We start from the raw sequence: 116179 nt of genomic DNA, 5'->3' as shown, positions 1-116179 counted from the left end.
TAATCTTGTCCAGAAACTTATTCCAGAGGTTGGACTACAACTGAGACCTGAAGCTCTGGCTTCAGGCCTCACACTTGGTGCTGTTTTTTTGTACCACCCCAGAGAGAAAGTGCAATTTTTTCAAAGAATATTAATTTTGTCCTTTGTTGCTATTTTGTTCTGATAAAGTGGCTTTGTAGTTTTCTTGTTTTCTTTTTCTTTTTTTTTTTTGGTTTTGGGGCCACACCTGGTAACGCTCAGGGGGTTCCTCCTGGCTCTGCGCTCAGAAATCGCTCCTGGCTTGGGGGACCATATAGGACGCTGGGGATCGAATCACGGTCCGTCCTAGGCTAGTGCTCCAGCCCTAGCTTTGTGGTTTTCTAAGCTGTCGAGAGCAATGTATGTTTTTTTGCCAAATAAAAGAGGAAGGTGCAGAAGCTTCAGTGAAGACCATTCAGAGCCTGAAACTCAGAACTTGCCCATTAAGTCACTTTCTCTAGAGCTTTCAAAGGTTTTTGCAAATCCCCTTGCAAATATACATGCAAATTCTTTTTTTTTATTTTCCTTTGACTTTTGGGCCACACCCAGAGATGCTCAGGGACTCCTCCTAGCTCATGTTGGAGGTCACTTCTTGCAGTATTGAGGGACCAGGTGCAAGTGTTGGGATTTGAACGTAGGCCAGTGGTCTCCCACTGCCCACATTCCTAGCTCCTTTCTCTCCCTTTTAAGTGGTTCTTGCTTTCCTTGATCAGCTTTCTGATTAGTATTAGCTCTAATAAAAGAGAGCATTTGTTACCATAGAGAAACACTGATATTATATTATCATGCTTAACATTTTTGTTTTGGGGGCCACACTCAATGATGCTCAGGGCTTACTCTTTTTTTTGGGGGGGGCCACACCCGTTTGACGCTCAGGGGTTACTCCTGGCTATGTGCTCAGAAATAGCCCCTGGCTTGGGGGGACCATATGGGAGGCCGGGGGATCGAACCGAGGTCCGTTCCTTGGCTAGCGCTTGTAAGGCAGACACCTTACCTCTAGCGCCACCTTCCCGGCCCCAGGGCTTACTCTTGACAGAGCTCAGGAATCAATCCTGGGCCGGAGAGATAGCACAGTGATAGGGCATTTGTCTTGCAATCAGCAGATCCTGGAGGGACCCGGTCTGGTTCTTAGCACCCATGTGGTCCCCCAGCCTACCAGCAGCGATTTCTGAGTGTAAAGCCAAGAGTGACCCCTGAGTACCACTGAGTGTGGCCCAACAACCAATCGATCAATTAATCAATCAATCAATAAAGTTTTAAAAAAAGGAATCACTCCTGACGGTGCTCAGGGGACCATATGTGGTGACAGAATTGAACTGGGGTTGGGCACATGCAAGGCAAGTATTCTATCTGCTGTTCTGTCACTCCAGCATCATATTATTAAATATTATTTAATATATTATTATTATTTAATAAATATTATTTAATAATAAAAATATTATTAACTCAAATCCTCATTACGTCATTGAAGTTAACTCTTATTCTTTTTGTTTGTTTATTTTGGAGCCACACTTCGTAGTGTTCAGGGATTACTCATGGCACTACCCTCAGAAATCACTCCTGGCAGGGACCATATGGAATGCCGGGGAAACAACCCAGGTTGGCAACGTGCAAGGCAAATGTCCTATTGCTTTGCTATCATTCCAGTCCCCAGACTATTCTTTGTTTCCAAACATGTGAGAATTTTCCAGTTACCTTGCTTGGATCGATTTTCTGTTTGACTCCACTGTGACCACTAATCATAGATTAGAAAAGATAGATAATCATAGATGATCTGATCTCTTGGATTTAAGAGGATGGGACGCTTAAGATACAGAATGAGGTCTCCTTACTGTGAAGGCCTCATGTGAGCTGGAGGAGAAAGTGTTGGTAGGGGTTGAGTGGAGTTTTTGCTTCTTTTTTTTATTTTTTTATTTTTGGGCCACACCCAGCGGTGCTCAGGGGTAACTCCTGGCTGTCTGCTCAGAAATAGCTCCTGGCAGGCACGGGGGACCATATGGGACACCGGGATTCGAACCAACCACCTTTGGTCCTGGATCAGCTGCTTGCAAGGCAAACGCCGCTGTGTTATCTCTCCGGGCCCTTGAATGGAGTTTTTATCAGTGCAATTAGCACACTTAATAGATAAATAATATTGATTTATTATATATAAAAGATATTTAAATTTTTATTTAATCAAAAATAAAATAGATTTATATTATAAAATTCAGATTCTAAAATAAATGATAATAATACTTGTATTATTATTTATCTTCTAAAATAAATAAATAATAAATACCCAAGGGGTACTTTTTCATTTCTAGCTTTTTGAAAACACACAGAATGGTACTCAGGATTTATTTCTAGTTCTGGACTCAAGGATCACTCCTGGTGGTGCCCAGGGGGACCATAGTTAGCACGGGCATAGAACCGGCTCAACTGCGCTCAAGGCAAGCAAGTGCTTTCTCCCCTGTCATCTTCTCCCACCCTGCTCATAAGTTTTGTTTCTCTTGTACGAGAGCACACAGTGATAAGAGCCCTTCCATCCAAGTGACCTTTGTCACCATAAACCACCCTTTCCTTCCCCTTCACCCCAGACATCTCCATTCTGTTGTTGAGGCCAAAGGCTTACTGGTAGTAGATACCACCCACTTCCCTGCTCTGCTTAGTATCACAGAAGTCACAAGGCAGAAACTATCCCTGCCACTGTGGGCAGGAGGGAGAGGTACCTCATTCAGTTCCCCATACTCAGGAGGGCAGGCTTCCTGGGTGGGGATGGAAAAAGGTTGCCCAAACACCAGAAAGGAAGAAAGCAGGTCATCCATTTTTCCTGAATAGTCCTACTTTATTCGGGGCTACATTGTCATGGAGAAAGTCGGGGTGGGGGAGGCAGTGGGCAGGTCGGCATGCACCAGAGGGTGTGGAGGGGGGTTCTAGGCAGAAGGGGCCCCACTGTTGGAGGGCGAGCTTGCGCCCGGCCAGAGCTTGCTACATGCTGATCCCAGTGCCAGTCCCTGCGCTGGTGGGCTCCAGCCAGCATGCTTTCTGCCTAAGGCTGAGCGTGGGCACGGTGTGGGCAGGGCTGGGCAGAGATTGGCAGCCAGGAAGCTGTTGGCCGGCCTGGGGAGGAAGAACTTGATGTTCCAGACGGTGATTCCAGGTGAGGTCCGTGTCCCCCAGAAATGGGGTGTAGGGGTTGGGGGAGGTGTGCTGTGTGTGTGGGGGGGGGGTCATTGTGAGTCAAAGTGCCTGTCTGGTGATTTCTATTGATACACTGGGGGGAGGCAGCAAAAGGCTAGTCATGAGGAAGGGAAGTTAAATGGAAATTGGAGAAACTAAGCTTTTGGGGTTCCGAGCCCAAAGTTAGCTTCGATGTTTATTTTAAGTCATTTCTTCACGGTGCATTTAGGGTTTATTCTTTCAGGGGAGGGGATCCAGGCTGATGCAACAGGGGACCGGGCCATTGGGAGCAGCAGGATTTGCTGCTCAGACTTACCCTCACGCCTGCCTGCATGGTGCAGAAACAGAGTGGGGGCTGAAGGAGGATAGAAGGAAGCAGGGGGCTGAGTAGGCTCCGCACCCCGAGTTCTGGTCTCATGGCCTCTTAAGCCCACCCGGGGCCAAAGACCCTGGCCCCTGGGTGGTAAAAAAAATGGGGGTTCAGGTGAGTCTTTGGGAAGCTGCTGCCAGATGGGAGAGGCACAGCTGGATTCACTTGTTGGTTATTCCCCCCCATTACCTGGGGAGGGGGGAGGAGAAAGGCAGCAAGAAAGGGGTGCTGGGGAAATAATTGGAGTCTAAGTGGCTTTTAGTTACTAAGCAAATAGACAACATCTCGCATGGGGGAGACGGAGTCCCTCTGGCCCCCGCGTGTGCCTTGCTGGATGTAGGGTGCTGAGTCCTGGGGCCTGTTTCCGTGGCAATCAGGGAGCATGTTCTGGGGGAAGCCTGCAAGTTAGCAAGGTGACAGGCTACCTGTGTCCAGGCTGGTGGGTCTAGGACAGTCCTGAAGCAGGACAGCAGCCCTGGCATATGCCCGCTGCAGAGGCTGTTCAAGGGCCCCCCCAACCCACTTCTCCATCCCAGAGGAGCTGGTGGAGGAGGAAGCTGAGCCTGGAGCTGCCCACCCCCCAAGGATGGATGAGGGTCTTTTCTACAGTGCCCGTGGCAGGGAGGCTGTGGGCTATGGGGAGGCAGAGCCATGGGCAGGCGGGCAGGCGGGCCGGGCATGGGCAGGCAGGTTGGGCTCGAGGCGGGACTAGTCGCTGGACACGTGGTTCTCATTCTGCAGCTGGTGCCACCGCTCAATGCGCTTATCCTTGTTCTTCAGACACTCATACCAGTGTTTCAAGCGCTCGCCCTTGGCCGAGATGCCAAGCTGGCAGCCCCCTGCCAATCAGGGAAGAAGAGACACAGAGGTGGTGAGAGTAGGGACCCCTGGGCTCCTTCTGAATCTCAAGTGCCCCAGCTAGTGGCCTGGGGGACTCTTTGCAGTGTTACTTGGACATGCCCCACGTTGCAGTCTCTCTACTCACTGCTGATGCCCAGAATCTATTTTGCCCTCTCCTGCACCATCAATGCCCATTTTCTAGAACCTTCTCCAGATCGCCACCACGACTCTGAAGTGCATTCTCCATGTCTGAGCACTCCGTGTCGTGAGCCTCTCATTCCCAAACCTCAGTCCTGCCCCCTCTTCTGTCCTGCTGCACCCCACCCTGCCCTGGCTCGTGCTTTCTCCTCCCTGTCTGGAGGGCGCGGGGCATGCAGGAACCCTCTGCCCAGAGGTGTGAGAGAGTTCTGTGGGGATCCCCTTCTCTGTGAGGTCCCGACTCCTCCCTACTTCTGGTTGATTTATTTCTGCTTAGGTCTCCCAGCCATGATCAGGGGACCTGAAGATACTTGGTCAGCTGAGAAGGCCATGGCTGGGCCTAATAGTGCTGGGGGGTTCCAGGGCAATGCAGGGCAGTATATGTATATGTGTTTGCTCATGCATGTATGTGCTATGTGCAACTGCATGTATGTTTATGCATGTGTTTTGTATGTGAGATACCAGAGATGGAACAGATGTCTCTGAAGATGTAAAGTGCCACTGACCCAGTGCCATCCCCTCTTCTGAGTCTGAATGATCCCCGGATAAGATTTGTCTAGCCATCAGCCAAGTGCACCCCCTCGCCCCCAGCCAGGACCAGGTGCTGGGCCTGACCGGATTCAGATGGTGTCACCAGACCCAGCACAATGCTCCCCAGGGATGAGGGGACACTCACCAATGTAGTCATTGGATTTGCCGATGTCATAGTCCCAGACTGAGATGTCCAAGGACTTCTTGGCGAGGTCACTATGCTTGATGTCATAGAAGAACTCCTGAAATTGGCAGACACAGCCATGAGAATGCGGCTCAGGGGTCCTCATCCTGGGGGTTTTCAGCACCTGAAGAGGCCCCCAAATTTACCCACAGGGTCCCCCTGCTCCGAGCCTTCATCTCAGGCCCACACTTCCCCCCACTTCAATGGCTAATGGTCGAGTCTCTCATGGTGTATGTGGCTTGGAGGCCACTGTTGAGCCAGCTGTTGAGCAGCTGGACTAGAACCCCAACTCTTCCTGGGGTGTATGCAGACCCCCCCAAAGCATCCATGAGCCTCTATGGCCAGGGGCCTCCCAGCATCCCCCACACTGTACGTGGAGTGAGATCTGAGAGCGAATTTTGGAGATGGTGAAATTTCAAGAGAACGAAGATTACAGGGCCGGAGAGATAGCATGGAGGTAAGGTGTTTGCCTTTCATGCAGGAGGTCATCGGTTTGAATCCCGGTGTCCCATATGGTCCCCCGTGCCTGCCAGGAGCAATTTCTGAGCCTGGAGCCAGGAATAACCCCTGAGCACTGCCAGGTGTGACCCAAAAACCAAAAACAAACAAACAAACAAGAGAACGAAGATTACTCTGAAATGTCAGGGCTGATACTCCAGCCACGCACACATACTTGAGTATGGTATTCCAGTTTAGGCATGGGATGCCAGACATACACTCACACTCGGGCATGGGACTCTTTTACAGCTGCACACATGCTTGACATTTGCACATGAATTCTGGAATGTTCACTTGCAGAGGCCAGATAGAAGGTACTGGAAGCTGGATCCCTTTCTACTTCTTTTTTATTTTTATTTTTATTTTTTATTTTTGGATTTTGTGTTTTAATTTTTTTTTCAGTTCTTTACGATGTATTTAAAGAACATGCATTACATGGTTGATGACATAACTGATAATAATACATTTGTTTTAGGAAGCCCAAAAGCAACATGATTTAAAAAAAATAGAAAATTGAAAGAAAAACTAAAGAGATGAAAGAGAAAGGAAAGAATATTTTTGAAAATTATTAAAGCACCAGCAGAAAGTTTAGTAAGCTTTTTTTTTTTTTTTTTAAAGAAAGGATAAGAGTTGGGGCTGGAGAGATAGCATAGAGGTAAGGCATTTGCCTTTCATGCAGAAGGTCATTGGTTCAAATTCCGGCATCCCATATGAGCCCCAGGAGCAATTTCTGAGCTTGGAGTCAGGAGTAACCCCTCAGCACTGCCGGGTGTGACCCAAAAACCAAAAAAAAAAAAAAAAAAAAAAGGATAAAAGTTAAAAAAAAATACAGTAATAATACAGTGAGTGGCAATTGTTATTTGCATAGGCCCAGCAAAACATGGGGAAAATGGGGAAAAAATATCTTTGTCCTAGGGGCTGGCGAGGTGGCTCTAGAGGTAAGGTGTCTGCCTTGCAAGCGCTAGCCAAGGAAGGACTACAGTTCGATCCCCCAGCATCCCATATGGTCCCCCCAAGCCAGGGGCAATTTCTGAGTGCTTAGCCAGGAGTAACCTCTGAGATCAAACGGGTTTAGCCCGAAATAAAAACTTTGTCCTAAATACAAGGAGACCTTATCCCTGAAGTTTTCTGGCATAAGACTGACTCTGGGTTCCAGGTCCCCTTCCTACTTCTAAGTGTTTGCCTGACTGACTTCAATACAGGTGACCCATCTGAATGAAATTTAGGTCAAACTTGCTGTGGTTTGGGGTGTGTCATAACTACCTTCCCTTGGGAAATCTGAAGCATTTGTCCTCTCTGCAGCGTGTTTATTTCCTCACTGGCTTGCCAACACTGGGCATTAGTATTTTTTAGTTTTTTTAATTTATTTATCCAGTGTGTGTGTGTGTGTGTGTGTGTGTGTGTGTGTGTGTGTGTGTGTGTATTTGTTGAGGCATATAAGGTTGGGTCTGATGCATATGGGGTTGGGTCCAGGCTAATAAGGGACATGTTATCTGGAGTTCTTGTTTTGTGACTTGTTTCTACTCCTGTAGGTAGGATTAGAGGAGAGTTTTGACTCTGTTGAGAATTCATGACTCAGAACAGATCAGCCCAAAGCAAAATTTTGGATCTGAACCCCAAAAGCCAGGTCCAGCTCTAGGCTCATGCAGTGCTTTCTCATGTACGTCATCCTACTGCTTTGAAAATTGAGTCTTGAGGGGCAGAGAGATAATACAATGTGTAAGAAGCTGGTTTGCACATGACCATGCAACCTGAACCCACCAGGAGTGATTCCTGAGCCCTGAACTATGTGTGACCCCCAAAACAAAACATAATCAACCCCCAAATGCTATATTGTAATTTCCCTTCTCGACTTTGCAACACGTGACCAAAACCTGTGTCAGCTAAGATGGCTCCAACATCAATTCCTCACAGCAATAAAAATTTCAGGGCCCGGAGAGATAGCACAGCGGCGTTTGCCTTGCAAGCAGCCGATCCAGGACCAAAGGTGGTTGGTTCGAATCCCGGTGTCCCATATGGTCCCCCGTGCCTGCCAGGAGCTATTTCTGAGCAGACAGCCAGGAGTAACCCCTGAGCACTGCCAGGTGTGGCCCAAAAACCAAACAAAAAAAATTTCAGATACCCCAGTATCTGATAGGATTCAGGGAAAGACTGAAATTCAAAGGCAGGTAGAGGATGGAGGGATGGATGAGGCCAGGACTAAAAGGAAGTGGGGAGGAGACGGCAGTACCAGTTGTGTGGAAGGTCTGGGTCACCCCTCTTTGTCTCCTCCAGTTTAAAATCACAAGCATGGAGCTGGAGAGAGAGTACAGTGGGGTGGGCGCTTACCTTACACACAGCCAACCCAGATTTGATTTCTGGCAGCTCATATAGTTCCCCAAGCCCACCAGGAATGATTCATCCTGGGGGGTTTTGGTACCCGAAGAGGCCTTCGAATTTACCCACAGGGTTGCTCTGAGCCTCATCTCAGACCCACTCTCCCTCCTTTCAATGACCAATGGTCGAGTCCCTTGTGGTGCATGTGGCTTGGAGGCCACTGTTGAACCAGCTGTTGAGCAGCTGGACTGGAACCCCAGCTCCTCCTGGGGTGTACACAGACCCTCCAAAGCATCCCTGAGCCTCCACGGCTAAGGGCCTACCAGTGCCCCCCACAGAGCCAGGAGGAGGCCCTGAGAACCACCAGGTATGGCCTCCCCCCAAAAAACAAAACCCAAACAAACAAAAAAATATCACAAGCATTTGAAATGATGCTGATTATGAAGACGACAGAAGCCAACCTACTTCCTGTGAAGCATGTCCCACCCACAGTTGCCTAACTGCTGTCTCTTGCCTGGGATTTGATTCCTTCTGATGACAGGGAACTCGTCACCTCTCCTTTGGGCGTCTGGAACTGGTCCCAGAGTGTGAGTTTTCTTGGCAATGCCTTACAACAACCCAGCCAGTTTTCCCCTTTCCCCATCCCCACCCACCGAGAAGACCCCAGCTCCCAGAGGCAAAGGGAGCCGCCTCACCTCGTTAAACTCAGGGTTCAAGGTTTTCTTCTTGATCTGAGTCTTGTGTTTGGCCTTCTTTCCCATGTCTGGTTTCAGCCAGCTGTGGGGAGATGGGGAGAGGGGGACTAGAGTGGAAGCAGAGGAGGAAACTGAGGCAGCCTGAGGTCCCTTCCAGGCTTGGGGGCCCAACATCCCCCATGACTGAGCCAGTACAAGGAGCATCTCTTGAGGTTCCTGGGCAGACTCTACCAAGCCCTGATGCCACCTCTGCCAGCTACAGGGGGCAGGAGCCATCACTGCAACCCAGGTGGACACGGAGGCCCATCACACTGTAGAGATGTCCCTTCACTGTTGCTTATAGACTCTGGACCACCCTTTTTTCCCAATGGACAGACAGCCTGTATGGGGCTATTGGGCCCTAACCGCCTTCCCCTTTCACTGCCCATCCTTCTGGGGGGGGGGGTCCACCCAGGCACAGACAGACAGGAGGCACCAGCCCTCCCTCCCTCTCTGGGCTCTGAATATGTGTGATTTGGGGGCTACGGCTAGGACTACCTGCTGGGGTCAGACTCACAGCTTGACAAAGGGGTCCGAGTAGCCATTGGCATCCATGGCGGCCAGGTGCACACAGCGTACGATGCCCACAATGAGGCCTCCCTGCTGCGTGCTGTACATGAGGGACACCAGGATCTTCCCACGCTCCACGATGTCCCCAGCTCGTTCCACCTGCTGTGGAGCAAGGCTGGGTGGGCCAAAGCCTGGAGGAGTGGTGCTTGCAGAGGGTGGGGCGTGGTCAGCACCGTGGACAGTGATCAGGGAGCCAAGTGCTTCCTTCTGACTCCAAGCCTGGCACACAGCTCTGGATTCCTACCAGCTACCTCCTAAGTGAGGTCACTGGGGTCCCCCTGGAGAGCTGGCCTGAGGTCTGGAACTTCAAGCACTGCCTAGTGAGTGTTCCCAAGGGAGTGGCAGGCTTGGTTCAGGGAGCAAAATTTGTCCAAAAGGGCCCCAAACAGGCACAAGGGCACCCCCTGCTGTCAGCTCCTAGGTCTGTGGCCCAAGGGGCTCTGCTGAAAGAGGATGGGTGGGGTGGGGCCATGGTGATGATTTGATTTGGGGGTCAGGATGTTCCTCTTCCTGGGCAGCAAAAGAGAGCGGGGTTCAGATGGGGGTTCAGTATGACTTTGGGACTCACCTCCTCCTCATACAGGGCCATGCCTCGGGCAGAGCCAGTGGTCCCCGCACGCTTCATCTGAATGGAAGAAATCAGGAGAGAAAAGTGCAACAAATACCAGGAGAAGGACCCAGATCCTGGGGGGATTCTCAGAGCTGCGCCCTCTTAAAGGAAAGCTAGAGGTCACTAGCCTTGGGGTTCACTGCACTGACATGTGTCCAGGATCGGGGAAGCTGTACCTGGCTCTGTTTCACAGATGAGGAGCCTGAAGCCCAGCATGGTTAAGTCACTGCCCCCCCCCCCAGGTCACATGCAACCCCACCCATACACACACACGTTCCAGTTGCCCTGCTGCAAGGACCTGGGGCTAGAAGGGATGCGGGGAGGGGTCAGCATCTCAGATGATTCTTTCTCCATAGCGGGATGCTGCAACTTGGAGGAAATGCCACTCAAATCTAGCTCTACCTAAACACCACCTCAAAGACCCAGAGCAGAGGGGACAGAGGACTCTGCCCTCTGGGAGGCAGGAGGAGGTTGGAGATGAAGGATAAAAGGCAAAGAGAAAAAGAGGAGAGAGCTGAGCTGGTTGCTCTCCCCACAGCTGGTGGACAGAATTGGGTGCAAAAGCCCTGGGCAGGGGCATCTCAGGGTCTTTCAGGGGCCTAAATTCAGCAACTTTCCTGCCTTTTTTGTTTGTTTGTTTTGTTTTGTTTTATTTTCGATCCACACCCAGTGATGCTCAGGGATTACTCCTGGCTATGTGTTCAGAAATTGCTCCTGGCTCGGGGGACCATATGAGATGCCGGTTATCGAACCCAGGTCCATCCTGGGTCAACTATATGCAAGGGAAATGCCTCACTACTGTGTTATCTCTAGCTCCTTTCCTGCTATCTGTTGCAAGCTGTGGATATTCTCTGGGCCTGGGTAAGAAGATGCTGTGTGATCCCTTTTGACCCCATCGCTGCCCTCAGGGGCAAGGGGCATTGGAAAGACCTAAGAGCACAACTCCAGGCTGCTCATGCACCATACTTTCCCCTTCTGTCCCTAAGTCAGCTACAACATGGTAAGTGTAGGTTGGAGCATCCAGGGTTTGGAGGTGTAGCAGGTCAGAGTGCAAGCCAGGACATAGCCCCTGAAATCTCAGCTTCCTTGCACTCCGCCAGGCTGTGAGGCAGGCAAAGTTCCCCACAAACTGCCCCCTGGCCCTGCCTATCACAGCTGGAGCCTTGGGCAATGCTCACCGGGATGACCCGCTCCAAGCAGATGTTGAAATTCTTCCTCTGATTGGGTTTCAGTTTCTTGAGTGAGAATCTTGTCTCTCCGATAAACTCGTTATGGCCAAACTTGTCCTCGTCACAGACAGAGATCCTGGGGAGGTAGGTGTGAGGGGAGACAAGAGCCTCTAAGGGAGCAGCCCCTGCAGCCTTTATGAAGGACGAGCCACAGCTTGCACAGGGGCCCCCAGGTCCCAGCACTGAGTCCCTGTACATGGTTCAGCAGCACCTCTCCTGCCTCTTCAGGAGGCGGGAGCCACCCAGTTCATCCTCAGCATCTACCCAGGGAAGCGATACTCAGATGGAGAGAACGTTCCAGCACTCAGAAGTCCCTCCTGACCCTCCTGGCCAGGGTCCAAAAGATCCAGGATCTTGACCTCTGGTCCCCAAAAATTCTTAGCCTGCCTTTTCGACTTTTATACACGGGGTTCAGTCAGGCTGACTATGCTGAATTGGTGTCTCTGGTTCAGGCCTTATGTGTCATGTGTATTTTAACACCAGGCAGGCAACATTAGGCTCTGGTACATGGCAGAGTCCGCCACACACCCAGCCATATCAAGGACCACAGTGGAGCCCTGTGGAGTCCTGCAGAAACCAGACCTGGTTCTTGGTGCATGGGTCTTGCTCTATGCTTCTGCTAACCCTGGGCCCTGGGCCAGGCAGCAATAGGGATCTAACTGGTTCTGGGTGCCTGGGAAGGAGCCTGTCCTTTCATACTGCTCTATAGTGCTCAGAGTGCTGTCACACCCAGCTCTGACTCCTGCTGGGCCAATAAGACTCCCCCTTTCTCTGCCTCAGTTGCTCCCACCAGCAGGGCTTGCTGGGGTCTGGATGGGGATCAGTGCAGACAAGAAAAGGCAGGGAGGAATAGAGGAGGGAGCTATAGAGGCAGTTTCAACTGGTACATGGATAGTTCTTTCTTCCTTCCTTCCTTTCTTCTCTCTCTTTTCTTTTTTTCCTTCCTTCCTTCCTTCCTTCCTTCCTTCCTTCCTTCCTTCCTTCCTTCCTTCCTTCCTTCCTTCCTTCCTTCCTTCCTTCCTTCCTTTCTTTCTTTCTTTTTTGGTTTTGGGGTCACACCTGGTGGTGCTCAGGGGTTAATTCTGGCTCTATGCTCAGAAGTCACTCCTGGCAGGCTCAGGGGACCATATGGGATGCCAGGATTCAAACCAGGGTCTGTCCTGCGTTGGCCACTTGTAAGGCAAATGTCTTACCATTGTGCTATCACTCTGGCCCCTCTTTCTTCTCTCTTTTCTTCTTTCCTCTCTTTTTTCTTTCTTTTTCTTTCCTCCTCTCTCCCTTCATCCTTTCTTTCTTCTTTTTTCTTCCTTCCTTTCTTTCTCTTCCCTCCTTTCTTTTCTCTCTTCTTTTTCTCTTTCTTTTTCTTCCTTTCTTTCTCCCTCCCTTCTTTTCTTCCTTTCCTTTCTTTCTGCCTCCCTTTCTCTTTTTTTTTTTTTTTTTTTTTGGTTTTTGGGCCACACCCGGTGACGCTCAGGGGTTACTCCTGGCTATATGCGCTCAGAAGTCGCTCCTGGCTTGGGGGACCATATGGGACGCCGGGGGATCGAACCGCGGTCCGTCTCCTAGGCTAGCGCAGGTAAGGCAGGCACCTTACCTCCAGCGCCACCGCCCGGCCCCCCTTTCTCTCTTTTACTTTCTTGCTTTCTCCCTCCTTTCCTTCCTTTTCTTTCATTTACTTTCTTTCTTTATTCCTCCCTCTTTTCCATCTCTTTCTTTCTCCCTTCCTTTCCTTCTTTTTCTTTTACTTTCTCCCTTCCTCCTTTCCTTCTCTCTTTATTCTTTCTCCTTCCCTCCTTTCCTTCTCTTTTTTCTTTTTCTTTCTCCCTCCCTTCTTTCTTCTTTCTCCCTCCTTTCCTTCTCTTTTTCTTTCTTTCTGTCTCTCCCTCCTTTCCTTCTTTCTTCCTCCTTTCCTCCTCTTTCTTTCTCCCTTCCTCCTTTCCTTCTCTTTCTTTCTCTCTCCCTCTTTCTTCTTCTTTTTTCTCCCTCTTTTCCTTCTCTTTCTTTCTCCCTCATTTCCTTTCCTTTCTTTCATTCATTCTTCTTTTTCTCTATCTGAAATGTTATAGCAAAATATTAAGACTTTTTTTGGGGGGGGTTTCAGGCCACACCCGTTTGATGCTCAGGGGTTACTCCTGGCTAAGCGCTCAGAAATTGCCCCCTGGCTTGGGGGGACCATATGGGATGCCGGGGGATTGAACTGCGGTCCTTCCTTGGCTAGCGCTTGCAAGGAAGACACCTTACCTCTAGCGCCACCTCGCCGGCCCCAATATTAAGACTTTAGGAAATTTTATGAATTAGGTCCATGAAATTTTTGTTTTCTTATTATAGCCTGTAGTTTTCCATATATTTGCGGTAGTTATTCATAAAATCTTTAAAATAATCTATTGTGTGGAGGCCTCAGATGAAGCTGAGAACAGTAGGTGTCATGGTCAAAATACCAGCACAGACGTGAAGGGCAAGAGTGAACTTCTGTCTATGCAGCATGATGCTTCCATGTTATATGTAGTAGAGAGTGAGGACTTCACATGGACATGGGCAGGCTCAGGGTAGAGGAGACCCAGAATGGGGTGGAAGTGTTGGATTCGTGCACCAATGGAATATAAGATGTATTCTTTGAAATGTAACAGGTGCCAATAGGAAAGTTACTGGGTAATCTAGATTGATGCTATATTGTACATCTATATAACCCAAGTGGAAAAGTGGCTCAGGGTCCTTGACTAGAAGCCTATTCCCAGGGGGATGCCTTGGACCCTTAACTAGCTAAGCAAATAAAACCCTGCTTTGTGACTTGCATTGTTGGGTGGTCTCTTTGTCTTATCACTGGACTGCTAGCACTAACCCAACATAAGTAACATTGAAAAAGATTTAAGGGGCACAGAAGGAGGGCACATGCATGCAGCTGACCCCAGTTTGATCTCCAGTTCCCGCAGATGGCCCCCTGAGTCCACCTTAAGTGGACTTGAGGACAGGAATAAGCTGATCCAACCCCCTCAAAAGTGTACACAGCCCTCAGAGGTCCAGACACCAAGACCGTAAGAACTGGGAGTCTCAGGGCCCGTGTGCCAGGCTGTGAACTGCAGCCATCACAGGAAAAGGCTTGCAGAGTGTCTCCACCCGCCCTGTCCTCTCACCCCCACCTGTATCTCTACACCCCATCATTTCACCACACCTCAGCGTCTTCCTCTGCATGTCCTCGTCGGTGATGCCGTGGTACACCAAAGTCTCGTTCCACACTGGGTTCCTTGTGTTCCGCAGGGTCTTTGTCCGGAGTTTGTTGGACTAGGAGCCAGAGATGGATGGACGGACAGACAGACAGACAGACAGACAGACAGACAGACAGACAGATGCCTGTCTCAGAGCCCATCCTGCATACCCAGCTTTAGGACGACTAGAATCCTGTCCCTACCCAGAGCACAGCTGCTCGCAAATGCATATGTACCAGGAAAGTGGGGGGGGGGGGTCCTCCAGGTCAAAGACAGTGGGTTCTCCCAGGACAGAACCGGGGCCCAAGACCTGGGTCCCCCTCCAGACTCTGAGGTAATCTCCCAATGAGATATGAGCACAGAGACTTCTGCCTCTTTCGAGCACATACACTTACAGGTTGGGAGGCACCGGGGCAGGACATTTTTCAGGACAGGGGAGGTTCCCTTGCTCCCCAGATGGCACAGCCAGGCCTGACTTCTCCAGAAGGGAGATACTTCATTCTACCCAAGGAGAGGGTTCAAGACACACTGCCCGGGAAGATGGGTCAGGGCAGAAATTCGAGTCACACTCACAGTCCCGACTCCTCAGTGGCCGGTGGAGTTAGTGAGGGCCCCAAGAGCACTGAGGGGCCGTGGAGGGGGGGATTGGCCTTCCTTGATTGGAGGGTGACATGTGCAAGTAAGCAGATAGATACATTTTCATGTGCCCATGCATGCACGCTGTGTGTCTGTTGTGTACACTCAAGCATGAGTATTCTATGCATGGGTGTACGCACATTTGCTATTGGTGAATATATGTAAACTCATGCATGTATGCATGTCTGATATGTATATATACATGTGTACAACATGCCTGGGTGCCTCCTCCTGCCTGTGGCTGTCTGACCCTCACAGAGGCATCCCAGGCCCTCACAGGATCATGTGAGTATGGTCAGCCATCTCTGTCTTAGAACCATGTCACACAACCAGACAGAGCTTAAGAGAGGCTGCAAGGACCATGTTCCTGCCCAGCCACAGGTCCAAGCTGTCCTTATAGGACAGACTCCGGGCCTCCCCCCCACCCCAGCAGGCTGGCCAAGAGCTAGAGGGAAAGGGCCCTTCCCCTTTCTCTCCCCTGCCAGAACATTCCCTCCAGTCCAGCCTCACTTCCGGGAGGGTCTGTGCAGCCCATGTGCTTGACTGCTGGGCTGGGCAGCTGTGATGGAGCATGGCAGGCCCTGAAGCTAGGAGCAGGCCCCATGTGGCTTCCTGTGTTTCTCCTCATTGGCAGCTCCTCCCTCCCCTAGTACATCCTGAGATGCTGTCCCTCTGCTTGGCACCAACTCTTCAGGCTATTTTGGGTGCGCAGGCTATGGCAGGCAGCCTGACCATCTGGTACCTTGCTGGCTCCTGGCAAAAGGTGCAGTTTCACGTAGGGGTCGGCCAGGCCGTTGGAGTCCATGGGCTTTAGGCCCTGCAGGGAAGAAGACAGTGGGTCTGGGGTCCCAGAGGCCACTGTGGGGGCAAAGGGCACCCCCCTACTATGCCCATTGGTCTGCCCTGCCTGCCAGGGCAGAACTTCGACTGCATCACTTCCTGATGGTGCGACCTCAGACAAGTATCTCAACCTCTCTGAGCCTAGCTTTCCTCACCATCAAATGGGGGTGAGAGTACCCACTGTTGGGGGACAGCTATTGGCATTTGCTGCTGTAGGTGCCCGCTCAGGGCAGGAGGAGAGGGGCCAGCAGAGAGAGGAGGGGAGTGGGAGGACAAGGAGCTTGGAGTCCAACTCACAAGCTTACAGTGCCCCCTCCAGCTCTCTCCTGGGACTGGGCACAGGGGTCCAGGGGGAGGGTGATGGTCTACAGGTGGGCTTGTGGGGGCACTGGCTGGGCCCTTTGGCAGGGTTAGTCCAGCCGCCCTCACCCCTGCCCCCCAGCAGGCTGCAGCCAATTCCTGCCTCTTCTGTGTCCCTGTCACAGAGTGCCCAGGGGACAAACGGGGACAGGACTTCCCAGGCCCTCACCCACCTTGGCCTTTATGATGGTACAGTTCAGGGAGCTGCTGTCTTGGTCATAGAGGAGGCTGAACTCGAGGGCACCCAGGGTGGCTGCGGGGAAGAAACGGCAGGAGGCAAAGAGGATGCTCATCAGTCACTCAACAAACACCACCTGAGCACTATTGCTGAATGCAGTCCAACAGGCCTCTCTGTCTGAACTCCCTGACCCATCTTTCCTTCTCTTCCCTTCTCTGCTGGAATCCCTGCTCTGCCTCATTCCTGGCTTCCTACTGGGTGGGGTCAGGAGCTCTACCTGTCTTCTACTTTGGAGTCCCCTTGGGGTGTGGGGTAGGCCCAGCCAAAGCCACTCACTAAGAGGCTTGGGGAGAAACTGCTGCTCAGCCCTACGGATCCTCACCCTCACCGTCGGCATCTGTGTCCTAGCTGAGGTGTCTCCTCCAAAAAGCCCTCTCTGATCCCTCCCTCCTGGCCCTTTGTTTCATCTGAGTCCCTTTATGGTGCTCCATCTCTGAAGAAAACAGATGGCCATTAGGATGACTTGTTTCTCTCCCCTAGAATGTTGTTTCTACCAGCTCCCCTGCCTGTTGGGCCTCCCTGGAACCGTTAGCTTCAGAAACAGTTTGGGGCTCCTAAGCTTGGGGGCTCCCTAAATACTTGCCAGACATAGTCTTGAGCACAAGAAGCACTGAGCTAAAAATGGAGACTGGCCTGTGATAAAACCTTGGGGACAGCTGCTAATAGCGCCAGCTAATAGCAGAGGCTGGAGGGTTGAGGAGGGTGCCCAAAAAACTTCGGTAGGTCAAGAAATGGACATGCCAGGTGGTGAATGGAGCAGAGACCCGGAGAGGCAGAGAAGGGGACACAGTGAATCTGCAGAGCAGACACTTCCCCGGTTGACCAGGAGGGCAGGATGCCACCTCCTCTCCTGCTGCAGAACCACAACCAGGACAGCTCACCACCAAGTCTCTCCAGGGCCTGTCCCCTGATCCGCTGCAGCGTTGGGGTCCTCCCTCCCCGAGGCTGGACAGTCCCTGAGTTGCTTAGAGCAGTGTCACTCCCTACTCCAGATCCCCTGGGGTGAGGTTAACAAGGTCCCTGGTTCCACTCGCGCAATGGCCTCTTGATCCCCTGTGCTGGTCCATTGGGCAATTATAGGTCCCCATGTGGCTTTGCGTCTGCAATATGTGCATGCTCGACACACACACATCCAACCCTATGAGATGTGCCTGGTCCAGACTAGACACCTCTCCCCTCACACACTCCCATCACACCCACTGCTGCTCCTGCTGCATGTCTGTGTGTGTGCTTGGAGGGTGGGGGCTCAGGAGCAAAGGCAGAGCCACAGCATTTGCAGAATAGCTTCAATATAGAGGCTCCACAGGTGGCTTCTGTGAAGTTCAGGGAAAGAACAGTCACTGTATGGATGCATGCAAGAAGGACCATTGCTCAGAACCAGGGTTAGGAGTCTTGATGGTTTGGGAAGTGCTGGGAACCCATTCGGAAAATGGGTTAGGCTGGCATTTACCTGCCATTGGACACCGCTGGGCTATATCTGTCCCAATTCCGAGTGAATGTGGAGACACGCGTCCCGATGAGTGTGCAAATGCCTATCCTGGTGAGTGTACAAACTCAGGCATATGTTTTTCTTTCTTCTTTTTGTTTTTGTTTTTGGGTCACACCCAGCGACTCTCAGGGGTTACTCCTGGCTCTGCACTCAGAAATTGCTCTTGGCAGGCATGGGGGACCATATGAAATGCCAGGATTCGAAGCATTGTCAGTCCTAGATCTGCTGAATGCAGGGCAAATGCCCTACCACTGTGCATATGTTTTTCTGACCAGGTGAAATGCTGGCACGCTGGGTGGCATTTGGGGTCGACCCACCACATCCTGGCATCCCCACAAGTCCACCTACTCGCTTCATCTGAGTCATAGCTGTTGGCTTCCTCCTCCTCCTCCTCTGAGGGAGGGGGCTGACGGGCAGGGGCCGCGGTGGGTTGGGGGGGCCCTTGGGCGTGGCCGGCTCTATCCTCCCTGGCTCCAACAATCCGCTCCTCCCGGGGTGGGGCTGCAGCCGGGATGTGGCCAGGGTCGCTGGGAGCTGCTTCTGTAGGGGAGAAAGGGGTGAGGTGAGGAGCCCTGCTCCAGGGAGTGGCCCCTGCAGCCTGAGCCTCATAAAGAGACTGCAGTGCAGCCACTAGCCACTCAGACTCTGCAGAGGAGGACCCGGTTCCCTCCCAGTGCTGCCCTGTGGGCCACTTGGGCCCTCAGAATATCCTTTGTCAGACCTGCAGAGGCCGGGGGTTGTGAGGAGAAGTTACACCCTATGAGCAAGCCGTATGAGCTAATTCAGATCAGGGGCGTGGGCCCTGGGGCCAGAATACCTGGCTCTGAGCCTCAGTTTCCTCATCTGTAATATGGGAATCACAACCCTGTGGGCACTCACACACAGAGGCAGGGCCAAAGAAAACAACCCACACTGCAGAGCAGGGATTCTGGTGGTTAGGAACCATAGGCAGAGACCATGGCAAATAGCCAAGCCGACCTTCCTGTGCCCTTTGGAACAAACTCGGGTGCACGGCTAAATCCAGACAGCTTGTGGGTGCTATCAGCTCCAGTGTGTCCCCTGGTGCTTGTCCTCCCTGTGACCACGCCTCAGGCTCATCAGAAGAGCACCAGCCCAGGCCACACAGTGAGAGGCTTGGCCCTGAGGCCACCTGTGCTCTCTGCCAGGGCTTTAGAACTTTTCCAAGGCTCCAGAATCTTCTCAGGAATCTAGAACTTTCCCAGAGCTCCAAGACCTTCTCAGGGTTCTAGAACTTTCCCAGGGCTCCAGAACTTTCTTTGGGCTCTAAAGCTTTCCCAGGCACCAGAAACTGCTCGGAGTTCTAGAACTTTCCCAGAACTCCAAAACCTTTTTAGAACTTCAGAAACTTCTCTGGGTTCTAGAACTTTCCCAGAGTTCCAGAATTTTCTCAGGGTCCTAGAACTTTCCCAGGGTTCCAGAACCCTCTTGGGGTTCTAGAACTTTCTCAGGGTTCCAGAACCTTCTGAGGGTTCTAGAACTTTCCTTCTCAGGTTCTAGAACATTTGTTCTCAAGGTTCTAGAATTTCCCAGGACTCCAAAACCTTTTCAGAACTTCAGAAACTTCTCAGGGTTCTAGAACTTTCCCAGAGTTCCAGAATTTTCTCAGGGTCCTAGAATTTTCCCAGGGTCCAGAACCTTCTGAGGGTTCTAGAACTTTCCCGGGGCTCCAGAACCTTCTCCTCTCATGCCATCAGATCAAGTGCGACAAGTGCGACCAACAGCACCACAGCTCTGAGCTGTGGCTGGTTCTGAGCTCAGTTTTGGTATCTGTGTACCAGAAAGCTCTTTGCTGTACCCCAGACCTTGGTACTGTTCAGAATCTGCTTCTGCTGTAGAAGAGGCTGGATGCAGAGCCACCCTGAGGTACACTTTCCTTGTACCCAAATACAGCTCAGGCTCTCTAGAGTCTGGCATTTAGGGGACTCCCCTGGAGGTCATCAGATGGATCTAGGCACCCCTGGATCTCTTGCTGGGAGAAGGGAAAGAAGGAGGGGAGGGAATACTTGCCAGCTCTCTGGTCTGGGAAGCGTCCTGCTGGCCCAGGGCTGGGTCTGCTGCCTCCAGGGGGTCCTGCCAGGCAGAGAAGGGGAAGTGTGAGGCAGAGAGGGACCCCTCAGATGCTCACATAGCTCAGGCAGTGGGCAGACATGTCCCAGCTGTGGGAAGGGCCCTGCAGAGGTTCTAGGCACAAAAGGATGTGGGGGTGAAGCTTCTTACTTCTGCTTCTGTCCTGAGCCACAGTTCTTTACCTGGGCCATGCAGAAGGGGACCCCCCACTCTCCTGCCCAGCTGGCTGCCAAGGCAGAGGACACTCTGGGTAGAAATACTTATGAGGTGGTACCCCAACTGTACTTGGGCAAGGCCCCGAGGGTGTCTTAGAGGGGGTGGTTGGGAGTTCCAAGGTGCAGTGCCCCAAGGCAGGTTAGGACAAGGCCAGAACAACAGGGACACAGCCAGGAAGCTGGCTCCAGACCAAAGGCTTTTCTTTCCAGGTGTTCATGTGTGTGTGTGTTTGTGTGAATTTATGCTACATCTGTCAGGGATTTGTAGCCACCCCTGGCTCTGCTCTCGGGGCTCACTCCAGGCAGTGCTCAGAGGATCGAGTGATGTCGGGTTCAAATCCCAGATATCCCTGTGCAGGTGGTGAGTTTCTCAGTCTCTCCCTCCAGTCCTGTGTCCACCTGCCCTCATCCCACACAGAGCACAGATGCTGTGTTAACCCTGACCACAGGGCTGGGGAGTCCCTTCTCACAACACACTGTACCCTGGGGCTCAGATCCTTCAGCTGGCCACAGGCTCAAAGTGCACTGCCCAGCTACGTCAGGTTTATAATCAAATTCCCTTTGGAAGTGGCTGAACTGTGACTCTCCCTAACCCCAAGAGAGGCCTTAAGCACCCTCTAGGTCCCTGAATGTTCAGGACCCTAAGCACAAAGGGTCTCTGCAGAAAAGCAGGTGGAAGCAAGATACTGAGAGAGGCCCCCAGAGCTTCTAGAATGCTGAAGTGGAGCCGGTGGAGGGGAGAGGTCTGTAGAGAAAGGCCTCCTCATTTCCCCATCCCCGGTCCCCCCATCCCTAAGCCTTCCATGCTCAGGCATGGCTACCCAGCAGGATGGGGCAGCCATCCTTCTCTTTTTTTTTGGAGGGGGGGGGCATACCCAGTGATGCTCAGGAGTTACTCCTGGCTATGTGCTCAGAAATCATTCCTGGCTCAGGGAGCCATATGGGGTGCCGGGAGATCGAAGCAAGGTCCGTCCTGGATCGACTGCATGCAAGGCAAATGCCCTACCACTGTATTATCACTCCGGTCCCAGGAGGAATCTTCTTTAAGGAGCTTCAAAGGTTGCTGGAAATGGCAACTGCAGGAAACCCACTGGGCTCTGCCCACAAGGAGGGCTTTAGGTACGATCGAGTGCCAGTTTAGGCAGCAGGTAGGTGGCTATGGGTACCTGGCTGCCCAGACTGAGCAGTGGGTGGGTTCTGCATCGGGGCAGGAGTAACTCTGGCAGCCTGGACTGAGTTGGCTCGTCGCAAACCTGCAGGGGAAAGGAAGGAGATGGTCTAGTGTAATCACACACAACATACAAACACATAAATACATACACGTGTGATCATATATGCACATGTGTATGTATAAACACACATGTTCACACACATGCATGCAGAGGAAGGAGCTTGGCACCTATCAGCGGCACCAGGCCATGCTTCTGCATCTGAGTAGATGCAGCCCTTGCGCAGACCCCTCCTACTCTTTTCCCTTCCCTTGGGGGTATCCTCGGTTCTATGTGACAGATTTGTTGTTGGAAGTGCTGGAAATGTTCAGGGGTTACTCCTGGCTCTGCACTCAGAAATCACTCTTGGCAGTACTTGGGAAACCATATGGGATGCCGGAGATTGAACCTCAGTCAGTTGTATTCAAGGCATGTACCCTCCCCACTGTCCTATGGCTCCTGCCCATCTGACTGGAGATGCTTGGCTGTGAGTGAGACAGCTCGACCTCCATTTCTATCTCACCAAAACTTGAGCCAAGGAGAGACAGGCTGCGACTGAGTCTCCTGAGCCCCTGTGAGGCAGGGGAAAAGGAGGGGCACTCTGGTTACCACCCTTCATCTTCTTAAACTGGCCTTCTAGGACCTCCTTGTGCAAGCAGCTGGGGCAAGCGCCCACGGTTGGGGACAGTTGCCACCAGTCTTGATGAATCCCCATTCCAAGCTCAGTAGAGTGTTTGCCTTGCACACAGCCGCCCCGGGAGGGATTGGGGTTCGATCCCTGGCATCTCATTTGGTCCCCCAAGCCTGTCAGGAGCAATTTCTGAGCTCAGAGCCAGAAGCAACCCCTGAGTGCTGCTGAGTGTGGCCCTAAAAACCAAATAGATAAATAAATAAATAAAACCAAAACAAAGTACTCAGATATGTTTTACCAACAGGGCAAGGGCCAAGGGGCTTCTTCCTAAATCCCAGTGAGAAACAAAGCTCACAGAATTGTTGCTATCTGAACTCAGAAGCCTGAATCCTGCCCTGAGGAGCTCTCACCTGCTGGGCTCCGGCCCGTGTCCCCTTCTCCAGCTGTGCCTTGGTCCCAGCCGTCAGCATCCCGGCTGGCTGGGCTCATTCGTGCCTCAGAGGCCCTGCGAACTGGGGGTCCGTGGCTTCCTCTCCCTGGAGTGGTAGCCGGCTCAGGGCCTAGAAGGAAAAGTGGGGATTGGGTGGGGAAACTGGAGGAGGAACAGTCTACAGAAGCCACCTGTGCTTCTAGGTTTTTTTTTGAGGGGGGGTCACACCAGGCAGTGCTCAGGGGTTACTCCTGGCTCTGCTCTCAGAAATTGCTCCTGGGAGGCTTGGGGGACCATATGGGATGCCGGGAATCGAACCATCGACTGTCCTGGGTTGGCTGCGGATAAGACAAATGCCTTACCGCTGTGCTATCTCTCTGGCCCTTCACCTGCGCTTCTATCTTGGAAGTCCCCTGGGCTAAACAGAGGGACAACTGTTGTTTATTTAGGTTCTTGGGTCACACCTGGATGTGCTAAGGGCCACTCCTGGTTCTGCACTCAGAAATCACACCTGGTGGTGCACAGAGAACCAGAGGGGATGCAGGGGGATTGAACCAGGGTTAACCATGTACAAGGCAAATACCCTACCTGCTATACTATCTCTCCGGCCCTGGGATTGTTATCTTATGGGATCTCCAGCCCTTGTTTTATAGGATCTGAGAGCTGTAACATACAGAACTCATGAAGCAACCCCACCTCCAGTTCCAGTTACTTTTACTTTAACATCGTAAGGGCTCCCCCAGCTCTGCCTGTGTGCCATTTTGCACACACATGATCAGCCAGAGAAGAAAGGAACTGAAATCACTGGTGATGCGCCACTCTGGGATGTGTCCCCCCCAGGGCTCACTGGGGAATTTTGCCCATGGTGATAGTAAATATTCTGGGGGCTTTTCTATTCATCATGTGTCTCCCCAAATAGCAGTTTTTCAGACAGTCTCACTTTGGCCAGCCATTCTACCCACAATTCCCACTGAATGGGTGGGAGGCTGCATTTCTCTCTGTTTGGTGCACTTTTTCTGAGAAGCTGATCACACCCTTTGTGGGTGGACATGTTGGCAGAGACACCTGGGGTCATATCAGCCGACTTCAGTGCTGCACTCTGCAAAGCACTTCCAGTGCAATGTCTCATTTAATCCTCAAAAAAGACCCATAACTTACTGACCCTATTTTATAGATAAGGAACATTATACCACTTGCCCAAGCTCATAGGACCAGAGCTGGATTTCAAGCCTAGATCCTTCAGGCCTCCATATCTCAGACCTTGGCAATGCTGTTCTTCAGTCTTCTGAGAAGTCTTCTATTTCTAAAGAAGACTGTAGACAGGAACACTTCACAGGAAGAAGGTGGCTTCTGGGGGCAAATTGGAGCTCCTGGGAAGTGCTGAGCCCAATCCCCAATGTCTACTGAGAATGTGACTTTTCTCTTTGAGGAGTAGAAATTGTTTATATCTCATCAGGAGACAGAATGTGGTGGGTGGTGCTGACTGCTGGAACAAGGTTTTTTGGGAGGCAGAGTTAGACATTTAATTCTGACCTTCCTATGTGAAACACTGACTGCTCAACGGCTGGGTGTCATTTAAAAGAATGTTATCACATCACATTTATTGAAATGTCTTTATTGCAAGGACTTTATCTGGCCATGTTATGTTATGTTCTATTAGGGGTTATGTTCTCTTGAGGTGTTTTTTATTGCAGATGCTTTCTTTTCTTTTGATGGTGTGGCTATCACTTTAATTACTAACAAAAAGACTTGCACAAAAGTGAGAATAATCAGAGTTGCAGTAATTTTCTTCAATTCCCTTTAGACTCATCTCTCCACTCTAGTCCAATTTCAGATTTGCCAAATCTTTACAGAAGATGGGGCCAAGGAAGATATACTCAGCAAAACCCAGCTCAAGTTACAATGTATACTTCAAGTAGTGGGAGTTCCACAATTTCTAATTTTAATCTCTACTTCTGTTGTGCCTCAAAATAACCTATTGAGGGGGCTGGAGCCTTGCATTCAGTCAATCCAGATTCAATCCCTAGCATCCCATATGATCCCATAGGTACTGCTACGAGTAATTCCTGAGTGCAAAGACATGAGTATCCCCCAAGTATCTCTGGGTATGGCTCCAAAAGAAAACATACAAAATAACCCATTAGGAGTGACTGCTTGAACTTCTGGCAGCCTGGTTTTGCTATATAGTTCCCTGGGCCACCTTCCTGAGACAGATTCATGGTAACTGTGAAGTCCTAGCAGAGAAGTCCTAGATCCAAGCTTAGAAACCAAACTGGCTGGCTAACAAGTAGGTAGAAACAGATTTGATGTCAAAGTATCTCCCAGGCAGACCAGTTAGCTGGGATCTGGTTCTAGTCCTGGGTAGATCAGTTGGCTGATCTTTGGCCTTGGTCCTGAAAGAACATGCTGTTTTCTCCTACCTCGAGCTGAAGCCCGGGCAGTGTGTTTGGGCTCGGGAGTGGGCTGCTCAGGGGCAACAGGCTCAGGGACAGGCTGTTGAGGCTTGGTCTTCCTTATAGGCATTTTCTGGGGCAGGACTTGCTTAGGGAAACCCTTGAAGAACCATGCTCCAGAACGCTTCCACACCTGGAGAAAAGAGGTGGAAGATGAAGACATGGCAATGAGCACGCTGTCACCTGCCTTCACCAATGTCCCACTTTCACTTTGCTCCCTGCCCTTTGAACATCAATAAAAGACCCAACATGCCTTTCCTATATGAGTCATACAACATTCCTGGAAACACAATCAAGTGGCTCTTGGGAAACCCATTGTGTTGACGGGGGTGGGAGTTAAATATGAAAGGGTTATAGATGGGTGTCAGGTGACTCAATCATCATGGAAAGACAAAGACCGGACTTCAATGCTCTTTCCTGTTAAATGTGGTATACTTCTTGCTGCTAGGAAGATAGCTCAAAGAAGCAAGAGAAGCGAAGGAAGCTTCTCATATTCAGGGACCTTCCTTATTTGTAGACTCCAGGTTCAGAGATAAGCTTGTTCCCTCCAAAGCATTCCCTCAGAGTGCAAACCTGACCAGTTTTCCCAGCCTCCAACTGCCAACCTGGTTCCAGAGAGGTAGGGGTTAGAACAGGGACGGAGGGGAGCTTTTTAGGACACATTCAAGCACTCACCTCCCTCTGCTCAATGCAGATTTTGCACAGCCACACGGGATGTGGGCGGTTGTTGGAGGTCTCGACGCCACATTTGGTGCAGACGTTCTGGGGACAAGACAGCCCAGTGCATGTCCGGCTCCACCAGGCTCTGGGGTGCCAAGGGTGAGGGAAGAGGCAGCAAAGCGTCCCTACCCTCTCTAGGGGGAAGGACAGAGACAGGACTCCCCTTTCCTCACTCCCCTTCCATGGCCAAGGCCAGATACAATAAAGTTCCAAATTCGAGCCTGAATTGCCAAGGGCAAGAGCTTGATTGCCCTCAAGCAGGAGATGCAAGAATTTGCCCAGAGCTCCTGTAAGGACTAAACTTTGAGAACCTACACAGGTAAGGAGCCATAACAGAGCACCTGTGGAGGAAAGGACAGATACCTGTTCCTTTTGTTCACTTATTTTTATGGATCCCAAAGGGATCTGAGATCTGCAAGACTTTGACTGTAGCTTCTGAGCCTCGGTGGATGGAAGGTAGCTGAGGAAATGTCTTGGCTATGTGACAGAACATTAGGCTTCAGGCTAAGTTTCTTTTAAAAAAAAAAACCGAGGACCTGAGAGATAGCACAGCAGTAGGATGTTTGCCTTGCATGCGGCCTACCCGATAGGGACCAGGCTCGATTCCCAGCATCCCATAAGGTCCCCTGAGCCTGTAGGGAGGGGGGGTGCTCCTGAGTGCAGAGCCAGGAGTAACCCCTGAGCACCACTGGGTGTGGCTCAAAAACCAACCAATTAATCAATCAATAAAGTTTAAAAAAAATTCCTAGACAACCCAGAAACTGGAGTAGGTCACAAAATTCTCACTATTGTTTGACTGCCTCAGACAGTCCCGGCTTGGGCAGTAAATGCCGGGGACGCTCTGCAGATCTAACCTGCTGCAGAAAAGCCTCCTCACTTGCACCTTAAGTCAGAGGATGAGGTTCTTTGTCAACTTTCCCTGCACACCCATGTGGAATGTGTCTGTCCCTGCTCCTTTGCCTGGTGCATAGGCCACATTCGGGGCTAGCAGGATCCCCATGGCTCCCAAGGCCTTTCCTGGTGGAGCTGATGGGCCTGAGGGGCCCGAGGGACTTCCAGGGGAAGAAGGAGCAGTGACATGGAAGAAGCTGGCAAATAGAGCAGGAAAAAAAATATTCTGGCAAATATCTTTTCGCACCCCCTGCCCAGCACTCTCCCCACCTGCTCTGCACCCCAGAACCCCTGCCTGACCAGAGACAAGCAAAGGTGTTGGCAGGGAACATGGTACCTTCTTACAGTCCTCACACACGACACAGGCTGAGCCCAGCGCCCCAAGCTGTTCTCCACACAGGATGCAGCGGTTCACCCCGTCCCCCGCCACGTTCTTCCTCATGTTCTCCAGACGGTCCACAAGGCGCCTGGAAGCAGAAACAGAATCCTCAGGACCCCCTAAGCCAGGGCCCCCTAGTGTCTCAGGTCTGGTTGACTGTCTTAACCTTTGAGGCCAGCCCTCTTGACTAGCTGTTAGTGTAGGTGGCAATCCCCTGTGTGAGAAAAGACATCTGGAGTTGGAGACTGTCAGAGCTCACCAGAAGGCTGGAAAACCCCCAACCGACTCTGCTAGCTTCTGGGGAACATCTCTGAGTCTCTCCAGCTCGTGCCACTTCCTCCAGGCAGTTGTCCAGGTCTGTTTCTGACTGCAGCCTCCCTCACCAGACTGCCTCTCAGAGGTTCTCAGGGGCACCTTTTCCACCCAACTCCCTGTCCAAGTTGCTTTCTTCCCCCTTTCTGAGCTCTATTTTGCTCCAGGCTCAGGAAATGGCACCCTCACTCCCAGATTGCTCAAATCATACACCTGGGGTACAGGGGGCACCCCTACTTCACCCCTATTCTTCAATGCCCCAACCAAAGAGATAGTCTCAGCAACCAGCTGGCTCTCCATCCCCACCTCAACCATGTCCCCAGTAACCCCTTCCAGGCTGACCACAGGTCCCTCTGCAATGATCAGAGACAGTGCCCCCCTCTGTCTCGGTGGGTTTGAGCCACTGCTAGGTCCTCTATTCTCAAGCCTCCAGCCTCGCCCTGATCAGAAATGCTGGTTAGAAATAAAAATTCTGGGGCTGGAGAGATAGCATGGAGGTAAGGCGTTTGCCTTTCATGCAGAAGGTCATCAGTTCAAATCCCCGTGTCCCATATGGTCCCCTGTGCCTGCCAGGAGTAATTTCTGAGCTGGAGCCAGGAATAACCCCTGATCATGCTGGGTGTGACCCAAAACCCACACACATAAAAAATAAAATAAATAAAATAAAATAAAATAAAGAAATAAAAAAATTCTGCCCCTTCCAAAACCAACTGCGTCCAAGTCTTGGGGTGGGGTTGGGGGGGGGGGCTGACTTAACCTCCCAGGGGAATCTGAGGCTCTTCACGGCACTGCGACTCTTCTGCAAGCTGTTGGTCCTCTTAGTATTTAGTGCTTCACCTACCTCAGAATTTGTATATTCTGTTCTTTGTACCTGGACTCCAGCCTGCCACTCACCTGCTTCCATTTTCCTATTCTGCCCAGAAGGCTCCTTTTCCCCTTCAAATACCACTCAAAATGCCACCTCTTCTCAGAAGTCTGCTCTGATTGCCCTCCCATCTTGCTTGGTGCCTTTGCAAACATTTCTCACATTTGTCAAGAAGTGTGAGATGGGGGCGGGCAAAAAAAAAAATAAATAAATAAAAAAAAAAGAGAAAAAAAAAAGAAGTGTGAGATGACTAGCTAACTTACTGGGAGACCATTTTTCTTTTTTTAACTTAATTTATCAATTGATGATTGATTGATTGATTGATTGAATTTTGGGTCACACCCGGCATTGCTCAGGAGTTACTACTGGCTCTGCACTCAGAAATCGCCCCTGGCAGGCTGGGGGACCATATGGGATACTGGGAATTGAACCGAGTCCTTCCCAGGTTCGCCACATGTAAGTCAAATGCCTTATTGATATGGGGCCGGCGAGGTGGCACTAGAGGTAAGGTGTCTGCCTTGCAAGTGCTAGCCAAGGAAAGGACCGCGGTTCGATCCCCCGGTGTCCCATATGGTCCCCCCAAGCCAGGGGTAATTTCTGAGCACTTAGCCAGGAGTAACCCCTGAGCATCAAACGGGTGTGGCCCAAAAAAACAAAAACAAAAACAAAACAAACAAACAAAAAAAAAACAAATGCCTTACTGATGTGATATCTCTCAGGCCCTGGGAGACATCTTTTGTATCTCTCTGGAGCACAAGGCAGGAGTTTGGCAGACACCCCAGGAGGAGAAGGGAGAGCCAGCCAACACAGGAATGGGTGCAGTAGCTGCTCCCTGAACTCCTAAGGTGACCCCAACGAGCTCCATTCAAGTTTATTTGACACCTGGCAGGGTCTGAAGAGCTTTGTGCCCCCAAGTATGGGTCAGGACCCCTCTTCTACAATGCCTTTTCACACAAAGCCCAGGGAGGTACTGACTGAACCAAAGTCAAGAATCCAGAGCTCAGGGTTCCAGAAGCATCCTAGAAGCATCCTGCAAATGAAAAGTGTCCTTTGAAATGAAGACTCTGATACACCAGGTCTGGGTGCAGCAGGGTCAGAAGCTGTGTCCAGAAAGCTCCGCACAATCCCGTGAGAGTCCCATGTCCTGGCCCCAGTGAACCCCATCGGATGGGCTTGTCCCAGTCCATCTGTAGCCAGTGAGCCCAGATGGAGCAAGATCCTGCCTGCTAGTGGACCCGGAAGAGCTGAGTCTAGGTTCTGGGGCAAAGGGAGAGAGGAGCCCTGGGCACCGCAGGGCTCTACCAACCCCCCTGGACATCATAGTCACCCTGGACACAGGGGCTCCACTGTGTGCCAACTCTCCCATCCACCACTTCGACTAGCACTGCACAGAGCAGTTTTAATAGCAGCTTCTCCCTTGGGGCACAACTGGAGGCAGAGTTAAGGCCCTGTGCCCAAAGATGTCCCTGAATGCTGGCTGGCACCTCCCCATGACCCAGATCCAGAGCCACTTGGGAGGGGACACATAGAGCATGCAGTAGGCACCTCTCTGCCCCCCCCCATGTGTCAAAGACACATGAAGTAAGCTTCAGGGCATGGCTCCACCCCGAGTATCCATGCCAGGCTGAAAGCTATGATGCTCAAGTACTTGGGGGGCAGGAGGTAAAAAGTTATTTGGGACACACCTGGCTCTGCTCAAGAATTATTTCTGGCTCGGGGGACAATTAGGGGTGCTGGGGATCAAACCTATGTCAGCCACGTGCAAGTTGAGTGCCCTCCCTGCTGTCCCATTGCTTTGGCCCAAATGCATGACTTTTGAGAATCCCCTTCATGCTTGCTCCTGGGTACCTGGGGTATATCACTGCCCCTACCCCTGAAATCTGTCTTTTGGGGTTTGGCAAAGGGGCTGCAGGATTAGGAAGTGACAGGATTTACGGCACATCTCAAATCCTACCACCAGGATCCACATCTTTGCTTAGAAACAAATAGGTATGTGCCCACACATACACACACAGTACATGTCAGGTACACCATGAACATGTATGAGCATGCTTTTGTACACACCACCCCACAGAGAATTGGGCCTTCGCTGGTCAGAGCCTGGCTCACTGGCTGCCCTCTGCTGACAGAAGAGACATTAAGATGGGCTCAACAGTGCCCAGCGATTTAACTCAACCTCCTGCCACAGTCCAACGTGGCCTCTGAAACCTTCAGGCCCAGCTCCTGGCAGCTCTGCCATGGGTAAGACTGCAGGTTCCAAAGAGCCTTCCAGAAAGGCGGGTACAAGAACAGTTGTGTACAAGAGGCTCTGTGCTGTGAGCACGGAGCTGAGAAGGGCCCTGTGTCAACGAGCGTAATATACTTGCATTGAGGGAGGAAATGGGGGGCAGTGAAGTTCTACCTTGTGTCTGGCTGTCATTCATTCCTGAACCCGGGGCTCTCCTGCTCCTCCGAGGCCCCCATGTGAGTGTCTATGGGGGATGTGGGAGAAATTAGCATTAAGTTGATTATACTTGGCAAGTCCTGAGTTTGGGAGAGGGCACCGTCTGCTGTACAGGGGGCCGGCTGTCCTGCCGGGCTCTCAAAGGATCTTGTCCTTAAATGACTGAACTGCTGCCAGGAAGCTGTGCAGCTGGCGTGTGGCTGCAGGCAGCTCAGACTCATTAATTCTCGATGCCTTCAATGCCTGCCTGGTCCCCCCGGGAGTCATGGGTCCCCACATCTCTCCCTGTGATGAATGGCTGCATGGGGCTCCAGGCAGGGAGGGATGGAGGCGAGGGAAAGACAGCTGGAGGACCTGCTGGGCTCGCAGCAGCCAGGTGGGACAAGGTGCCAGGCCCATATCAGCCAGGACTTGAGCAGAAGCATGCTGTGCATTCCAGCCAACTCAGCCTGAAGTCAGTTCTGCTCTTCATTCCATTTTGCAGATGGAGAAAATGAGGCATGCAGAGGACAGTCTCAAGCATAGGGATAGCCTACCACCAGAATAGCTGTTGCTTCAAGACTCTTTCTAGCCCTATCACCCCTGTCTTGGACACTACAGACCACTGATTTACCCTCTGGAGAAACTGAGGAACAACATGGTAGTTTTTGATTTGGGGGACATCATAGTCCCTCCCCCTAAAAATAAACCACCCTGATGAAATCTAGTTACATTTTTTCTTTAAAAAAAAATGCATAGGTGGGGGCCTGGAGAGATAACACGGTGGTAGGGCATTTGCCTTGCATGCAGCCATCCCAGGAGGGACTCATTTTGATTCCCAGCATCTCATATGGTCCCCCAAGCCTGCCAGGGGTGATTTCTGAACGCAGAGCCAGGAGTAACCCCTGAGTGCCACTGGATGTGGCCCAAAACCCAATCAATCAATCAAATTTTAAAATATGATATTATGAGGCTGGAAAGATAGCATGAAGGTAGGGCATTTGCCTTGCATGCAGAAGGACGGTGGTTTGAATTCTGGCATTCCATATGGTTCCCTGAGTCTGCCAGGAGCGATTTCTGAGCATAGAGCCAGGAGTAATCTCTGAGCGCTGCCTGGTGTGACACAACTTCTGCCCCAAATATAAAAAATTGCATATATATATATATATAGGGGCCGGTGTCATAGTCCAGCAGGTAGAGTGTTTGCCTTGCACATGATCTACCCAGATTCAACCCCTGGCATCCCAGATGGTCCCCAAAGCCTGCCAGGAATAATTCCTGAGCACTGTTGGGTGTGGCCAAAACCAGGAAAAAACATGGGGCTGGAACAAATGATCAGCACAGCAGGTAGGATTCTTGCCTTGCAAGCAGTCGACCGGGTTTGATCCCCAATATCCCAGTATGGTCCCTTGAGCCCCACCAGGTGTGATCACTGAGTGCAGAGCCAGGAGTAGGCCCAAGTACTTCTGGGTGTGTCCCCAAACAACAACAAAAGAGCATATGGACAGGTGCATATGTCTAGCATCAGGATGGCTGCTCCCCACCCCCTAAATACCTGAGTTATAGTATCATAGACTTCTAGGATGTTGGGTCAAAAGGGAGGGAGGTGTCCTCCTTTAGGAAGAAGACGAGTGGGCCTGGCTGGCTGTCATCTTGTCAAACCATCAGCAAGACACTCACCTGACTTGCTGGAGCAAATGTCAAGTCTCATTACACACCTTTGTGCCAGCATTCTGGGGGGGATTCGGGTACCCAGAAAATAAGGGCTGGAGGAACGGAGGCAGAGAAGGGTCTGTCTGGACTGTGACAGATTCTGGCAACAATAGGTCACTGTGTGTCTGTCTGACTTCCCCGCCCATCCCAGCGTCTGGGCACCGAGGTTAATGAACAGCCCTAATTACTTCGGGGGGCCATCTGTTTCAGGAAGCTGGCCACAAGGTTGTCCTCTACCTGGATGGCAGGCGAAAGAACGCCATGGAGAAGCGTGACAAGGACGCAGAGGGACATTCCGCTGGCTACACAACCAAACTGCAGAGAGCTTTCCCCAGGTGCAGTGAACTTCAGCTTTAATTCTTGGCCACACCGTGTCCACCCAAGTCCCAGAGGCCTTTCTTTGCCCTGGGAGAAGCAGGTTCACACAGCCTGATAACTCTGTCCATGGCTGACCTGGGGAGTGTATGCACCCAGGAGAGGTTTGTCCCTGGGCTTGTAGCAGCATTGTGGAAGAGATCAAAGGCACATTCCCTGCCATGGGAATCAAAAGCTGGATCTTTCCTGAGGTGAAATGACTTCTCCCACCGCCCTCTTTTTTTTTTTTTTTTTTTTATTGTTTTATTTTTTTGGTTTAGAGGCCACACCTGGAGATGCTCAGGGCTTACTCCTGGCTCTGCACTTGGGAATTGCTCCTGGCAGACTCAGGATGGGATGCTGGGGATCCACATACAAGGCAAGCATCCTCCCTGCCGTAGTGTCTCTCTAGCCCTAGCTTCGCCCCTTTTTGCACTCTGTGGCAGTATCCTGACAGTGCGGCCACATTCAGTGCTGTCCAGTCCCGGGCATGTCGTAGACCATCCTGCCCCTTCTCCATTGTCCCATTACCTATTATCCATCATTACCCACTTTTCCCCAGTGGCATATGTGGATAGATGCCAGACCTGCTTAGGCCCAGCTCGCCTGGCAACTTCCTTAGGCCCATAAGAGGACTCGGAGCCCCACTACTGAACAATTCCCAGAAGCAGACATATATGGGGGTGGCGGGGAACACTCGCTGGATCTTCCAGAGCAGCCCAGATACCAGTTGAGTGCAGCTGAGTGAGTCACCACAGCTCATAGAGCCTGGAGAAGAACACCCCCCCCCACACACACACACACCTCGGAAATCTCAGCCCATGAATTGGGCCAGTGAAAACAGAATGGTTGGTCACTTGATGCGCCACTAAGCCTGGGGTGACTTGTTAAACGATAACAGAGAATGGTGACAATTCATTTCCCTCATCACAAGCGCAGGGTCCTGACTCAGAAAATCCTCAGTGGTCAAGACACGCAGATTAGGCCCTGAGACCCCACGAGGCACTTGGATAAGGAAAGCGGGGTGTTCATGAAGCTTCTTTCTTCTCTCTCTGGATGGATGATAATCCTCCTCTCAGGCTGAGCTATGTGGTGAGGGGAGGGGGGTTGATCTAGGGGAACCAGCTCAGGGGTGCAGGAGGGCCAAGCTAACTAGCAAACACAGCAATGACTAGAGGGCCTGAGGTGAATTCTCACTGGATTCTTGAGCCACAGGAGTCAGAGGTCAGACCTGAGGCTAGGGAGACGTGTGTGTGTGTGTGTGTGTGTGTGTGTGTGTGTGTGTGTGTGTGTGTGTGTGTGAGAGAGAGAGAGGAGAGAGATGAGAGAGAGAGATGAGAGAAGAGAGAGAGAGAGAGAGAGAGAGAGAGAGAGAGAATGGTTCCCAGGGCTGCAGCAATCTGCACACATGAGGCCCCACTGCACGCCCCACTCCAGCACTCCCCGTCTGGCCTCAGAGACTCCCGGCACAGCTGGGCCCGAGTGGTACAGTGGTGGGCACTGATCATTCAATCTTTTTTTTTTTTTTTTGGTTTTTGAGCCACACTCGGTAATGCTCAGGGGTTACTCCTGGCTATGTGCTCAGAAGTTGCTCCTGGCTTGGGGGACCATATGGGACACCGGGGGATCGAACCTCGGTACGTCCAAGGCTAGTGCAGGCAAGGCAGGCACCTTACCTTTAGCGCCACCACCCGGCCCCTGATCATTCAATCTTTGCTCAAAACATTGCTGAGCATGGCCCTTCTTAGGGGTCGCCTTTACCTCAAAATAACCTTCTTGTGTGTTCCCAGCGGGTCTTTGCACCCCTCTGCCACCTCTCCACAGCGCAGCACTGTGTCCTGAAAATGGGCCGAGCAATCTCAATGCACTGGGTCCTCCTGGGCCCCAGTGCCTAACTCAGTTTCTCCAGCCACCAACACCCCTTATTTCTCTTGGCAGCACCCCTTGGACCCTCTCAGTTCCTCCTCTTTCTTCTCACCCCATTGCAGGTGATCAGGATTCGAGTCCTGCCTGGATAGCAGCCTGGTGGGAGATGAATGGCAAACCCCCTCTCCCAAGGCTGTCCCAGACCCTCCCACAGCCCAGACTCGTGCCCCTCAGTCCTGGTGGCACCCGGTGCAGTTCCAGTATCCTTACCCAATGCGCTCCTGCTCCAGCGCCTCCATCTTCTCTGCGCGTGCAATCACACTGTTTATGATCTCCTTCTCCTCATCTGTCAGCTCATCCTGCTTCCTCGGGCTGCCAGCTTGACCACCGGACCAGCCCCCCTGCAGCCTGAAAGGGGAAGGAGAAGGCGTGAAGCCCTGCCTGAGTTGGGGAAATGGTCCCACCGCATGGTTCTAGGCCAGATTCCTCAGCCTGCTCAGAGCTTTGATAGCTCTTGTGAGCACTGAAGAGTGAGCCCTGGGCATGCATCCCCCCATCATGGCGGCTCCAAGGTTCATTCTCACTCAATGCTTAGTCTGTGGCGGTCCTTCCCTATTGTGTGGTTTGCAAAGAAGCTTTTAGAAATGGCGGAGGGGCAAAGCTTTGCTCATGCCAAGACCTTGCCCCAGCAGGTATGTCACTGAGGAGGTGGGATGGGGGCTTGCTGAGAAATTTATTAAAATTGGTTTTTAGTTTTGGGTCACATTGGTGATGCTCAGAGCTTACTCCTGGCTCTACACTCAGGAATCACTCCTGGTGGGCTTGGGGGGCAGTGGGGGCATGCCAGTGGTTGAACCTGAGTTGGTCGCATGCCAGACAAATGCCCTATACACTGTGCTATCACTGTAGCCTCGTAAAACCAGGAGTTATTTAGAAAGCAAAGCTTGCTGGTCCCCTGATAGCACCTATCCTCCTTAAAAGGGGAGAAACAGCTTCCATGAGAAATGGAGGTCCATGAAGGATGGAGAGTCCATGGCAGATGGGAGATCCATGGGTGATGGGTCCTGTGGGAGGGTGGAGGGTCCATGGGGAGATGGAAGGCTGCTAACAAAGGGGTCACAGGGCAGCTAGGCAAAATCAGCATGAAAATGGAGGCCAAGAGCTGACAGCAGATGCTTATTGTGGTTTTCCCTTGTTTTGTTTGTTTATTTGTTTGTTTTGTTTTGTTTTGGTTTTTGGGCTACCCGGCAGTGCTCGGGGTTACTCTGTCTCTGTGCTCAGAAATCACTCCTGGCTGGGGGGGGGAGGGGCACGCATATGAATTGCCTGGGATCAAACCCCAGTCCTTCCTGGGTTGGCCACCTGCAGGGCAACGCCCTCAGCTATGCTGAAAATTGGGAGGGGAACTGTGATGTCGGACTGGGCTCCAGAATCTCCAGTGGCTGCTTAGGACTAGCCCTTGGCAGGGTCAACCTTCCAACCTTGCCAACCTGAGTGCTGCAAACTGGCACCAAGATACTCCTTTGTGGAGGGCTCAGGGGTCACTGCCTGGATTCCTGTCCTGTTGTTCGTAACCCATGGAGACAGCTCCAGATCCTTGCAGGGAGAACAGCTGTGGGCTTTGCAGTGGGAGGTGCTGTGTGCCCTGACACTAACCTTGCCAGGACCCTGGTCCTGTTTACTCTCCTGGATAACTGTGTCCTTGGGGTACACACAGGTCAAGCTGCTGGAGGCAGGGTGCACTGGGCCGGAATCCCTGCTTCACTGCCACCCAAGGCCCCTCCAAGGTCAGCCTGGCCTCCAGCAGAGCCTAGACCCAGAATTCTGTCTGAAAGCACCAATGTTTCTGGTGTTGAGCCAGAAGGTGAGAACCACCCCACCATCTACTTCAGAAAGTTTTCAGACTCTCTCCCTCTAGGACTCTGGGGCACAGTTGCATAGAGCTTGTCCCACTGAGGTTCCTCAGACAGAAAGGCCTTTACCAAGACCAACTTCTCCCCATCTCACTGGTTTGCTTCTGAATAAAAATATCTAGATCAGAACTGGAGAGATAGCACAGCAGTAGGGCATTTGCCTTGCACACGGCCAACCCAAGACGAATGGTGGTTCGAATCCCGGCATCCATATGGTCCCCGTGTCTACCAGAAGCGACTTCTGAGCATAAAGCCAGGAGTAACCCCTGAGCCACTGGGTATGACAAGAAAGAAAGAAAGAAGAAAGAAAAAGAAAGAAGAAGAAAGAAGAAAAGAAGAAGAAAGAAAGAAAGAAAGAAAGAAAGAAAGAAAGAAAGAGAAAGAAAGAAGAAGAAAGGAAAGAAAGAAAAGAAAGAAAGAAGAAAGAAAAAGAAAGAAAAAGAAGAAAGAGAAAGAGAGAGAGAGAGGAGAGAGAAGAGAGAAAGAAAGAAAAGAAAGAAAAGAAAGAAAGAAAAAGAAAGAAAGATAAAGAAAGAAAAAAGAAAGAAAGAAAGATGGAGAGAGAGAAAGAAAGAAAAAGAAAGAAAGAGAGAAAGAGAGAGAAAGAGAGGAGAAAGAGAGAAATAAGAAAGAAATAAATAAAGAAAAAAAAGAAAGAAAAATAAAGAAAGAAAGAAGAAAGGAAAGAAAGAAGGAAGGAAAGAAAGAAAGAATCGAAAGAAAGAAGAAAGAATAAACAAAAAAAGAAAGAAAGAAAGAAGAAAGAAAGAAGAAAGAGAAAAAGAAAGAAAAAGAAAGATCGAAAGAAAAAGAAAGAAAGAAAGAAAGAAGAAAGAAAGAAAGAAAGAAGAAAGAAAGAAAGAAAGAAAAGAAGAAGAAAGAAAGAAGAAAGAAAGAAAGAAGGAAAGAAAAGAAAGAAGAAAGGAAGGGAAGGAAGGAAGGAAGGAAGGAAGGAAGAAGAAAGAGAAAGAAGGAAAGAGAAAGAAGGGAAGGAAGGAAGGAAGGAAGGAAGGAAGGAAGGAAGGAAGGAAGGAAGGAAGGAAGGAAGGAGGAAGGAAGAAGGAAGGAAGGAAGGAAGGAAGAAAGGAAGGAAGGAAGAAGAAAAGAAAGGAAAGTCTAAAATCAGGGTCTCAGTGATAGTACAACAGGGAGTTGTACAACAGGGATAGTACAACAGGATAGTACAACACCCCAAAAAAAGGGTGTTGTTTTTTTTTGGGAGGGGGGTTGTTTTTGGGTCCATCAGCAGCGCTCAGGGTTACTCTGGCTCTATGCTCAGAAATTGCTCCTGGCAGGCTCAGGGGACCATATGGGATGCTGGGATTCAAACCACCATCCTTCTGCATGAAAGGCAAATGCCTTACCTCCATGCTATCTCTCTGGCCCCAAAAGGGTGGTTTTTAAATCAGGAGTTTTAGTGCTCTGGATCCTGACCACCCTGCATATTTTTTCAGGGGTCTGGCACTCCTTGGACAGGAGTGGCCAAGAGAGGCAGCAGGGATCCTGGCTGGAACCTGGGAGCCAGTATAGAGACTGATTTTTATTAGTGCAACCCCTCAGAGGGTTTTGGAAGGGGTCAGCAGGAGCCACCAGAACCACCATGGATGCCTCAACCCAAAGGAAGTAAATCCTGACTCAGGGGGGGAAGGTGGCACTAGAGGTAAGGTGTCTGCCTTGCAAGCGCTAGCGTAGGCGGACCGCGGTTCGATCCCCCGGCATCCCATATGGTCCCCCAAGCCAGGGGCGATTTCTGAGCGCATAGCCAGGAGTAACCCCTGAGCTTCAAACGGGTGTGGCCCAAAAACCAAAAAAAAAAAAAAAAATCCTGACTCAGAGGAGACTCTAGCCAGTGCCTTTTCCTTCAAACCCTCAGAGGACTCACACTCCTTTCGGCCTCCCACCTCCGTCCTTCACATCAGGCCCACAAGAGTCGAGAAACAAATACCCACCATATGTCCCTATTAATAAGCAATTTCTCCCAAGAAGCATGATAGAACTGATTTATGTTAGTACATAAATGCTCTGAGGCGTTAAACAGCCTCCAAAGAAAATTAATCCTTTTTCTTCCCTTTCTTCTCTCCCCTCCCCGGAAGCCAACACATGGGTCCCATAAACAAGAAAACAAAACATAGCAGCCAGTTGACCCATCCAACATTCTGTGCCATCCAGCTGGCCCACCTGTCTGGTGAAAATGCTCCCATCAGAATAAAATGGGTGCATGAGGGAGGCTGAGGTGGCCCATTAGAAGGAGCAGGGATCCCAGATGCTAATCCTTGAAGCCAGAGCAAAAAAAAATTTTTTTTTGGATTTTGGGCAACACCCTATGACGGACGCTCAGGGGTTACTCCTGGCTCTGCGCTCTGAAATAGCTCCTGGCTTGGGGCCTGAGAGATAGCATGGAGGTAAGGCGTTTGCCTTTCATGCCGAAGGATGGTGATTCAAATCCCAGCATCCCATAAAGTCCCCCAAGCCAGGAGCAATTTCTGAGCGTGGATCTAGGAGTGACTCCTGAGCACTACCAGGTGTGCCCCCCCCCCAAAAAAAAAAGAAATCGCTCCTGGCTTGGGAGATTATATGGGATGCCAGGGAATTGAACCATGGTCCAACCTTGGTCAGACGCATGCAAGGCAAACACCTTAACTGTTACACCATCACTCCGGCCCCAGAGCAAATTCTATCTTCAACACTCCATCCTGGTGCTCTTTTTGCTACTTTTTGTTTGTTTGTTTGTTTGTTTGGGTTTTTTGGGGGGAATCATACCCGGCAGTGCTCAGGGGTTACTCCTGGCTCTACGCTCAGAAATTGCTCCAGGCAGGTTGGGGGAATCATATGGGATGCCAGGATTTGAACCACTGTCCTTCTGCATGCAAGGCAAATGTCTTACCTCCATGCTATCTCTCTGGCCCCTCTTAGCCACTTTTGGGCTTTTCCTGTGCTGTCTAGCTCACAAGAAGCCTCCCACCACCCTGCTCCCTCCTGGGATTTAGTTTATTCATTAAGGCTTCCAGAAAGTTCTCTCATAGCTGGAGCTGTCAGTAGAACGCTTGCTTGCATTTGATCCAGGTTCGATTTCTGATCTCCTATGGATCCTCAAACAATTCCAGGAGAAATTAAAGAGTGCAGAGCCAGAAATAAGCTCTGAGCTTTGCTGGATGTGGCCCCAAAACAAACAAACAAAACAAAACAGAGGTCAGAGTGATAATACAATGGGTTTTGCATGTGGCTGACCTGGGTTTGATCCCCAGTATCCCATATAGTCCTATGAACCTGCCAGGAGTAATTTTTGAGGAAGAGCCAGGAGTAACCCCTGAGCACCACTGGGTGTGGCCCCCCAAACAAAACGAAACAAACTGGAAGTTCTCCCATCAGGCCTCCTGGAATCAGGCCTGGGTCCCCTTTAGTGTTCCCAAAACCCACATCTCTGTGTGTGCTGGGCAGCAGGCATCAGTGATTCTGTATCTGCTTGCCCTTGGGCCTCTGTGGACACAAGATCACACTTCTCCTGTCCCTGTCACCCCAGGTCTGGTGCTCAGCTGACTCTGTGAGATCATGAGGGCAATGAAGGACTGAGTGGGGGAGAGAGACATATACACACCCTCTCCACTTCAGACACGGGGAGCCTTGGGATTCCCTCCTGTGGGGCTAACATCTGTGACCACCTCCCCTCCTCTCTTCTGGGCCTGAAGAGTCTCTACCAGAGAATCTGGCCCCCGGAGAGTTTCAGAAGCCAACATCAGAGATTGCTTCAACCTCTGCTGGCTCCGAGCTCTCCTTTGACAGAGAAACTGAAGCAGGGAGCCATGAGAAGTAGTTCCCTCATTAATTGCTGATCAGTATTGGTGAAATCTTGAAGGACCCTAGGCCCGACGACCCGGTCGGTCACAAACACCAACCCATGCAGCTATGATCATTCTAAATAAATCTGTGGTGCCTCTCTTGATGGCACATTTGCACGCATGTCAGTTATCTAGACACAATGCCTGTGACAAGACAGTGTCGCTGTGTGAGTCAAGCCTCTCACTCTGGTGCCTTCTTCCAATTTGCAAAGCTTTCCTCTGCATTTCTCCTGATGCTGCTTGAAGAGGTTTCCCAGCTACTCGTAAAGACTCAAAAAGGTCCGGCGTTAGGGCATTTGCCTTGCACACGGCTGACCCACAACGAACATAGGTTTAATCCCCGGTGTCCCATATGGTGCACTAGCCAGGAGCGATTTCTGAGGGCAGAGCCAGGAGTAACCCCTGAGCACCGCCGGGTGTGACCCAAAAAAACAAAAAGAAAGGAAGGAAGGGAGGGAGGGAGGGGGAGAGAGAAAGAAAGAAAGAAAGAAAAGAAAAGAAAGAAAGAAAAGAAAGAAAGAAGAAAAGAAAGAAAAAGAAAGAGAAAAGAGAAAAGAAAGGAAAGAAAAGAAAGAAAGAAGAAGGAAGGAAGGAAGGAAGGAAGGAAGGAAGGAAGGAAGGAAGGAAGGAAGGAAGGAAGGAAGAGGAAGGAAGGAAGGAGGGAGGGAGGAGGGGGGGAGGGAGAGGGGGAGGGGAGGGAGGGAGGGAGGGAAGAGGGAAGGAGGGAAGGAGGGAGAGGAGGGAGGGAGGAAGAAAAGGAGGGGGAGGGGGAAGGAGGGGAGATGGAAGAAAGGAAGGAGGGAGGGAAGGACGGAGGGAGGGAGGAAAGGAGGGAGAAGGAAGGAAGGAGGGACGGAGGGAGGGAGGGAGGGGAGGAGGTGGAGGGAGGGAAGGAGGGAGAAGGAAGGAAGGAAGAAGGAAGGAAGGAAGGAAGGAAGGAAGGAAGGAAGGAAGGAAGGAAGGAGGAAGGAAGGAAGGGAGGGAGGGAGGGAGGGAGGGAGGGAGGAAGGAAGAAGGAGGAAGGGAGGGAGGGAGGGAGGAGGAGGAAGGAAGGAAGGAAGGAAGGAAGGAAGGATGGAGGGAGGGGGGGAGGGAGGGAGGGAGGGAGGGAGGGAGGGAGAGGAGGAAGGAGGGAAGGAGGGAGAGGAGTGAGGGAGGAAGAAAAGGAGGGGGAGGGAGGGAAGGAGGGAGATGGAAGAAAGGAAGGAGGGAGGGAAGGACGGAGGGAGGGAGGAAGGAGGGAGAAGGAGGAAGGAGGAGGGACGGAGGGAGGGAGGGAGGGGAGGAGGTGGAGGGAGGGAAGGAGGGAGAAGGAAGGAAGGAAGAAGGAAGGAGAAGAAGGAAGGAAGGAAGGAAGGAAGGAAGGAAGGAAGGAAGGAAGGAAGGGAAGGGAGGGAGGGAGGGAGGGGGGGAGGGAGGAGGGAGGAAGGAAGGAGGAAGGGAGGGAGGGAGGGAGGGAGGAAGGAAGGAAGGAAGGAAGGAAGGAAAGGAAGGAAGGAAGGAAGGAAGGAAGAGGAAGGAAGGAAGGAAGGAAGGAAGGAAGGAGAAGGAAGGAGGAAGAAGGAAGGAAAGAAATGGATCCTGGGCTAAGGGCAGAGGCTGGGAGTGAGAACAGGGCCAGGGAATCCAAGGGACTTCATGTGGTGACTCAGGTGGCCCTTTGAAGGGATAGGGGTCACAGGATATCGCAGGCACCCCATACGCCCCGTGCTGCTCTTTGTGACAGCGGTCATCTAAGCTCAATTCTCTGGACATAGTGTTCCTTGGCCCAGAATGGCCTGGAATGTGTTGTGACCATTCCTGCAGCCCAGTAATAGTGGATGTGAGGGATGACCTAAAGGGCTTTTCTCACACTTCGATGAAGGTGAGGGAGGACTCCAGGTGGTGTCAGGAGGTCTGGAGCTGAGTTGTCCTTGGCCTGAGCATATGGTACTGCTGGGTCCTGTGGTTCCTGGATTTCTGGGCTGCTCTGGTAGTTCTGGGGGACCTTCAAACTTCAGGAGACACCCTAAAATTCTTAGGAGAGCCTGTGGTGCAGGAAATCAAACCTACAATACCCTAACCACTGAACCATCGAACCAAACCACATACCTAAATCCCTGGTCAGAAAATTTTTTGTGTGTTTGTTTTGAGCCACATCCAGTGGTGCTCCGTCATCACTCCCAGCTCTGCACTCAGAAATCATTCCTGGCAGGCTCAAGGAACCAAATGGGATGCCGGGGATTGAACCGGGTTGGCCACATTCAAGGTAAACACCCTAGCCGCTGTGCTCTCTCTCCAGCCTTAGATCAGAACGTTTTTAAACTTCCAACTCCTTTCCTCAACTTGAGGGTGGTAGGTATTTTATTTGAATAACTTGAACTTGTTTTTAGATATATAAAAATTTTCTACTTCCCTCGGAGTAGAATGATAAGACACTTGTCTTGCATGTGGCTGTCTTGGGTTCGATCCCTGACACCCCCTGGGAACTGCCAGAAGTTATCCTTGAGCACTACTGAGCTAGGTGTAAATCCTGAGCACTGCCGGGTGTGCCTCCCCCCTCAAAAATAAATTGCTGCTTCTTTTGTAAACCCTTTTTAGAGACAAAATACCTTGATCAGAAAAGAGACAAAATTTAGCTTATAAAAAAAGGAAATAAGCCCCCCCCACCCTCGCCAGTGCCACCACCACCCACAAATACTCACTGTTCTTTATCACTGAAGGAAGGCAAAGAAAGAAGAGAAAGAAAAAAAAAATGAGCAAAGTGAGGAAAGAATTCACCACCCACAGTGCCGGGACACCACATCGCTTTACATGACAACGACCTACTTCCATTTTTCTCCCTATAATTATCTTATTTTAGTGCAGCTGAAACAAGGCTGGAGCAATGTGGGCTTGTGTTCAAATGGTCGGTCTGTTCAGTTCATTAATAAGCAGAGCTGCTGGCTTCTGCATTTGAGGACTGGTCTCGGGACACTCACGAGAGGTCCCCGGGGCTCACAAGATGAGCCCCGTTCTTCGAATTTGTGGTTTCAAGCCTTGAGGAATCAAGGTAAATGAAGGTAAAGGGCAGTGTGTCTCCAGAACTCTCCAACCACCCAGAAGTAAATCCTGGACTGCCCCTGCTTGAGGAAGCGAGTTATCTTCACAGTTCAATGCAACCAGAAGCAGAGCCTTGCTTGTGCCTCAGTTTCCCCTTTAAATTGCTCATGCACAGACTTGGAAGCCATAGAGAAGTTCTATCTTGGCTTACCACACCGGTGGCAGACCCAGTCCCTCAACGTGTCTCGACCACACAGCCTTGCAGTATGCCTCAAACACTTCTGGGTTCCAGGGGGAGAGAAGGGCTATGAATATCCCCCAAGAACAAGGTGACCCAGTTGGAGTGATAGCACAAGCAGGAAGGAAGTTTTTCTGGCAAACTATCAGTCTGGGTTCGAACCTCAGCATCCCATATAGGATTCCCCCAGAGCCTTCCAGGAGTTATTTTATTCCTGCATGCAGAGCCAGGGGTAACCCTTGTGTACAGCTGGTTGGAATGAAGACACACCCACCCACAAAGAACTACATGGCCCTGGCTGATCAGCTGTGAAGGAAGCCCTGATTTTCTTCATTTGCTGCAGAAAGGTACCCAGAGTTTCTACGTCAGCATCTCTAGATGCAGTCGTGGTGTGATTCACCCTTTGGCACTGGTTTGGGAAATGACTTGAATATCTGAAGGAAATGCGGGAGCAGCCGGCCAGCTGGCTGCGTTCCTGGGAGCCCAGGACACATCGGTGTGCTGTGTCCCACTTGCAAACAGAATTCCAGTGTCATAAGGCCAACTGTTTGGCTTTCGAAGGAAGCCCCAATGGAGGGGATTTTAATTCACTGACGTTTCTTCCATCAAAGAAACCTTCTACTCCAGCCACCCTTTGGGTAACTGTTTATCTTAGACAAACACTTTTTGTCCCCTCCACCCCATGGAATAGTCTTTGCAAAGTCAGTCTGGCTCTGAAAGAACACTGATAGACAACCTAAAGAAATCAAAACATTTTCTTTTTTTTTTTTTTTTTTTTTTTGCTATTTTGAAGACAAATTTTAAAAATTACTACCATATTATAAAAAGAAGCCCATTTCTATAAAGTGTTGAGGGCATAAAATCGCAGCAAAAATGGAACATATTTGGGACAGGAGAGATAGTAGAGGGTAAGAGGATAAGGTGTTTGTCTTGTAGGCAGCTGACCTGGGTTCGATTCCCTAAAACCAATATGGTCCCCTGAGCACTGCCAAGAGTATTTCCTGAGTGCAGAGCCAGGAGGAACCCTGGGACACCGCCAAGCATGGCCCCAAAGCGAAACAGAAAGTAACATTTTTCTGTAGGAAAAAATTATTCCACTGAAACTTAATGGAAACACAGAAATAAAGTTGGTGGTTAAGAGGGGAAAAGAGAAAATGTAAAATGAAGGTGAAAAAGAGAAATTGGAGCCTTACCATACAAACAAGCCCCAAATTTTAAAATCCTTTGATTATTTTATAATGGAGACAACTCTCAACCACCTTTTAAAATGTATTATCTTGTTGGGGCAGGAGAAATAGTACAGTGGTAGGGCATTTGCCTTGCATGCAGTTGATTCAGGATGAATGGTGGTTTAATTCCTGGCATCCCATATGGTCCCTCGAGCTTGCCTGGAGCAATTTCTGAGTGCAGAGCCAGGAGTAACTCCTGAGCACCACCGGGTGTGACCCAAAAAGAAACAAACAAAAAATATTATCTTGCTTCAGTATTTGACGACCTGACCTCTATTGAGTTTCAGCTTTGAGATTCATACAAATCAAGACTGCTCCAGTGTAGCTCAAGGGCTGCTGGAAAGATAGCAAATTTACCCAAGCAACACCACCTCCTTCCCAAACAAAATCCGACTTCAACAAGATTAAAACTTGTCGCAAAAGATGCTGTTTTCTTTCATATCAAAAGGTAAGGGCTTGACTGAAAATTATCTTTGCAAAGTGTGTATCCACAACCTATTTTATTTTGTTTTTTGTTTTGTTTTGTTTTGTTAGTTTTTGGGGTCACACCCGGCAGGACTCAGGGGATAATCCTGGATCTAAACTCAGAAATCGCTCCTGGTAGGCTCTGGGGACCATATGGGATGCTGGGATTCAAACCACCTTCTGTCCTGGATTGACTGTGTGCAAGGCAAAGGCTCTATCACTGTATTATATCTCTCCGGCCCCTACAACCTATTTTAAAAGCCCATCAAGCCAAGCAAGAAGATAATGAACCTGATTCTGAAGGGACATGAGACTTGAGCAGACATTTTGCTCTAGAGACCAAGAACTATGAGAGGAGGTTCTGGCCATTAAACACCCCTACTCCATCCCACCCCCTGGGGAAATGTAGAGATACTTCCCTGCTCAGAGGTGACAATGGAGAAAATCACTCATGGCCTCTCTGCCCGTGATGGGGTGAGTTGGGGAAAGCGAGACTCCCAGACACCGCAGGTGGAAACTGAAAACCGTGGAACTAATTTGGGAAACAGCACACCCACTGATCATAAGACTGAGATAGTCTCACCCCAGTGTGTGTGTGTGTGTGTGTGTGTGTGTGTGTGTGTGTGTGTGTGTGTGTGTGTGTGTGTGTGTGTGTATGTTTACTCAGGCAAGAACAAAAGCTGTGTCAACGTGAAACTCTGGCTTGTTGTCATTTAAAAAAAAAAGAAATTAGAAACAACCCATATGTCTATCAATAAGGGAATAGATGAAACTATTATTCTTATCTACTCAGTGAAACTTTGTTCAACAATAAGACCCCAAAACTATGTAGGTGAGACTTAAAGGGAAGTACCGCCTCTCCCCTCCCCACCCACCCCCAAAAAAGAGTGCAGGCTGCTAGACTTTATTTATAAAAAATATCCCTGTAAAAGCAAACTAGTTAATACTTACAGAAAGAAGACCATGAATGGAGGAGAGGGGGACAGGATGGAGAAAGGAGGCCTGCCTACAGATACACACACACACACACACACACACACACACACACACACACATCGAACTGTTTTTCCAATGTATATTTGGTGATGGTTTTATTAGACAATTTGACAAAGAAGAAGGGAAATGCTGGAACTGAATGAGGAACAGATATCTGAGCTCAAGCAATGCTTGTAAATGCATCAGGGCAGTTGCTAAAGCCAGGCCATGAGTCTTGTAGGTGGGAGGTTGAACTTGTACCCACTCGAAGTCAGGGCCCAAGTAGTCCTCTCACCCTTCTCACCCCATTCCTGGAAATGAGGTCACAAATGTGGGAGGGAGAAAAACACTCTTGGGGTTGGTTCTCAGAGAGAGCTTGCAGTAGGGATGCTAAACAGGTGGGGTGAGTGAAAGTGTAGAGAGAAAGAAGGCCGGTTGAGGGCTGAGCAGCCAGTCTGAGGGAAAGCCACTGGGGCCAACGGGAAACACCCACAGAAAGTAGCTGAGTTCGGATGTATGCAAATGTACCATGGTGACTTGGGACAGAGAGATAGCACAGTGAGTAAGGCATTTGCCTTGTACTCAGCCAACACAGACTGACCTGAGTTCAATCTCTGGGTTCGATCCTCAGCATCCCATATGGTCTCACAAGCCTGCCAGTAGTGACTCCTGAATGCAGGGCCAGGAGTAACCTCAGACCTCTGCCGAGTATGGCCCAAAAATTAAAAAAAAAGAGGTGGGTAGGGGACAGGGGTGCTGACACCCCAAATCCACTTATCACTTTTCCATCCCCTGTGCTCCCAAATCATCTGTGTGATTATAGTTAAAAGCACCAGGAACACGGATAATCCATTTGTTTGCCTTGTGGGTTTGATTTCACAAATAATAATCAGAAAATGGGCTTTTTACTCTATTTCCTACCTAGCAGATCATTGCCAAGACCAGCAACCTTGCACAGTTCAAAGCAACAGGTCGGCAGATGGCTTTCCAGGATGCTCGGGGTTACTCCTGGCTCTGCACTGAGGAATCACTCCTAGAGGGACTCGGGGGACCATATGGGAGGCTGTGACTAGAACCACAGGATGGGGGCCCGGAGAGATAGCACAGTGGAGTTTGCCTTGCAAGCAGCGGATCCAGGACCAAAGGTGGTTGGTTCGAATCCCGGTGTCCCATATGGTCCCCCGTGCCTGCCAGGAGCTATTTCTGAGCAGAAAGCCAGGAGTAACCCGTGAGCACTGCCGGGTGTGACCCAAAGACAAAAAAAAAAAAAAAAAAAGAACCACAGGATGGCATAAAAGGAAAGCACCCTACCTGCTGTATTATTTCTCCAGCCCCTACACTGAGCTTTTTTTTTTTTTTTATCACAATGCAATTTAGAGATGAACCACCAAAAATAATGATAGGGCAGAGTCCTTTCAAATGCTTGGGAATTTTAAACTGCACCTCTCAATACCTCTTGGGTTGAAAGAAAGGATTCTGAGAAAAAGATTGCAGCCTATAGGAATGAGAAGGAAGGAAAACAATATCTGAGAGTTTGGGGGATCGTAGGAATGTGGTATTTGGTGCTTATTCATACTCAATCCTCCATATTAGAAAAGAATGAAAGCTTATATGCATGTGGGAAGTAGGCTGAGGAGTTGGGCTAATAAACCCCAATGAAGGAGAAAGGATAATGAAATAGGAGCAGAAATGAAGGCAATAGAAATGGCAAAGGAATATTGAATCACAAAGACGCACATTATTTTTCAACCTTGAGATCCTTTCAAGGAGAAAGTGTCAGTCAGCTGCCTGCTGGTCTGTAATTCCTTGTATCACAGCTGAGCTCCAAGAAATGGAGAAAAAAGTCTCAAAGTCTCAGACTCAGTCTTGGGGCCTTGGTGAGGCTACAGCTTAATAACTTGGTGTCTTTTCATTATATTAATTTTTACATGTGTTCATGAGAAGTGTGAGTTGATCATCCCTTTACATCCTCCGATGGTCTAAAAATGCCCTTGCTAAATAAAGAGATCCATGTTTCAAGAGTAAGTGTAGAGAAAAATAACACCAGTAATTTTTTTTTTTTTTTTTTACCCTTCAGCTGAAATTGGGAAGCTGAAATTGTCTGCCTTGGCCAGAGGATTCCTTTGGAAAGACAAATGTGGTTCTCCAATCAGGAGATATCCTTGTTTTAAAATCCTCTTCGCATGCTTAGAGCAAGCCATTTCCTTGTCCAAAAATGATCATATTCTGGCCAGAATAATAGCACAGCATGTAGAACATTTACCTTGCACTTGGTTGACCCAGGCTTAATTCCCAGCATCCCATACAGTCCCCCAAGCCTGCGAGGAGTAATTTTTGAGCACAGAGCCAGAAGTAACCTGTGAATGCTGCTGAGTGTGTCCCCTCACCCCCTCCAAAAAAGATAATCTTCTCAAATAGCCTTCCTACTTAGGATCTGAATCCTGAAACTGGGGTGTGAATGCCACCCAACATGATCTCACAGGAGGACCCAGTTTCCAATGCCCCGAAATCACCACAAGTGCTGGGCAAGTGCCAGGTGCAGGCTGGCTTTTGGCAACAGGAGAGGAAACAGTGAGGACTGTGGATAGATAATATGAGCCCATCTTCTGGGCTCCTGCCAGTGGCTGCCTCATGAAACAGGTTTGGGGCTGTCAGTGCTTCTAGTACTTAAGGAGAAGCCAGAAATCCAGGCTTTGATGTGACATGTCCCCACTTTTAAATGAGGGACCCTAAGTGTTAAAAACAAGAACACATTTTTCAAGTCAGAGCCAGCCAGGGACTAACCTCTCAGACCCTAAGATCTGGTCCAACTTTTTTTTCTAACTGATAAGGGAAGTGAGGTCCAGAGAGAGGAAAGAGGAACCTTGGAAGGGTCACACTGCCATCAATTATCAGTCACTGAGATCCAGAACCAGGTCTGCCTCTGACCACCAGAGCAATGCTGTCTCCGCTCTGTGACCTCTTTATTTTAAAATCAAGAGCTCAGAGCTTAAATCTGGTGGTTCCAACCTATCAAAGTGATGCGAAGAATCAAGATGTTTCTGCAAAGAAAGTCACACTGCTTCACTTCCCCACTCGAAAATCACTGATCGAGACATCTTGGACCCTGATGGCCACAGGAGAACTCAAGACTTACTTGGACTGAAGAGGCCTGTCACTGGGACATGTCCACCGGCTGGAGCCGCTGCTGAATACAGTGTCGGTCATGGCAGAGTTCGGGACGCCTGAAAAACACCAACCCAGAGAGAATGTGGCTATTAGTCGTTGAACCTCTGTCCCCAAGTTCCTGTGCTGAATATGTGCTCCTGTGCTCAAGGAGAGAGTTTCACTGGGGTCCATCCATGAGGAGGGTTCATGCCCTGCTGGGAAGGGTGGACTCCCTGGGGGCAGGAGTGGGCTGGTGTGGGGTGCTCCTTCCCTTTGATCCTGCTCCTCCTATTCCCCACTACCAACTGCTGCCACATAGAGGATCGGACAGTCCAGGCACACACTGAGATCTGAGCACTAGCCCAGGGCTGTCTGTCGAAGATAGCCTCATTTCCTTGGCAGCCCAAGAAACAACACATGCAATACACATGTGAACACATATGCAATACACACATGTGAACACACACAGGCATACACTTTCATTCACACACCCCCCCGTTGCATTAAATAATTAACGATGGTTGCTGGATAGAGGTGGATGGATGGAGGGATTTTTCTCTGCCATCCCAGGCCATGTGGCTCTGCAATCCCCATTCAGCTGGCGGGTCCCAGGTTTAGGTGAACGGCGGAATCAGACTCATCCAGAGACAGGCATCAGGAAGCATCAACTTTATTCATGCCCTATCCACCACATGTGTGGCCTATATCATAACCTTTTAAGCATTTGCTATTCTTAGCTAGCCCTGCATCTTAACTCCTTTCAGCCATCTTCCATTTGACCTTCATGCTGACCCAAAGACCAAAAATGGGCCTAATCCCCCTGGGTCAAAGGCCTTATCTACCTTTTCCAAGACCCCTCCCAGGAATGGGCGGGATGAGGCTTCACCCCCCCCCCCAATTTGTGGTTGTAAATTCTGGAGTCAGCTTTGGGTTTTAGTGTTTCAATGTTCTCTACCGGTGGTTCTCACACCCATCAGTGACCCTTTTGATATTCAAACCAAGCCACAGGTAAAAACTGTAAATAAGTGACCGATGCACAAGATTAGAGGCCAACTGGGAGAACTGGGGTGTGTAGGAAGGAAGCAAGCTTAGGAGGGGGCCAGAAAGAGGTTGACAGGCACTGCTCTATCAGTTGAGGGCCACCCAAAAAGTATTCATCTTCTCATACCCAGCGACTTCTCTGAGCCCGGCCACACCCTCCAGGCAGGCTTATAATGGGGATTTCTTTGTGGGTCTCCCCACATCTCTGTTCGGTCTGTGTCAGACAGCTGCCAGGGAGGGCTGGACAGGCGCAAATCCCAACAGTACCACCTTGTCCAACAGTCTTCCTAGTAATTCTACTCCCTAAGAAAAATGAAACCTTAAGTCCGCACTGAAACCAGCACACAGATATTCAAAGTAGCATAATCGGCAACACCCCAATGGGGTGATGGCTCAGTGCTCACAAACTAAGGGGTGGAGAAACAGAACATGACCTGGGAGGCTGCTTGCCATCAGAAGGAGGGAAGTAACAGACACAAGCTTCTCTGCACTTGGCAGGAGAAAGAATTCTCCATGACAAGGGCCAAAGGTTCTGTGCTCTTTGGGACATATCTCAGGTGCATGAACCCTTAAAATCCTGACAATTCCTTTCCTCACAAGGCCCACTTTACCAATGGAGCAGCTGAAGCTTAGAGAGGTGAAGCTACATGACAGAAAGTTCTGGAACCAGGACGAAAACCCAAGAGCAACTCTATTTCCCTAGCCCATATATTAGCCAGCCACCAGAGGGAAACTAAGGCTCAGAGATTAAGGGCCTGGCGGGAAGTCTTAAAGCTCTGGTGGTGATGATGATGACAATGATGATGACGGTGACAGCTAAGAGATTTCTCTCTATGGTAATGAAATTGTCCTGAAACACAATAGTTGCTCAGCTCTGGGAATAGACAAAAAGCCACTGACTGAAGTCTCTGTGTGATGTTTGAGGTAGGTGCCACTGCTTGGGGGAAACTCAGGGATGTATTAAAGCCTAACAGTTCTTTGCCATAAGGCTCAATGTTACTCTTGAGATTGGATAAATAGCACAGCGGTAAAGCATTTGCCTTGCATGCAGCCAACCCAGGATGAAGCTGGGTTCAACTCCTGGCATCCGATATGGTTCCCCGAGCCTGCCAGGAGCGATTTCTGAGCACAGAGCCACGAGTAACCCCTGAGTGCTGCCAGGTATGGCCCAAAAGCAAACAAACAAACCAAAAAAAAAAACAATTACTCTCAGCTTTAGACCAAGAGAAAAGTACTCAGGCACCGAGCCACACTAACAAATGTTTGTGGGACTGCTCATGACATCAAATACCTGAATATGGTCCAACTGCCCAGTGATGAGGGCAAGGGCAAAGAAATTACTGCTGAGATCTAGAGCGATAGTACAGCAGGTAGGATGTTTGCCTTGCATATGGGCAGCCTGGGTTCAATCCCTGGCATCCCATATGGTCCCCTGAGTCCCGCCAGAAGTAATTCCTAAATTACTAAAATTCCTGAACTCTTAAATTACAGAGCAAGGAATAAACCCTGAGCACAGCCAGGTATGGCTCCAACACAAAGCAAAATAAATAAAAGGATCATATATCAATATCAAGTGGGATTTATTTCAGGGATTCAAGAATGGTTTTAAATATATGCAAACCAATTAATATGCTTCACCATATCAAAAAAAGGAAAGATAAGAATCATCTGGTCGGGCCCAGCGGCGTTTGCCTTGCAAGCAGCCGATCCAGGACCAAAGGTGGTTGGTTCGAATCCCGGTGTCCCATATGGTCTCCCGTGCCTGCCAGGAGCTATTTCTGAGCAGACAGCCAGGAGTAACCCCTGAGCATCGCCGGGTGTGGACCAAAAACCAAAACAAAACAAAAAAAAAATTTTTTTTTTAATTTAAATACTTGGGGCCCGGAGAGATAGCACAGCAGCGGTGTTTGCCTTGCAAGCAGCCAATCCAGGACCAAAGGTGGTTGGTTCGAATCCCAGTGTCCCATATGGTCCCCCGTGCCTGCCAGGAGCTATTTCTGAGCAGACAGCCAGGAGTAATCCCTGAGCACCGCCGGGTGTGGCCCAAAAACCAAAAAAAAAAAAAAAATTAAATACTTTTTCGTTAATATTTAAAAAATGTCTCAGCAGCAATCAAATAGTCTTAAACAAAAGCTCTATATGTGATGGTTAAGGTGCATTAACATGATTGCTCATCCTACGTGGCATGTCTGGGCAATAAAGGGCACATCACACTGCAGATGTCAAGTGGTTAGTGTCTGCTCTCTTCCCCTGTATTCAGGTCTCAGCTCTAGGCGGCATTCGCTCCCAAGATGCACAGACATTTCCCCTTCATCTTTTGGAGGGAAAAAGTGCATATTCTGGTATGAAAAATACGGTAAGTACTATACCCACCCAGGTGGCAAAGGACAGAGCTAGGATTTTTCTCACAAGCCTCTATGCCAGACCTCGCTAAATCTCTTTACTCAGCCATGTCCATGAGCATCGTCAAGAAGAAGCTGCAGTAGCCAGAGAGACAGCACAGCAATAAGGCATTTGCTCTGCATGCAGCCAACCCAGGAGGAACCCGGTTCAATTCCTGGTATCCCATTTGGTCCCCCAAGCTTGCCAAGAAGCAATTTCTGAGCACAGAAAGTAACAGGAGTTACCCTGAGTGACCCCTGAGCATTGCTAGGTGTGGCCCAAAATCCAATCAATTAATAAATAAATGAGAAAATAAATAAACTGGAAAAAAAGAAAAGAAGAAGCTGCAAAGATGCAGGAAAGACAACTGATACACGGGCCCGGAGAGATAGCACAGCGGTGTTTGCCTTGCAAACAGCTGATCCAGGACCAAAGGTGGTTGGTTTGAATCCCGGTGTCCCATATGGTCCCCCCGTGCCTGCCAGGAGTTATTTCTGAGCAGACAGCCAGGAATAACCCCTGAGCAATGCCAGGCATGGCCCAAAAACAAAAAAAAACAAAACAAAACCAAAAAGACAACTGATACAGTACTTGGAGTACAAGAAGTAGAAAGTAGGAAAAACAGAAGCTTGAAGCTATTGGTCACTTCAGTCACCACATGAGGAAGGATAAAAGTCAAGCTGAGAGAGACTGATTTCTGAGGCTGCTACTGGAATGCTGGATCCAGCCAGACCTGAATCTCTCATGGCCTTTTATTAAAAACCAATAAAAATAAGAAGAAGAAAAAAGTCAATAATAACTAGAAGTTACTAGGAGTCAGCCTTTCACCCCCCAATCTCAAGTCACATAGGAATAAAAATTGCACCTCTGCAACCCACCTAAGCCCTCTCTGTGTCTTTACAGACTAGTCGCCTCGGAGTCAGCTGAGATCTCAAGGACAATAAAGATGGACTGAAACCAGAAGGAAATTTAAAAAAGGAAGGGCACCAGCCTTTAGCCTTCCCCTCAGCTTTCCTCTCCTCTCTTCCGGCCACAGCTACTCAAGCTCAGACCTCGCAGGACAGGAAAAAACTGGAAAGCATCTTCACCAAGGCCTGCTGAGACCTGCACCGAAGATTAAAATTCAGTGGCAGCAAACAGCACTAATTAAAAGCAAAACTAAGTACTTAATAAGACAAATGAGGTGGCGGTATTAATAGTCAGGATGAGAGAGCTGGCATTAATTAAAAACAAAGACGAATGTGTCCCTTCTCTGAAAGTGTGTGTGTGTGTGTGTGTGTGTGTGTGTGTGTGTGTGTGTGTGTGAGCTTGCACTTGGGAAAAGTTTAAATCTATTTGGCTGCAGACAGATTCTGTATGTGTGGATGGATGGAGAGAATTGTCAGGAGAACCAGGGTCCTGGGGTTGCACCTGGAAAGAAAATCTAAGATGCAGGGACAAACGAAGACCTGAGGGTGCAAAGACTCAGAGACATTCATGTAGATGGAATATATGAGGAACAGAGAAAGGGCTGAGGGTGGAGTGTGGGGTGATCAGTGGACAGAAAGGAGAGAGTGCGATTTAGGGGTGAGGCTTATTTTGAAAAGCCCATGAGGACAGTACCAACAGCCCCAACACTTCCACTCAGACCCAGTGCCCCTCACCCCCTTTTTTTGGAAGACCCAACGGCTGAAACCAAACACACCTTCAGCTGGCAGTTCTGCAAAGTTCCTGGGGGTGCAGGGCTGGGACCAATGTCCTGCTGCTCTTTCCAAGGCTGACAAGGGTTGAGACTGTCTGAGTGATAGCACAGCAGGCAGGGCATTTGTCTTGCCAGTGGCCAACCGGTTTTGATCCCCGGCATTCCATATGGTCCCCTGAGCACCGCCAGGAACAATTCCTAAGTGCAGAGTCAGGAGTAACCCCTGAGGATGGCAGGGGTTAATGAGAATGGTACAAGGTGAACAGCCTTTGGTGACAGCCATGGTGTTTGGTTTCCTTTTTTTTTTTTTTTTTTTTTTTAGTTTTTGGGCCACACCCGGTGGTGCTCAGGGGTTACTCCTGGCTGTCTGCTCAGAAATAGCTCCTGGCAGGCACGGGGGACCATATGGGACACCGGGATTCGAACCAACCACCTTTGGTCCTGGATGGGCTGCTTGCAAGGCAAACACCGCTGTGCTATCTCTCCGGGCCCCCCCCCCCCTTTTTTTTTTTTATAGTTTCGGGCCACCCTCATCAGTGCTCAGATGTTTCTCCTGGCTCTGCACTCAGAAATCACTCCTGACAGGCACGTGGGACCATATGGGATGCCAGGAATCAAACGCGGGTCCATCCTAGGTTGGCCGCGTGCAAGGCGAAAGCTCTACTGCTGTACTATATCTTCGACTCCCCCTCCCAGTCCCCTGGTTTCCTTCGTGATGCCACTTGCAAGCATTCTGGCTGCCCACTACCACCTTGGTAGCCCTGTTCTCTCCCCAAACAAGAGGGGATGTAGGAGTGCAGTCCCAGGTTCCCATTTGGAGAAATGCAAAAAGTCCCCAGGCAGATTGTCTAAAGCCATACCTACTTTATCACTTCCAACACACACACACACACACACACACACACACACACACACACATACACACACTGCTCCTGCCTCCATCATCTCAGGCAGGTGATGATAAAGCTCCCCTGCAGGGCAATCAGCCCCATGAGCTCACAGAATCCAGGGGCAAGACTGAGGAGCCAAGTCTATCATGCCAGACACTAAAATTTGGGGTTCACTTGTTCCTGGTTTGTAAACAGGCAATGTTGTCAAGGAACCAATCTCCGAGTTTCACATGCAACTTCTAGCATGATGCTCAGAACAGCCTGTGGATACCTCCCTAAGGACCCTGGGAATCCTCTGTCATCCTTTTTCCAGATGAAGGCACAGAAGCCCTGAGTCAGGTGTCATTCGTCCAGGAACATGCAGGGCATGTGTCATGTATGAATTCACCCACCACAAGCTGAGCAGAGTGTCTGGAATCAATCTCACTGGGACGATGGTCCCGATGTCTTCCTCCTGCCCTGGGTTTATGAGCTCCGGAAGCTTCAAGTCGATCCATCCTGACATCAGATTATAAATCCCAGAATCAATGCTATCGACTGGATATCTGCAGGGCATTGCACAATTACCTCTGCTGCATGGCTTGTCCAGCCCAGCCTCGGTCTCTGCATGTGTGCAGACAAGAAAGGATGAGATGGAACAGGTCTGTGCTCTGAGACAAGTCACTGGGTTTAATGGTCCCTGGCTGCCACTCGGGTCCAGGTTGGAGGTGGGAAATGCATTTGGACTAAGCTGGACTGGAAATGAATCTTATCAGGCCTTCAAGACCACTAGTGTCGGGGCCAGAGATATAGCATAGCAGTAGGGCATTTGTCTTGCATGCAGCCAACCCGAGAGGGTCCAAGTTTGATTCCCGGCATCCCATATGGTCCCTGGAGCCTTACCAAGAGTGATTTCTGAGCGCAGAGCCAGGAGTAACCCCTGAGCACTGCCAGATGTGGTCCCAAAAAACCAATCAATCAATAAATAAAGTTTAAAAATAAAAAGACCACCAGTGTCATTGGAATCCCTGTACCACTTGGGTCAGGGCTGACAGATTTGGAACTGGGGTGGGGTGGGGGACTGGTGCATCAAATCAGTGCTGGAGCAGCACCACCCCACTGGAAAGCAGAAATTTGACAGCCTAGAGCTGGAAGGGCACACGCCCCCTCCCCAGGACACTCTTCCAGATCCCAAGTCAGACACCGGGTGATGGTGTTTCTCTGACTAGCAAGGTCACTCCTGTCCCAGTCAGTCCAGCCAGCACCACTTCTCCCGGCATGGAGTCTAAGAAATCTGAGCTGACTTTGGAAAGAATGAAAAGCTCCTCTTTGTTCCCATGAATAATAAATCTTGAAGATGTGTCTCCATCCGCCCTCCCCTCCTCGCCTGGCCTCCTGGCGCCAGATTGGGGGATGAGGGGGGTACAAGGGTCAGAAGAAGATGAACAGATGAAAAGTGAGAATGGAATGAACCAAAGTTCCTGTCTCTCTCCCTGTCTCCCCCCCCCCCAGAAGTAGCCAACAGCGCCCCGGAGTGGAGCGAGCACTGTTTCCAAGAGCACCAGCCTTCAGGGCTCTCATCCCAGGGGAAAAGGGGGTATAGAGGAGCTGAGCTGCTAGGACTTAGACACCCTCTCTCTGAGACTTTCTTGCTGTAGACTGGTAGAACAAACATTTAGAGATACCAGTGAGTTCCTTTCACAGAGGCGAACACTGAGATCTAGAGAATTTTCTGGGACTGACTTCGCCCAGACTCGATAAGTTACCCTGGCTCTCAGATTCAGGTACCCTTGCCACTCTGTGACCCTCCTGTCTCCTCCTTTCTCCTTCCCCCACTCCTATAAGGAACCCCAATACAAATAAGCATTCACCCAGTTTCAGGATGCTTTACACTTGTTAACACTTTGCACCAAGCTATTTCATTTCCCATTTCTTTTTTTTTTTTTTTTTTTTGGTTTTTGAGTCACACCCGGTGCCGCTCAGGGGTTACTCCTGGCTCTATGCTCAGAAATCACTCCTGGCAGGCTCAGGGGATCATATGGGATGCCAGGATTCAAATCACCATCCTTCTGCATGCAAGGCAAACTCCTTGCCTCCATGCTATCTCTCCGGCCCCTCCTATTTCTAATTTATACAGGGAAACTGGTGTTCGAGAGGTTGGGAAATGAGTGTCAATGTTAGAGGAAGGACTGCATAAAAGGGTGATATCGATCACTCTGGAACCCCAGTTTGATTTGTTTTTGTTTTGGGGCCACATCCAGCGGTGCTCAGGAGTTGCTCCTGGCTCTGCGCTCAGAAATTGTTCCTGACAGGCTCAGGATGCCGGGAATTGAACCTAGACCAGTCCTGGGTCAGCCACGTGCAAGGCAAACACTTTATTGCTGTGCTATCACTCCAGCCCCTTGTGACCCCAATTTGATCTCCAGCACTGCACGGGCTCCTGAGCACCTCCAGGAGGGACCACAGAACACAGAGCTGAGAGCAGTCCTGGAACTACACGAGGAGTGGCCCTGAACCCTAAATATGAGATAAAAGGAATCTCGGGCCCGGAGAGATAGCACAGCGGTGTTTGCCATGCAAGCAGCCGATCCAGGACCTAAGGTGGTTGGTTCGAATCCCGGTGTCCCATATGGTCCCCCGTGCCTGCCAGGAGCTATTTCTGGTTTTTTTTTTTTTTTTTTTTTTTTTTTGGTTTTTGGGCCACACCCGGTGGTGCTCAGGGGTTACTCCTGGCTGTCTGCTCAGAAATAGCTCCTGGCAGGCACGGGGGACCATATGGGACACCGGGATTCGAACCAACCACCTTTGGTCTGGATCGGCTACTTGCAAGGCAAACGCCGCTGTGCTATCTCTCCGGGCCCGCCAGGAGCTATTTCTGAGCAGACAGCCAGGAGTAACCCCTGAGCACCGCCGGGTGTGGCCCAAAAACCAAAAAAAAAAAAAAAAAAGGAATCTCTTCCCCAATTATGTAACTTGATATACCCTCTGCCTTCTACCAAGACCCAAATTGCCAAAAGAAATACTCAAGTCTCTTGGGCTGCATGGAGACACACACCACAATAATTAAAGAAAAAAAGAGAAATCCTTTCCTGAGGAAGACAAGGGAGAAAGGAGCAGAGCTATGGTACAGGGGTATGGAGGACACAGAGCTTTCCTCTTCCCAGAGCATTTAGGGTATATAGATGTGTACATGTATAATTTACATATTAGACATAAAACACACAGCTCCTGCAACATGGAATGCTTACGGGTAACATGTTGCCATGTCATCTGTAATGGATACGCATGATCTACAGAAGACTGATCTACTGTCCCTCCTTTCCTACTCATCCATCATAAGAACTATGAAGTGGAGCATATACTAAGTAGTCTGCTCAGCTTCCAGCCTTATTTCTTTAAATGCAGTAAGAGGCAAAGGGACAATCATGGTTTGATTGATGCAAAGAGGCAGAGTGGAAGGAAATGGGCCCAGAAACTCCTGCCACTCCTGCCTGTTTCCCCCTCTAGCTGCTCCCCTGAGAAACCAAAGATGCATTTGCAGTCCTGTTCCTCCTTCAACCATCTTCCTGGGGCAGAAGGAGGTGAGGCAGAAGAAAGGAGTGAACATAATTAAAACAACACACATTGTTCTGGGGATTCACCAGGGATGGAGCCATTAGAGGACTCTTGTGGCACACAAACCTTTCTGAGCTCTGAGCAGAGACAGAAGCAGGGCTGGGTGATCGGGCAGAACCAACACCCGGGCTGACACAGACTTCCCGGGGGAACTCCAGGGAGGGAAAACCAGCCCAGTCTCTGCAATGACCTGGGTTCCAAGCAGAGCTGATGTGGGGTACAGGAAGGGTCTTTCCTTGCACTGCTGAGTTCACGGAGGAAGGGGGTCCCTTGGCCTTGAGGTTGGCTCTTTCTTGAGCTCAGAACTGACCCCTGGGAGCCGACTTCTCTCTCAAAGCTGAGATGCTGCTGCTGTTTCTGAGTCTAGATTCTGGCCTTGTATGGCCCAGTAGAAATCAAGAAGTGTGAGCCAGGGGTAGAAACCTTGGGTGGACTCAAGCTCTCGGGTAGGGGAGGAGCAGGTCGGGGAAGATTCTGGATTTAGAACAGGGGAGGCAAGTTTGGCTCCTCCCCCTCCCCCCCCTGCCCACCCTCACCAGGTTTAGATACTAGACGTCCCTGACAGGCTGGGGCTTGATCTGCCCTTCCTAGCCCCTGCTGCAGCCCTTCTCTCAGAAACCAGAGACACTGCTTACCCCCCACTTTTCTCACTTGCCTCATCTGGGAAATGGGGCTCTAACTCTTCAGGCCAGGTGGAAGAATAAGAGGGAGGTACAGGAGCCAGGAGCCCCCAATCCAGAATAACAGTCACCCTCATACATGGCTCTCACAGTTAGCCAAAGCCCAGAAGATGACACTGGTCCCTAGCAATCAAGAAGGGCCATCTCCACATCTAGGGGCCTCCTAGGCTCTCTTTAATTAAATTTATTTTCTTGAGGGACCAGGTATCTAGGTAGTGGACCTTGCTCATCAGAGCCTCACCCTTGACCCCTCTTGGGCACTGATAAAAATCTCTCGGGGGCCAGAGAGATAGCATGAAGGTAGGGCATTTGCCTTGCATGCAGGACGGTGGTTCAAATCTCGGCATCCCATATGGTACCCTGAGCCTGCCAGAAGCAATTTCTGAGCATAGAGCCAGGAGTAACGTCTGAGTGCTGCCAGGTGTGGCCCAAAAACCAAAAACAAACAAACAAAAAATCTCATGTACGTGGGGCCAGAGTGGTGGCGCAGCAGTAGGGCTTGCACGTGGCTGACCCAAGATGATTGTGGTCCCCCAAGCCAAGAGAGATTTCTGATCACAGAGCCAGGAGTAATCCTTGAGTGTCACCGGGTGTGGCCAAACAAAACAAAACAAACAAACAAAATCTCATGTGCTGGTGGCCTTGGCTGTGGACAGGGAGAGATTTTGTCAGCTAAGCCCAGCATAAGGCTGTCCCTGTGTCCCCTCCTCCTCCACAGCTCAAAGGCATCTCTCGAGCTTTTCCACTCTGGCAAGCTCTGTCCACGGGAGCTCAGGGTCCAGACGACTGGCTCCAGGAAAGACACCAACAGGACTCGCCATGGTCGGTAAAGGAATTCACCTCAGCACAGAGGGTCACTCCTGCCTCCCCACCCAGAGTCACAGTGGGGTGGGAATCAGAAAGGCTCATGCAGTATTTGGGGAGTAGTTGGCTAGTTGGGGAGTCAGAAAGGTTCTTGCCTGATCTGTAGCTGACTCTGGTTCAAATCTCTGCACTCCCAGCTCCTGAGCACAAGGGTTCGGCCTCACCAGGCTTAGCACCTGGGGGGGGAGCTGACAGGATGGGGCTTGATCTGCCCTTCCCAGACCCAACAAGGAATAGCCCCTGAGCGCCAAGTGTGACCCCCAAAACCCAAATAAACAAAATGGATTCTCGTCTAGGATCCCAAGTTAACCCCGTGGAAGAAGAGACTCAGGATTTGGTCCCACATATAACTTTTCTCTGGTTCAACTCACTGTGAGACCAAAACTTCGAGCTCCTTCATAAAATGCCCCCCACTACATCATCCAGCCCCCCATCCAGTGTCCAGGCAGCTCAGCTCAGACCTACACCCATCCAAGTCTCTGGTGGACTCCTGGAAAGAGATGGGTAACCTTTCTCCCATGCCTCCTGATTGTCTGTTTTGCTTCGGTTTTGACCAAACCCAGAGGTCTTTACACATACCTCCTAGTTCTGTGCTCAGGGACCACTCCTGGCAGTGTTGGGGCAACCCTTTGGGATCTGGGGATTGAACCTGGGTCTGCCGTGTGCCAGGCCAGCTCCCTACCTGCTGTATTATATCTCTCCGGCCTCGATGTACCAAGTGTCTGGCCCTTCTTCACTGTCTCCCGCCTGGCTGATGCTGTGGGTTCAAGAAACATCTCCTGGGACCCAGAGAGATAGCACAGCAGTGTTTGCCTTGCAAGCAGCCAATCCAGGACCTAAGGTGGTTGGTTCGAATCCCGGTGTCCCATATGGTCCCCCGTGCCTGCCAGGAGCTATTTCTGAGCAGACAGCCAGGAGTAACCCCTGAGAAATGCCGGGTGTGGCCCAAAAACCAAAAACCAAAAAAAAAAAGAAGAAGAAGCATCTCCTGGGTCCTGCTCTTGCTCTCCAGCACCTGAGGGCAGCCCTCTTCCCATGTGTAGGGAAAGGACTTGGGTGCAAAGGTGCTAAGGCAGGCTGGGTGTTTGGCAGACACTTGACTTTCATGTCCTCTTGTTTCGCAACACCTTTCCGAGGCGGCCTGGGCTCCCTCACGCTCCCACACCCTCTGCCCATCTGCAATGCAGACCTTCGTAAATATTGAATACACCCGACAAGGTTGAATAATGTGGGTCTGATGAAACTTGGCGTGATTAATCAGGGTGGGAAAGAGCCAGCTGCTGAGCTGAGGGTAGGAAAGACCATCACCTTTCTCCTCTCACTTCCCGCAAACCTCTGGGACCCCAACACCTGCCCCTGCTTAGACTCCTGCCCTTCTAGGTCTGGGCAATGTTGGGGTTTTGTTGTGTTGTTGTTTCCTCCTCTCTTGGCGAATTAGTGTTGACCCAGCGGGGAGCAAGCAAAGTCAAAGAGCTTCAAATGGGCCCTGCAGGTCTTAATCATCCTGCAAAGGCTTCCTGAGCCCCCAGTGCTTGCTGGTGACAGTGTAGTAGTGCAACAAGAACAACTTAACATGAACAAGGAACAGCCCCAGCAGAAGAGAGGACGGTCCTGTCCGCAGCGAGGAGGCCCACCTTCCAGATGGGTAAACTGAGTCACAGAGCTCCTTAGAAAACAGCTCAGACTCAGGCACTAGCAAAACTGGACATGTACCCCAGGCCACTGGCTGGAACCTCCTCACACCACAATGAGTGACTACTTTGGTTCTCCCTTTGGGGGGGGGCCCATGGTGCTCAGCTCCAAGTGTGGGCACAGTGAAGGGAGCATGACTGGTATCTGGTATGTGGAGCTCCTTATGGTCTCTGCCTAGGTTCGCCTCCGGGCATGAATTCCTGCTGTAGTGCCAGGGCAGCCTTGGGCAAACAGATGAGGTCATGCTATAATGGCCAAGGCCTGGCTGCTCTCATAATGAGGACAGCAGTGCCCGGGCCCAACAGAAGCGAGTGAGCGTGAGGCCGCAGACTCTCTCTGTGCTCCAGGCCCTCAGGGTCCCCCTTAGGCCATGCTCTGCAGCTGCTTTCACCGCCCTAGGGCATCTCTTCTCTGGTCTCTCCCCTCTCCACTCCTCTCTCTTCCCCCTCCCCTCCTTTTCCCTCTCTTCCCCATTCTCTTCCCCTCTCCTCTCCTTTCCTCATCACCTCCTCTTACTTCCCTATTTATTTATTTATTTATTTATTTATTTATTTATTTATTTTTGGGATTTGGACTACACTCAGTGATGCTCAGGGGTTATTTCTGGCTATGCGCTCAGAAATCTTACCTGGCTCAGGGGACCATATGGAACCAGGAATCGAACCCAGGTAGTCCTGGGTCAGCCGCGTACAAGGCAAATGCCCTACAGCTGTGCTATCTCTCCTGCCCCTCACCTCCCAATTAATTCCTATTTGTCCCTCAATTGCTGGAGCAAATGTCATTTCCTCAAAGAAGCTCTCAGACTATGCCTTATTTGTGGGGGATATGCCCCGCTTCCTTAGAGCTCGGTCCTTGGGTTTCCATCATCCATGCAAGTGCAAAATCACTGATTTCTCTTGGCCTCTCTGAGAGAAAGAAGGAAATCTAAGTTGTTCTCTGGCCTATCCCAGCCGTGGGCCAGAACCTGACAAATCCAACAGATGGCTGGATATGAGCTGAAGGTCTCCCACACAGATGCTTCAGAAAACAGAAGCACACCTTCTCTCTAGGCCCTTCAAATGCTTCCCACACCGTCCAGTATCTCGCGTCCATTTGAGTAACCGTCTGTCAATTCTTTCTGAACCTTCAACCTTGGGCAATTCCTACGAGGATATTCTCCTGCCTTTAGGAAAGGTAATTGAAGTAGATGATGCTTATTCAGATTAATAGGACTTTCCTGGTTTATTCGTTATCCTTTAATGTATTGGGAGCAGGAAAAGGGTCATTTTTAATGGATTGTTTTCATAAAATGAGATTTTTAAGTATGTGTATACAATACACAATACTTAATATGTATGTATTGTGTAAAGGAAACACTTTGATAATGATTCTTTTGATAATGAAGGAACCACCTATTATCAAAGGTAGTCTGACCTTTTCTTCTTGTAGAGAGGTGTTTCCTCCCTAGTTGTGTTTGGGGGACTATATGGGATGCTGGGGGTTGTGTCATTTGTTTTATTTTGTTTGGAGCCACACCTGGCAGTGCTCAAGGCATACTCCTCCTGGTCTGTGCTCAGGAGTTACTCCTGATAGTGCCTGAAGGACCACATGGGATGCCGGGAATCAAATCCAGGTTGGTTGCATGTAAGGCAAACGCCTTCCCCACTTACTATCCCTCTGGGCAGTGCTAAGAATTCAAACCCAGGTCTCATCTGTGGCAGAGTGGGGGCTGAGAGACTGAAACCCAAGGGGATTTTTCTCAGAGCTGGGGCCTTAAATGTGGACCCTATTTGTTGTTATTGTTATTGTTTTTTGGGGGGTCACACTCAGAAATGTTCAGGGATTACTCCTGGCTTTATGCTCAGGAATCACTCCTGAAGGTGCCCAGCAGACCCTACGGGGTGTAGGGGATCGAATCTGAATTGGTTGCATGCTAGGTAAATGCCCTTCCCACTGTGCTATCACCTTGACCCTTGTGGCCCCTACTTGTTTGCTTCTGAATGTCCCCAGATGTTCACCAGGCTTTGTTGGGGAGAGAGTGTCATGGGGGCTGGGTACTCTACAGTTCAGAGCCAGTCTGTGCCACCTGCAGCCCAGCAGGCCCCACAGTGCCAGCGACCTGGCCGAGGTCAGTGCCCTGACAGCCACTACATCCCAGCCTGTCATTCACTGTGACACTGTGTCCCACTTCTGCTGGCTTGTCAGTCTGGTGGGTCTGCCGGACCTCGTAGCGTGGGGAGGCTGGCTATGGTCAGCCAGAAAGATGATGCTTCTTTCTAGTACCTAACTCACCTCTGGTCTGGGGAAACAGGCCCAGGACTGGGTCTTGCCCTTGTGTGTAAAAAGGAGCCAGGCTGGGGCCAGAGCAGTGGTGCAGCATTAGGGCATTTGCTTTGCATGCAGCTGACCTAGAACGAACCGTGGTTTGATCCCCAGGCGTCCCATATGGTCCCCCAAGCCAGGAGCAATTTCTGAGTGCAGAGCCAGGAGTAACCTCTGAGCATCACCAGGTGTGTGTCCCCCTCCCCCCAGAAAAAGGAGCCAGACATCTGCCTCTCCCATTTGGAGGGGCTGTGAGAACCTTTCACAGGCTCTGCTGTGAATCCTGGGGCCAGAAAGAGAACACACACAGGGCATGTGCCTTGCACATGGTCCACCCAGGCTTCATCCCCAGCACCACAGAAGAATGAGCCCTGAGCACAGAGCCAGGAGTAACCTCTGAACCCTGCTGCATGTGGCCCAGAAATACAAACAGAGGACTCTGGGGACAGAGCAAGAGCAGAGCAGGGAAGGTGTTTGCCTTGCACCGGTCAACAAGGGTTTGATCCCCAGCATTCCATATGGTTCCTGGATCCTGCCAGGAGTAACTTCTGAGTGCAGAGCCAGGAGTGACCCCCTGAGTGCCGCTGATTGTGGCCCAAACAAATAAGCAAACAAAAACACAGAGTTCTCGGATTGCTGTTTCACGGACCAGCTGAGCTGGAAAGCCTGCAGAGTAGAGCCCACATTGCCACAGTCTGAGGTGCTGAGAAAAAAAGCTCCTACAAGTTCTCATTGGCCTGCAGAAAACTATGTTAATGCAGCAGCATCATGCTGAGAACTTTATGATGAATACAGAGGTATGAAAACCATCAGTGGCACCACGAAAACAAATCTCTTCTGTGTCAATTATGCCACAATAAAAAAGCATTAAAAACTCGGGGCTGGAGAGATAGCATGGAGGTAAGGCATTTGCCTTGCATGCAGAAGGACAGGAGTTTGAATCCCGGCATCCCACATGGTCTCCTGAGCCTGCTGGGAGTGATTTCTGAGCGCAGAGTCAGAAGTAACCCCTGAGCGCTGCCGGGTGTGATCCCAAAACAAAACAAACAAACAAAAAAAAACCCTCACACACACACACACACACACACACACACACACACACACACACACACACACACACACGCATTCCCCCCTCGCTTGCCAGCCCCGTGTCCCACTGCCTTCCTGCGGTTCCTGGGAGAGGAGGGAGAGACATCTCAGCCATTTCTTTTGCCACTTGCTGTCCTGCATCCCCCAGCCCAACTAGGCCTTTCTGGCTCCTTCTAGAAACTCAGTTCTCGACCCAAATGTTACCACCTCCCTCAGCCTCCCGGGCCGCCCTTCTCCTAACTAAATTAGCTCTTCCTCCGCCCACACTGTCTTCCCTGCCACACGGTGCCGTGTTCTTCCTACACGGCTCTGAACCGGCTCGTTCATGTGTGGCCATCCTTAGTGCCTGGGTTCAAATTCCATAAGGCCCCACAGGATGGGCACAGAAGTCCAGCCTAGCCCCCCCTCCCCCCGATAATGTGGCCAAGTATAGACATCCTGGAACTGGGGGACAGGGGGATTGGGGAACAGGGTAAAGAGCTGGCAGCTGCCCCCACACTCTCGTCACAATCACATCCTCCAGGGGCTCCTTAAATCAGGCAAATCCTGGGCCCCCTGTGTTCCACAGAATTGTTAACTGATGTCACAGGCCTGTGGAAGAAACAGACTTAGCCTGCTAACCTCTGTACAGAACTCCCTACAGGGTCCCCCAAACCACCTGTGGCCTCTCACCCGCCCCTCCTGTCACAGTGAACAAAAACCTGGCTGAGGGTGGTCACCCCTCCCCTCCACAGGTCGCTTGTGGTCCTGGTTCCTCTGTAGAGGACAGTTTGGCCACTAGGGCTTTGTGGATGGGAGTCTACCCCTGTTCATCTGAGTTCAAGCAACCAGCCTCCACCCAACCAGACTGTTAAGGGGACCCACTCCCCCAGGCCCCTGGGCCCCCTCCAGTGGTCACCCATGCACAGGAAGCTCTGTGTTTGGAAGTTTTCCCCTCCCCAAAGCCCCCTCCCAGAGCCCCCTGCCGAAGGCCTCAATGGAGCTCTGGGGATGCTTGCAGAGATGAGGCTGAAGAGGGGTGAGGAAATGCACAGGTGGAGTGTAGAGAAAAGGAGGGAAGGGAATGGGAGAGCAGGGAAGGGGAGATGGGGGGTGCGGAAAAGGAGGGAGTTGGGAGGGTGAGGTGGAGAACAGGACAGAGGGACACAGAGGCAAGGAAGGGCCTGGAGACTGTACCCACAGGTGGGGATACAGGGGTGCTGGCTGCTGCTGAACGGGGCACCCTTGCCTGGGACTGGGAAATTGCTTTTCCGCAGCCCCGCACCGCAGCCCTGCATGGCCAGCACCCAAGCGGCTTACGTAACTACTCCCCACTGAACCCTGCTCTGTGCAGTCTACACAGCATGAAACTGTTGGTGCAGGAGAGAAAGGAGAGGGGAAGGAAGGAAGCGAAGAAAGTTCTAGAGTGGAGAGGGGAGGGGAGGAGAAGAAAAAGGAAGGGAGGAGAGTAGAGGGGAGAGACTCTTCCCACACATCTCCCCCAGGAGACCCTTCGGAGCAAACCCCATCAGAACCTGTTGTCAGCTGAGTTTCTTCTTGGGGATCAACTGCAGGGGGCCAACTGTTGTTCCCAACCCCTCACCCCCCTTCAGCCTCCTGGCCTCTTCCAGCAGGATGGTGAAACCAGAGCATCACGCAGCTCCATCACAATGAGATTTCAACCTACATGATGTCATTAAAACCCATGACAGACAATTACTTCGAGGAAAGCTGGGGACTTGGGGGTGGGGCATGGCGACCTTAGGGAGGTCTGGTGCCCAGGCTCTCCCCTATCCCTTCCTGGTCCCAATCAAGTCCCAGCAGGCAGGAGAGCAGCTTACTAAGGCACTCGCTGCCTTGAGGCTGGGTTAAACTGGGATGGCCTGGGTCCCGTGGAATTGCCTGAGAAAGATGCACCCCAGAAGGGCTAGGGAGATGTTTTATCCTGCCTGATCCTCAGAAGCATAAAGCCTGGAAGTCCAGTTCTTGTCCTGGCCAGTCCCTTACAGCCCAGCACCTTGGTTGAAGTCAGAGAAGGGCAGAACCTCATCATGGGGATCTTGACTATGGGGGGTGGGGTCACCCCAGTGGAGGAGGGTCAGTGCCTGGCATGCTATAAAGTACAGCCCAAGAATTCTCCCCAGGATGTCAGGGATTGGGGAGGATCATGAATGATCCATGACGCCATCCTCACTCTCAGAACTCTGCGTGTCGCCCCAAATGGTGCTGTCTGGCCTGCTCTTCTCCCTGCTCTGATGTGCCAACCTCACATCCGGCTCTGGAAAAGAACAGCCCGCACACCCCAGACAGGACCTCACCCCACATGGGCCTAGAGAAATGTGGAGGTAAGGGAACTGCCGCCTGCCCCTGAGCAAAGCCTCAGGCGAAAGAAACTTCTGAAGTTTTGGGGGTTGTGGCAATCACAGAACCGGTAGGGTATTTGCTTTGCATTTGGCTGACCTGGGTTCAATTCCCAGCATCCCACATGCTCCCATGAGGCTGCCAGGAGTGATTCCTGAGTGCAGAGCCAAGAGTAACCCCTGAGTGCTGCTGAGTGTGGCCCAATTACAAAAAAAGAAAAAGAAAGGAAGGAAGGAAGGAAGGAAGGAAGGAAGGAAGGAAGGAAGGAAGGAAGGAAGGAAGGAAGGAAGGAAGGAAGGAAGGAAGGAAGGGAAGGAAGGAGAAGGAAGGAAGGAAGGAAGGAAGGAAGGGAAGGAAGGAAGGAAGGGAAGGAAGGAAGGAAGGAAGGAAGAAGAAAGAAGAAGAAAGAAAGAAAGAAAGAAAGAAAGAAAGAAAGAAAGAAAGAAAGAAAGAAAGAAAGAAAGAAAGAAAGAAAGAAAGAAAGAAAGAAAGAAAGAAAGAAAGAAAGAAAGAAAGAAAGAAAGAAAGAAAGGAAGGAAGAAAGGAAGAAGAAAAGAAAGGAAGAAGAAAAGAAATAAAATTTCCTGAGTTGTAAGCGAGGTTTGTGGGCCCTGCATCTCTTCCATCTGACCCAAGCTGGATGCTTTAGGAAGAGAAGGAAGCCGTTCTTGCTGGCCCAGTCCTCCCAAGATCCTTGTAACCCCAGTCTGTGATCCCCAGAGGGAGCACACCATTATCACTGTACACTGTGTACCGTGTATGACACCCTACCACCACCACCACCACAACCATGGAGCCTGGCAGACAGAAGGACGCAGGGACTATATGGCAGGCAGGAAGTCTCGTCTCCCCCAGCCCCGAGCAGCTCCCACTTGAAGCTGAGTCCTCTACACGCTTGGCTGTGACTCATCAGAACAGCGACACGGACTCAGTACAGCTGGGACCAACGCCAAAGGCTGATCCCCCATACTGACCTTCCACGTCAGTCAATGGATGTTTCTTTCATTCATTCGCTCGTCCATTCATTCATGCAAGTCATGGCTAAGCACCAGCCAGGTGCCCTCCTGACTCCTCCTGGGGGCCCGGAGCACCCCAGGGTCCTTTGCAGGGGACACCCTAACTAGGAAAAGCTGAAGAGTTCTAGGCTCCCAAAAGGACCCCACCCCCCCACCCCCAGGGTTCTGAGCAGCTGAGTTGGGATGATTCAGCAAAAGCCTCTGAAACCTTTGCAGCGCGCCAAGATCAGAGGCTCCGCAGGACTCCAACTGCACCCTGTCCTCCAGGGCCTGCTCCCCACCTCCTCACTCCTCTGTTTCCTCTCAGACTTAGGGTGTCGGGGGATTCCCATTGCACAGAGAGAGAAATTGAGGTCTGGCATTCCCGTGTCCGCACAAAGATGCCAAAGAAATGCACAGAACCAAAGAGAACCTGTCCTGGCCCAGGGCCCCATTTTTTCCCCTATCCCTAACTTGGTGTTGGTTGAACTGACCACAAGTCCCTGTCATCAGCATGCCACCCCTTTTGGGACATATCTCAGGCTCTTGAACATGACGCATGCATGAACCCTTAAAATTCTGACAATTCCTTTCCTAGGTCCACTTTACAGATGGAGCAGCTGAGGCTCAGAGAGGTGAAGCCACATGACAGAAAGTTCTGGAACCAGGGCAGAAATCCAAAAGCAACTCTGTTTCCCTAGTCCACACCTTAGCCAGCCACTGGAGGGAAACTAAGGCTCAGAGATTAAGGGCCTGGCGGAAGGTCTTAAAGCAATATACCTGAACCCCACCTTCCATTCTGTCTGTCTCCAGGGTCCCCAATAGTGCTGGGTAGAGGAGCGGGCCCCTTACAGGTACACCTTAGCTTGCTGAAGAACTGAAGCTCCTGGCTCCAGCCCATCATTTCTGGGTCCTAGGATTATTTTTGCCCCAGGTCCCAGATCCAGCACTGAAGAAATAAACCACACACCAGTGCTCCCCAGAAGCTTCTCCAGAAGCTGGATCCATCTGCAGCAAGCATTTGTCTTGCACCAGCTCCCTGCCTGCTCCAAGGGGATTCGGCAAAGAGGGGACCATATGCCACAGTGGCTTTTATTAGAAAGAGCAAACCCCATGTGGGTGACCACCCTAGTGGAACCCAGAGGCTTGGGGGGCTTTAGGTGGACAGAGCCAGGCTCAGTGGGTCCTCCGGGCCCTCTTGGAATTGTGAAGTCTCCTGCCATTGGCCTCTCTCACCAATGAGCAAGGACCTGCCCACCCTGGTCTGGCCTAGTCACCAGTGCAAAGGGAAAGAGGAGAGATGCCCCCCATTCTCCCCTGGCTGGGTTAGGGGTTTGGGAACTGTGTTTAGGCCCGAGATGATGCTGGGGTTCCTTGCTGTGTGGTCTGAGGCGAGTTGCTTTTCCTCTTTGGATCCTCCCTGGAGAGAGACTAGATCAGAGAACTTGAGTTTGAGGAGCTGAGACTGCAGGAGGGAACCCCTATCCCTGTGACCCCTTGCTGTGGCCAGTCTGTGAGTTCCTGCATCTTGTCACAATGAGGCTCTCCTCAGAGGCCCCAGCTGTTAGCCTGGGGATAAGTCTGTGGGGTTCACGATTGTTACCAAACCTGAGTGTCTGTGCACTGGGGGGAGCCGCTCAGTCGGACCCTGCTCTGCAGCTGATGGCAGGATTCCAGGCCCCCCCATAGTTCCCACAGAGAATCCCACCTGGCTCGCCCCAACCGCATGCGACAAGTCCCAGACGAGGCACTATCTCAGTCCTTGACAGACACCCCACAGCCCACACACACTCACAGGACCTCAAAACCAAGGATGTCTCGGGATCACCTAGAGCAGCTGCCTTTTGCATATGGGGAAACTAAGTCTCAGGAAAGGGAGGACGAAGTGGGCTGGGAACCTGGGCCCTCCCAGGATCCCAAACCAAGGCTCTTTAGCTTCTGGTGCACCACAATGCACCATTTCAAATATGACAGGTTCAGGGGGAAGGGGTAGGGGAAAGAATCCTGGACCTTTGGGGAGGTCACAGATGCCACCCCAGGTCACTGCACTTGGCTGTGGGGGAGATCAAAGGTTCAAGTTCGGGGATTGGGTGATGATGGATGTTGACCTGAGAATTCCCCATGTCCCCCAAAAGTCTCCACAGAATCTGCCCATCTAGGAGTTAATGCTTCCTGCTGCAGCAGGACCCAGGGGTGTCCCTTATCCACCCAGTCTGATCCAGGAATGCCTCAAAGCCCAACTTTCTAATTGTCCCCCATGACAAGATCAAGCCTACGAGGATCTCTGCTCGAACCCAGGTCCTGAGGACTTGGCATCTGCTCTCGAGGCTTTCCACGGAGGACCTGGTGTACCCCGGTTCTCAAGGTCACAGCACAGGGAAGTTGGGAGTGGGGGAGGCCAGATTTCGGGCACTAACCCCCCACACACACACACCTAGCAGTCCCCCTCTCCTTCCCATGCCTCGCCAGGAAAGCTTCTTTCTGCCCAGGGACCTGTGTTCCTGCTCGGCTCTGGGGATGATGCCAGCGAGCTTCGCATCAGCTTCAGGCTTGCGTGTCTCCAAGGCGGCTGCTTTAATCCTCGAGCCTCGAGAACAAGAACCTCAGAAGGAAATCCGGGAGGGGTGGGTGGTGCAGGAGACTGAAGCGGCCCCTGAGATCATGGCACAGGAGGCTAAAAATAAGGACCTGCCTCTCCAGAGCGATGGGGGTGTCCTTAGAGCAAAGTGAGCCACCCTACTGGGCAGGGGGGGAGGGGGTCCCTGCCAAGTAACAGAGGCATCTTGGGACTCTTGGAAGTGAATTTAGGGAGTGAGTGATTGAGCCCCCCCCCCCCAGGACCCACTCACTCACAGGTTGGAGCAAGCTTACCCACCCTCACAATGCTTTTGGATAAAAATAATCCCAAATGGGGGCCAGTTCTGCCCTGGCTCAGGGTGGCAGCCAGATTGGCCCCCATGCCCAGATTTGGCATAAACCCCGGCCCCTCCTTGATCACCCAGAGCAGGGTGCAGGGATGGGGTCTATCAGGCAGGCCCCCCATCCTTACAGGCTTACAGGTTCCACACCTGTGAAAACAAATCTGTCTGCTTCACTAGCAGTTACTGCTCCCCTCTGGCCGGCCTGGACACTTGTTCCAAGCAATATGTGACCCTTGCAGGGGCCCCGGTCCCTGGGCACAGGAAGCTGGACTGGCCGGGCTTGCCAAAACCAGCCATCCCTGGAGGAAGGAGCCTCTGAGCTCAGCCTCACCGGGCCAGGCTCAACCCCTCCAGCTTCAAGGACCCTCTACCACCCCCAGCTGGCACACCCAGCCACTAGCCCAGAATGCCCACAGACCCTCCGCTCCAGACTGGCTGCGTGCCCAACGGGTTAATTTACTCCGAGCAACTGACCGAGACTTTCTCCAGCCTTTGCTGCAGCGAGCGGGCGAATTGGGCAGATGCCACGGTTTTAATTGCACTGCCGAAAACATGAGCATCCCTTACCCCCCCCCCCCGGCACCGATCCCAAATCTCATTTGGCTTTTGGGGTGCTGCCTGAACAGGCAGACAGCGCAGGATGGAGCCTTTTCTCAACGTCCCTAGGACCTTCCGCGTCACAACGAGGACCGCAGCCCCCAAACGCACCCCAAGCCCCTTCCTATGATCACACGAAATATCACATACCTCAACAGCAGGGGACCTGCGAGGTGCAGGCAATTCGGAGAGCTGATCCCTCTCTTCTCTGCCCACTGGGGAGCAGCTAACTCCCTGTGACTTGGTTTGAAAGCGCGGCGGAGATGCCTGCAAGAGAATTGTCCATTTGACTTCCTACACTTCCCAACATAAAAGCAAAGCACCAAAGCATGAGCACGCACGCACGCGCACACACACACACACACACACACACACACACACACACACACACACACAAAGCCAACTGCCCCCTTAAATCATGCAGGACAGAGAAGGAAAGAAATACCTAGACAGAAGAAGAGGAAAACTCAGTCTGAGGACAAGGCAATGACTTGCTAGCTGCACAGCACATGGAAGCAGGTCTGAGCTCTGTGAGCCTCTCTCTGCGCCTCTCTCTCTCTCTCTCTCTCTCTCTCTCTCTCTCTCTCTCTCTCTCTCTCTCTCTCTCTCTCTCTCTCGCTCTCTCGCTCTCTCTCGCTCTCGCTCTCTCTCTTGCTCTCTCTCTCCTTCGCTCTCTCTCTCTCTTTCTTGCTCTCTCTCTCTCTCTCTCCTGCTCTCTCTTTCTCTTGCTCTCTCCCCCTGTCTGTCTCACCCGTGCGTGTCAGCTCAGCGTAGACAACTCCAGGCTGGCTGTGGACGAATCAATTGCTTCCCTGGTGCCCGAATCAGCCAGCCACGGCCACCGCCACTGCTGCAAATCCCTCGGAGGGAGGGTGAGGTGCAGCTCTCCGGCGCAGGGGAATCAAGCCGCCTCCCTCCCACCCGTGATTTATGGGAGATGCCTGGAGAAGGCGAGGTGGAGGCAGGGAGGAGAGACCTGAACATCCAGAACCCGGGGCCTGGCCACGGGCAGCAGGCAGTCCAGCAGACCGCGCTGAGAGGCCGAAGAAGGAGCGAGGGAACAAGCTCTCGGGCAGAGAAGTGAAGTTATTAGATGGTTGTAGCAGAAACAGGGAAGCCAGGAGCCCAGCATGCTGCAGTTGCCTGCCTGCCTGCCTGCCACACTCTCCCTGTCTGATACTGTCGCTCACTCTCCAGCCAGGGAATTGCAACTCCACACCCCCTTTCCCACACACGCCCCCACTTCTGACTTTGAAGTGCAGAGCAGGAAAGAAGGGACTTAGCAGTGAATTGGGTGAAGGGCACTGGCAGGTTTCTAGGAACCAGATCCAGGCCCCCTCAAACCTTGGAAAGACATTTGCTAGCTCTCCACTCCGTATGTTTACTAAGGGTAAGGAGGATCTAATTTCTTTAAAGATGATGATGGGAATTGGGAGGGTAAAGGTAAGAGAGCCCAAGCCGCTATGATCCTATAATCTAGAACATTTCCTGTGAAGTCAATTGTTTTGACAGGAGAAGAAAGGGATTGACAGCCAGCCCAGGGACCTTGCATCACTGCACCCCATCCCCGGAAGAAGCTGAAAGTGGCTGGAAGATTCTAGGAGAATGAAGTCAGACGTCTGAGCCTTGGCTGAAGAGCCAGTCTTGAAAACTGCAGGCTGGCTTTCTAAAGTGAAGTGGAAATGAAACCTTCTGGTTTTCAGGACTTCCAATGCTCTAGATTTTAAGGATCCTCTATTTCTGCTATTGAGCATAGATTCCCCCTCAACCCCTCCAAAAAAAAAAAACAAAACAAAAAAAAAAAACTCAGGTCAAATCTATATAGAATTTCCGGAGTGTTAGCACAATGATATGGCGTTTGCCTTGCATGCGGCTGCCCCGGGACAGATCTGGGTTTGATCCTGGCATCCCATATGGTCTCCCAAGACTGCCAGGAGCGATTTCTGAGTGCAGAGCCAGGACGAACCCCTGAACACTGTCGAGAGTGACCCCCAAAAAACAAACAAAATAGAGTTGTAACCTCGGTCATCTTGATGGTGGTGGTGATGGTGGTGACAGAGATGATGGCTATGACAATAATAATGATGCAGTGATGGTGGAAACGATGACGTGATGGTGGCGATGCTCATAATTATGGTGGTGGCCATGCTGCTAATAATGATCATGGTGGTGGTGATGATTTGGTGGTGATAAGTAACATGGTGTTGGAGCTGCTGGAGATTATGGTGGTGCGAATGATGGTGTCCATGATGGTGCTGATGGCACTGGTGAGGATGACAGCTGTCATTTCTTGAGAACTGTCTCAGAGACATATATTCTACCAGAGACTTTCCCCATCTCATCTCTTTTGATCTTCACAACCCTGGTTGGGTGCAATGATCACTCCCATTTTACAGGTAAAGAAACCAATTCTTGAAGTTAAGTCTCTTGAATCATAGGTGACAGATTCCAAAGCAGGGATATATGGTCATAATTCCCCTACTTTAGAAGGCCCTCTCTAAAGTAAGCCCCAATATAGCCCATAATCTGGGGGCCAGAAACCTACTACATCTTTTGCGGGGAGAGGACTCAAATCCAGCCACTTTACAAATGAGGACATGGAGGACCAAAGAGAAACCTGATGAGTTGGAGACAACAACAGTACAGCACCCTAGACACAGCCTGACAGGTGCCCACAGGGGGATTTAATGAGCATTTGGGGCTTGATACAAGAAGCCCAGAGAAGGAAGAAAGCCCCATCGGGCATTGGGGTGGTGGCAGAACCAAGCTCTCCTAGCAGGTGGGCAGTTCTGGGAGACAGAGGGAAGAAGAGGAGAGACCATCTGTCAATGGCTACACTGCCCCCGACACACACAGACATCGGGAAGGTTCGAGATGCCAGGCAGCCGCTCCCCCCGCCCCCATGTCAGCACAGGGCCAGACTGGCAAGAAGACAGGCTCTGGTCCGAAGGCAAAGCTGCCTGCTCCGATGCACAGAGCTGGGGAAAGAGGGAGGTAAAGACACACTTTCAAGTCAGCCAGACTCAGGGGCTGCTCACCCCACCTCCCACTAGCGAATTCTCAAATCAGAACATCCCTGAGGCCCCAGGAGAGCCAGAAGAGTCCCGAGTTGCTTCCGCACCCTGGTTTCAGCCAGAGCAGTTGTGCTTTTATCTGCTTTGCATCCTGGGCACCCACCCAAGTCAACCCTGAAATGGGGCTTTGCAGCAAAATGTTCCCGGGATGCTGCTGAATGACAGGGAGCTCTGCACCCCTCCAGGGCCTGCTGTCTAGGAAGGGCCCCCCATTGCCTGGGGCCTGGCTCCTGCTCCTGCTCCCCCATGGCCTGCACCCTTGAGAGAACCTCCTGCAGAGACAACACCCCCCCCCCCATAGCCACTCTCAGTGCCGGAGGCTCTTGGCTCCTGGAAACCAGACACCGAGCCTTGCAAGGCCAGATTGTGAGGGAGTTCCAGGTGCTTGCACCCAACACCCTGGTGATGCTGAGAGCAGCAGCCAAGGAGGTGGGACTTCCTCCTGGTCAGCTGCAGGGAGAGAGATGGCTGCTAAAGCCAGGTCTACCACCACAGTTGGGGAGGGGGGGGAGATTATGTGTGACCTGTTATTCTGGCATCCTCACTGGAATTCTGGGGGGTAAGGGAGCATAACATCCTATAAGGTTGAACCTGGGGCTCCTATGAATGCACATAGTATGTGATCTGGCTTTTAAGCCATTTCTCTGGTCCTCTTATTATTTTATTTTTTAATTTTACTTTATTTTGTTTGGGGGCCACACCTAGAGGTGCTCCAGGGTGATTCCCAGCTTTGTGGTTGAGAGTCGCTCCCCAAGTCCATGTGTTGGAGAGCAAGCCTGTGGCTCCAGAGGCCAAATCTATAGCACAGTGGATACAGCATGTGAGCAGTCCCCCAACCAGGGTTCAATCCCTGGCATCACCTGGTCCCCCAAGCACAGCCAGGGTGGCCCCTGGAAGCATCCCAAATGTTGCCAAGATAACTTGGCTGTTTCTGCACATCTGGGTCACATCTGGGGACCTGCATTGGCTGAGAGTCACAGCTGGGGCCCCCAAATTCTCCTCCTGAACACCACTTGAAAGCACCAGTCCCGAATAATACATTCCCAAAGTTCAAGACAGGAAGGATTTGATGTCCAATTTTTAGATGAAATGACTGCGATTCAGGTGTTCCAAACTACTAGCCTGAGACCATTTTTCTTTCCCAAGTAGAAGTTTGGGCCTGGTCAAGGCCTTCTGAGTTGATTGTTCCTGGGCTGCTGGTGCTCCAATGGCTCCTATGTCCACTGGGACAGGGCCTCATTCTGCACCAGGAACAGATTTTCTGTGCAGCCACCTTCGTGGTTTCTAACAGGCTGGTCTTGAAGTGAGGGACTTGCTCAGGAGGGGCAGGGCTATTAAATGACACCCTGCTTTCACCCAAAACAAAGGCCTTCCCCCAACTTCCTCTTTCCTTTTCACCTAGCCCTTTGATATGTAAAAATCCACCTGGACCTCACTCCACCCTCCCCCACTTTAAACCATTGGGACTGGTTTAATAAAGAAAGGTCAGCCTGGCTTGGTGAGCAGAAAGACCAGGAGGTGAGAAGCCACTGACTCCGTGACTCTCCTGACTGGCTTGGTTTATTAATTCTTCACAGCTACCCTTCTTCAGATCTGTCCCCGGGGTTAGAAATGCAGCATGTCTTTTATGACTGAAACCCAAACACAATCATGTATGTAATCAAGGTGTTTAAATAAAAAAAAAAAAAAAAAAAAAGAAATGCAGCATGTGGGCCCGGAGAGATAGCACAGTGGCGTTTGCCTTGCAAGCAGCCGATTCAGGACCAAAGATGGTTGGTTCAAATCCTGGTGTTCCATATGGTCCCCCGTGCCTGCCAGGAGCTATTTCTGAGCAGACAGCCAGGAATAACCCCTGAGCACCGCCGGGTGTGGCCAAAAAAAACAAAAACAAAAAAAAAAAAGAAAGAAATGCAGCATGTGGAGTGATTTCACACAGGGTATGTCCCATGTCTGCGTAGAACCTCAGTTTCCCCAACTAAAACTGAGACCATAAGGCCAGAGTGATAGATAAGATAAGATAAGATGAGATGAGATAAGATAAGATAGACTGTTTCCCTTGCCCATAGCTGACCCAGGTTCCATCCTCACATCCCATAGAGTTTTTTCCCCAAAGTCTGCCAGAAGTGATTCCTAAATGCAGAGCTAGGAGTTATCCCTGAGCACTGCCAGGTGTGGCCCTCAAACCAAAATAAATAAATAAAACAGGGCCTCTCCCTACCAACATGCTCAGCAAACTTCACTGAACTAGTAGAAGCGAACAAGCATGACAGGTGCCAAATAACCAAGCATTTATTAGTGATGTTCTCTCTCAATGCTCAATAAGACTCCCATCTTTCTCACAGAGGTTCTATGAGACACCCCCAAACTCCTAATGTTGCCCAAAGAAGGAGCAGTGGCAGAGACAGTGAAAAGGAACCATCAGAGCTGGAATGATAGCACAGGGGTAGGGCACTTGCTTGCATGGGACCAACCCAGGATGAAACTGGGTTCAATCCTCAGCATTCCATATGGTCCCTCAAGCCTGTCAGAAGCAATTTCTAAGCACAGAGCCAGGAGTAACCCTGAGCACTGCAGGATGTAGTCCAAAGCAAAAAATAAAAACAAACAGAAGAGAACGCAGTGAGGGGAAGGGATTTGATTCTTTCCTTTCCAGCACCTCCATAGTATGATTGGTCTTGAAAGTCACCCTCTAGGGGCCACCCAGACTGACACCCCCTTTAAGCAACTGCTCCCTTAGGGCTGCCCCCCCCCCCCCGCCCAGTCCAGAAACACTGTTGGATGCCAAGAAAACTTGGGAAGGTCTAGGCCAGATGATCATCCCAGATGGTGAGAGCTGTTGGTTTGGGGGGGGATGGGCGGGGGGAGTGTTGACTGAGGGGGGCCAGAAATGTGCCTGAGAGTCACATCTGAGCCAGTGGCACGTGGGCAAGTGTACAGAAAAGGGTAGAATAAAGAGGCAGCAGCTTGAGCCGCCAACTCAGCCATCCCCACACCACGGAGGCAGTAAGGGGAGCGGGGGGGGGGGCTGACATTTATCACAGAGCTGAGGGCTTGGATGGGAAGGACAGACAGATATTTAACAGACAGATCCTCTTCCCCACCCTCCAGCACCCCAATCTACCTTCTCTCTGGAAATGAATGAGCCGAGCACACATCTGTGCCAGCTGAATTCGGGCCGAGTCTCCCCAAATGGAGCTTGCTTGGGGATAGGGAAGGGAAGGGCGCTCTGCTGAGAGGCCTGGAAGCTCGTGGAACCCTGACAGTTCTGGATTCCTGCCTCTCCTCTCCCGGGCTCTGTGACCTGGGCCCCGCACCTCACCTTGCTGAGCCTCGGAACCGTCTTCTGTGCAACAAGGATGATACCAATCCACAGCTCTTATTTGTAGGTACTGTCATTGAGATGGAAAGCACAAGGGAACTGGCTCAGTCTGGCGTGTAGCACACATCAGCAGTTACTTCTATGATTCATTTTGTCATTTTATTTTATTTATTTGGCCACATCCGGTGGTGCTCAGGTTTTACTCCTGGCTCTGTGTTCAGGAGTTTGAGGGACCATATGGGATGCCACAGATCAAACCCAGGTTGGCTATGAGCGAGGCAAACGCCCTACCCACTGTACTATCATTCCAGTTCATTTATTTTTTAATTATTTTATTCTGCCAGGCAATGAATTGATTACACAGAAAAGGTCCCCAAATTATAGCATGGCCCCAAAGATGTTATAAGAGCTGTGAGAAGTGACCTGGAGATGAGAGTTTCCTGTTACATGTGTGAGAGGGAGGGGTAGGGGGCACCAACCCCATCAAGTTCATGGGCAGACCAGGGAAATGGGGGAACAGAAGACCACAGGACCACGCCTGGTGGCACTCAGGAGCCACTCTTAACTCTGCACTCAGAAATCACTCCTGGCAGGCTCAGGGGACCATATGGGATGCCAGGGATTGAACACGGGTCAGCCATGTGCAAAGGAAACTCCCTTCCTGCTGTGCTATTGCTCTTGCCCAAGTTTTCCACTTTGTTGTCTATAAAATCACCCCATGAGCCGTATTTCCAACCCTGGATGTGTTGGTGTACCTAGCTAAAACCCTGAAGTTGGGTGCAAAGACCCTAAGACCCACCCATATCTGGGAGGGGTCTTGGGAACCGGATAATAGGTGTAACTACCTGCAAGACCTCCGATTCCTGGGAGGGGTCTGGAAAAAGTTAGATAAGCCTGGAACGAAAGGGATTCGCCCTTTTTGTTTCTTGGCTGGCTTTTGGATCTTTGGGCCGCATGGAGCCCAAAGGGAAGATGGCTAACAGGAGATAAGATGCAGGGCTAGCAAAATAATGCTGTGCTTGAAAGGTTGACATAGGCCACACACCTGTGGTGGCTAGGGCATGAATAAAGATGATTCTTCCTGAAGCCTGCGTGTGAGTGAATGATTTCACCTGGGCCTGGGACCCGGCCGGCTGGATGGAGTTGCAGAGCCATGTGGCCTGGGGTGGCAGAAAGGAATCCATCGCCATCCATCGCCATCCAGCACCATCACTAATTATTTGACACAACAAATGGCGCCCAAACAGGGAAATTTCGAACTGAACTTTTAGTTTAAATCACTTGGAACTCTGAACATCCAAAGTGCTCCCAGAGGGGAAAAAAGGCAGCGGTGAAGCCCCTGCGGCAAGCTCCAAGCAGCTCGGCTCGGCTGGGATCTCGGCTGGAATCGGCTTGGCTGGGCTCAGTTTGGCCCGGAAAAGCGAAAAACCTGGAATCCACCCTCCAGCGAACCGGCAGCGGGCAGCGAAACCGGCAACCTCATGGTCTACAAAACCGTCTACGGGGCCTGAAACTATAAAAGAGAGCCACGTGGTGAGATCAGCGTGGGACAAACCAACATCTGAACTTTAAAAGTTTACAAAAGCCACATGGTGAGATCAGCGTGGAACAAATTAATCTAAACTATGGTTTTAGGTGTAGAAAATTAGTGGGTAGTAATATTTTACTCATAGTTGGTAATGGGATAAGTTTTAATTAGTTAGTGGTTAAAAAATAAAAATATAAGGGAGGTAATACAAATTAGCCCATTTTAACATCTAATTTCTAACCACCTGCATCTTTGTCTTAGTCATTTTCTTTATGATTTAAATGTGTTTTGTTGTCTTTCAAAGTTAATATTTTCAATTGCAAAATGTTTTACTGTGTATTTTAATTTACTTAGCCTGTTTTTAAAATGTATGTTATGCATGTATGCTGAAGTACTTGTGTATAGAAAATTTATAGGAACATGAAGTTCCCCCAATATAGTTTAAAAGTATAGTAACATGAAAGTTCCAAAATAGTGCTTGGTAAAAAAGCATTAATACAATTTTAGGTTACAGGTGTAAAGTATATTTTGCAAAAATAATATGTTTTTAAAAAAAGGGCTGGTATATTAATTTTCACTCTATTACGTTGGTGCATAAAAATATTAAGAAAAGGAGGAAATGTTGGTGTACCTAGCTAAAACCCTGAAGTTGGGTGCAAAGACCCTAAGACCCACCCATATCTGGGAGGGGTCTTGGGAACCGGATAATAGGTGTAACTACCTGCAAGACCTCCGATTCCTGGGAGGGGTCTGGAAAAAGTTAGATAAGCCTGGAACGAAAGGGATTCGCCCTTTTTGTTTCTTGGCTGGCTTTTGGATCTTTGGGCCGCATGGAGCCCAAAGGGAAGATGGCTAACAGGAGATAAGATGCAGGGCTAGCAAAATAATGCTGTGCTTGAAAGGTTGACATAGGCCACACACCTGTGGTGGCTAGGGCATGAATAAAGATGATTCTTCCTGAAGCCTGCGTGTGAGTGAATGATTTCACCTGGGCCTGGGACCCGGCCGGCTGGATGGAGTTGCAGAGCCATGTGGCCTGGGGTGGCAGAAAGGAATCCATCGCCATCCATCGCCATCCAGCACCATCACTAATTATTTGACACAACATGGATGAATGGGTCTGAAGCAGATAGCCACGAAGAATTAATAAACCAATCCAGCCAGGAGAGAATCATAGAGTCTGGTTGGCGTCTCACCTCATGGTCTTTCTGCTTTCAAAGCCAAACTAACCTTTCTTTATTTTCCCAGTACAAATTCAACAGGGTGGAGGTGAGCTCCACCAGGTGAGCTCCAAGTGGACCTTGGCATATCAAAGGGATCCATGAAAAGAAAGAGGAAATTTGGGGAATGCTTTTGTTTTGGGTAAATGCAGGATGTGACCTAGCAGTTGTCCATTTGTTTGTTGATGGACCTATGGGTTATAGATATTCAATCTAGACCTTATCTTTTTCTGTTGTTGTTTTTTGTTTTTTGGTCATACCTAGCAGCTCTCTCCTGGCTCTGCACTCAGAAATCGCTCCTGGAGGGGCTAGAAAGATAGCATGAAGCTAATATGTTTGCCTTGCATGCAGAAGGTCGGTGATTTGAATCCCGGCATCCCATACAGTTCCCCAAGCCTGCCAGGAGCGATTTATGCGTAGAGCCAGGAGTAACCCCTGAGTGTTGCCAGGTGTGATCCAAAAAAAAAAAGAAATCGCTCTTGAAAGCCTCGGGGGACCATATGGGATGCCAGGATTCAAACCACCGTCTTTCCTGGATCAGCTGAGTGCAAGGCAAATGTCCTACTGCTGTGCTATCTCTCCAGCTCCTAGACCTTATCTTAATCTTGCTCAAGAAGACCCTATTTCCAAACAAGGCCACACTCTAAAGTCCCAGGCACCCAGGTATTAGGGAAGAATTATGAGCGAATGCCTTGTAGAGGGTTGTGAGGAATGGGGAGGCCGGGGCCAGAATATGTGGCCAGGTTCTCCTTCCCAGTGGGGCAGCCCAGCCAAACCATTGCCCCAGCAAAACGGGAAGAGATGAAACTGTTTTTTTATCCCAAGGAGCAATTTCTTCTGAGAACTATTATAGCACTTTTCAACTAGGAGACACTTTTGGTGGTGCCCAAGGTTTACTCCTGGCTCTGAGCTCAGGAATCATTTCTGGTCGGGCTTAGGGGACCACGTGGAATGCCAGCGATCTAACCCCGGGTTGACCACATTCAAAGGTTGTTCCTCCTCTCTTTGCCAAGACTCTGGCCCCCCTGAGACACTTTATAAAAAGTAGTTATGGGGCTGGAGAAATAGCATGGAGGTAAGGCGTTTGCCTTTCATGCAGAAGGTCATTGGTTCGAATCCCAGTGTCCCATATGGTCCCCCATGCCTGCCAGGAGCAATTTCTGAGCATGGATCCAGGAGTAACCCCTGAGCACTGCCAGGTGTGACCCCCCCAAAAAAAAAAAAAGTAATGATCTGGGCAGCCCAAGAATGTGCCTCATATCGTTCCAGCGACAGAAAACTTAACTGGCAGAGGCCCAGCTGCTGTGTGTTGTGTTCTTCTATATAAAGGAGGCCACATGTCCATGAGCTGTGCCAGCCAAAAACTTGGATGTAGAAGGAATATCAGACCACCACTGTGGCTGGAGGACTCCCTGGGGCCTGGCTGGCATTTCTTAGGACTGCATGAAATCTCTAGAATGTTCTCTCCTAACCTTCTTTCCTCTTTCGGCCACTTGGGATCTAATGGTCTTTTGATCTCTCTCTGTTCCCCTCCCAATTTTTGTTCCATGTGCAAATGTGCTTTTTACAATTAAATTCTTGCTTTAATTTGTTTGGGTCACACCTGGTACTGCTCGGGAGTTTCTCCTGCTCTGCTCTCCTGTGTGGTGCTCAGGGGGACAGTGGATTGAACCTGTGTCTATTGCATGCAAGGCAAATGCCCTGCCCTCTGTGCTACTGCTCTGGCTCTTAATTTTTGCATATTTTAAGGCCCACCTGGTGGTGCTCAGAAATTACTCCTGAGAGACTCAGGGGACCTATGGGATGCCAAGGATTAAACCCAGGTCGACTGCATGCAAGGCAAATGCCCTCCCTGCTGTACTACTGCTCCAGCCCCAATTCTTGCACATTTAATCCCTCATATCTACTTCCCAAGGATTGCAAACCAGCACATGATCCCAGACATCATCAACTGTTTCTGCCCGATTAGTGTGCCAATTTGGTCCAGGCGTCTCTGTAGAGTTGATGCCAGCCTTTCCTTCTGAGTTTGGGACATGCCCAAGCCTGATCCATTCAACTGTATCAATGCCCTGAAGAAGAAATTTTGCAGAGCTGGAGAGATAGCATGGAGGTAGGGTGTTTGCTTTGCATGCAGAAGGATAGTGGTTCGAATCCCCACAGCCCATATGGTCCTCCGAGCCTGCCAGGAGTGATTTCTGAGTGTAGAGCCAGGAGTAACCCCTGAGCGCTGCCCGGTGTGACCCTCCTGCCTGGAAGTGGAATTTTTGCAAACAATAGAGGAGATGTGAGAAAATGATTCCTGGAGTTGGTATTTGAGCACCTAGATCCAACTATACCTGAAACCCAACTTAAGTCACTACAGTTCTTTTCCTTTCTTTCTTTAGCCTACTTGAGTGCTTTAAGTTAAAAAAAAAATAGTTCATCGTTTTCCTGACACCACATTTCAAAGTGAGACTATAGGATTGTGACTTCTGGAAAGAAATGACAAAGTCCAGTCCAGAGTTACGTCATGGATGGGACAAGTGAATTGCTTTCAGTGTGTGTGTGTGTGTGTGTGTGTGTGTGTGTGTGTGTGTGACTTTGAGAGTGTCAGAAGGATTAGTGAGAAAATAAAAGAAACTCCCGAAGCAGCATCAGCAGGAGCCAGTTTGGCTTTTTAAAGAAAGCCTCTCCAGAATTAGGATTTCCAAATATAATCCCCACTCTTGTATGACAGCCCAGCAAGTTACCTAGACAGAGACTTCTAAAAATAAGAGAAATAAAATCTGTCGGTTTTATGATGAATCACAAACACATTTTGTCTCCGGCTCTTCTTCTGTTTTGGAAGTGTCTCCCTTCTTTAAAAAAATAAAAAGAAAGAAAGGAACAAAGAAATTCTTGGGCTTCTTATCAATTCATTCCCTCTGTTCTTCTCCCCAACTTGGATGCTTTCTGCACAGGCAGGGACCACCATGGCTGTTTACCTTAAACATGAGAAGCTTCTGGGTGGTTCTTGACTTTACAGTCCCGGCAAGCCAAGACCCAGTGGCCCTGTCTCTCTGGGTTCTGTGCAGAAAAAGCGCTTAAACCCAGCAAGTAGGACCATAAAAAGGAGGTAATAATCACAACGGCAGTATTTCCCTCTCAAGGCCAACCTCTTCTAACAAACAGAAATAAGTCATAAGACATCCATCATCCATTCCTGGAATCAGCCATTAATATGGTGGGCAATGAATAACTTGGCCTAAATAAATGTTTGTGGCAAACAGAGGGCCTGTCCTGTGCCGGGGACCCTTCCGCCAAGGCCAGTCATTTCCCCTTTCCCTGGCCTGGCTTGGAGCAAAGGTACCTCAGTGTTTACTAAATAGTTCATTGAACTTTCCACACTGCCTCAGCAGCTGACAAGCCGGAGAGATGCTTCCTGCCTTCTGCACAGTTAAATCTGGACTGATCGCATTGAGGAGGTTTCATTCTGTGTGTGAGTTCTCCATCCACTCACTTGCTCCTTGATTAATAGTGAAAAGAGGGACTGGAGTGGTGGCGCGAAACGCTAAGGTGTCTGCCTTGACCACGCTAGCCTAGGATGGACCACAGTTTGATCCCCCGGTGTCCCATATAGTCCCCCAAGCCAGGAGCAATTTCTGAGTGCATAGCCAGGAGTAACCCCTGAGCTTCACTGGGTGTGGCCCAAAACAAAGCAAACTAACAAATAAAAAAGAGTGAAAAGAGGGGTTGGAAGCGATTGCACAGTGGGGAGGGAATTTGCCTTGCATGTGGCTGACCCAGGTTCAATCCCTGGCATTCTACATGGTCCCCTGAGCCTACCAGGTGATATTTCTGAGCCCAGAACCAGGAGTAACCCCTGAGCACCATTGGGTATGACAGAGAGAGAGAGAGAGAGAGAGAGAGAGAGAGAGAGAGAGAGAGAGAGAGAGAGAGAGAGAGAGAGAGAGAGAGAGAGAGAGAGAGAGAGATCTACTATGCAGGAATAAAACTGATGGGGAGGGCAGTGCTTGAACCTCTGAGCTTCACCGAGTAGAATCCCAGGCCTGAGTGGGACTGGCTCAAAAACAATCATATAAATGGTTGCACTACTGCAGAGAGATCATGGTTGATTTTTGCTGTGCACCTTCCCGCCAGCATGCTGGGCTCAGCGCCACTGCTTTGTATGCAGGAGCTCGCCGAAATCTCACAGCCCTGCTAAGAAATAGGTGCTAATATTATCTCTGCAGATCATGATGCATGTGGTAGATGCTGGCAAAAGAAAGTGACCTCAAAACTTCCTTTACACACCTCCACAGTGCTTCGGATGTGGTGCATTGGAACGGAGACTCGCAGCAGCTCAGGAGAAGGAAAGAGGGAGCAGATATCTCCAGCTCGTGAATAACATGGGCCCCTGGCTGTTTCTTTCACCCAATTTGAGCTTGGGTTTCTGTGGGGGGCCTCAATAATTTCTCTACCCATTACCAAGCACAAACCCACCCGCTGGAAGGTGAGCGGCGACACAATTCTGAACTAGGCATAGCCAAGGCCCTCCTTGACCTGAGGAGACTGCCTGGCATGGTACTTCTGCCCAACAGCCTGAAGACCAGAAAGCGGCCATCAGTGTGAATGATGCACCCCTGGGATTTTGTGGCTGTTTCTTCTGCTCTTGTAGAAATAGAAAATGATCCAAGAAGGAAATGAGCTGAAAGTAAATTTCTTGCATATTTCCTAACACTAGGAGGATATTATATTATAATTCTAATCACCTAAAATAAATATACTATCATATAAATATAAATAAATATACTATAATTGTTGGAGTAACGGGTTTTTACTTTATTCAGGATAATTTTGTGCATGTGTTTGTCCCACCTGGGTGGGAAAAATCTCTGGATTGGCCCCCTACCCCTACCTGTTCTCCACCCATAGGGGTGGTTCTACTCTTCTCTATAAAGACCTCAGGTCAGAGAGACTTCTTCCCACAGCTAGCCTGTCTGTCTGCTGGTACCTTTTATTTTTTTGGTTTTTGGGTCACACCTGGCAGCACTCAGGGGTTATTCCTGGCTCTGTGCTCAGAAATAGCTCCTGGCAAGCTCAGGGGACCATATGAGATGCCGGATTCGAACCACTGTCCCTCTGCATGAAAGGCAAACTGTCTACCTCCATGCTATCTCTCCAGCCCCCTGCTGGTACCTTTTGCCTGCTTGCAGACAGCTTATGGTGGAAGTTCCTGAACCTGTTTCATCTCCCTAACCTGGTGTGGACTATTTCCTGTCCCTTGAGATTGAGGCATGAGCCTTCCACTACAATAATGCATTGATGGGGGGCCGAGAGATAGAACAGCGGTAGGGCGTTTGCCTTGCACGAAGCCGATCCAGGACGGATGGTGGTTTGAATCCCAGCATTTCATATGATCCCCATGGCTGCCAAGAGCAATTTCTGAGTGCAGAGCCAGGAGGAGAAAGGAAAGAAAGAAAGAAAGAAAGAAAGAAAGAAAGAAAGAAAGAAAGAAAGAAAGAAAGGAAGGAAGGAAGGAAGGAAGGAAGGAAGGAAGGAAGGAAGGAAGGAAGGAAGGAAGGAAGGAAGGAAGGAAGGAAGGAAGGAAGGAAGGAAGGAAGGAAGGAAGGAAGGAAGGAAGGAAGGAAGGAAGGAAGGAAGGGGGAGAGAGAGAGAGAGAAAGAAAGAAAGAAAGAAAGAAAGAAAGAAAGAAAGAAAGAAAGAAAGAAAGAAAGAAAGAAAGAAAGAAAGAAAGAAAGAAAGAAAGAAGAAAGAAGGAAGGAAGGAAGGAAGGAAGGAAGGAAGGAAGGAAGGAAGGAAGGAAGGAAGGAAGGAAGGAAGGAAGGAAGGAAGGAAGGAAGGAAGGAAGGAAGGAAGGAAAGAAAGAAAGAAAGAAAGAAAGAAAGAAAGAAAGAAAGAAAGAAAGAAAGAAAGAAAGAAAGAAAGAAAGAAAGAGAAAGAGAGAAAGAGAGAAAGAGAGAAAGAAGAAAGAAAGAAAGAAAAGAAGCATGATATAATCCATTTATCTGATATTGGGGCCACACCCCGCTGTGCTCAGGGCTCACTTCTGGCTGTGTTCAGGAACCACTCCTGGTGGGACTCAGGGGACCCTAAGGGTCTGGAGATTGAACCTAGGATCAGCTGATTGCAAAGTAACTCCCCTCTGCTGTACTATCACTCCAGCCCTATAGTCAAAATTATTAAATCTTATAAACATATAATAGATATTCATTTAACGAGTGAGTGAATGACTGAATAAGCAAGTTAGAAATCAGGCTGGGTCTGACTGACACTGCACACACGGCAGGCTGAGGTGAGAGGAATAAGGAAGATGAGCCCCCGAAGTGTATTTGTATCAGAACATTGTTCTCAGTGGAGCAACTGTAAGAGGGAGTAAAACTGAAGAAAGAGGCAATGGAGGAATTTTTTTTTTAATATAATGTTCGTGATATGGTGAGCAATGCTATTCTGGAACGCGGGCACTGTCGGCTAGAACACAGCCCCTCTCCAAACTCTTGAGACCAAGCCAGCTCCTCCTCGAGTCTCACTTTCCTACTTCCACCTTTTCTCTGCACCTTTGGGTGTTGGGCTGAGTTCTAGCACTGAATGTGGCTTAGGGACTCAAACCCACATCTGGGTGTAAGAAGCCTACTGGAGACATTTGCCTTGCATGCAGCCAACCCAGGACAGACGGTGATTCGAATCTGGGCATCTTATATTCCCCTGAGCCAGCCAGGAGCAATTTCTGAGCGCAAAGCCAGGCCTCTGAGCGCCACCAGGTGTGACCCACACCCCTCTCCCCGAAAAAGGAGGAGGTCAGGGACCAAAGCTATGAAGGTGCAGATCCACAATGCGGCAGAGTGTGAAAGAAATGAGCTCAGCTGCATTATAAGCTCAAGAGAAAAGGGAAGCGAACAGCTCCATTAGCTCCCTTTTGCCATCCTGGCCCATATTCTTAAATGCATGTGCCTTTGCCTCAGCAAAGGAGTTTATGACCAATTGATTTACCCTGTGCCCAAAGATGAATGACTAAAATATGCCTTGCAGCATGGTTGTCCTAATGGAAGCTAAAAACAAGGTGAATTTCCACTAATAAGAGACTGAAAAAGGGATCCGTGGCCATCCTGGCTCAAGACCACTGGACATGCAGGAAAATTGAGGAGACAAGTTTCCATGAACTGAAACAGAACAAGATGGAAAGGCCAGGGCCATGCATTGACCGTGGTTAAGCTGAGGGTGAATACTCGGGGGTTGGGGTGCTGGATTGTCTTAGTATGTGGGGTATCTCTTCCCCTAAGGCCCTTATCTAAGCTTCCTTTTGAGATGTGAATTTCATCTGGGATGGGTCTGCAGTTTTGAATAAAGTATAAAAGGGGGGGTGAGTGTTGATGCTAGAGGTAAGGCATCTGCCTTGCAAGCACTAGCCTAGGACATTCACGGTTTGATTCCCCAGTGTCCAATATGGTCCCCCCAAGCCAGGAGCGATTTCTGAGCGCATAGCCAAAAGTAACCCCTGAGCATCAACAGGTGTGGCCCAAAAACAAAACAGAAACAAAAAAGTATAAAAGGTGCTACTTTGTGGGGAGGAGAAAAGGAAGAAGACACATGAAGGAGGAAGCAGCAAGGGAGCATAGAGAGAAGCAGCAAGGGAGACAGACAGAGTGCGTGAAAGACATGAGTTAGGCAGACATTGTGCAGAGGCTCATGGCAGAGAAAAGCCATGAGGGAATAAAGCAAGCTAACTCTGATGAAACTTTAACTGCTTGTGAATTATTTCTCTGCAGTTATCCTGCATCTTCAGACCCATAGACCTGAGGGGTTAAAAACACAGTGCCTGGGGCCAGAGAGATAACATGGAGGTAAGGCGTTTGCCTTGCATGCAGAAGGTCAGTGGTTTGAATCCCGGCATCCCATATGATCCCCTGTGCCTGCCAGGGGTGATTTCTGAGCATAGAGCCAGTAGTAACCCCTGAGCACTGCTGGGTGCAACCCCCCCAAAAAAAAAAAAGAAAGAAAGAAAGAAAAAAGAAACATGGTGCCTGGGGTGGCCTCACCCAACACGTGGACTTTAGACTTTATATTTTATATTTAATCAACACAACTATATCTGCATTTTTTCTACAGTTTAAAATTTAAGAAGGCAGGACCAGAGAGATAGCTACATGGGTTGGGGGTTATATTTTGCATCATGTGGGAGGTCTGGTGTACCCCTCCTCCAACTTCCTACCTATCTCACCTGGATGGTGAGGCCTTCCCACAGCTGGGAGGGGTCTGTGACTGGTAATTAAGGGGTTTTCTGTGGGGATGGGAGAGAGAGAGATCGGACACAGGAAGGGTGCTTGCAGGGCAGCAGATGGAAGATGCTAAATAAAGCTTAGCTTAGAAGCCATGTGAGATGTACTTACTTGGCAGTTAAGACCTTGTAATAAAGTTGGATTTCTCCTGAAACTTCAACTGACTGCCTATGGATGATTTCTTTGCCATCACCCTGCACCTACAGTCCTGCTGGCTGAAGGGGCTGCAGACACTGAGCCGGAGCCAAGAAAGGCCTCACCACCATCCACAACACTGGGACTCAATAATTAATAATTAATACAACAATGTGGGTTCAATTCTACCATTGCATAATTTCCCCACAAAGCATGACCCAGAGTAGATGCCAAGCACAGAGTTGGGAGCAGACCCTGAGCACCCCCCCCCCCCCCGCAAAAAATTAAAAAAAAAAAAAAAAGCGAAAATTAAGAAGTGTAGGGGCTGGAGCAGTGGCACGGAGTGGCAAGGCATCTGCCTAGCTGGTGATATCCTAGGACAGACTGTGGTTCAATCCCCTGGTGTCTATATGGTCCCCTAAGTCAGGAGTGATTTCTGAGCACAAAGCCAGAAATAACCCCTGAGTGTCACTAGGTGTGGCCCAAAACAAACAAACAAACAAACCAAAAACCCCATCTCCTTGGCATGTGAGGGAAGGTGTTTTTTTGTTGGTTTCCAAACTCAAAAGGAAAAACTAAGAGAGAGAATGTAAAGTTGGGTGAGTTTTAGAGTGGGGATTCTAGAAAAAGCTCTTAAGTTCATGGACCATGTGGCCTGGGGTCAGGCTGTTGTTTCTGAATCCTTTAGAGGGGCTCAGTTTGAAAATATTTGGGAGGGGGTTGGTGGTGCTAAGGGCTTACCCCTGGCTCTGCTCACTCCTGGAGAGGCTCTGGAGGCCATATGAGGTGCCAGAGAATGAATCTGGTGTCAATCGCGTGCTAGGCAAGTGCCTTAAACCCTGTTCTGTCTCTCCATCTCCTCCCATTTGCTCTTGAAGAGTTCTGGCCCCACTCATGTTTCTGTGTGAGGAGAATATCCCACACAGAGTGAATCAGTGTGTATAAAGGTGTGTGTGACACAAGTCCCCGGGACTATCCTGTGGTGACCTCAGCTAGAAGTGTTCACGTCAGGTCTTCTGTTATGGTCTCTTTGGGCTCAGCTTCATGCATTTCTGCCCATCCACTCCCTCGATCATACAAAATGCTCCAATCTGGGAGACTAAAATAGCAAAGGTTTGTGTCACAGTACCCAAAACTGGGAAGGCCAAGATTCAGGTGATGGGCCGGAGAGATAACATGGAGGCAAGGCATTTGCCTTGCATGCAGAGTGACGGTGGTTCGAATCCTGGCATCCCATATGGTCCCCCGTGCCTGCCAGGAGCGATTTCTGAGCATAGAGCCAAGAGTAAACTCTGAGCGCCGCTGGGTGTGACCGAAAAAACAAAAACAAAAACAAAACAAAAAAAGATTCAGGTGATGGCTAATTTTGTTCCTGGCGCAGACCTTTCCTGAAATCCCAGCTAGCTGTCTCCACATTGTATACTCACAGTGTCCTCTCATTCTTGGAACTACCTTCTTGGATTTCCTTTTTTTTTTTTTTTTTTTTTTTTGGTTTTTGGGTCACACCTGGTGACACTCAGGGGTTACTCCTGGCTATCTGGCTATGCACTCAGAAATTGCTCTGGCTTGGGGGACCATATGGAAGACCGGGGATCAAACCCAGGACCATCCTGGGCAGCCATGTGCAAGACAAATGCCCTACAGCTGTGCTATAGCTCCAGCCCCATGATTTCCGTTTCTTAAAAAAAAAAAAATGGCAGTAACCCCCAGTGATCATACAATAGGGTATGTTGGAGTCTATTGTACTTTCTTTTCAGTGATGTGGTGTGTTGTTGGCTTTTGGATGTCAGCTTCATTCTTTTTATTTCAGAGAGGTTCAGAGATTTACCTTGTGAAGTTGGCAAGTCAATTTTATTCCTGTCATATATCTTATTGTTACTTTGGGGCCAACGCAGTGATGCTCAGGAGTTACTCCTGGCTCTGCACTCAGGAATTCTTCCTGGTGGAACTCAAGGAACCACATGGAATTTCGAGCATCAAACCTGGGTCTATTGCATACAAACCAAATGCCCCACCCTCTGTCCTATCATTCCAGCTCCTCCATATGATCTTCAATTATAAGTGCATGCACAGAGCTAAAGTAGCCATGGTTACACAATAAAGTGACAGGATACAAGGTCAGACTTCTCTTTCCCACAAATGCTCTCTCTCAGAGCGGAGTCCCTTACAAGAATTGACAATGTGCTGCACAGAGTTTGCAACTTCTTAATCTTTTTTTTTTTTTTTGGGGGGGGGGTCCACACCTGCTGTTGCTTAGGGGTTATTCCTGGCTATGTGCTCAGAAATCGCTCCTGGCTTGAGGGACCGACCCTGGTTCGATTCCTGGCATCCCATGTGGTCCCGTGAGCCTGCCAGGAGTGATGAGCATAAAGCCAGGAGTGATCCAAGCATTGCTGGGTGTGATCCAAAAACAAAAATAATTAAAAATTAAAAAAATAAATTGAGCCAGAGAGATAGCATGGAGATAAGGCATTTGCCTTTCATGCAGAAGGTCAATGGTTCGAATCCTGGCATCCCATATGGTACCCTGAGCCTGCCAGGAGTGATTTCTGAGCATGGAGCCAGTAGTAACCCCTGAGCACTGCCGGGTCTGACCCAAAAACCAAAAAATAAAATAAAATAAAATAAATTGCTCCTGGCTATGGGATGACGGTCCATCCTAGGTCAGCCATGTGCAAGACAAATGCCCTACCACTGCGCCACCACTCATACCCCTTTTTTTTAACTTTATTTATTGATTGGTTTCTGGGCCACACCCAGCAGTGTTCAGGGGTCACTCCTGACCCTGCACTCAGAAATTGCCCCTGGCAGGCTGGGGGACCATATGGGATGCCGGGAATCGAACCGGGGTCCATCCTAGGTCAGCTGCATGCAAGACAAATGCCCTACAGCTGCGCTGCCCCCCACCCAGAAGATGTTTTTTATGCAAGAAATGGAGCATGGTTGGATCTCCACTAGGTTAGCCCAGACAATTAATTTCAAGGCCTACAACTGACAGCAATCCACAAATTAGCTTTCACATTAGCTTTCGGGAAAGGAATTTCATTAAGGTGAAGAATTCAGTGGGGACTGCTGATGCCTTTTAAAGAAGAAGATTCACTTCAAAGCGAGATAAAACTATTCTGAACAACAACCTCATAATTATGCAGAGAGGACAATGTTTACCTCCAACACCAGCCCCCAGCAGAGATAAGCCGGAAGGGAGAAAGAGGCTTCAAAAGTGTCAGGTGGAAATCTGCAAGAGATATCCTGAAAAGAAGATTAAAAAAAAAAAAAAAGGAGGAAAATCGCAGGGGGTTGATTATAGGTGATTATCCAAGTTAATAGTTAAAGATGGGCAAAGAAATTAGCTACTGACCCGACCCAACTCTGTTCTCAGAACTGACCCAACTCTGTTCTCAGAACTGGCGATGCACCATATAGCAAGTCACGCAACATTCCATTTCTGACCATACACCCACTGGGTCTGCTTAAAGGGCCGGAGGTTCAGATCTCAAATAAAGGGAGCCGGGTGTGTGTGTGTGTGTGTGTGTGTGTGTGTGTGTGTGTGTGTGTGTGTGTGTGTGTGTGTGTCTTTGTTTGGTTTGTTCCTTCCTTGGAGTCCACAGTAGTCAGGGTCTGTCTCTCCTGTGACCTCACACAGCAAAAGCCCCATGTGTGCTGGAAACATGCATGTGCTCATGGCGGCTGTGTTAGCAACCATGGTCTTGCCCTGCACTAACCAGAAGATGCTCCTCCTGGGTTAAGGTCTCATGGCTGCAACTCTGGTGCTGTGGCTTCTTCTCTGGGCTCCTGCCTGCTCCCATTCCTCCCTCCAGGTAACCCCCAGACCTTTTCCTTTTTATTTTTTTTTCTCTTTGTTTTGTTTTTGGGTCACACCCAGTGGCACTCAGGAGTTACTCCTGGCTCTGCACTCATAAATCGCCCCCTGGCTGGTTCAGGGGACCGTATGGGATACCGGGATTTGAACCGAGATCAGTCCAGGGTTGGCGTGCAAAGCAAACGCCCTACCACTGTGCTATTGCTCTAGCTCCACCAGACCTTTTTCTAATTAAACCCCACAAACTTTAGGCCTGGCTGGGTCCTGGTGATCCATGTTGGATTCACTTTCTTTTTTTTTTTTTTTTTTTTTTTTTTTTGGTTTTTGGGCCACACCCGGCGATGCTCAGGGGTTACTCCTGGCTGTCTGTTCAGAAGTAGCTCCTGGCAGGCACGGGGGACCATATGGGACACCGGGATTCGAACCAACCACCTTTGGTCCTGGATCGGCTGCTTGCAAGGCAAATGCCGCTGTGCTATCTCTCCGGACCCGGATTCACTTTCTGAACTCTCACTTTTCCACTTCCCCCTGCAGTGGGAATGATGCTGCTGGGTGTTGATGCTGCAGACTTGAGTGGGAGTTTCACTGTGGTTCACACACACACACACACACACACACACACACACACACACACACACATACACAAGCAGATAGAGAGCAGAGATTTCTGGGCCAGAGAGATAGCAGCACAGTGGAAGAGCATTTGCCTTGCACTCAGCTGACCCAGGACAAACAGTGGTTCGAATCCCAACATCCCATATGGTCCCCTGAGCCTGCCAGGAGAGATTTCTGAGCACAGAGCCAGGAGTAACCCCTGAGCACCACCGGTTGTGACACCCCCCCAAAAAACAAACAAACAAACAAAAAAAGAAAGCAGAGATTCCTGTGCCAGTGTACTATAGGGCAGAAGAGCCTGCGGTTTGAAATTCTGGGGAGCGAATGTCACCCCCCTCACCTCCAAACCAATCCCCATTCGTTGTGCCAAAAAAAAAGCCACCTGACACCCCGGAACCAGCTTGGAGGGCCTTACTATGGCATCTGGGAAAGGAATGTCGGCTCCCCTCAAACTAGCCCCCCCAATCAGGTAACAAGAAAGGTTATTTTGAAAGACCTCCTGGCTGAGCTGATAATGAGTCTCTTTATCTGAGTGGGGCCAGTACCTGAGAGAGAAGCCTGCGGGTTTCTTTCTCACTCCCCACTGGAAAGCTGTCAAAATAGTCAACAACAAAATATGTGACTCTAGGGGCTGCTGCTTTCCGGATCTTTCTTTTTCCCCTCTGTCTCACTGGGCAAGAGTTAAAAAGGGAAAGGGGAAAGGAAAGAAAGAAAGAAAGAAAGAAAGAAAGAAGGAAGGAAGGAAGGAAGGAAGGAAGGAAGGAAGGAAGGAAGGAAGGAAGGAAGGAAGGAAGGAAGGAAGGAAGGAAGGAAGGAAGGAAGGAAGGAAGGAAGGAAGGAAGGAAGGAAGAAAGAAAGAAAGAAAGAAAGAAAGAAAGAAAGAAAGAAAGAAAGAAAGAAAAGAACAAGAATTGCACCAATTTGATGGAAATATTTGATGTCTTTGAGACCCAAAGAAAAGCTTGTTCCATAATTAAATGTCATTTTTCTAGAAGACTTAATTAGAAAGGCTTCATGGGAGAGCCACCAGCCCAGAGGGGAATGACATGGTCCTCCTACGGAGACTGCTAACTTGAGTGGGGAGGGAAGGGGACACCTATCATCCCCCGCCCCACTCCTCAATGTAGCTGTGAGGGCTACACTGGCAGAGGCAGGAGGAGTGGCTGAGATGGAAATGGCCTCACAGTCACACAACAAGCTCTAAGACAACAGACACAACCCTCCATGGCACAGACCTGCAGTAAGACTGGCACAGATGCTCTCAGGGCACAAGGAGAAGCTGAACAGTGGGTACTCAATTGATCAATTCTAGCTGGTACTAGGGTTGCATAAAACAATGCTCACTGCTCAAATCTAAACCTCCGACCCCTAACAGAGCACACTCGGATTCCTCAGAGAGACAGTAAGGGACACTCAAGTGTGTGTCCACCTGCCTTGCAGGTATGAAGCCTATTTCCTCCTGGGCCTCCAAACATAGAGTTTTGCTCCAAGGGGCTGGGGCTTCCTTGGAAAGCACAGGGAGAAGAAATGATGTTTTCATCTTCTTTTAAATTGTGGTTCCATGGACAAAATCTAGGGTTCGTGTAAGAATTGTGTTAGTTCACAGAGTCACAGGTCCCAGAAATCCTGTTTTCAATTTCATTGAACCACTTGGTTATAGCATCTTTTGAGGACCCAAGCGAAAATTCCATTTTGGTGTCTGTACAATTTATCTCCAATCTTCCTGAAGAATCTAATCAGAACATCATCTCCAGAGAGCTATGCTTTCCTCTCCAAATCTCTCCAACCTAATCTGTGCCCTCCTCGGAGACTTGAGCCCCGACAACACAGGAGGCCAGGGAATTCATCAGATCAGCTGAATCTCCTGGATCAGAATTCACCCCCAGGCCCCCAACACTACATCTAGGGAGGAGGGACAGGGAGAGGTCTATGGAACCTTTACACCTCCATGAAATTCTCCACTGCTCTAGTCTAAAGTCCATTAGCAAATCCTCCTGGGCACAGAAAGATTTTATCCCAAAAGCATTTCAAGAAAGGAAGACCAACTACTTCAAAAAGCCCTTTATCCATTCTATTCGCAAGGAGCTCTTTTATAAAAAAAAAATTGTCTTCCTTTATTAATGGAAGTTGGAAATGCATGAAAATCAGAGACATAAACTCTCAGATTCAAAAAAAAAAAAGAGTATTAAAAGCTCGACTTGCAGCTGCCTTATCGTATTCATTTCACTGGTCATATGTGACTTGGGATTACATCTAATATGACTATTACTGAGAATGCAAATTGCGGGGCATGGTGAAACCCATCACTATGCCATACTGAGGCCTGCAGCGTTTGCCAACAAGTCTGGAATACCTAAATATTCCTAAGTTCCTAAATACCTAAATGAGGTGGCCCAACACTAGGGAGGAAAAAAAATCCATGCCTTCATCTTCTGATTCATTGAGATCGCAAAGGCTCTGTTAGCACAGCAAGTCGCTGTCATTTTTTTCACCAAAAGATATTACTTTGCTTATAATTGTTAGCCCAACAAATTTAAAATATTTAACTTGAACAAATAGCCTAATGTTTCTGGATATATCCCTTGGAGTCTCGTATCGGCACAATCTGGCCTTCCATCTGTTTGCTTCCCTGAAATATTGCCATACTGGGCCGCCGTGGTAGCATCGCCTTCCCGCTGATGGATTTAAAGCTAAACTACCAAATTGGGGTCCAATGGAGCAGGCCCAGCCCTGGTGAGTCACGTGAGGAGACAGCTAGAAAGTCACAGACACCCTTCAGCTGCTCTCTCAATGCCAGCTAAAGCCAAAAGAGAGCAGATGCCTAAGGAGTTGATGCCACTAATTAGAGCTTTGTTTCCAGCTACCACATGAGTCCCAGGGTCCCAAAGGATCCCCTAAGGGTTTGAGGGTAGACCAGGGACTTGGATGTGGCTCCCAAGATCTCAGCTGTGCCTGAAGGATGCTCTGAATCATCGGTCCAACTTTCTTGGATCCACACCCTTGGATCCACCAGGTGGTCCTTGCCCCTTTGCCATGCCACAGTGCGTTTCTTTTCCTTTTTGTTTGTTTGGTTTGTTTATTTGTTTTTATCCAGTGGCACTCAGGAGTTACTCCTGGCTCTGTGCTCAGAAATCACGCCTGGCAGTTACAGGAACCATATGGGATGCTAGAATTCGAACCACCATTTGTTCTAAATCAGCTGAGTGCAAGGCAAACGCCCTACTGCTGTGCCATCTCTTCAGCTCCCACACGGTACATTTTATCCCACACGAGGCCCCAAGTCTCTAGTCCCTTGAGCTGGAGTCCTGGTTATGCTTCTCGAAAGGCCATTGTGATGGTTTGTGCAGACAGAACCAAGAAGGTTTTGAGGTGATGGTGACACTGCTGGGTTTGTCTTCTGAAACACCACTAAAGTCTAGAGGAGACAGAGCCTCTGACTGGTCTGTGTGTCGCAGAAGGAGGAGGAGGGACATGCAGAAGCGAGCCACCCTGCCCATTCCCCAGCACTTGTGAGCAAAAGCTGTTTGCTAACTGACCGTCACGGAGATTATCCGGTTGCTGGGCCATAACCGCTGGCCCCAAGATTATCACAGACCTTCAGGCTTCAGGAGACGTGCCTTCAGCACCGGGAGGAAATATTGATTTTTTTTTCCCAGCCACTAAGAAAGAAACTCGATAGCCACCAATATGTGGAGGCCATGGCCAGTGAGGCGCCATCTGACATCCTATCTTGGGGGGGGGGTCTCCTGCCATTTGTGCTTGATCTGAGCCTGACAGCTGACAAGAGAAGGGGCGAGAGTTAAAGACCTCAGAAAATCTTCTCTCTCTCTCTCTCTCTCTCTCTCTCTCTCTCTCTCTCTCTCTCTCTCTCTCTCTCTCTCTCTCTCTCTCTCCCTCCCTCTCCCTTCCTCCCCCCTCAAGGCAGGAGAAACGCCCTTCTGAACCAGAAACCTGCTTTCTTGCTGGGCCCAGGCTCTAGAAACAAGCCAAGTGCAAAATGAGCCAGCAGCGACTCCTCCAGAGAGTCTTTCGGTGCCAAGAGAGGGAGGAAAGCTGCAGCCTCCATGGGAAGCTGCTTCAGGGCAGAGAGGATGGGAATAGGGAAAGGGAGATGGAGGGAGGTGAAGGGGGAGGGGGATGAAGTAAAATGGGGAGGGTGGTGGGGATGGAAGGGACATAGGCGGTGAGGTTAAAGGGGAGATGGAGTAAAAGGGGGACTGAAAAAGATGGGGGAAGATGAAGGGGGATAGAGAGGGGCTGGGTGGAGGGTAGAAGGGGAGGGTATAAAAGGGCAAGGTAAAGGGGGAGTGGGGGATGGAGCGAGATGGAGGAACAGTACAGAGTAAGGCATTTGCCTTCCCAGTGGCTGGCCCTGGTTCCTCAGCACCAGCAAGTCTGATAACGAATACACACAGAGCCAGGAGCAGCCCCTAAGCACCACTGACTAAGGCAAGACTACCCCCTGCAACACCCCCCCCAATGCAATATTCAAGCTTCACAATAGGACCCATAGGCATCCCCTAGTTCCCCACACTAGAGAGGCCCCACACTTATCAGGCAACCTCACTTCCTTTTTAGAATATATCATCTGGCCTCCCCATGATGATCTGCCTTCTTTTTGTTTTTGTTGTTGTTGTTGTTATTTTATTTGTTTGTTTGGGCCACGTCCAGCAGCACTCAGGGGTTACTCCAAGCCCTGCACTGAGAAATGGCTTTTGGCAAGCTTGGGGAACAATATGGAATCAAACCCAGACTAGCCATGTGCAAAGCAAACACCCTACCTGCTGTGCCATCACTCTGGTCCCAAATCTATCCTCTTTAAGTGAACAAAGCACCCCCAACTGTAGCCATAGCTCCTACCTTCCATTCTGCAGGTCCCTCACCCATCCCAGCTTACTACTCTGGCACCTCCAAGTGCAGCAGCGCCCACTTAGGGATGTTCGGTGCTATGGCTGGGGTACCCCAGGGGCTCCACCCTCCACTGCTGCAGCACTCCTAAGATTCTCAGTACCCTGCTGCAGACCTGATGATTCCAAAGGTGCCGCCGGACTTATTTACCATCTCACAGCACTTTGCCCAAGTGTCACATGTGTTGCCACCATAGGGCAATAGGCAGAGTTGTCCCCCTCCTTGAGGGGCTGGGGGATATATGTGATCAGACTCAGCCCCAAAACAAGAGGTCTTCTGTATTGTCACCTAAACACCACCAACTAGAAGATGTTAAATGTGGGGAGCTCTACATGGAGGAGGGGAGATCCACCACTTCCCTTAATCTGCAGTATTGACACTGTGGGGGACTATTCTTGGGGAAAGGTTGGTCCCTATGTTGGGAGTAGTTCAGCCTCTCTCTGACTCACCAATAAATACAGCAGTGCCCATCCCGTTCAACGAACAACAACAAAAGGGGCTGGAGAGATAGCACAGTGGTAGGGCATTTGCCTTACATGTGGCCTACCTGAGATAGACTTGGGTTCGATCCCTGGTATCCCATATGGTCCCCTGAGCCTGCCAGGTGTGATATCTGAGCGAAGAGCCAGGAGTAATCCCTGAGCACCCCCGGGTGTGGCCCCCTAAACAAAACAACAACAACAACAACAACAAAATAGCACCATCGAAGGACAATGAGAAACAACATTCCCCTGGTGAAGACAACTAGGACAGAGCAGAAAACTGGCAACCCTGTCTGATGCAGGGGCCTCCGCCAATCATTGCGCCCCCACTCCTCTCTCTGCCACCGCACAAGTGGGCAGGAGTGACATCAGAGCAGGCCAGTGACAGGGACTTCCGCCCACTGTACTCCCTGATAGCCCTGCACTGTTGAGCCTGGGTGGACGTGCACCAATAATTCCACCAGAAACAAAGAGCAAAGGTGCTTTCTACCCCAACAGGGCCACTTGTCCCTAACAGAGCCCGAGTGACCATATGGGCTGCCATGCCAGGGATCATTGCAAGGCAAGTGCCCTCCCTGCTGCACTATTGCTCTGCCCCCTCAAGAAGGTTCTTCAGTAGATTTTTTTATCCCCCCAAAATCTATGTCAGGGAATGGAACTTACTCCAAGAACAGAAGAAAAGGAGGAAATAATAACCCTGCATTGCCATCAGCTCGCCCGCTGCTCAGTCCTTTCCCACTGAGAGTGGTCCCCTGAGCAGGGACTTCTCCTCCGTTTAGACCCCCGCCCCATCTCAAGGCTTTAGAGGGGAAAAATAGAATTTTTAATAGAAAGGGGGAGGGAAAGGGGGAGATCAAAGGGGGAAAAAATCCTACTAATACAGGGCAATTGGGGTTTGAAAGCTCCGGGAATTTATTAGCATTGCAAATTTCTGCCTCTGTCCAGGTTCTGAATCCTTTATTCCACCAGAGAGCCAGCTGCCTTGCTACAAGCCTCCAAGAAAGTTCTAAGGCAGGGTGTTTGGGGGACCGCCCCAGCAGAGGCCCGTGGGGGGATCGAGCCACCCCACACACACAGCTCTGCCTTCTTCCACATAGTTCTTACTCAAAGAAAGGGTGGTCCACGGCGTGCAGTTCTGTTTTGAACTTGAACAAACCTTCCAAATAATTTCCTGCCAGTTGCCAGCCCACAGCAGCCCGCCTGGGTGCATTCACTTATTCACTCAGCAAGCGTTTCGTGAGCACCTATTATGGGTGCCAGGTGCTGCGTGGGTGCTGCAAGGAGCCATTTCACAGCTCACAATGCAAAGAGAAGTGGAGATAGGGGATCCAGAGAAGCTTAATAAAGGAAAATACAGATCAGTGAAAAAGGAAGAGAGGTTTTTTTTTTTCTCCTTCATATGTTTGTCACACTAAGCAGACATAATACATAATTTATCCTGGCTTTCTGCCGAAGGGACAGGATCCTTTGCATTTTCCTCTTCCTGCAAAGCTATTTCTTTTATTATCTACAACTTCTTGGGAACTGAGTCCCAAGTGGAAATCCTAAACTTTGGAAGCTTAGGGCATGGTTATGGGGAAACAGAGAAAGACCTGGGACTTCCAGAGCCTGGGGAACCAGAACACTCCCTTTTTCCTGTCCACAAACACTGTCCCATTTTGCTTCGTCCAGCCAACTATCCCTCAGTCTAGTCAGCTGTGAATGACAGGATCCCAGTGACATCGAACCAGCAATGCTAAATCCAGGCTCACCCCAGCAAACCAGAACAAGCTGACACCCTACTTTAGCCCGCTTGCAAGCCTGCTGCCTGCAAGAACAGGGCCCAGCAGCTTTTCTCCATGTCAGCTAAATGCACACCCCTGACATGGAGAAAAGCTGGTGGCCCTCATTAGAATTATTGTGGCCCATAATTAGTAATTAAACACCTATCCAGCTCACTCCTTATGTATTCAGTCAGCTTGGCAGTTCACTCCACCTGTTCTTCAAAATCCAAACAAAACCCTTGTGTACTCCTTGTGCCAACCATCCTCCCCTCCGTGAGATTAGGAGTGGGTGTTGGGTTTGGTGTTGTTGGTACTGAACAGAACTTTGTCTAGCTGCTGTTTCTTCCTTTGCCTTCTGAGTTAAGTATGCCCAATGCCAGGACATGAGAGAGCAAGAGGGAGGAGAATCAATAGTGTTCTTGGGGCCCGGAGAGATAGCACAGCAGCGTTTGCCTTGCAAGCAGCCGATCCAGGACCAAAGGTGGTTGGTTCGAATCCCGGTGTCCCATATGGTCCCTCGTGCCTGCCAGGAGCTATTTCAGAGCAGTCAGCCAGAGTAGACAGCCAGGAGTAACCCCTGAGCATCGCCGGGTGTGGCCCAAAAAAAAAAAAAAAAGTGTTCTTGGTGGGGCTGGAGAGATAGTACAGCAGCAGGACATTTGCCTTGCACACAGCTGATCCAGGACGGACAGTGGTGCGAATCCCAGCATCCCATATAGTCCCCAGTATCTACCAGGAGCTATTTCTGAGTGCAGAGACAGGAATAACCCCTGAGCACTGCCGGCTGTGACCCAAACCCCGCCCCCCCAAAAAATTAGTATTCTTGGTAACTGTTACTTCTACCTGGTCTTCCTAAGGCCCAGGGCAGAGAAAGAAAGGAAGGAGAAAAGGAAAGGAAATCGGGGAACCTGGAAATTTCCTGATGGCCTCCAGCTGGACGGCAGCACAAAGTTCTATTGACAGCCACTGGCCTTGCTCCCTGGATATTTTCTGGTTGCTATGAGCAACTTGTTGTGCCACTTTGAGGCCAGTTTCTGGGCTGGCCTCAGTCACTATATCCATGCACCTGAATGATCAGCTCTGTGCCCCTCACCCCAGAACTCCCAGCCCAGGAGCACTGAGCTATTCACAGTCTATTAAGCCCTGAGAACAAACAGGAACAAAAATTTAGTTCTGCAGCACTTCTGGGCCACAAACATCTCTCCAGGCTGTCAAATTCCCCCCAAATATTCCACTCACATTCTGGGTGTGCGCCGACCCCATGATAGAACCAAAGTGAATATTATAATTGCTGCAATTTATTAAATGCCAATTACATGCCAGGCCCAGAGCTAAGCAATCTACATATATCTTCATTTATGCTGACAACCATTCTATTGGTGGTTAGAACCACAGCGTTTGAAGTCAGACAGATTTGGGTTTAAATCCCAGCAGTCTTGGACAACTGAAAATCTTCCCAGGCCTGAATTCGGCTGTTTCTCAAATCAAGGTAAAAATAGCTGCCTTCAAAGATAGGGGTTGGTAGAGTGATAGCACAGTGGGGAGGCCAGGTGCCTTCCAGACAGCTGACCCAGGTTTGATCCCAGCATCCCATATGGTTCCACCAACTTCCAGAAGTAATTTTTACCTGATCACAGAGCAAGGAGAAGCCTTGAGCACCAATGGGTATAGCCCCAAAACAAAAAATTAACAGTGGAGGAGGCCAGGGAGAGAACTCAGTCACACACAAACACACACACATACACACAAACACACACATACACACATATCACCGAGTCCAGCCCCAAGCATAACTATGGCCTCCCCAGCCAGGGACCCAATAAATAAATTGGTTCTTGGGGGAGCCGATAAGTAAATATTTAAAAATAAAGAAAAAGAACTAGTTTGGGTTGGGATGGACACTGCTCAAGGCTCAGGACTGCATGCCTTACAGGTGCAAGGCTTCACATTTGATCCTTGGCACTGCATGACGTCCCCTCCTCACCCCCAAAACTAGTGCGGTGGCTCTGATGATCCCTGTCTCCACTGGGTCTGGGTCTAAACCTGAGCAGGATTGTCACCAGGTCAGAGCCTTAAGCTGAGCATTTCTTTTTTTTTTTTTTTGGTTTTTGGGTCACACCCAGCGGTGCTCAGGGGTTACTCCTGGCTGTCAGCTCAGAAATAGCTCCTGGCAGGCACAGGGAACCATATGGGACACAAGGATTCGAACCAACCACCTTTGGTCCTGGATCGGCTGCTTGCATGGCAAACGCCGCTGTACTATCTCTTCGGGCCCAAGCTGAGCATTTCTGAGAGTGACCCCAGGGACCCCTGAACACTGCTTTGGAATATCACACACACACACACACACACACACACACACACACACACACACACACACACACACTGAAAAAATAAGGATGGAGGGCAGGAGAGATAGCATGGAGGTAGAGCTTTTGCCTTGCATGCAGAAGGATGGTGGTTCAAATCCTGACATCCCATATGGTTCCTCAAGTCTGCCAGAAGCAATTTCTGAATGTAGAGCCAGGAGTAACCCCTAAGCGCTGCTGGGTATGAACCCCCAAAAATAAAATAAAAAATAAGGATGGAAGGGCCTGAGTAATAGCACAGTGGTGGGGCATTTGCTTTGCATACAGCCAATTCAGGATGAACCCCAGTTTGATTCCCGGCATCCCACATGGTCTCCCGAGCCTGCCAGGAGTGATTTCTGAGCACAGAGTCAAGAGTAACTCCTGAGCGCTACTGAATGTGGCCCAAAACCAGCCCCTAAAAATGGGGTCAACAGCAGAAGGTATCCAAACCAGTATCCAAAATGATACAAGCCCTCATTTTTAGACAGAGATGCTACTGGTGATTGTCCATGTAAATGACAACCGAGGAGAAGGACATTGAGTCCGTTCAGAGGTTAAATTCAAAGTCATAGTGTCCAAAATAAGGTCAAGCCTGAGATTCAAAGCCAGGACTGAGCTTTTAGCACCAGAGAAGTCTCTCCAGCTACCCCAGAGTGCCTGACAGGCCAATACGGCTCTCATGGCTTGAGATGTCTCAGCCCCCTGGGACATCCCTGCTGCAGAGGTCCCAAGGGCAGAACCAGAATTGGGTGGGTGGGAGCTGGCACCTCCATCTTTCTTACTTCTGTCAGTCCATTCTGGAGAGCCCTTTGACTATCTCATTGCCCACTCTCCAGCTCCCACTGCCAAGTCAGCCACCTGCTACTGTTTGGGTAAGGCCTCCCCAAGCTGACCAGCCCACATGCTAGATGTTCAGACCCCATTGTACCCTAACTCTGGCTGCCCACTGTGTACTCCCAGATGCCCTTCCCCTCCTCTGTCTGCCCCCCAGAGTTGTGAAAGCAGGTGGCCCTTTTCCCTGTGGGGAACTTTAAGACCATCAGGCTTGATCTGTTTTCGCTTCACAGCCTGAACCTGGTCCCCAACCCCATCCATCAGTGTCCTGCCTACACAGGGAACAACTGTCTCTCCTTCTGCTCAAAGCTGACCTTGGAGGGTGTCCTCAGCCTCACCTTCTCCCGCCCCCCACCCCCACTTACCTGGCCTTTTGTGATGAAGCCAGAGCTGGGAATTAATCTGGGGGGAAGTTTACATTGGTATCCTGGAACACCAGCAGGTATAAGAGTGGGGAGAGATAGCACAGCGGCGTTTGCCTCGCAAGCAGCTGATCCAGGACCAAAGGTGGTTGGTTCGAATCCCGGTGTCCCATATGGTCCCCCGTGCCTGCCAGGAGCTATTTCTGAGCACACAGCCAGGAGTAACCCCTGAGCACCGCCGGATGTGGCCCAAAAAAAAAAAAAAAAGAGTGGGGAGAAAGGGTCAGATGTGGAAGGGGAAAATGGAGCTCAGAGGGACCCTAGGTGTATTGGGTGGTCCCTGGTGAGGGACGTGGAGACTTCTGAGGATACATCTCTGTTCTGGACAGGAGACGTTATAGAGCTTGGGTGGGAGGCCTGGTGTTGTATTAAATATTAATTATAGAGTCCTTGGTGGTGCACGATGGAGTTGGATGGATGGTGCCTGCAGCCTCTTTAGGCAAGCGAGTCTAAGGGTATCAGGGTGACAGCGAGGAAGTGACCTACAGCAGTCAGGTGAAGTCAGGAGACATGCAGCTTTATTAGGCTCTAACCACATGTGCATATCTCACATGGCTTCTAAGCTAAACAGCCTATTCTCTCTCTCTCTCTCTCTCTCTCTCTCTCTCTCTCTCTCTCTCTCTCTCTCTCTCTCTCTCTCTCTCTCTCTCTCTCTGTTGCTGCTGCATCTTCTTTCTGTTCCTTCTATCTTTCCCTCCTCATCTTCCTGTTCCTTCTATCTTTCCCTCCTCCCCCAGGCCTTAATTACCAACCACAGACCCCTCCCAGCAGTGGGCTGGTCTGACCATCAGGTAAGATTAGCATTTTGCCCTGGGAAGGGGTAACAACCTGAGACTGGAAATTTGGGAACCACAAGCCCAACAGAAGGTGATCACATTTTCCAAAGACAATTCCAGAGGGACAGAGCTGGGACCTGGGGTGCCTCAAGTGATAAGAGGTAAGTGGAGGGTGGCACAGAAATGGAAAATGGCCCAGGAAAAGCACAAGTATTGATGAGAGAGAGAGGCCAGAGGGAGAAGTGAAGCGGAGGGGAGTATTCATCATGGACACAGCGAATTCCAGAAACCAAAGTCACCAGAAGGGCATGAGAGAGAGGACAACAATGGGGACAGTGCTGGCCTTGCACGCTGCTGTACCTGAGCACTGAGGCAGGAGTGATCTGTGAGCACTGCTGGGAAGTACAGAAAGGCAGTTCTACTGTATAGCACTTACTGTGTACATGGAAGGCCCTGGGTTCAACCCCCAATACCATCAAAAACAACCCTCTAAAAAAGTGTTTCATCAACTACGAATACTCTAGGTAGGCCCTTCGTCCTTGTGTCAGTTTACAAGCGACTGACTTAGATATTTTGGGCCTGAAGAGAGCTCAACAAACTGGAAGGCAGACAATGCTCCCCCAGCACCTCAGGGTCGCCAAGCACATTAGGAATAGTCCCAAAGCACTACCCGGTAGGGCCCAAATCTACCCAAACGAAATCACCCTGCTCAGGTTTGAAACAAGGTGAGGGAGCAGGATGAGGTATGGGGAGGGGAGGATAAGGAAGAGGACTAGAGAGAAGGAGGGAGAGGCTAGGAAGGAAAAAAGAGAAAAGAAACTGTTCTCTGGTGGTGCTAGGGTCTGGAAGCCAGAAATGGGGTGCAGGTGCCATGGGGCTGGCCCCTTCGGAGACCTCAGGAAGCTTCTCCCCTGGTGCAACCCTGCTTATCCATTCTCAGATTCCTTGGCTTACAGGCTCAACCCCACTTCCATCCTCAGTGCTCATCCACTCCCAAGTCACCCAGTTCTCCTGAATAGACCAGTCACCAGATTTAGGGGTCCCTAAATCCAGAGTGAACCTCATTTCATGGTCCTTCACTTAATGGCACCTCCAGAGACCCCAGTTTCAAATAGGTTCACAAAGACGGGAGATTCTCTGGGGCATTCTTTTGGGGGTTCGATTCTGCTCACCCCAGGGGCCAGGGCAAGGTGGGTACAGCCAAATTAATATAAAAAGGTTTCGGTAAAAATTGCTCCTGGCCGGTCGATCTCCGGTGCTTTACAAACCAAACAGCACACTCAGAACCCAAGCAAGAGTCATTCATTAAGGTCAATGAAAATTAAAATGCCTCCACAGGGGGAATATTCATCCAACAAACATTTATCATACTCTTCTGGTGGGCCTGGAAAATGCCTGGCACTGAGAATAATAAAGTGAATTATAGATGAAGGTAAAAAAAAAATCATTGTTAAATTAATTCCTGAAATTCTTAGCATGGAGGGAGGGGGAGAAAGCCAGAACCCTCACCAATTTCTGGAAGTATTATGGATTGCCTTTACCGCAATAGTGATTTTTTTTATCTTTCCCTTTTGTATCAATCTTATGGAGATATAATTTACATACAACAAAATCAATACGTTTTATGGGCCAGCTAGATGAGTTTTGATATCACAGCTCGTGAGAACCAAGGTTTTTCTAGGTCCATGATAAAGGCTCTAGACTAGGACAAGCCCAAACTCTAGTAAAAGTAGTTTTTCATGAGACAGGTTAAAAGTTTAGGTACTTTTCCACTCTTACCTAAAGCAGAGGGAGTTAACTCATTTCTATTCTGAGACAAGGTGGAGGGAGTTAACTCATAAATAAAGCCACAGAAGGAATGCAAGGATGTCAAGACCCTCCCTATTCTATACAGGTGGGTCCAGAATGTTCCACCTGACAAGGCCCCCTAACAACCAAAGTTGAGTCAGATGAGTCAGAGATAAGTTGAAACATCAATGCTAACACACAATGTGTTTTGTGCTCAAAATGATATAAGCCAATTATATGTGATGAAAGACATAGGCCAATCATGTATGCTGTGAAGGTTGAACTGCTTGTATTAACCAATGAAATGCTTGGTAATTAAATTGTTGAATCCTGTGAGTCCTATAAAAACTAGTTGAGAATTTTCTTCAAGGACATTGTCAGCTCCACTGGTTGGATGAGACTTGGACCTCGGCTAGCCGAATAAACTCCCTTTTGCATCTTGTATTATTGTAAATGGTCTTTGACTCTCAGTATCATCTAGGGTACTGGACCCTGAAAAGCTGTGTACAGCAAGTATAGCTAGACCCCAGTCAAAAATAGAAAATATTTTCTTACCCAAGAATTTATTTATATCTTTTTGGAGTGGGGGAGTCCACACCGAGTGGTGTTCAGGGCTTCCTCCTGGCTCTGTTTTTAGGGATCACTCCTGGTGGGACTCAGGGGACCCTATAAAATCCAGGGATTAAACCCAGGTCGGCTGCCTGCCAGGCAAACACTCTATGACTCTGACCCCTACTTTTATCATATCTTTTTTGTTTTTTTGTTTTGTTTTGTTTCTGTGTCACACTTGGCAGCACTCAGGGGTTACTCCTGGCTCTGCACTCAGAAATCACTCCTGGCTCTTTCCTTCCTGGGAGCCGGGAGTCTAGCAGCATGGGGTTCGGCAGGCCTCCGCCATGCCAGAGGCCTTCTTAACCAGGCCCAGAGGGGGTTCAGGACTTGGGTAACCCCAGCACCCCTCTACCACCTTGCTCCAGATCTCCAGGGCTTCCCTGGGCCACATGCCTGGGCAAGCCATCGAGTTGGGTCCCTTGGAGGAGCTTGAAAGTACCCTAGGCTTTCCCCCATTATCCATTCGGCTCCTTAGGGAGGGTCTGGGTGGGGCTCTGAACTTCCGGCCTTTCAGCTTCTTGATGCAGTCACTGGTAATCTCTTTCCAGTCTATATTTTCAAAATACAAGATACATTAATAGTACTCACTATCATTGAATTATGTTTTTATGTATGCAGAATGTCCATTTTGTACTCTGCCCTTTTGCACACCCCTACAAAAGATCATTTTTCTCTTTAACTGCCTTAACCCCTATCATCATTACTCCTCATTTACCCTTTTTAACTTAAGTACTGTAGAGTCCTAAGTCACAGACCAAAGTGATGCCCTGGAGTTAACACCCACCCAACTATTCCAAAAGGCATAAAAAGGACATGTATGTCTTTTCAACATTTTATGAGTGTTTTCTTTGGCAGCTATAACTTTTGCTGAATATTTTCTTATACAGTGACGATCCCCCCCCTTCTTTATCTTCTCTTTGTGAACTGCTCAATATGGAATTTGGTGTGAAAGAATCCCTCAGTTTAATGCTTATGTTTGAACCAAGTCCTGGGTATTGTTGGACGTGTTCTTAAGCCCCCATATACTCTGATAATGCCACGTGGCTTTATTTCTTGTTTGCTTAGGCACACTAAAATGGGAAAATACTATACATACAAATAAGTTCTTATCTAATAGAGATGGGAACACACAAATCTTGTAGTACAATGGGACCTTACACCCTGAACATTGACATAAAGACCTGGCACAGGCCTCAGAAGAATAGGCATTCTCCATTCACCCCTGATCTAGAGAAGACATCTACAAAACATCCAAGGTTGTCTATAACATCACCTGGAGGCAATCCTCTACCAGGGAAGACCTACAGCTGCTCTGACATCCACCTACTTAAAAGAGACTTCCCTTAACACTGAGAAGACTTAACAACAACAATGACCTGCTTACTGGACAGGGTTTTCTGTATTGCCCCTTAACTGTGAGGTGAAACTAGAGGATACTCCACACCAGCCTGACGTCAATGTAGGATGCGCATATTCCAGGATCTTTAATACAGAAACCTGATGCCAACAATAGGACTGCGTGAAAAATAAAACTGTATTGGCACTACAGACAATGACTTGGATTGAATAAACTAGTTTGCCTGAAGCCTAGAGTTGGTCTTATGCCAGGAAACTTCAGGGGTAGTGGTCTCCTTGTATTTAGACCAAGGCTATTTCTTTCTATGACCCCCATATTTTGGTGGGCCTATGCAAACAATATTTGCCACTCTAACACCATTTTTACTGTGCCCTTTTGACTAACCCTTAAAAAAACCTCTTAAACTTTTGATGTTAACTTAAACTAATATGTATGTGCATGAATCTATAAAAAAATACTATGCCTTCAAAGTTAAGGAGTCACATAAATCTCATGGCTTTAGGTTGCTTTGTGTACTGCTAAGAAATGTTATAATGTACTACAATCTGGGGACTTGTGGACAAAGTAATTGTACATGCATTCTGCCTTATTTTTCTTAATGTTCTTTGATTGTAAGTTCAATATTTAGGCATCAGCAAGGGGATTTCTTCTGAGAACTCTGTTTATGGGCGATTGTCCTTTCACTGTAACTTTACCTTGTCCTCTTTGCATCATTGTTCTCATAATTAAAAATAAAAAAATAAAAAGAAATCACTCCTGGCAGGCTCGAGGGACCATATGGAATGCCGGAAATCAAACCCAGGTCTGCCCTGGGTTGACTGCGTGCAAGATAAATGCCTTATCACTGTGCTATCTCTCCGGTCCCTTTTTATCATATCTTTTATAGCAAAACCTAACCCTGGTAGCCACAGGTCTGCTCTGTGGACCAACAGATCAGTGCCCCTTTTTCCTATAAAGGGACTGATTTCTTTCTGCTCTGCATCCTGTCCCATGCTAAAGTTGAAGAGAAATCCTCACACCCCAACCCCATGGAGATTGGGGAATGCCTGTCTGGAAGCAATGCCGACACAGGAAATAATCCACACATATTAGGGAGATGAAACAGGTTCAGGAATTCCCACCGCAAGCTAGCTGCAAGCAGAACAAGATGGCAGACAGGCAAACAGTGGAACAAGACATGGAAACCTCTCTGAGCCGAAGTCTTTATTGGGAAGAGTGGGACCAACCCATGAACATAGAGAACAGGTAGGGGCAGGGGGCCAATTCAGAGGTTCTTCTTGACCAGGTGGGACAAACACATGCAAAGAAGCCCTCCTGATTAAGGAGAAAACCAGTTATGCCAACAACTCCCCTTAGTGTTTTCATAAAAAAAAAAAAATGCAGAAATACGAGATAAATCAGAAGAAATCCTGTTCAAAAGTTCTCTGACAAAGGTGGGAACCCTTATCTATAGGTTCAAAAGGTGGCTGTATTTTGCTTAGGCACAGTAAAAGGTGAAAAAATATTTTTTGAGGGGTGGGTTTTGAGTCAGCAGTGGCATTCAGGGGTTACTCCTGTCTCTGTGCTCAGAAATAGCTCCTGGCAGGCACGTGGGACCATATGGGATGCCGGCATTCAAACCAACGTTGGTCCTGGGTCAGCCACTTGCAAGGCAAATGCCCTTCCACTGTGCTATCTCTCTGGCCCCAAGGTGAAAAAATAATTTTTAAAAAAAATTTTTTGTGTGGTTTTTGGGTCACACTTGGCAGTGCTCAGGGGTTACTCCTGGCTCCATGCTCAGAAATCGCTCCTTGCAGGCCCGGGGGACCACATGGGATGCTGGGATTTGAACCACCGTCCTTCTGTGCCTTACCGCTGTGCTATCTCTCTGGCCCCAATTTTAAAAAACTTTTAGCTTGTCCTTTTTTTTTTTTAGGGGAGGGGAGGTTTGGGTCACACCCAGTGGCACTCAGGGATTACTCCTGGCTCTCTGCTCAGAAATCGCTCCTGGCAGGCTCGGGGGCCATATGGGATACCGGGATTCAAACCACCATTGGTCCTGGGTCAACTGCTTGCAAGGCAAACGCCCTACCACTCTGCTACCTCTCTAGCCCTTTAGCTTGTCCTTTATATTATTCAGTAATATTCCACCAGTGTTTGTTTCCCCCCAGTGTTTGTTCACTCATTCACCTGCTGAAGGACATTTGGGTAGTGGGTGATTGTGAGAGAGGCTGCTGCAAAGATTAATCTGCTCACACACTGTCCTTTCTCTTGGACTGTGAGGTGGGAGTGTGGACTTCCTTGGTTTGAGCAGCCACTCTGAAGCGACGCTGCTCTGCTGTTTTTCAAAGGCGCTGCTGTGTCCTGTCTCGACCATCTGCTTTTGTATTGTTCCCAGGGGTCTGTGGTGCAGTCTCCCCATGGCCCTGGTATATGTTTCTGCCATGATTAATGCTACAAAGCACTTCTTCATGGCTCTGTGTGACATCTGACAAATTATTTGGAGAAGCATCTATTCACACACTTTGCCTATTCTTTTCATGGGTGTTGATTTCTTATGGCTGTGGTGATATAGATTTTGCATGAGTCTAGAGAGACATTTGTCATCTGTCATGGGTGTCTTTTGAAACCAGTCTCAGTCTGACTCGTCTTCTCATTTTCTTAACACTGTCTTTCAAAGACTAGAAGTTCTTGGGTCAGTATGATAGTACAGCTGGTAAGGCACTTACCTTGTATGCAGTCAGCCTGAGTTCAATCCCTGGCACCCTAGAACACCCCCCCCCCCACTAAAACTGCCAGGAATGATCCATGAATACAAAATCTGGAGTAAGCCCTGAGCACTACTGGGGGTGGTCCACAAACCAAAAGACAAATTTAATCAAAGGGGCTGGAGCTATAGTACAGCAGGAAGGGTGTTTGCCTTGTACACGGGCTGACCCAGGTTCTATCTTCAGCACCCTATATGGCCCCCTGAGTCTGCCAGGAATAATTCCTGAGTGCAGAGCCAGGAATACCCCCGTGCACTGCACCCAACCCCCCCCCCAAATATCAAAGTATAGAAGCTCTACATTTTCACAAATGATCAAGATTTTGTGATTTGAACATAGCTGTCCTCTAAGAAATCTTTGCCCATCTCAAGATCACAAAGACTTTTCACTACTTTTTTTTTTTATCAAATGTTTAATCCTCTTGGTTTTACTAAATGCATGCCCATATAGATCCGCTGCACACTGATGTTTGTATGGGATATGCTGCAGGGAGGAAGTTCATTATTTTTTCTCTGAACTTCACTTGAGCCCGTCTTCTTTGTTCAAGAGATTTCTTTCTCCGTGAGATTGCCCTAGTTAAAAATTGACCACCAGAGTCTGGCTCTATTCTCAGCTCTCATTCCATTGACATCTGCCTTTTTACTCTGTGTCCAATGTCACACTATTGATTGCTGTTGCTTTTTAGGGAGCCTTAAAATCAGTTGATCTGAATCCCCCCACAACTTGGTCTTTTCAAACTGACTTGTGCTATCTGAAGCCTTTATATTCTCACATTTCTTCAGGATGAGTTTTCCAGTTTCAAAATACAGAAGGTTGTTTGGATTTAGCGGGGGACCACTGCTTTCAATCTGTGTTCAATAAGAGAGACTTGAAAACCTGGCTGGTGTCTTTCACAGTAAATACTTTCCATCCATGCTGTGGAATTTCTCCACATTCAGGTGACTTGTCATTCACAAAGGTTAGTCATTTTCAGCATGCCAATTCCTCATATTTTATTAAATCTTTTTAAAATTAATTTAAATTTTAAATTTATTTATTTAAATTTATTAAATCTTTTATTAAATTCTTTATATATTTTTTCTTTTTTATATATTTTTTAAAACTTTATTGATTAATTGATTGGTTTCTGGGCCACACCCAGCAGCACTCAGGGGTTTACTCCTAGCTCTGCACTCAGAAATCGCTCCAGGCAGACTTGGGGGACCATATGGGATGTCGGGAATTAAAGTGGGTCACTCCGAGGTTGCCTCGCATGCAAGACAAATGCCCTACCACTGTGCTATCTCTCCGGCCCCTATTAAATCTATTCCTAAACACTTCTTATTTCTGATGTGATTATAAAAAGCATTGTTTGAATATCTCATGGAACAATTACTTGCTGGTAGTAAAGACTAAAGTATGACTATATTTTCATATTAGCCTACATGCTTCAATCTTGCTATGATTTTTGTTTGTTTGGTTTGGTTTTTGAGTCACACTCAACAGCGCTCAAGGGTTACTCCTGACTCTATGCTCAGAAATCGCCCCTAGCAGGCACAGGGGGCCATATGGGATGCCGGGATTCAAACCACCATCCTTCTGCATGAAAGGCAAATGCCTTACCTCCATGCTATCTCTCCAGCCCCAATCTTACTATGATTTTTTTTATGGATTCTAACCGTGTCTTTTTACGCTGGAGAGAACATGCAGGGGCAGTCAACTGGCTTTGCATGCCATTGACTCCAGTTCAATCCTTGCTACCACATTTGGCCCCTCAAGCAACACCAAAAGTGACCCACAAGCAACAAGGGGGTTCGTTGAAAATAAAACAATTATGGGAAAATACAGGTGAATCCTTGGTTGCAGTGAATGAATTGGTCGCTATTTATTTAGCAAGGGTTTTGTTTGTTTGTTCTTTGGCCAGCATTTTATTTGTTTTATTCTTAACTATAATTTTTCAGGGTCACTGCTAGTGCATATAGCCCTTAGAAAAAGAAAATTTTTCTAGTCTATGCTGGTGACCACTTGTTTTGGGGTCTGTTCTCAAGAATCACTCCTGCAGGGCTCAGAGAGACTATCCGTGCTGCCAGGGATCGAACCCGGCTCAATCAACCATGTGCAAGGCAAGCACCCTGCCTGCTGTCCTCTCCCCTTGGCACCTGTCTCTGCAGCTTCTCAGAATCAGGAGGCTGGAAACAGTCTCGCTCTTTCTCCACTGTTCACGCCTTATGGAGAAGACTAATGGCTGCAGTGGAAACCGTGTTAATATTCTGCTCAGGACTCGAGAGATAAGAGTCAGCACGAGTCGGAGACAAGGTGAAACAAGGGAGAAACGTCTCTGGCTGCACCCCCAAACTCGGGCTTCGACTCACCCCTGACCCACTGCAGTCTCATTTCATTCTCTAGAGCCAGAGTTTTTGCGTATGAATATTTAGAAAGCCGCCCCTGCACCCCCCCACACACACTTTTATCTTCTCAATAATCACACCTCAACCACCCAGCTGCTCTGGGGCCATAAAACCCGAGAGGTTTTGGCCGGTTCCAAAGAACAGGAGTGTTAGTTTGCAAGCCAAGAGAGACAACTCAGAATAGCATCACTAATCTAATAAATGAAACAGAACCCTAAATGGATAGGCTTTTAGTTGTACACCCTAACACACACACACACACACACACACACACACACACACACACACACATTTCCTAACCCATTAGAACACCAACACCAGACAGCCTAGAAAGAGAAGCTATTGCATTCCTGCTGTCTGAAACATCAGCAAATCATTTCCCGACTGTGACCTAGATTAGACTGCGGCCCTGGCTAGCTCTGTGGCACCTGATTCCTGTCCCAGGAATGCAAGAGCCCCGGGGATGCTGGGGAGATGGATGTCTGCCCCCCACCCCACCTGTGAGCCATGAGCAGGTATCAGCCACCAGCCAGATTGTCTGGATCCTGCAAGCCCTTGAGTTTGCAGGGCAGAGAAAAGGAGCTTTGTGTCTTCCTTTCAGAGGGACAGTGACCCTCACTGAAGCCACATGGACTCAGCAGACCTTTTCAATAACCAAGTACTGTCAGAAACTCTGTTGTTGTTGTTTTTTTTATTTTGTTTTGTTTTTGTTTTACATTTAAATCAGAGCTTATCAACCGCTCAAGACAATCTCTTGCACTGAGAAATGAGGTTTTCTCTTTACCAAATGCTTTCACCACTGGGTTCCAATAAATAAATGTCATCTCCTGGAATTGTTACACTTTTCTTAATAGACCAGGCTCTCCAGAGCCAAAAAGAAATGTGAAGAAAGATAATGAACAGCCAAAATCAAAAGCCTTCAGATTCAAAGCCCTCAAGGATAACTGGCATTTTTATAATAACTGGAACTGACCGAACCTTCAATTCTGTGCCCAAAAATTGTCATAAATTCTTTATCTACATTTACTCAGTTAATATTTACAAAATCCAAGTCTGGAAGAGATAGCATGGAGGTAAGGCATTTGCCTTTCATGCAGAAGATCGGTGGTTCGAATCTTGGCATCCCATATGGTCCCCAGAGCCTGCCAGGAGCGATTTCTGAGCATAGAGCCAGGAGTAACCCCTGAGCACTGCCGGGTGTGACCCAAAAACCAATAAATAAATAAATAAATAAATAAACAAAATCCAAGTCTGGAAGGAGAGATGATCATTATATTCATTGAAGGCCCAGGAAAGCTCAGTGATTTTTCCACTTCTAATATACA

General features: G+C 49.5%; 1 protein-coding gene across 1 annotated transcript; it reads right to left on the bottom strand.

Annotated features, from left to right (window-relative positions):
* Positions 1–2821: 2821 nt before the first annotated feature.
* On the bottom strand, positions 2822–73420 carry RPH3A (rabphilin 3A). Its single transcript, XM_049789388.1, has 21 exons — positions 73213–73420; positions 72612–72728; positions 49384–49471; positions 43004–43015; positions 34841–34978; positions 26997–27126; positions 25724–25810; positions 25016–25181; positions 22576–22725; positions 21493–21579; positions 20052–20114; positions 18372–18563; positions 16470–16549; positions 15839–15913; positions 14427–14536; positions 11207–11333; positions 9987–10043; positions 9366–9520; positions 8810–8891; positions 5262–5358; positions 2822–4386 (listed from the first exon to the last, which is right to left on the bottom strand). The coding sequence occupies exons 3-21, from the start codon at positions 49452–49454 to the stop codon at positions 4256–4258; spliced, it is 2010 nt and encodes a 669-aa protein (XP_049645345.1). The 5' UTR covers positions 49455–49471; positions 72612–72728; positions 73213–73420; the 3' UTR covers positions 2822–4255.
* Positions 73421–116179: the final 42759 nt, after the last annotated feature.

Source organism: Suncus etruscus, chromosome 15 (assembly GCF_024139225.1).
Source record: "Suncus etruscus isolate mSunEtr1 chromosome 15, mSunEtr1.pri.cur, whole genome shotgun sequence".
NCBI lineage: Eukaryota > Metazoa > Chordata > Mammalia > Eulipotyphla > Soricidae > Suncus > Suncus etruscus.
This window is presented reverse-complemented; position numbering and strand designations above follow the sequence as displayed.

What these genes read in the sequence shown, in the direction of transcription:
- RPH3A (XM_049789388.1), bottom strand. Translation starts at nt 49,454, where the DNA reads ATGACCGACACTGTATTCAGCAGCGGCTCCAGCCGGTGGACATGTCCC. An exon ending in TCTGCATTGAGCAGAGGGAG is followed by an intron (nt 25,182 to 25,723) that starts GTGAGTGCTTGA and finishes TCTTTTCTCCAG; the next exon opens with GTGTGGAAGCGTTCTGGAGC. An exon ending in TCGGACCCCTTTGTCAAGCT is followed by an intron (nt 8,892 to 9,365) that starts GTGAGTCTGACC and finishes ATCTCCCCACAG; the next exon opens with CTGGCTGAAACCAGACATGG.